This window comes from Argopecten irradians, chromosome 6, assembly GCF_041381155.1.
Source record: "Argopecten irradians isolate NY chromosome 6, Ai_NY, whole genome shotgun sequence".
Taxonomy (NCBI): Eukaryota; Metazoa; Mollusca; class Bivalvia; order Pectinida; family Pectinidae; genus Argopecten; species Argopecten irradians.
Genome location: NC_091139.1, coordinates 27,554,909 through 27,670,722, shown reverse-complemented (window position 1 = coordinate 27,670,722; position 115,814 = coordinate 27,554,909). Strand labels below are relative to the sequence as shown.

The following is a 115,814-nucleotide window of genomic DNA, read 5'->3' as shown; positions in this document are numbered from 1 at the left end:
AGCTTTTTTTTCTTTATTCTTCTGATGTACATCAAATGTACACCAAACTACCTGTATCATCTGGTGTCCCCTACTGAGCCTTCAGTTTTGCTATGACAGATTCCAGGAGTGGATATAACGATAGTAATAGTAACCCCTGGAATATCGAGGATTGCAGTCTCAGTACTACATTTTCTCGTCTCCTCTTACAGTACAACAATGGCTTCAGTTATCAAACAGAAAACAAACAAAATTGATTTTGTTAATAAATGAATATATTGTATATAATGGATATGTATTGTATTCAGCATAATACGAAACCAATTCCTCAGTACACATAACAAACCATATCCTGTAATGATAAAATACTATCTCCTTAATAATACTATAGAAATGTACAAGGAGGCTATCACAGGCTCTTCAAATGCTTCATATACAATGCAAATCTCCACAAGACACTCACTTCAGATACCATTACAATTACAGCAAATCATTAGGCAAAATTTTGATTAGACTGCGATCTGCAGAATTGATTCTTGGTTTGAAATTGACATTTCATTGAATGATCATACATCAATTTAATTAATTACTGAGATTCGTTGTAATTTCTACTCTAATCGTGAGTCAAGAACTTTGTCTTGGTATCAAGCATGTAAATCTACACAAAAATGTACTAGATATGGTAAAATATTTGATTAACATATGTACATCTATACATATACCAAGTACTGGATGTAGAAAAACATACATTTAGATAAATATAATCACAGACTTTGAGATTCAGTTAAACTTCTTAATGTGTTGAATAAGAAAAAAAGGCAATATATAAACTGGAAAACAAGGCAAGAAAAAAAAAATAAGAATCTAACATGTATTCTAATAATACTAACAATAATTTTGGTAATGCTGAAGAAATTCCTGTGTTCTAAAGGACAGTTACCAAGAATATTAATTTACTGCAAAAATTTCCTAAACTTTTCCCCAACACACTAATTAAAGTACTCTGATTCATCACAAACTTCCAAAAAATGGAGTCCACACATAATATACCACAACTATAGCACAAGGTTTCTTGGTTAGCAAAAGTAAAATACCAGATATTTAAACAAGTATCAGAATAATTGTCTGTATAAAATGTAATACAGGTAAACAGTAAAATAATAAACAAGTTACACTAGAAATACTTTCTCTTGGCACATCTAAATAATTTAAAAAGAAAAACAGGATATGAATTACTATAATCATTGGCATTTACTGTGATATTAAAATTTCAGAGATTCTATCAATAAATAGGAATATAATTAGCAATCAATTTCTAATGTGAAAACATAATCAGTGTAAAATTTAACCAGTGTATACTAAAATGCATGTAGATATGTGATAAACTAAATGTTTAATAAATACTGCTAAATAATCATAAGCTACAAAAAATAATCTTATACACTATGTTGTAAATACATGAGCATGTACAAATGTACCTGTATCCATAAATGAATACTAAATGTATATCTTTCCTGATATACACCAGTATTGAAATTGGCGTCTTTACATTTGTGAGAAGTTATACCTATAACACAAAAACTCAGAGATTACTGAAAAATACTGGTACTTTAGATGGGTCCATGGTTCTAAGACTACATCATTATTGTGCACTGGGCCACTTTGTAACTTAACAAACCAAATTCAAATTTTATCCTGTATCAAACAAAAATCATTTCAAAATAATGAATAATAAGATTTTTTAATTTTTCTATGCAACGGTCCATCAACAACCAGGGTCAATTAGGGGCAAACTAATGGTAAGAAGATATACATGTATAAAGGGAAAAAAATCTGACTATAATTAACGACCTATGTTTGTTAAGCAGTAATAACTAATGACCTCATTAGTAAGCTAGTCCTTTGTGACTGTAAATATCTGTTTTAACATTTGTACAGCATACCATATTATCATAATTGTTGTAAATAATATTTCCTGAAAAGACGACTAGTTTTAACGGATCAAATAACCATTCACTATCTTTATTACCATTTTTCCTATTTCATCTGTCAATCTGACCTGCATGAATACATAAATATTTGAGGTAGAATTATATCACATTTCCAATTTTTCAGAAATTATTTTAGATTTAATTGGATTTAAATAATAAAAATATCTAACTACTACCGTATCTATCAAATATAATACAACATCTATGAATCTTAGGGAACTGTTTCCTCAGGTAAACTTCTAGAAAAGTAATCTATTGGTAAAGCAATATCAGGAATTCATAAACAGTGAAATCAGTTGCAATCAATATTTCTGATTTTTTTTCTGAGTCTTAGCACAATGTAATATAAGGCTCATCCTTTAAAATCAAAGCCTAACAAATCTAGATAATTAATTCCTATCTATTTTATATATTCAATATAATTAGGCACTTAAGTGAGCTGTACTATATCTTAAATTATGTTGATAAATGCTTTTATAATGCATAGTAATGTAAATGATTGGTCCATGTAGGTTTTAATAAATCTCATCTTTAAAACAGTAAAAGCCAAAACAAGATTGATGTAAACAATTTTCAAAAGATTGCAGTACTACATGTACAAACCTATAATAAATATCTATATTTTGTATTATGAATACACCACAATCAAATTTTCCAGGTATGTAAACTCTCACTGAGACACATCAGTAACAAATATATATTTACATATACAAAAGTCGTATCTTAAATTTGAAAAATTACACAGTTGAGCCTCATGGATTCAAAGTGGTAACATTGAATTTAGTAGAGTCAACACTAATCAACTCTTAACTCATAGAAGACCATGAATATGCTATTTCGCTAGTCCAGAAAAAAAAATTCACCACACTCAGATATCAAAGTGTAAGCATTGACAATCTTGAGTCATTTAAGGTTCAACTGAATTTTGTCAGTCACATGCAGCAAAACTTTTCACTGTTTAAACAAGACAGTACAGCAAATTTAAGCATTCATATTCAAACTTTTACCACAGTTTCAGTAACACCCATTAAAAAAGTTCGACCATACCTCTATCTTAAATAAATATCATGATTTGACACACACTTTCATTTACATCAGTGATAAAAGGACTAGCTTCTGTGTTGGACAAACATTGTCCCTAATTAGTTTGACAGTAATCCTTATTTGGTAAGCAGCTGGAAGACATCTTGGTTGTACAAAATCAATGATAGATGCATTAATATTTTACATCACATTCAAATAATCTGTGCTAATTCTCGGACATCTTCAAATGGTTTGAATTTTCACATTGGACCATATATTATACATGTATTGCCAAATGTCTTTCATACATAATACAATAATTGGACAGAGCAAACATTTATAAATAAATTTGCATTTCAGATTACAATCACTTAGCTATGATTTCGAAGAATAATACTCCAAAAAAGAAATCAAATACATTATCAACGTTTTTTTCTGTAGAAAAATGAATATGAATACAAGGGTGACAAATTTCTAATACAGTGATTTATGACAAAAAATACAGTGAAATATAACATTCAAAATGCTAGAAAACTTTGACAATTTGCAAAACAAACACTTTTGGATATGATTAAGGTACACTAGGTGCATAAAGCAATTCAGACTGAACTTTCAATGATTAATGTTAGCACTTACAGACAATAGATATTATCTACAAAAGATATGTATTATAATGGTGATGAGTGATGATGGTGTCTATTTCTAGTAAAAGGTAATGTGTAGTGAAGGCATGTTTGTTGCTAGGAATCAAAAGGGTCGTAATGTGAATAGGTTCTAGGGTCAATGTACAATATGGTTAATTTTGTATTGGTATGTGTTAAGTGAGGGATGTTTAAAATGGTAAAATGGAATACAAAATTAAGGAGAAAAATCTTCTATGAGACAGTATATATATTGCAAGGGAGGGTTATAACATATTTTGGCAGCTTTATATATATATTGGTAAAGGCCCATTACCAAGTAAAATATTATCAGATATGACAATTTCTGTACCCTGATTAATACATCATCTAATATTATCACAGTCTCTTTGTTCCCTCCACCACAGTAACTTATACATTCTGGCTTAAAGCTCCTCGACCAAGAAACACACAATACTAGTTCTTTTGTTTGCAAAATATATACAATGTACAATGTAGGTTTTTGTTTTTGTCAAAACATTCTAAATTCAAAAATTTAATTTTGGTTCACTTGCTTTGGAGCATCTTCCGGTTTAGATTCCTCCTTGTTTCCATCTTGACTTTCTTCCTGTTTATCATCATTTTCATCTTTATCACCGTCTTTGTCGTCATCATTATCCTGGTTTTCTTCTTTATTTGCTCCTTCATTTGTCTCATTATTCTGTCCATTTTCTGTTTGTTCACTTTGTCCTTTTTTCTCTCCATCACCTCCTGTCACATCCTCACCACCTTCTGTTTTTCCATCACCAGTGCTCCCTTCATTGTCTTTGTTTTCCACCTGTTCATCTTCTGTCTCTCCCTGTTCTCCTGTCTCTCCTTGACCTTGTGTCTCCTCCTGACCTTGACCTTGTGTCTCTTCTTTATTATGTGTCTCCTCTTCACCTTCCTCTTGTGTCTCATCCTTGTTGTTTGTTTCTCCTTGACCTTCCTGCTGCTGCTGACCTTGACCTCCATTGGTATTAAGGTCAGAGTTTACTACTTCCACCTTCTCCATACGGTCCATATACAGCTCCAATTCCACAGGCTCTGCATTGTTCTCATCTTTCAACCAACTGTAATGACAATATTTGAATACAGGTACAGTTTTACAATGTACATATGGACAATGTTATGGCATTCAAAATCTTCAGTATATCCAGTGCTCTAAGTACCAAATGAATATATACCTCCAAGTTAACCAAGAGTCATTATGTACCAGTCCTTGAGATAAAATTTTGTTTGTTGTCAAATGTTTCAAATAAAACATGCCACGATTCATTAGAATATATTTACATTTTGCCACTGCGGCTCCCATTATATATACTAATGATAATTGAGATCTGCATTATGAGCCAATAAATGCAGCCTAGACTTGGTGTAGTAATATTTATATAAATGGTTGTGAGTCTTGTTTACTGACACCATGTTAGTCCACGCGGGAAAATTGATATTGTCGTTGAATGAACCAGTATGGTTATGAAACTTATAAAATATCTTTTAAATGTCTGGATAAATGAAAGTAAATTGAAAAGCTATTGAAAAACATTTAAATTTTATTATCTTTTCAATATTTATAGGGACTATTTTTATCATATTGAACTTAGCTGTTGAGGTTAAATGTCTGAAGCGGGAAATTCAAATGTTCACTTGCATCTAAATTATGTTTTACTTTGAACTAGAAAGTAAAATGTAAATATAACAATTAAAGGATTGTTAGATTGCATTTATTAGAGATATAAATGCAATCTGGGTGGCAGATAAATAGAATAGCGCCCGTTAAAATAACTACTAAAATAAACTTATTTTTTCAACAACTTGTTTTTGTGATTTATATTTAGAAAGCTTTATTTAAATTTTAGTTATGTAAAATATCTTCGCTGTAATTTATTTTTATGAATTCTTATTAGCAGTAACATACTGGTATGCAAAATCAACTAACACACAGAAATAAGTTTACCTGCCACAAGGGAACATGTAACCCTTCTCTGCCTCATCAGACTCCACCACCGATACCTTCTCCAACAGCCAGGCAGGATCAGACCCTGAGGAATCATGTCCGATGACAATGGTCTCCAGTCGGCCGAGTTCTACCGCCTCCACTACAAAGCTGTCCACCTACAAGTAACCATGACAACGATTCTTAGGATAACAACTTACAGAAACTATAAATGCTTGGGAGACAGGACTAACCCCTAAAAGAATTTGAACATGACATGGCCAACTGAGATTGGGCCAACAAGGCTAACACTACATTCCAAAATAATTTCATGGTAGAGGTCTTATGGTTGCCTTTTTCACTGAACTGATACAAACATGAATGGACTTAATATTAGGTATTATAATTAGTCTTGTTAAAAGACAGTGACATTCAAGGCATTCTTATAAGACATACATTTCAAGATGGTGGACATTCTACGTAGACTTATTTCAAGATGGTGGACATTCTTGGTTTTCAAGATTTCAGGATGGTGGACATCATAGGTATTCTAACTTCAAGACAATATACTGCAGCTATATTTGATTTTTTTTGTTTTTCTCACCTGTCCTGTATGGAAGGCATCCCGACCTTCTCTGTTGAACTTGAGGTAGCGTTTACCGGAGTCTCCAAGTGTACCTAACAGGTTGATGTAAACATTAGCGTCAGTTCCAGCACCTGACTCATCCCCGGTTGTTGTCCGTACAACATACTTGTTCACTACAGAGGAATAAAGTCAGTGGTAATCACATATACATTGATTTTCTACATCAAAGTTTATAACATTGTGTAATAGATTGTATGTGGATGCATAAAAACTCATCTCTTTGAAAATATATACCAGTATAGTAATCAAAATAGTTACTGTGTAAATTATGAAAATTTTAATAAAATTTGATAAACCTGTAGCAAATATAAGAACCTCAAAAAAAGTCAAACCCCCCCAAAAAAACCAATAAAAATAGTCTTGTCCTTTCACCTGTTATCTATAGAAAAGATTGACAAAAGATTAAAAACCAAAAATAACCACAATATCTATACTAATTAAAGTCTACATTTTAAATATAAGTTAAATATAAAACTGTCTAGGCTACTAGAACTTTTATCTGGATCTATATTTAACATAGATCTATATTTTATGTACAAGCATCTACCTTGAGGATACATAACTATTTCAGGTTCACTGTACTAAAAATAGCAATACATGTACATTGTAAGTATCTTGGATATGTAACACCTGTAATAGGTATCTTTGGGATGTTTCACTCATTCACCCCTAAAATTTTATAATGAACTGGTCTAGTCTTCAATTAAGAAGAGTCTAAATGTATCTTCAGAGGTGAACAAGTTCATGTCTGTATTTTACATTCCATTCAGTGTTGTTCCTATTTAGGACATTTCAGTGTTTGGTGGAGGAGAAAAGCAAGATTTTCAGAGGAAAAACAGAGACTCAACTCGTGACCCAAAGGTAGGGAGATGAGTATGATATGTTATAATATACACTGTAAAGATTGATGTATGAGAAAGAATGTCAATGACTACAATAGTTTGAAGTATTTTTTTTTCTTTTCATAATTGTCAACTTAGACAAATGGCTTTTCAATGGCTGGTTATCTTATATCATAATATATCTAAAAAGAGATAGGCCTATCTTGCATTTCACTCATAATCATTTAACCTTTAAAAATTTACAGGAATCTAAATATTATGGTGTAAATTCTATGAATAAAAGCATCCTAATTACAGACTGATAATTAATTAAAGATTCACCACCAGTAACTGATAAGCTTCTAACCCCATTGTTTTAATGAGATTGGTAACATCCAAAACAGTTAGCTAATAAACATCAAAAGTTACAACATCTGATGAAATGATGAATGAATGATTTTTTTTTTTTATAAAATTAAAATGCATTAAGATGTCAATAATGATCAAAATCAAACGTTAGTGAAGTTTTTAATTATGAATTCAACACTTATCAATCAGAGAATCTGACAATTCAAAAGAGTCACTAGAATTAACAAGGATTTGTATGGTATTCACTATTGTAGAATATTGTGTCATTTTTCAGTCAGTAAGTTGATAACTGTTGATTATTTATTACACTAGTGTGATTTGTATACTTCAATGGCATAAATAACCCACAAATATCATATCAAACATCAGCGTTACTAATTGGGATATTTATAACAATTATATAATTCCAAAAATAAAGTTAAGAAGAGATACAAAGTCAGACATCATTAAGAGGAAGTAATACAAAATAAAAGGGAGATAATTAAGTTCATTCAAGGATAAGGGGAGGTAATACAACATGAAGGGGAGATAACATCAATTTATTCAGCAATAAGGAGAGGTATTACAACATGAAGGTGAGAGAAAGTCAATTCATTCAGCGATAAGGGGAGGTAATACAACATGAAGGGGAGATAATACCACACAAATGCCTGTTTTTTATTCTAGTGTCAGTCAGAAGCTTATGCAGTTATCTGTGAGAGGTGAAGCAGTAACAACCATGCAGACAATTAAACAGCCATAATTAAATAATTAAGCCACAACTAATTACATGCTAATTCTTACCTGGTGCTAGGGAATTCAAAAATCACAAAAGGAAAAATAAATACTAAATGAAACAAGCTACACTAAAATGATAGAAAAAAATCGTTTTTCTAAGTGAATCTTTTGTAGAGTTAGAAGTATTCTTAGCATATTCAAAAAAACTGTTTCTCCATATCTTAAGATGTGAAATATGCTCCTCATGTATAAAATAAGAAGTAACAAAAAAATTAAAACCGCAGCTTATGTCAAAAATTAATTTTGAATAAAATTACAAACATCACTGGTAAATTAGACAAGAACAGGCAAAGCCTGCATCAAAATAATTCAGAACTCTTTTCATTTAAGATAGTGACATAAATTTTCAAAAGTCGTTAATTTGCACTAGCTAATATGTAACAGCACAAAATAGACCAAGAAATTCTATCATGCAGAAACTTGAAATTCATGCTGTTACCAACATGGAAATCAAAGACATCAAACGTTAAGCCTTGGCATACCAAACAAAGTTAAGCTAAACGATGATATGGTGTAAAATTTTACAGAAATTCTTCACTGACTAACCCATAGAGAATTTGCTATTTTGATATATATACGTGTGATATTTACCTGGCCACGCGTCATGTTTCGGATGTTTGACCGGGATCTCTACGACTATATCACCTCCCTTATCATCATATGATAACCATCGGTCGACGTCAAATTGTATCTTTTCATCCTTCATTAGATCATGTAGGATCACCTAGGTAACAAGACAAAAAGTGATGGTATATTTCGTAACTTGGAATGTCATATTCAGGACAATATATCCCCCTGATACATCCCCCTGATACTGAAGTTTATGATAACTTTTTCCATCAACGTTTTCTATGCATATCAGAGAAGCGTTCATTATTCTAATAAGGAACTCACAGAATACATGTACTGTATATTGCTTTAAATTAATAGGGTTACTATTTTGCAGATTTCTATATAGGGCATATTTCAGCGGTTAAATTTTGAGGATCACCAATTCATAAAATTCTTCGAACTATTGTTCATCGGTACGCAAATGAGTTTCTGAATACTTCATTGCTGTTTGTAATTCACAGATTTTAGTAAAAATGCAAATACAGTGGACCTGCTATAATCCGGACGCCGATAGTCCGGAAAACTCACAATCCGGACGGAAATGTCAGGGAACGGATTTCCGTAACGGTATTTATACTCACTAGTCCGTAAATTCGTATTCCAAATCCGGAACTCCATTTTGGGAACGGAATGTAATTTTCGTTAATAAATTCCCGCAATAATCCGGACAATTTGTTGTCGCGACGTGCTGAGAAAATCCAAGGCTAGCTACAGTCATGTGTACAATACACACTATCACTTGACACTAACTGTGTTGTCATAACGACGGCTGCCAGGTCATAGCCACGGGCGTTTACCTGAACACCTTTCCCACACGGGTACATGCAGTCATGTAACGGTTCATTAGTTTTCTATACGCAATATATTTTTAGCCACACGCTTTTAAACATGAAGTTTGAGTTTGGGTACGGGTACGTATGTTGTAGATACCTTACTTGTTTCGCATGCAGAATATATCGCTATGAGTATCGGATACAATAAAGTGAGATAATACTCAAAAAATTAATAATAATTTTAAATGTATGTGAATCTATTCGAATTCATCATCTGTGGTATAAGATATAAAGGCTACGGCATATGCCATTTACACGTGTGTGATATTGTGCACGAAGTTAGACGTGAACGGGCGCGTGGTTGTTACACACGTCTGTAAGTCAGAAAGCAAAGACTTGTGGAAATGGTGATTAAAAACACACATTATACAAAATAACAATTATATGAGTTCATAAAATGTTCACAACTATTTGTTATCATAGTTTTTTATGCCAAGAACGTAGATGATATTGATCCTTGGTTAGGCAATTTGCCGTACGACAGATCAAGAGTGGGATACGTAGTTATATGCATACATAGTACACAATTAACGACGTCCAGGCCTTATGTTTCGTATTTAGAAAAAGAAATACGTTTATTTAATATTCTTAACGTAATGATATAAGAATACCTATAAAACATAACAAACGAAGTATTAATTATAATACACGTATGTTACATAAAAGCCTATCATCGATTACAAGGTCAAGGGGAGTAACTCGTACGTGACAATTTAATTGACTAAGAACACGGAATTCGGCAGTCCGGAAAACTCGTAATCCGGACGGTTTATGCTGGGAACCAAGGTGTCTGGATTATCAAGGGTCCACTGTATAGCCAAAATACATCACTCATGAATGATATCTGTTAAACAGTAAATTCTGATCCTAATGCTGAAACTTTAAGGACTAAAACAAGACTGAATGTGGCGACTAACTAAACAATATATCTTTTTTGTTACTACATATATAGCTACAAGATTTTACTCCAAGAGTAATCTATAAATAACCACACATTTATTTGTCTTTCTTTGTTATCTATTGTTAAAATTAAACAAATAACTTACTTTGTCGAGCCACCAGCCTGGATCTTGACCAGAATTGTCGTGTTCCACCCGTATTTTACGAAGTTCTCCTAGTTCCTCTGGGTCGAGAGAAATCTATAACATGCATATCACTCTTTATCAAAAATTCTTCGAACATTTTACAACATATAAAATAACTCAATTTTTGAATTCCATACTTTTTATAGATTTATAGAAATGAATGCACAGAGAACTCCAGCTATTTGTGCAAACGATTATTTGAATCATCTATTTGTTTGCATGAAATTGTCTGGTCCTAATTTTTTTTCTGTATCTTCATAATTCAGCTCCGTCTAGAAAAAAATCAATTTTTACTCAATCTCCACTAAATCGAATACAAAATCTTGAACATTTTCAAAAATAAATCTGGTACTATAAAGTCTGGAGAAAAATAATTTTTCCAGACGTATCTTTACAAATTTACAACTCTAAAAATAATGTTAAACCTACATCAAATTCATCAGTCTGTCCGACTCTGAACTGGCCACTATCTGCTTTTCCGAGCTGGAGAGGTCCGGAATTCCCAGCGTCTCCATACACCGTCAAGGTCACCTGTGCTGTAGTGGCAGCCTTGGGTTCTCTTCCAGTAATGATGTAAACACGGAAATCACCATCTGTAAAAACAAACAAACTCAAAGTTCCTATCACTAATTCAGCAATAGTTTATGCAATAATCATCACATTATACAATGATAGAAACTCCTTCACCCTAGAAATTTTGTAATGGACTAGTCTAGTCTATGATTCAGAAGAGTCTAAATGTGTCTTCAGGGGTGAATTAGTTAACAATTCGACTTAAGTCTTCAGCAGCCCCCACAACTATGACTTGAGAAATACTCTTGTCGTTTTAACTTTCATTAAAGTACAATTAAACAAAAAATAGCTGCCTACACCTTATATATAATGTTGTATTCCCTTAGCTATTAGATAAAACATCTCCAGGCCAGTGTTTCTAGTCTCACTGTGAACCTATCTACTATAATACCATACCTGCTACTAGGAGAGAATTTAACTTCTTCTCCCACCCCACCATTCACCCTACCTCGACCCTGACCCAGGAACAAATACTATACCTACCTCCTTTTGGTAGTGATCTAGACCCTTAATCCTGTACCTACCTTTTGGATGATGGTATATGACTTATGACCCATCCCCACTTATATGTACTGTGCCTACCTTTGGGTGATGGTACCTCCCCCAGATTTGTGCCGCCTCCCCCCCCCCCCCCCCAACTAATCCTGTACATACCTTTGGGTGATGGTTTATGTCACACCCCTGCCTCCCTCCCCACTGGTATTATACCTGTACCTACCTTTGGGTGATGGTACCTCCCCCAGATTTGTGCCACCTCCCCCCCACTAATCCTGTACCTACCTTTGGGTGATGGTTTATGTCACACCCCTGCCTCCCTCCCCACTGGTATATATACCTGTACCTACCTTTGGGTGGTGGTATCTCCCCCAGATTTGTGCCACCTCCCCCCCACTAATCCTGTACCTACCTTTGGTCGGTGGTACCTCCCCCAGATTTGTGCTCTCTCCCGCCCCACTAATCCTGTACCTACCTTTGGGTGGTGGTATCTCCCCCAGATTTGTGCCCCCTCCCCCCCCACTAATCCTGTACCTACCTTTGGTCGGTGGTACCTCCCCCAGATTTGTGCCCCCCCCCCCCCCTAATCCTGTACCTACCTTTGGGTGGTGGTATCTCCCCCAGATTTGTGCCCCCTCCCCCCCACTAATCCTGTACCTACCTTTGGGTGATGGTTTATATCACACATCTGCCTCTCTCCCCAACTGGTATATACACATGTGCCTGTACCTACCTTTGGGTGGTGGTACCTCCCCCAGATTTGTGCCCCCTCCCCCTCACTAATCCTGTACCTACCTTTGGGTGATGGTTTATGTCACACCCCTGCCTCCCTCCCCACTGATATATATACCTGTACCTACCTTTAGGCGGTGGTACCTCCCCCAGATTTGTGCCCCTCCCCCCACTTATCCTGTACCTACCTTTGGGTGATGGTTTATGTCACACCCCTGCCTCCCTCCCCACTGATATATATATACCTGTACCTACCTTTGGGTGGTAGTACCTGCCCCAGATTTGTGCCCCCTCCCCTCACTAATCCTGTACCTACCTTTGGAAGATAGCTTATGTCACACCCCTGCCTCCCTCCCCACTGGTATATTTACCTGTACCTATCTTTGGTCGGTGGTATCTCCCCAAGATTTGTGCCCCCTCCCCCCACTTATCCTGTACCTACCTTTGGAAGATAGCTTATGTCACACCCCTGCCTCCCTCCCCACTGGTATATATACCTGTACCTACCTTTCGGCGGTGGTACCTTCCCCAGATTTGCACCTCCTTCACTAATCCTATACCTACCTTTTGGTTCTGGCTTAGGAGCCTCCTGCTGCACCTCCTCCTCACTTGTTAAAGGCAGTTCCCTCAAAATAACTGTATCATCCTCTCCAACATCCAACCATCTGGAATTAATAGAATACTTTTAACCAATGTATATTACAATAAGAAAGGAGTATGGTCATAAAACTCTTTCATAGAATGTCTACTTAATAGCAAGATTTTAGCAATGGAGTTCAATGGACTATAAAATATCACTCTATAAGCCTGTATTATTATTGATTATACTTTATCTGGCCCCAGTTTCATCAACATTCCTTAACTTTGTGGAGAACATTATACAAAGTTAAAGAAACTTCCGCATGATTTTTCCCTGAACTTCTGGAATGCTTTTCTATGGAGAATGGTAAGTTATGGAAATTCTTAAAGTTAAGGAATATTGTTGAAACTGGGCCCTGTTACACTATCTTTTTTTAATTCATGGAGACATGATACATTAATCTCTGACATACTTACTTGTCACACTTGAAGATGTACTTATGTGTAGGTCTATCAGACACAGTTACTGTAACCTTGTCTAGGAACCATCCCGCTCCAGGATTCTCACCGTCATGGCCAACCACGACCTTTGTCAACTTCTCAAGGTCAACAGCCTCTACTTCAAATAGGTCCGTCTGTAACAAGGCACAGTTTAAGTTTAAATTAGCATAGGTGTTAATCAAAATTAAAACAAACATAAATCTTGGATTTTCTTTGATTTTTTTAATTTTATTTTTTATTTTTGCAAATTTCCTTCAGTTTCTAAGCAACATTTCACTTGATATTTTAGGAAAAAGGAACTTTTAAAAGATATTGCCTGTAAGAATGTTTAAATCTACAGAAAAAGAAAAAGAGAAAGTGCTTACTTCCCCTTGCTCAAACTTGTTGGCATTGTTCCTGGCTGCGAGCAAACGGCGACGTCCTGTGTTGCCTCTTTCACCAAACAGCTCTATGAACACATTAGCGTCAGTTCCGGCCTGAAACTTGTCCCCTGTGATGACTTCCAGGTTGTATGTCTTTACTGTAATATCAGAATACTCAAATCAGTCACACAACACACTCACAAACATAAACCCAAGGTTAAAATAATCCATTTTTCATTATTAAAGCTTCCAAAATACTGACTTGGGTACGGTAGTTTTGTGCTGAGACAACCTTGAACTTTGCTACCTGTTCAGTTGACCTTTCACCTATCTGTTGGCAATCTGTTTTAAATTAATAAATTGACTTTGACTTATCTATGATCATTCTGTCTAATTAACTGACCTTGACCTATCTTTGACCTTGACCTACCTCTTAGTTGGTCCTCTGTTGATTCGGCCTTGACAGCAAACTCTTTCCAGAAATCGTTGTAGCCATCTAGCTTTATCCACTGGTCAGCGGGGAAGGTCAAGGTTTTATCAGACTTCATATTGGTCAAAGTCAACTACAGAAGAATTCAAAACATTCATATAATAACATATAAGGTATTGTGTATTATTGTTTAAGTATAGGAGAAACACCGAAAACTGTAGATTAGTCAAGATAATGGACAATGCGAGGCCCGAAGTGAAAGGTGTACTAATCTACAGACAGAACAAGTACTTGAACAATAGTCTAAATAAAGTACTGGGGACAACAAAAGATGACATCATAGCCATGTTTTAATGTCTTTGAAACAAATGAATAAAAATAATTTAATGTTAACTATTTTACTTTCACATACTGTATTTGACCCTATAAGTGCCCCTTCCCTATTTGAAGCCTTAACTTCACTTATACCTCAAATTAAACATGGGACTGAAAATTAGAAAACTGTGTAAGTTTTTTAGTTGATTTTTTCGCAAATTGCTCTATGGTTTACTTTATGCAATAGTGTCATGAAAAGCTAGTCCAAATTTAGTTCAATTAAGCGCTCCTTTGTTTCAATTTTCAAGCACCCTGGGCGCTTATCGGGTCAAATACGGTAATCAGAAACCATAATACTCTACCTCTTTAAGGAACCAGGAAGGAGCAGTGTCCACACTCTCATACCACATCAGGTCATGTTGGTAACTATGGAAACCAACTCTGACCTTGTAAACCTCCCCAATGTCTTCCTCAACATGTACCTGATCAGTAACATAGTACATGTATAATAACTTAAACATATTTTTGCGAAAAGAAATTGTTTTGATCACGAAAATTGTGAACATTTTCAACTGCTAAAATTAAATTTTCTCATTCTGAAATCAAATTGCCAAAATTCTGACTCGCAAAAAAACCCGGCTAATATATGGTTTATCACAAAAGCTGTATCATTTATTTCAAAATTGAAATTTACCTGATTTTATCTTTAGACTTGGGAATTCTACCATATAGTTCTATCTTATACAATCACATTTACTATCATTGTAAAACGATATTACATAGATCTTCATAAGTTCTGACAATAATTGAAAATACCATTTACAATTATTTATAATCGTTACTGTCAAAAGAAATACTGTTCAGTAAATAAACGAGAGCAAAATTTCTAAATACCATGAATTCATCTGTTTTTCCAATATCAAATCTGAATTCTTCACTCTCCCCAATAACTTTAGGCTCAGTTTGACCTTTGCTGCCATAAATAATAACAACAGCTGCCGAACCTGTGCCTTGTCCAGCTTCATCACCTGTGACGGTACTAATTTTCCAGGGGTCACCTGTAACCATAGAGATAAGGATTTTCAAAGGCCTGGGATAAATAAACAAAAAAAAGATATTAGAGTACACAGGTATGAGCAAAAGAATGATCATAGCCTAGCATTGAAAAATTGAAATAACTTTATTCATCCCTTGATATCTATGTCCTCCATTGCCTCAAAATATATCTTCTATCCTTTGGTAGGATTTTCTCACTGAAATCTTCACACCATGCCATCTGTATTCCACTAACTCAAAGGGATGCCGCTAAATAGAACCTTACATGGGTCTATCAAGTGGAAAAGGATATCTAAATGCGAGGAAAGCTGTCAGTGTTGATGGACAAAATCTTTTACAAGGGTTGAAATATCACTGTCCACTTGACAAACCATGTTTGATCATTTTTCTCCCTTCCTTAGTAGAAATGATGAAATTTTAATTGCTTTTCAGCTTTTTTTTTCATCACAGGAATGTTGTTATGGGTCAAAGTTGATGCGGTTACGCTGCATGTATCAATGATGTCACATAATTGTCTAGAGCATGTGAGCCTTCTTACCTCTCAGTGTATGACAGAGTTTTCTCCCATATCTCACAGGGTTATCCTTCGGTTGCTAGGGAAAAGATAACTCTGTCTTTTACCAGGGTAGGGAAAAGACAGTTAACATGCGCTTGACAATGACATCATCGATACATGCCGAGATTATTGTCAAGGATGCAAGCCTCAGGTTGACCAGCCAAAAAGGTTGACCAGCCAAAATCTTTCACTTGGGTTGAGATATCCCTGTCCACTAGACAGACTCATGTAAGATTCTATTAATCTTTTCCTTAGCAACCTTGGGATTATCCCTGTGAAGTATGGGATAATTTTCTTCCACTGACTGTTAATCTTCTCCACCCTGATGATAATAGGTATGATGATAAATAAAATGTAAGTTTACAGAACAGTGTGTACCTTTAGGTGAAGGAGGCCTTTCCTCTTCAATGGCAACTTCAGATAGGATAAGTTCTCTCACAATCTTCTGGTCATCTTTTCCAGCGTCCAGCCACCTGTAAACAATTCAGTTTACAATCAAGGTCATTAAAGAAAGTCAAGGCAATTTTCAAAGCTCAATAGAATTTTAAAATCATGATACAATAAATGCCATAATTAAATTTTTAAAAAAATCTCCTGTGAGAAGTATCAAAAGAATAATTTTGCTTTGCTGTAAAATTCTAGCTGGCCAATACAAGGCTCTGCCGAGTGATGATAGCCAAAATATCTCACAAGAGGGTTAAGATTAATAAAATCTTTCACCCCCTTTGGGGTGAGAGGGGAGTGTTTAACAGCTTAAGAATCCTATCCTGATGGTTAAGATCTCCTGCCTCACCCCAAAGATTCTTTTTCTCTTAGCCATTGTGAGCATGTGCAAAGATCTCATGTAGCTTGTCTTTAACGTAGGGTAAGATAGAAAATTCTCACACTTGTAAAATTGCAGATAGACTTACTTATCACACTGGAACACAAAACTCTCCTTAGCAGACTCAAACTCCTTCACAACCACTTTGTCTAGGTACCAGCCTGACCCAGGGTTAGAGGAACTGTGACCGACCTCGATCTTGGTCAAATTGTCAAGGTCAACTGCTTCAATCTCAAATATATCCATCTGTAATTATCAGAAAGTACAGTAATCTTTACATCCGACAACACAGATCAGACCATGTGAATTTTTTCTCACATGATAATATGATCTATAATATTTTTTTTATTTTTGTTGAGCAGGCAAAAATCAATCTTTACATCATTATCTGAACAAAGAGATGATAATAGAAATTGAATGTCATGAAAACTTGGCTTCCTGTGTTTAATGTTTTGCAACACACATTATTGCTTTCATATCTGTCTGAGAAGGATAACTTACTGCTCCCTGTTCAAATTTGTTATCATTGTTTCTAGATGTGAGGAGTCTTCGTCTGCCTGTATCGCCTCGCTCTCCAAACAACTGAAGGAACACGTTGGCAGCTGTACCAGCCGTCTGCTCATTTCCCGTGTACACCTCCACATAATACCGCTTCACTGTCAACAAAATATCTATATAAGTGACATCTTAATCAAACAGAAATGTGTGTAAGACATAAATGCTCATACTTCCATAATAAATAAGTTCTGCCAAATTTTTAAACTCATACCAAAGTAAATACATAATGTACTGCCATGGTCTTCGTATTGCCGTGATACTATACATATACATGACACACACGACAATATCGTTAGAGTTGGGCTATATCAGAAGCCTTCTCTCAGCTGATTTGTGTGAAAAATCAAGGTAGGAAATGATTTTTCCATTAAGTCCTTTACCTGTGAGTTCATCCTTCTCCTGCTGGACTGGAAACTCTCTCCAGAAATCATCTTTCCCATCCAACTTCACCCAGGCATTGGTATCAAATATGTACACATCATTCCTGGTCGTGTCGTCCAATTTTATCTGAAAAGATAAAATTGTTTTTCTCAATTACTGAAATATTTCAAAGCAAGCGTCAGATGCCTGGAGCATAAGCATGTATTTTACAGAAAAATGTATTTCCTGTAAAAGATAATAAGAACGTAGTGTCTATAGTGATGAAAGTAGATTTCAGGAAAAAAAATAAAATTCAAAATAAGAACTGACAGTTTACCGAGTTGACACCTAATAACTGACCTGATTGACAAACCATGACGGGGCTGTAGCACTGTCCTCGTACCAAGACAGTTCATGGTCATGAAATCCAACCCGCACCTTGTAGACAGCACCTACCTCTGCTTCTACTCTCACCTGTAAGATCATCATTCATCAATTAATTAAAATAATCAATTAATTAGTATAATCAATTAAAGCCAGGCAAATCTAAATTATTTCTGTTCAATCTAACATGATATTTGAAGCATAATATTTATTGCAAATAAAGCCCCTTCAAACAATATTGAACTCTTAATCTCCATTTTGAAGAAATATTAACTTAAAGGCCCACTACCTTTCCGAAACTGCTTTTAATTTTTAAAATTGGAATTAAAACGAGATCAATAATTTTGTTGAGTCACAAAAGTTATTAACTTACCGTTAATACTCAACTTACCATCACCTTCTTAACAATTTAATTATAAATTAAATGCTAATTTTCATAACGCTGGTCGTTTTATGTTTCCCGCTGTTGTCCTAATTACCGCGTGTCGATTGACTATCACTGTGCCAGACGGCATAGTGAAATGAATTTTCACTGTTAACATAGCTTATGCAGGGAATCTTGTATTTGGTTACCATAACTGTTATAACATCCTCTTAGGCCATTAATAAAATTTTTGTATATTATTATTGTTTTTAAGAATTTTTTAATTTTTGTTTCGCAAAGGTAGTGGGTCTTTAAGAAACAAGGCTAATTTAAAATGGTTGAAGGTTGTTTCTCTAAAAGTAGTATTTAACTTCAACAATCAAGGAAGTTTTACACTTGAGACACATATTACAAAATTATCAAATCTCCCATATTCTACATTTTTTTTTCTCAAAACCCTCAAAAAACATATTAAAAGAGCAGTATAGAGAAATGTATATCAACTTTCTCCTGCAGCTACTTAATTTTGCAATTTAATTTTTCCGATCTAGCTGGTGGAGATAAATTTTTGCAGAATCAAAATATCTGTCAATATTATCAAAGTAAATAATAGTGATAGTAAATTGCACACAAAAGACAGTTGGTTAATAGAAAATGTCCCATTACTTGTCTATCAGATAACTATATACCTCGTGTTTGTCTGTCTTGCCCTCGTAGAAGCGGAAGTTCGGATCCTCCCCAATCACCAAGGGTTCACTGTGACCCTTATCTCCATAGATCACCAAGGCTACAGCAGCCACTGTGCCTTGTCCATCCTCTGAGCCTGTTACCGTGGTGACTGACCAAGGCTCTCCTGTAGATAAACATCAAAATGACAGTATTTTTGTACTTCATTCCTTAAGACAAATAAATGACAATGGAAGTGCAGGAAAGTCTCAAAGATGGCAGATGCTATGTTAAATAGATATCAATTGCAATCTTCTAACATAACCAAATGATAAAAAAATACTTTTTTTTTCTTTTTATTTCACCTTCCAATTATAATATTATAGTGGATAACTTAATATCAAGCATACTTTTTCCCTTTCAAATTGATAAGCAGATATCCGTTTTTTAATTTCTGAGAAAATACATTTGTATAGTTTTACCTTTAGGAGGAGGAGTTGGTGGGGTTGGAGATTTTTGTACTTCCTGTTCTGTTTGTTCAGGTGTTTCTGGTTTTGGTGTTTCTGCTTTCGGTGTTTCTGGTTTTGGTGTTTCTGCTTTGGGCGTTTCTGGTTTTGGTGTTTCTTGCTTTGGTGTATCAGGTTTCGGAGTAGCAACCTTTTCCTGAACGACAGGAGCAACAACTCGGACTGGAGAAGGACTTCGGACAGAACCGTCTGAGATGAACAGGGTTCTCTCCACCTTACCATCCTCCTCACCTGCATCTAGCCAGCTGTCAATACAACAGACAATCATTACACATCTACTGCACAGGCAAACTTTTCTTACCTGAATTTCAGGTTCAGAAATCTTGACCTAAAATTGACCAGAATTTCATGTCAAGAAGATTTCTTAACCTGAAATTAAGGCCGAATTTCATGTGAAATTCTGGCCAATTTCAGGTTGAACAAAATCATAGTAATTTATAATAGTTATCTAACTAAAAGATGAAAAATGCATCAGATATTGATTCAAGATAACCATGTACTTACCGGTCACAGCTAAAAACACTTTCCTCAACAGTTTCATCTGACTCCATAACAACTACTTTCTTCAGGAACCAGCCTGATCCTAAAACAAAATTAAAGTATATGTTTTTCATCTAATTTTATAAAGTAATTGATATCTCCTTTCTCAAATTCTTCAAATACTTTTTTTCGATATGAAAACGTTCATGAGACAGTCAAACCTCAAACAGTTTGCCAAACAGCAATAACATTACACATTGAGTTCTTACCTTCCAGCAATGAACCATGACCTATGGTGACCTTTTGTAGTTCTCCAAGGGATACGGCCTCGACCTCAAACTGGTCAACCTACACAAATCAATGACCTTGGCATTAGTAATGATAGAGTTTACAGTTATGATTATTTGCCATATGGAATTTTAATCATCCTATACAGCCATTCCCAGGACATCAAACAGCACAGAAAACAATTATTGAAAATTTTAGATATGAAAGAAATCAATTGCAGAGCACATTAATAATTATTTTCAAAATAGAGCAGATATTCCTACCTTCAAAAAGGTAACATAATGTTTAATTGATTGTTTTGGAACTTGTTACTGTTGTTCAGCAAGAGTTTTATGTTTACTTTTGTTTACCTGGTTATTTTGGAACATGTTTTCGTTGTTCAGTGAGTGTTTGAGGCTACGTCTGCCCGTGTTACCCTTGTCACCAGACAGATAGATGTACACATCCTCTGCTGGCTTGTGGATCTGGCCAAGGTGTACATATACCTGGTACCTCAACACTGTAATACAACAGATCATATACAATACACCACAAAATAAATTTCACCACAGTTCTTCAAAAGTATAACATGTCTCAAAAGTATAACAGTTTCTTCAAAATCTAACAGTTTCTACAAAGTATAACGCTTCTCCAAAGTATAACGTTTCTACAAAATATAACAGTTCCTTCAAAAATTTGAATCTCCTTGACAAGGTTCTAATGATTTGCAATGGTATTCTCAAAAGTATATGAAACTTTCGCAAAACCGTTTCTTATGAACAGATAAGGCAGTAAATTCTGGTGCCATCAATGACAAGAAACAAACAATTTTGGATGATTTCAATCATATGGAATATTCTAGTGTTTACATTCTGGTACAAGTATAGTAGGCCATACGACAGGGAACTCCCTCCATCCATCTAGTTTATCGTCCACCGTCACCCAATCATTGAACTTTTAATTAAAGTTATCTAAGATTATTTACCTTCTGGTACAAGTATAGCAGGCCATACGACAGGGAGCTCCCACCATCCATCTAGTTTATCGTCCACCGTCACCCAATCATTGAACTTTTAATTAAAGTTATCTAAGATTATTTACCTTCTGGTACAAGTATAGCAGGCCATACAACAGGGAACTCCCTCCATCCATCTAGTTTATCGTCCACCGTCACCCAATCATTGAACTCATAAGTAAAGACATCACCGGTGTCATCATCTTCACATTTTATCTGTGAAAACGAACAGAAAATGATTAATTATAGGGTATAGTTCTGAAACATAGAAACATATAAATTAAGTCCTTTGTGTTCAATTTAGTGAAACTAATATACTTTGTTTGGTTAAGTTGGCCTGAAAGTTTTGGTCAGAAATAATAATACAGAAAATAAAACAATGACAAATAGAGGGATTGTTAGATGTGTATACCTCCAATCTTTGATAGGATGTATAATATTATGGATATTATTACATAGAAGGTGATTCCACACAAACAAAACAGAAATTACCTTGCGTAGATACCAGCCTTTAGGTTTAGAATTATCCTGAAAACCCAGCCTCACTTTGTATAACTCTCCAATATCATCTGTCACTTTCACCTGAAGAAAAAAAAAAGATTTTTTTGCTTACAAGTAAATGTAATGATAACAAATCATGTTAAAACATGCAGTTCTCCCACTCATGCCATCTACATTTATCTCCTGTACAGTATAAGGGTCGGTCAAGCCTAGAGCATTTAGGTCTAATGCACAGAAGTACATTTACAATTACAATGTACATTTACTTTCAATTAACAATATTTTTATCTATATTTTTCCTTACTCTACAATAGTCATTCATACCTTATACAGTTATTTGTCTTTATTTTTATTGATCTCCACTTATCTTATAGATGTTGGTCACACTTTGCAGAGTTATCTCCTCTAATGAACATTTATCTCCCCTTACCTTACAGACATCAGTAATGCCTATTTGGAAGGCATTCTCCTTGGCAGATTGGAGTAGAATGGGTGGTGACTCCGCCTTATCTCCACTCATAATGATAACAAGGTCAGAGGCAGAGTCACCTCCCTTTTGACCACCGGTCTCTGTTTCTATGGTCCAAGCCCCCTCTAAAACATTTGCAAAAATATATAAATATCTACATACAACATCCAAATCAAATAACGTGAACATTTCTACAAAAATGGTTTGCTCTAAAACAACTCTGAACATTTTCTTGGTGTTTATGTACAAAATGTAAAGTGGATAAGCAGTGACCTTAGACCTTGTATAATTTCTGACTTTCATACTTACTTGAGTCTATAGGGTTATAGTCAACCCCGTATGGCAGGACTACAGAGCTTGGCTCCACTTTAGTGACCCGTATATTGACCTCTGCTGCCTTATCCTTCTCCTCCTTGGTACCAATCCATCTACAGCAGGAAAAGTCAGAATCAAACTTCAATTATAATAACACATAAATCTATAACTAATGTAAAAGAGCCGAAAGTTTGAGTGCAAGATTAGAATAATCTTTTTGAATATGGAAATTGGTGTGAGAGGCCTTCTTTGAAAGGAAAATATTGTTATTTATATGTCTATTGAATTTTTTTTTTTTGGGGGGGTTGGGTGGTGGGAGACAAAAGAACACATAAATCTTCTATTGAAGCAAAAAGAATTACATGTATTTGGATTTTTGATATGTTATCCTGAAAAACCAACATAAATTGACATTGTTTTGAGTTCAATCAACCATCAACACATGTTTGGGTACAATTTAACAAATCAACAATTGACATAGCAGTATCACATTAAAATCATAATCAAAATTTGAAAGGAAGCATTAATAACTTACTTGTTATGATCAAATATATATTCAATATTCTTAAACTCTCCAGACTTCACAGTGACCTTCTCAAGAAGCCAGGGGTCACCAGGTCCCTTTTCAACAACAACCTTGGCCAGTTCCCCAAGGTCAACTGCTTCCAGTTTAAATATGTCAACCTGAAACAAAAAGTGAAACTTACTGTTAAATGGCATTCAGAGCTTTTGATATAAGAAGTCTATCAGTGACACTGTTTAATTCAGAGGTTCATTTTTAGAGAGTTTAGCTTACCTGTCCCGTCTGAAATTTTGTTTTATTGGTCTGACTCTTAGTGAGATGTCGGCGACCAGAGTCGAACTGCTGACCATAGAGTGTTAGGAAAACATTGGCCTTAGTGCCAGCGTTAAGTTCTTCTTCACTGGTATACACCTCCACATAGTACGGCACCACTGTAACATAGAAAGTGTATAAATAATCAGACCACATGACCACATCGTACTTTCCTAATTGCAGATGACTAGGCTTTTGGCTTAACCCATTCACCCCTGAAGACACATTTAGGCTCTTCTAAATCAAAGACTAGACCAGTCCATTATGAAATGTCAGGGGTGAATGAGTTAAAACCATACTTATTGAATTTGACTGCAAGTATAATATTACAATTGCAATCTATATAATTTTCACATGATTATCAGATGACATTTGAATTTGAAATATATAACAATAAGTGATATGTAAAACACTACCCACCTTGTTTGTAGCCTTTGCCCATTTTGATGACCGGGAGTTCCTTTCTGATGTCCCCACCTTGCTCTCCGACCCAAGCCGAGAAATCAAACAATAGGTCCTCCTCAGTCACTGTGTCCGTTAACTTGATCTGTAAGTTAAAAGATCAATTTAGTATAGAGATCTATTGGGGATGTAAAGATCTAGTAAAGAAAACTGAGAAAAGGGCATTAGACTTTTGATGTCTTTCTTCTATCTAACAAGGGAAAAAAATTTACCTTTGAGATGGTCCAAAGAGGATTGGGGTCTTCTTCAAGGCCAGAGCTCACACGGATCTTATGTAGGTCACCAATCTTGCTGAGATCAATTGCCTGTAGAAAAAATATAATGTCATACCTTGAATTTTTCTTTTTAAAGGGTTTAGGACTAGAATGAATTTATCTTTGAAAGATTAAGAAAGCAAACTTTATTTCTTCAATGCTCTTACTTTCAAAGCATGTTTTTCATTGTCTTTTATATAAGTGTTTAATTTTGCAACAACATCACCTTAACATATTACTAAAAACAGGTATAAGAGATTTACTCATTCACACCTGAAAATCTGTAATAGACTGTTCCCGCCTCTGAATTAGATGAACTCAAATGTGTATACAGGGGTATACAAGTTAACATTCCGGGAACTACAGGGGTATACAAGTTAACATACCGGGAACTACAGGGGTATACAAGTTAACATACCGGGAACTACAGGGGTATACAAGTTAACATACCGGGAACTACAGGGGTATACAAGTTAACATACCGGGAACTACAGGGGTATACAAGTTAACATACCGGGAACTACAGGGGTATACAAGTTAACATACCGGGAACTACAGGGGTATACAAGTTAACATACCGGGAACTACAGGGGTATACAAGTTAACATACCGGGAACTACAGGGGTTATACAAGTTAACATACCGGGAACTACAGGGGTATACAAGTTAACATACCGGGAACTACAGGGGTATACAAGTTAACATACGGAAACTACAGGGGTATACAAGTTAACATACCGGGAACTACAGGGGTATACAAGTTAACATACCGGGAACTACAGGGGTATACAAGTTAACATACCGAGAACTACAGGGGTATACAAGTTAACATACCGGGAACTACAGGGGTATACAAGTTAACATACCGGGAACTACAGGGGTATACAAGTTAACATACCGGGAACTACAGGGGTATACAAGTTAAATACCGGAACTACAGGGTATACAAGTTACAACTACAGGGGTATACAAGTTAACATACCGGGAACTACAGGGGTATACAAGTTAACATACGGGAACTACAGGGGTATACAAGTTAACATACCGGGAACTACAGGGGTATACAAGTTAACATACCGGAACTACAGGGGTATACAAGTTAACATACCGGAACTACAGGGGTATACAAGTTAACATACAACACAGGGGTACACTACAGGGTATACAAGTTAACATACCGGGAACTACAGGGGTATACAAGTTAACATACTGGGAACTACAGGGGTATACAAGTTAACATACCGGGAACTACAGGGGTATACAAGTTAACATACCGGGAACTACAGGGGTATACAAGTTAACATACCGGGAACTACAGGGGTATACAAGTTAACATACCGGGAACTACAGGGGTATACAAGTTAACATACCGGGAACTACAGGGGTATACAAGTTAACATACCGGAACTACAGGGGTATACAAGTTAACATACCGGGAACTACAGGGGTATACAAGTTAACATACCGGGAACTACAGGGTATACAAGTTAACATACCGGGAACTACAGGGGTATACAAGTTAACATACTGAGAACTACAGGGGTATACAAGTTAACATACCGGGAACTACAGGGGTATACAAGTTAACATACCGGGAACTACAGGGGTATACAAGTTAACATACCGGGAACTACAGGGGTATACAAGTTAACATACCGGAACTACAGGGTATACAAGTAACATACAGGAACTACAGGGTATACAAGTTAACATACCGGGAACTACAGGGGTATACAAGTTAACATACCGGGAACTACAGGGGTATACAAGTTAACATACCGGAACTACAGGGTATACAAGTTAACATACCGGGAACTACAGGGGTATACAAGTTAACATACCGGAACTACAGGGGTATACAAGTTAACATACCGGGAACTACAGGGGTATACAAGTTAACATACCGGGAACTACAGGGGTATACAAGTTAACATACCGGGAACTACAGGGGTATACAAGTTAACATACGGGAACTACAGGGGTATACAAGTTAACATACCGGGAACTACAGGGGTATACAAGTTAACATACCGGGGTATACAAGTAACAGGGAACTACAGGGTATACAAGTTAACATACTGGGAACTACAGGGGTATACAAGTTAACATACCGGGAACTACAGGGGTATACAAGTTAACATACCGGGAACTACAGGGGTATACAAGTTAACATACCGGGAACTACAGGGGTATACAAGTTAACATACCGGGAACTACAGGGGTATACAAGTTAACATACCGGGAACTACAGGGGTATACAAGTTAACATACCGGGAACTACAGGGGTATACAAGTTAACATACCGGGAACTACAGGGGTATACAAGTTAACATACCGGGAACTACAGGGGTATACAAGTTAACATACAGGAAACTACAGGGGGTATACAAGTTAACATACCGGGAACTACAGGGGTATACAAGTTAACATACCGGGAACTACAGGGGTATACAAGTTAACATACCGGGAACTACAGGGGTATACAAGTTAACATACCGGGAACTACAGGGGTATACAAGTTAACATACCGGGAACTACAGGGGTATACAAGTTAACATACCGGGAACTACAGGGGTATACAAGTTAACATACGGAACTACAGGGGTATACAAGTTAACATACCGGAACTACAGGGGTATACAAGTTAACATACGGGAACTACAGGGGTATACAAGTTAACATACCGGGAACTACAGGGGTATACAAGTTAACATACCGGGAACTACAGGGGTATACAAGTTAACATACCGGGAACTACAGGGGTATACAAGTTAACATACCGGGAACTACAGGGGTATACAAGTTAACATACCGGGAACTACAGGGGTATACAAGTTAACATACAGGGAACTACAGGGGTATACAAGTTAACATACGGAACTACAGGGGTATACAAGTTAACATACCGGGAACTACAGGGGTATACAAGTTAACATACCGGGAACTACAGGGGTATACAAGTTAACATACCGGGAACTACAGGGGTATACAAGTTAACATACCGGAACTACAGGGGAACAAGTTACATACGGACACGGGTATACAACAAGTTAACATACCGGAACTACAGGGGTATACAAGTTAACATACCGGGAACTACAGGGGTATACAAGTTAACATACAGGGAACTACAGGGGTAACAGTTAACAACGAACTACAGGGTATACAAGTTAACATACCGGAACTACAGGGGTTATACAAGTTAACATACCGGGAACTACAGGGGTATACAAGTTAACATACCGGGAACTACAGGGGTATACAAGTTAACATACCGGGAACTACAGGGGTATACAAGTTAACATACCGGGAACTACAGGGGTATACAAGTTAACATACCGGGAACTACAGGGGTATACAAGTTAACATACCGGGAACTACAGGGGTATACAAGTTAACATACCGGAACTACAGGGGTATACAAGTTAACATACCGGAACTACAGGGGTATACAAGTTAACATACCGGGAACTACAGGGGTATACAAGTTAACATACCAGGGAACTACAGGGTATACAAGTTAACATACCGGGAACTACAGGGGTATACAAGTTAACATACAACGGGAACTACAGGGGTATACAAGTTAACATACCGGGAACTACAGGGGTATACAAGTTAACATACCGGGAACTACAGGGGTATACAAGTTAACATACCGGGAACTACAGGGGTATACAAGTTAACATACCGGGAACTACAGGGTATACAAGTTAACATACCGGGAACTACAGGGGTATACAAGTTAACATACCGGGAACTACAGGGGTATACAAGTTAACATACCGGGAACTACAGGGGTATACAAGTTAACATACCGGGAACTACAGGGGTATACAAGTTAACATACCGGGAACTACAGGGGTATACAAGTTAACATACCGGGAACTACAGGGGTATACAAGTTAACATACCGGGAACTACAGGGGTATACAAGTTAACATACCGGGAACTACAGGGGTATACAAGTTAACATACCGGGAACTACAGGGGTATACAAGTTAACATACCGGGAACTACAGGGGTATACAAGTTAACATACCGGGAACTACAGGGGTATACAAGTTAACATACCGGGAACTACAGGGGTATACAAGTTAACATACCGGGAACTACAGGGGTATACAAGTTAACATACTAGGAACTACAGGGGTATACAAGTTAACATACTGAGAACTACAGGGGTATACAAGTTAACATACCGGGAACTACAGGGGTATACAAGTTAACATACCGGGAACTACAGGGGTATACAAGTTAACATACTAGGAACTACAGGGGTATACAAGTTAACATACGGGAACTACAGGGGTATACAAGTTAACATACCGGGAACTACAGGGGTATACAAGTTAACATACCGGGAACTACAGGGGTATACAAGTTAACATACCGGGAACTACAGGGGTATACAAGTTAACATACCGGGAACTACAGGGGTATACAAGTTAACATACCGGGAACTACAGGGGTATACAAGTTAACATACCGGGAACTACAGGGGTATACAAGTTAACATACCGGGAACTACAGGGGTATACAAGTTAACATACCGGGAACTACAGGGGTATACAAGTTAACATACCGGGAACTACAGGGGTATACAAGTTAACATACTGGGAACTACAGGGTATACAAGTTAACATACCGGGACTACAGGGGTATACAAGTTAACATACCGGGAACTACAGGGGTATACAAGTTAACATACCGGGAACTACAGGGGTATACAAGTTAACATACCGGGAACTACAGGGGTATACAAGTTAACATACCAGGAACTACAGGGGTATACAAGTTAACATACCGGGAACTTGTTGACCATTCCAGGAAGGAATCGTTCTTGTTCCTCATTGATAAGTTCCTCAGGTCCCTCCACCCCGTCTTTTCCGTAGAAAGTCAGCGATACTGACCGAGACTTGTTGGACAATTCCTCGGCTGACTTTGGCAGGAGAGTACGATCAGCTGACCATACCTGGACCGTCCATTGACCTTCTGTAGGATTAAAGAGACTTTATATAAGATTTAATACCATTGTACAACAAGCAATTATAATGCATTATTAGACTTCATAGATTATATTATTTGTGATGTTGAAGCTATAAACATCTTAAAACAAATCAACCTTCTTTTATCTCCAAATTTTGTTTTCTGCATTAATGATGTGAATGATATCATGAACTTTGTCATAATCCCAGTTCAATGTAGAAATCATGAAGTTTATAGTGTGAACTTTGCAACATAAGCTCTCAAGGGAGAGAAATATATTCATGAAAACCTTTACTAATATAGTGATAGACAATTAAATGATACAAACTATGGGTATATTAGTGGCGTACTGTATCTCGTAAAACATACCTGACTTGCCATCAGACTGAGTGAGGGGCATAAATCCCAGGGGTAGGAGTTCTCTGTCTAGACGTCGATCCTCACATCCTGTGTCCATCCACCTTAATACAAAACAATCGGTTAATTTCCATTTATTTTCATTAATTAAAACATTTTATCATATTTTAGATTCAATATAGACCATGCTGCAAAATGATTTTATTCTGCTTCTGCTACATTGTATTAATGAGACAAAGAAAAACACACTAGAATACAAATATTGGATCATAAGAAAATATTTTACCATTAAAGACTAGTTTTGAACATTTTATACTAAAGTTTTATCATAAGACATGTTGACCTGGACTTTTATATTTGAATTTTATAGAATAGTTTTCAAAATGTTGTTGAAAATACTGGGTCATCCAAAGTAATTATCAGCCACATGTAACTAAGAAAATTACTATCCTCTTTAAATTAAGAATATTGCAAATTACAAAGAATTTCATTAGATAGTAATTATACCTATTACAGGGGAAAATCCGTAGTTCAGGATCGAGAGAGGACTTGACTAATACTCGAGCACAAAACCACCCTTTGCCACGTCCTTTCTCAGTGTGACCAATGTTGACCTTCTTCAATTCACCAAGGTCGAGGCCAGATATCATAAACTCATCAACCTGTAAAACAAATCGTCCACAATCTGTAAATGCTTTGAGACTATTTTTTTTATAATTATAAAAACTTAAGAACAATCCAACAGAAAGTTAAAGTAATTATAACAATTAATTCTAACAAAGAAAGACTATACAAACCTGGCCTTGTTTAAATGGAACAGCTGATTTGGACTTTGTAAGCGGTCTTTTGCCAGTATTTCCCCACTGGCCAATCAGCTCACAGAACACATCAGCCTCGGTCCCAGACTGCTCTTCATTTCCCGTAGCAACGTAGAGTGTATATTCGTTATCTATAGAGAAAAACAACAAAGAAATATAATCATAAAGGTATACAGAAACCTGCTAATCTGTAAATTCAAAAATTTTACACTGAGGCAAAATCTTGATTTCATGCATGATTCTGATCTATTCAGTAGACTTTTTCTCCCTTAACTAAAAAGAAGTCTTAATTATTCAAACTCATTTTTGGATGATGATAAATATAGTGGAAAGGAAACTTTTAGAATTAAACTGTAATTTTAGGGAATTTGACTAAAAGTAGAAATGCTTCACATTGAAAATGTGGCCATTGTCGCCTCAAGAAGTCCCTCGATCTACATATTATCTGTTTATAATTCAGGACATACCTTTTAGAGGCTCCTGGTCAGGTCTAATGGCCGCCAGTTCTTCGATACCATCTGGATTATCCTCTGTACCTTCTAGTTCACCATTGTACACAAAACTGAACTCCTCTCCAGTATCTGTGTCTCTCATCTTTATCTGATCAAACAGTCAAGGATCTCATTATAGTTGGTGATTTAGTTTATTTCAATCTCATCTATGTGGTAGATTAATAAACTTATTGACAAGATATTACAGTCAAACCTGTGCATGTGTATGAAGGACACCAAAGGAACACAGCAAAACTGTCCTTTATAGACAGGTGTCCTTCATACAGAGGTTAATCAAATAGTAAATTGCACCAAATGGGGTCTTTATAGATAGATATCCTTTCTACAGAGGTGTCCTTTATAGTAGGTTTCACTGTACATTGAATGGCCACATATATACAGGTAGGTCTCATTTTTGTTTTTAAATTATGTTTCTAATTGCAATTGCTGAATTCAATACAAAACCTACAACACTTACCCGATTGAGAAACCAGGCAGCACCAGTGTAGTCTCCTCCGAAGTACACCCTTATTTTGTATATTGCACCAATACCCTCTAAATTCACCTGAAACATGACAATGAAATAAGTTTGAATAACACTTGAAGATGAAATTTTACTGAGTTGTGTTATACATGATAAGACTAACAAGATAAAGACGCATTATACTGACCTCTAACTTGACCACAGCACCACGTGTGAACTGTTGGTCAGCATTAAGATGTATCGGGTCAGACTGACCGTCCAGTCCATACACGACACAAAACACTTCTTCTGTTGTAGCTCCTGAGTTCTGCTGACCACAGAACACCCATAATGACCACTTCCCCCTTGACCTCAGTGGCTGAACGTCCTTGAACCACTTCTGGGTTATTTCATTGGGACACATGCATGGCAGTCGTTCTGTCAGTACAAAAGGAATTTTCATATAGGCTAACTGTTCAATACAAAGCTATGATTTTCTACTAATGATGAAGTAATAGAGTCAAACTTGCTATATAGGACACCTCTATATAAAGAATGTGTTAATAGGACAGACTCGTCATCCCCATTTGGTGCAATTTACTACATAATTGACCTCTGTATAAAGGATATTTTTGCTATGGTGTCCTTTATAGACAGGTGTAACTGTAACTATTCCTGGTATGTTATTTTCCATTATAAACATTGTGTAAGTGTTCCATTTCATCTGAAGTTTTTTGTTTATCTCAAAAAATTCAACTAAAATTTACCTGAAACTTGAAACTTGTCGGGGATGACAGCGTTGACGTCAATCCATCGCTGACAGTTGAACACAATCTGAGATACTGCACTAAGGCCTTCATACACACTGACACGCTCGACAAACCAAACTTTGTCTGAAACACAAGTTACCTTATTACAGTGTGCAATTCATATATGTGATAAGAAGCTTCTAGTCACCAATAAGCTCTTTTGTCTTTTCAGAGACATACCAGGGTATTGTAGCAGGCATAAAAGTTAATCAATAAGTTATCCTCATAAACTTCCCATACTAAACTTAGTACAAAGAGGTTATCTCCCTTATTTTAGGATTACGATGGAATAAATATATTCAATTTTTACTTAATACAAACATAATTGCATTATCAAATCTTTTAAAATTTTCAGCTATATAGTCATCTCAAGACACAGAAAAAAAAACCAGAAATGCAAAGTCCATCATGAATTAAAGAATATTAAAAAGGAAATACACATACAAGCTGATATTTGTTTCCCTAAGCCTGAGAGTGGCCAAAGGCCAAAAAATTTGCAAAATGAGATAATATTGATTTTATTTTGTAATTTATCTCTTTGGGAGAAAAATGATTGGAAATCATTTTAAAAGATTTAAATAATATTTTGGATAGTTTTATATTGTGGCCAATCTGATCAAGGTTATCATTGTCTTACCTTTGCCTTTTCCTTCAAACTGAAGCTGTAGTGTCTGTATTTTACCTACAGATACAGCCTCTATAATGAACACATCAACCTGCCCCGGCCTCCACAGCTGAGAGCTGTTAAAGAAGGGCGTGTCCAGGGGGCGTTTCCCCGTATCACCGTCACTTCCTGTCAGAGTGAGGAAGGCATTTCCTTGAGCCACTGAGACTTCTGGGTAATTACCAGTCTGTATCTCAACTACATATTGTCTGTCTGTAAAGTTCAAATGTCAAATTCAACTAAGTATAATGAAATCTTGCGAAATCGGCATAAGGTACCGATAAAACGATATACCCATGATCATCATAAAGTATGCCATAGTCATAACAATTTGTTAAAACAAATTAAAATTAATAAAATAAAGAATTTAAGAACATTTTAGGTAAAAATTTAAATTGTCTGTAAGGTCTATAAGATATTAAGTATCTGGTTTTGTCCTAACCTGGTAGAGGTATTTTTCCTTTTCTGATGATGGGGAACTCTCGTGAGATCTGACCATCGTCCTCATCGCGAGCGAACCAGCGATCCACGAATATCTCCATCTCCTCTTCCGTGTCAATGTCGGACATTTTCATCTAATGAAGACAAGATAAAAATATGATCAAAAACTTTCAACCATGTAATAAAGTTAGTTGAAATGAACTTCCATTAACATAGGTGAAAGTCATGGCCAAGAACAGGAACTTGTCAAAGAAAGTTCACTCTGCCATTTAATCTGGTACAGTAAAAGTTCATTCTACAATTAAAACAGTAAAAGTTCACTATACCATCAAAACAATCTTGTGAAAAGTTACATACATTTCAAACTGAAAGCTGAACAGGATACAATTTATGTACAATGTAGATGTACTTGGGTTAGGTTTGAAATGTTTTGCCAAAGAAAAAGCTTGAAAAAAGAAGTCAACTGACAGGACACAAAACTCAAACATCTAAACTTCGTCCTCATATCTATGTAGTAGTACAGGTTAAGAACAGCACAACTAGTATCATTATACCATACATCTATACTTACCCAGTCAACATGCCAGCTAGGGTTAGGGTTCTTATTGTCGTGATCTAACACGACCTTCATTAGGTCTCCGATCTCACCAAAGTCCAACTGTTGATATGATCAAATATCAATATATTTTACACTTAATCTAATACAGAAAGGATTGTTGATCCAGTCATTTATATTTCACATTTGCATATCATAACAGGCAAGTATACAAATATGTGCTTCACACACATTTCATCATCAAAACCTCCATAAGTTTCAGTGACTATGGTGACTAAAAAGAAAAACATTTAACGTTGCATACAGGCCTTGATTTTACGAAACAAACTCAAAAAAAACCTCACTTTAGTCAATTTTCTTCCAATATAATACACAAAGCAAAAAAACTTCAGTTTTGACTTAATTCTGCACTTTTGTTTCGAGAAATCGAGGCCTGATTCGTTGGAATGATACAAAATAGGTATTACAGATAGAACTTCTACAGTATCATAAGAAACTATATCCCAGTGTAGTGTTCCTTACATTGAACTCGGAGATGACGCCCTCATCAAACAGGACATTATTGGTGCTGACATCCCCAAGTGGCAGTCGTTCTGACTTCCCCTTGGTCCCTTCCGCCGTGAGGAACACCTGGGCTTGTGTTCCAGATCCTGCCGCTTCACTGGTCTTAATGACAATGTTATACTTTCCCTCTGGAACACCAAAACAAGAGTGTTTTATCAAACTTATGGTCAGTAATAAAACAATTAGTTCAGTTGTAATGCAGCTGTTCGAGGATATTTAGAGCAAACATGCAAGTTTTCATTCGGTTTTTGTTGCAAGCATCTGGCATAGGATATCAAGGTCATTGCAACCTTGAAGGGAAAAGCAGGCCATACAACTATAGAGAAAACATTGCAGTACTGTTGTGATTTCTGTTTTAAGACTTTAGCGCAAAAAAAAAAAAGATTTTGATATTAATTACGTACTCTACATCATCAAAAAGTTCAGTTTCAAATCGTAAATATTTGGTCTTCAACAATATTTCCCTTTAACTGGCCAAAAATCCTAGAAAAATTTAAATACTGATATTATGATGTGTGTGTACTTACTAGATTTCTTGGCCAGGTTTTTCTCCTTAGCTGGTGTTTTGGTGTCCTTGATATCGAGGAGGGGGAGAGTTCTCCATGTTTTACCATCCCCCTCTCTCTGGTCTAGCCAGCGTCGACATGGAAACACGTACAGACGTGTAGGGGACGGGCCGTCGGTCTCCGTCACTGTCACCTGGTCTATAAATACACCTGCTCCGTGACCTTTATAGTCGTGACCTAGTTCTATGTGGGTCAGTTCGTCAAGGGCAACAGCCTCAAACAGGAAAGTATCAATCTGTAAAGAAAATCAACATTGTTATATATATATATAGTATCTTACATGAGTGTTCATTTCATATGAGATTTTATAAAACAAGTCTAAGAAGTTTTTATTTTTGCGAGCCTTGGCGAGCAAAATTAAAACTTCAAGACAAGTTTCATAAAAATTCATATGAAATGAACACAAATTTAAGATACTTTTTATTACATAACTACAAATTCCTACATAAGAAAGAATTCGACGATATAATGTATTCAGAAATTTTCGACCTGCCTTCCATGTAATGCTGACGTCACGTCATTTTATTGTTGCTGTCTGAAGTCACAATGGATGTACAGCCAATGAAAATCGTTCAAGGTCATATTACACTAGTGACATACTCAAGAATATTACACAGGCAAAATCACTGGATATCAGGCGAATTATGTGATAGAATTTCTTATCATAGAATAAAGACAGCAAACTTCCTGTACAGAAATGTATATGTTTGTAAGATTTGATTTAGTTTGATTAACGTCCTATTAAAAGCCAGGGTCATTGAAGGACGTGCCAGGTTTAGATGGTGGAACAAAGCCTGAATATCCACAGAAAAACCACTGACCAGCAGCCAGTACCTGGTAACTGCCCCATTTGAAATTGCGACCCAGAGGTGGGGTGCTAGTGGTAATATTTTGGGACATCTTAACCACTCGGCCAATGCAGCTCCCATTATTTTAGTAAGGATATTAGGATATTAACTTAGTATTAAGGATGACTCAGCTAGGCCAATATAAACTGATTTGGATATTGGAGAGGTACAAACTGACAGTTTATCTTGTACTTACTTTGCCTCGCTGTAGGGTTTGACTGTTAGACTTGGAATGGTACAACAATCGTCGACCAGTGTCTCCTTTCTTCCCAAATATGTTGATGTAAACATTAGAATCTGTTCCGGCTGCCCAGTTCTCACCGATGTGTACAGAAACTTCGTAATGGAACACTGCAACATCAAAATGACCAGTTTTATCAACATTTCGGTTTTTCATTTGCAGAAATTCAAACAGGACTCCTAACATTTCAATTCATTTAGAGAAACAAATCTTTTTTTAAGTTATCTACACAACTTACCAGAAGGCGGTGGTTTATTTGCTTTGACAACTGGAAACTCTCGAACCAAATCAAAATCATCCTTATCCCGAGCGAGCCATCGATTACAGCCAAATACCAACTCTTCCTTGGTAACAGTATCCTGCAATTTCACCTAGAAACACAAAGAAACATAGAAAGTCATGTGAGCCTAATCCTCAATAGCAAAATTTATACAAAATTCAATCTTTAATCACAGATGTCAAGGAATCTTTGAGAATAGACATTTATAGTTGTATGTGCATGTACAAGACTTATTCACTGAGCTAAAAATATGTGTGATGTCAACTTGGTTTGATGCAACATACACATTGGAACAAAGCCAATAAAATTTGACTTGAATGTACATCAGCCTCACGAATGGTGGAAGAACATATGAGTATTATATACCCTGCAGAATTATCTCTGTGGAATGAAAATTATCTCCCTTGACTACGAAAGAAAAAGGAAATATTTCCAATTATTACCTCACGTAGATACCATCCATCCCATTTCGGTGTGTCTTCCCTGATTGTGCGGATCTTGTATAGGTCTCCGATATCTCCAACCGCTATCTGTAAATCAAAGGAAATATTTCTAGTGGTTAATGATTGCAACAACTACGGGTAATCAAAAGCATCAACACACTTATATAGGTGTCAATAGTATTTTTCAGCTCTACAAGCCTAATTCTAACCATTCAGCTCTACAAGCCTAATTCTAACCATGTTATTTACTTATGTCACTGAGATTCTTTTAAGATTTCATGATTAACTAAAAACATTACAACATATATGAAATTTTCTTTGATTGTCAGTATCAATAAAGACACATTTTTTTCTAATGCTAACATATATTTTACCTCAAACTCATCAATTTTGACAAAAGAAATCATGTATGTTGGGGTCTGAGAAACAAACAATAATTGATTTGGCCTTACCATCAATGTTCATTTATCATGCTAACATATATTTTACCTCAAACTCATCAATATTGCCTGGTTCAAACAGTTTATTTGTCGGGTTGGTGGCGAACAGTTTGATCTGATCTGTCTTGCCAGTTTCCCCATACACAACCATTGATACAGTCCCACCATTGGAAGTTTTTGATTCCTCCCCAGTCTTTATCCACACTTTGTATTCACCCTCTGCATGATGTAAAACAAATATGTAGAAATTGGATTTGAAAAACACAATTTTGTAACTTTTTCATTGGGAATTGATCATCATTGTGCTACCTGAATTTTTCAAATATTATTTCTATTATTACAAAAAATGCATGCTTGTGCCAATTTAACAATGCAATGGTCTTTTGACTGTTGATATCATGATTACATTAAGGACACGACAGTTTGAATGTTAACAATATATTACAACATAGTTGTCCCATATAAACTAATGCCACAACAGTCAATGCTCAGAATAGCAGAAAGACAATGTATGATTGAGATGATATGTCCCTTTTGTCTTGGCTAAATTACCTGATTCCTTGTCTTCTTTCTGTGGAGTCTGTGGCGTTAGGTCGACTTCTAATGTACCATTCTTCTCATCCAGCCATCTACAATACATGTATAAATAAAATTATACAGGTTAATTAAGCAGAACAGTATGACACACAAGGCTTGAAACAACAATTGTATCTCTGTTTCTAAAGACTATTGATGCAAGAGAAGAGTAATCCAATCATATCCAAGCAAAAGTATTTACATTCAGGAGACAATAATTTGAGTTATATAGTAGCTTATAAAATAAACTTTGTAACCCACAGAAAGCAGTAAAAGTTTAGACCCAGTCCAGTTTCAAACCAATTAAAATGTCAGTATGGCTTTTCTCAGTATGAAATCAACAGGACAGAATAGTAACATTCCTTCTTCCCATTTGTGGCAATCACAAAAATTCAAGCTGAAAGTTTGACTATACTGTAGATATAGATAATACCACATACAACATTTCTCGGATAGTGTTATTCATACTTCTGTTATGGTTGGACATCTCACCTGTTACAGGGGAAGAAGATATCATCTGCATTACTCTCTTCTTCTTTGATAACAACCTTATCGAGAAACCAGCCAGGGTCAGCACCTTTGTTATTGTGGCCTATTGTTATCTTCTTCAGGTCACCCAGCGACACAGCCTCGATTTGGAACACATCCATCTGGTTACCATGGAAACAATGGCACATTTCAATCCATGATTTAAAATGTATAAAATGTGTTATGGATACTACTAATATTTGCGAAACACATGAATAATTATTAAATTTTGTTATCGTTTTTCTAATTTACAAAAATAAACTTACAGTTTAGCAAAATTAACAAAGACTGAATCAATATTGTTAAAATCTCCCTTATACACTTAGTATCAGGTACTCATATGTGCCAAATTAACATGTTCACTTCAAAAACCCTGCTTTATTTGAATTTTATAACAATGTGCTAAAGTACACTTAATTTGAATCAACTGATAACTCAAAAGTTTAATCTTGCTGATTTTTAATTAACAACTCTTTTACTGTAAGTTTCTATCATGTAAACTTCCCGCTACTTTTCTTTAAATATTTTTAAAAATAACAGACAACTAGCTACAATATTATATCGTAATTCAGATTTTAATATAGATGACATACAGTGCCTTGTTGGAACATAGCTGAGTTTGTGGACTCCGACTTAACAAGTTTACGCTGACCAGTGTCGCCTCGCTGACCATGTATGCATATAAACACATCGGCCGTGGTTCCCGAGTCAAGCTGGGAACCAGTGTGTACCTGGACTGTGTACGTGATTACTGAAAAAGGTGAAAGCAAGGGTGAAACAGTTCAGAAATGGAAAGATGTATAACATGCAAACGACAAGCAGGAAGTAAAGAGGTAAATCACTGCTACACATGCCATACATGTAAATCACTCATTATATAGGTTACTTAAATCATACAAATATTGTCATACAAAATAAATTAGATACATTATATCGGAAAGGTTGAAATACTAAAACTTTTTTTTTTTTTTATAATTTTTTTATTTTTCAAATTTTGTACATGTATATAACATTAACAACGAGACAACACCCACACATCACACTATACACACAAACACACACACACTCACACATACAACTCACATACCCTGATACATACATACACCCTCACACTTTCTTACTAGAATATTTAAATTCTAAAACTTATTGACATTTTCATGTCTACATGTTAGTATCATGTGACAGATGTGAAAACATTGTTCTACTATCAATAAATTATGCTTGCATCAATAACTTTAAATGCTTTAATCAAGAAAACCTAAATTATTATCTTTTTTTTCCTCATACTGGACACCCATCATCCATAATGAATTGTATATCAATCAGTCTATATCAATATAAAGGATCATGATTAACAAAGTAATGAAGACTTTTCCTTAATACTTCCCCAATTCCTAAGAAATATGATAATTTGATCGAAGAATGATCAGAAAGTTGTCTTTGGCAATATGATCTACTATGGGAAGTAACTCTGAAAGATCAGAAAGAGAAAACTTGGCAGCTAGAATATGAAGCCTTTATGCATCAAAGGCCATGCCATGCATAGCACACATCAAACAGGAAAATACCTGGTAATTTTGGCTTTCCATTGGTCGATACTGGAATTTCCCGCCACACATCACGGTCATCACGCGACCTTGACATCCATCGATGTAACTTAAACATATGCTCCTCATTCGTCATGATGTTTTTCATCTTCATCTACAAATGTTAAAAAAAAAGTCAAATCAAATGGTACATAATAACCTTTAAGAAACTTTATTAATAATATATAAATGTGGTATCTCATTGGTTTTTTGGAGTCTTAATGTAATTTTTTAGGAATCTCAAATAATTATTATAAAATTTGAAGGAAAAAAAATGCTCACCACCATTTTAAGATACTAACCGTCTGTAGGAACCATCCTGATTTACTGTCCTTGTCATCGTGTCCTATCCTTAGTTTGTACAGGTCTCCAAGCTCAGGACCAATGAACACCTATAAGGACATCATCCCATGTAAAAACTCACATTTTTAAGTTTCTCAGGATTTATTTACAAGTCAACTCAATTTCTTGTTGAAGTGTGGTTATTTCTCGTAAAAGACTTATCTCCCCTTACTTGCATACCAGTATGCTCCAAAGTCAATCATAGATTTTCAATTACCGTTTAGTGAACCGCAGCATTTTGAAATTATCAGCAATTTCCTTATGGTTTTAAAAGTTCTTGGTTACAGAATTACAATCTATCAAAAAAAGAAAAGAAAAACCCCTTCAAAATATTGTTAATTATTGTATCTTCAGTTGTCATGTCCCCATAAAATGAGTCAAAAATTTTGATAAAATGTTAAGAAGAATAACTCTAAAATAGTACCTTAAACTCATCAGTGGCCCCAGCACCAAAGTGAGACTCCTCATCGTCCTGGCCGAGGACAACTGGTCCCATCACCCCACCGGTACCGTAGGCGTACAGAGACACACTGTTAGTGGTCCCCATGACTTTGTCTGATCCGGTCGTGATGTAAAGTCGCCAGTCTCCATCTGAATATAAACATCTCAATATTTTAGAAAATCACACACATGTGATCTCTTGGAAATATGTTGTATCTACAGTGACTTTCACAGAATTTTTTTAACATACACAGAAAACATTTACAGTCCAATCTGCCATAGTTACCACCTTTGTATAAAGACCACTTTCTTAGGGTCCTAAATAGTCAATTAGAATGAATGACCTTGGTTTAGACCACTTGGCTATATAGACCACTTGGCTATATAGACCACTTGGCTATAAAGACCACTTGGCTATAAAGACCACTTGGCTATATAGACCACTTGGCTATAAAGACCACTTGGCTATATAGACCACTTGGCTATAAAGACCACTTGGCTATAAAGAAGACCACTTGGCTATATAGACCACTTGGCTATATAACCACTTGACCACTTGGCTATATAGACCACTTGGCTATATAGACCACTTGGCTATAAAGACCACTTGGCTATATAAGAAGACCACTTAGCTATATAGACCACACTTGGCTATATAGACCACTTGGCTATATAGACCACTTTGCTATAAAGACCACTTGGCTATAAAGAAGACCACTTGGCTATATAGACCACTTGGCTATATAGACCACTTGGCTATATAGACCACTTGGCTATATAGACCACTTGGCTATAAAGACCACTTGGCTATAAAGAAGACCACTTGGCTATATACAGTCCATTTGTTTCTTTGTTCCTTGGGAGGTCCTAATAATGTTAGACTGTATACATTTGAAAGCTGCCAGGAAAAAAGTGACAGTTTTAAAAAATTACTATTTTTTCATAATACATAATTCTTAAAATAAGCTGAGATGTGACAACATTTTACAGTTTACAGTTGTAGCATTTCTCCTCATTACCTCGGAAAGTTTCTGGGTGAATTTCTTCTTTTGTTTCTTCATGTTCCGATTCCTCCGCCGTCTCTGCTACACTCTCCAAACGAACAACAGGTTTTACTTCTGAAAAACACCATAATCAAGTCTATATTTCATTTAATTTCAGGATATTATATTGTCTGATGATATAACAACAGGAATTAGGCAACAGGTCAACTCTATACAAGCCCTCTGCTTGAAGTCTTTATCAATATCAACAAATATTTTTTTTTTATGTAAACTTTCCACCATTCTAAAAGAGGATCTGCGAGAAGTTGCTTTGTTCTGGAGTACATTCAGACCTCCAACTAACCATACATACATCAGCTAAAGGAAACATAGCATATTGGTTGGGTTTTTTTTTATAGTGGTACGACAGTTATTTCATACCGGAAAAGGATGACTTATGAGTTATTGTAGTTAAAACAAATACCAACTGGTAAGAAAGAAGTTTTAAGATATTGTATGGCACTTAAAATTTGCGGGTCAATATTTTGCAACTTCGATCCCTATTAGAGTCATATTCCTGGAGACTAAAGTCCTCGGTTCTCTGATCCCTATAATTCATGAATTTCTTTTGTTCGCTGGTGTTTAGAATTCATGAATTTCATTGAAAACATGAACAACCTGCAACATCAATACAGTGTATAAAGAAAAATATTTTAAAGGGGTGCATGTGTGACTTTATGCCACATACAATTGACCTTCCCTGAGCAGAATGCCATTCAAATTTCGACTCTACTTTATGTCACTGTGTCCACAAGTAATCCAAATAAACATATTAATGGGTATAATAAATTTAAAACCCAGAAAGTAAACAGCCATTTAATCCAATACAGTCCCTCTAGGTACATTACTGGCCTATCACCTGGTAATATTAGGTAGCTTTAACTCACCCAGGTATTTAGTTTGTATCAGTGTAAGTATTAATGTAAACAGAAGTGAAAGGACTTGTTTACAGCCTACAATAACATCAACAATCAACAATGGATACCTCCTAGTCTGATCAACTACTATACAGTAAATATCCTTCTTTTTTGATAGCCCCAAAAAAAATGCTACAGCTTAATTTTGATAGGTTGATCCTTGGTGTTATCAAAATAATTTTAAAGTGGCGAAAATATATTATCTAAGGACAAACATTCTTGAACTAAGTTCTCTTCTAATTTAAAAATCAAATATTTTGAAATATTAGTTTTGGACAACGACTCAAGATCAAACATTTCATGGTGCAGACTAAAAATGTTGTGGTTAGGAATTGTCTAATTTTTTAATAATATTATACCAGTACAGTCCAAGTAACAAAAATTCTACAAAACATCTGAATGTTTATTTGTTCCATAGCAACTGTGAACCGAATAGAAAGTTGAGACCCTTCCCTCTAGAGCCTCATTTAATCCAGGTCTGGTGTTATGTACCATATCTATACCCTCGATACAACTCCCCAAGCAACATTGTAGACCATATGATAAAGGTTTCCAAGCTATTTAACTTCACCAAGTACTTTTTCTATCCCCTTTCAAAAGCCTATTTATACATCTAAACAATGAATATATATATCAGACCGTTCTCACAAAAGACAAGTATGGCAATATAAAAGACATCATACAAGTGCCAAAATAAACACAATATTGAAATGGATAGGTAGCATGGCCATTCATGCTGAATTTTCTTTCGACAAATACACCTTGTCACCTTGTGTAAATTTCATGCCGAACTCGCGGGTAATTTGTCAAAGTCCAAATGAAATCACAAAGCATTAATTTGAATAGGGCAGGCCATTTCTACCGATATGTGTAAGTAGAGTAACAGGTACCATAATTAAATATAATTATTTAATGCACGGCTGTCGGCACAGAACACAAGGTTTTACATACATTGTTTGATACCTGATCGCTGTTTTAGGTTAATGTATTAATCCTATTATGTTATTTTCAACAACCTCATTTACAGGATTAGATCGTCAGAAATAGACCAGATTTAAAAGTCAGGTCGATAAATGCCATACAAACATTATTTCGTTAGGTAAATGGAAAGAGTACCGCAATTTAACCCCTGAAAAGACATAACACTATTGATTACATTAATTAATTACATCTAATTAAACACATAAAAAAGACATGCTGTGAGTAAGTACATACACCCACATAAAATATCAAAAGTACTTTCCACATGACAAAATTGATTTCACTGTGGAACTGTCACCAGAAAATCAATACATGATAAAAACATCAATCATATGAATATTATTCAAATGCCTTTATTATATAATAATATGCTCTCAACACCTGAGCGCCAACAAATGTTTATGATATGCAAGCGTACACACATTCACTGCAGTCAATATGATCAAACAACAGAGGTAAATAAATTACACCTTTGAATACCAAAAATTCTGTAGCACACATACTCTCTCTTCTAGACCCTCAATTTCTAGGCAACACTTTCTGACTGTTATTTTAACATTCATTACTGGGTATGTTCCATGTAATTTTATTGATTAAACCAATTACGGTAAATGTCCAATTATTTCTTGTGAATAAAGTTTGCTTTAAAAAATATTTCTGAAATTAACATCATTAATTTTTTTTCCTTCATCTCAAATTTTTTTTTTAAATATGAAAATTGTATTTCTATTTTCAAAAAGAAAAAAAAACTAGTTTTTAAATTATATACAACATATTTGATCCTTTTTTGAAGGAAATAAAAGTCCATTTACCATAACTAAACATCAGCTTTTGACATAGCAGCCCACATAGGATTGGCCTAATTGGTAGGCAATCAATATTTTTTTCAGGAAGGAATCCGCTGATCAAAGGTCCATCGTTTCTGTGTTGACATCGATTTCCAGTGTCATGTTTGGACATAAATATTTGTTTAATTTTTCATCCACTGAACATGCAAACATGTCATCCTGGTGTTTACACAAGGTGTACGTATGATATAATTTTCATTCCATTATCATTACAGGACTTTCAAGTATGTCAAATTTATAGATTTTCAGTAATGGTTATAAATCCAAACCATATATTAGATTTCAAAACAAACTCATCTGTTAATATAGCACATTAGAGTTTGAAAGCGAAACATTTGCATTCTGATCTTACCAGAAACTTTGGAACCTGTTTAAAAGATAAAAATATTGAACTATACTATGAGGAAAATAACAAGAAAACCCAGCAATTCGACTAACTTTTATTTCGTTCTCTTAAGTAATTAGATATTATAAATTAAGTTACATCTTTAGTTACAAAATTATGGTTCAGCAGAAATCACAATAACATACTGTTTTAATACTAAGTTCAGCGGAGTCCTATTTTAGCAGAGAAAACCAAAATCATTATTTAGATTTAAAGTACACAGGAAATACTTGATGAATACTGAAGCACCTATTTTTCTTATATTTTTTCACTATAATAAAGTCTAAAATGTTCTCTATGGCTAATAATTATTGATAATAAGAAGATAAAAATAAGACCCTCACTAAAATTAGTATTTTTGCAGTATATACAAAGAAACAGCACCAGCCTATATGGCATTGCAGCAGCAGATACAAAAATCTCTTCAAAAATCGTTCAGTATTATCAACATTTTGTTTGATTCTCCAATTACAAGACAGAAAAAAAAAAGACAAAAATATATCTTTTCTCCAAAAAAAATCCCTTGATCTTATGTGAAAAGATATAGAACAAAAACAGTTCAAACAATCAAAAAAATCATTAGTCACCATCACAAAATGTGTCTAATATCTCATATTCTGTCATAGTCTTTAAAATAATAAGTGGGCTATATGTTTCGATTGATATATCGCTTAAGACAACAAATTTGAAAAATAATTTTCGTTTTGCCTTTTGTTTGTAGCAATATCTGTCATCAGAGCAAAATACTATTTATTAACTGAATTCAAAAAGTTTCATCTATTGGCGCTCTAGAAAAAGCTTTATAAAATAGATACAATGAAGTTTATATATAATTATCTGGATATTGACTCATAAGGTACCTGATATTGCAACCGTCTCTGTCTTAAAACCACCTGTTTATATTATTATTTAGACTACTTCCTTGGGGTAAAAAATTACCAATGTCAGTATATTTTGACCAGTTTGTTAAAGGACCATTTGGCTATAGACCGATCTCACTTGTATCGTCTACAAGAGTTCTATAATTTCTTCTGAGTATGTCCTCAGTTGATTTCGAATCAAAAGAAATGAAATATAAAAATATGTATAATATCTATCTAAGCTAACACAAAGTGTACATAATTTAGACAGGAGAAACTACCATTCAAAATTTTGAAATATTTTTTTTCACTCTCCAGTACTTAAGTACATCACCCAAAAACCTATTCTACCACTAAAATTTGCCTTAAAAGTTAATCATTAGTTATACAACTTCTCCTTACTTAAACACATTTGCTGAGTATCATATATTCTATGCAGACGGAAGCTATTGTTGAATTTTAAACCATTCACCCCTAAAGATGCATTTGAACTCTTCCATTTCAAAAAATGGAATAGCTTATTAGGAATTTTCAGGGGTGGATGACTTAATAATCACTACTGGAAGACTAAACACAACAACACAACAAAAGCCCTATTTAAACAACCTGTGCAAGATTAAGTTCATTACCAAAGACTTCTTTTTTCAGTTGAAAAAATACACATAATTTGAATGATAAAAATAGACTATCTTTGTTTTTTTGTTTTTTTTGAAACTATAGAAAGAATAAATAAAATACATGCATTTATTACAACAGTAATTTTATATCAATAATATTTGAATGTTTAAAAGTGGAGACTTACTATAAATACACATTACAAATGAGTTGTACATTAATATTTTAGTAAACTTAGCAGTTGTTTAACACAAAAAGAAATTAATAAATAAGATTAATAAAAAACTAATTAAATACAAAACAAACTTGAAACATTTCCCAACATTTATATGCCATTATAAGGTTATCACCATTTTAGTCACTAACTGTAACTCATTCACCCCTGAAAACACATTTGAACTCTTCTTATTCAAAAACTGGAAGAATTCATTATGAATTTTCAGGGATGAATGTATTAACACTACAGAAATGAGATTCTACTCAGTCATACAAATTAATAACAAACTGAAATATAAGGCAAACAATGTTAGGTATCAATCTTATCAACCTTCCACCTTATGAGAATATTAGCTATTAGATCAATAAATACAACAATAATAAGAGGTCAAGGTCATTTAAGTGCTAAGGTCATCAACGACAAAATATGGCCATGTTTAACAAATGCTTACACAAAAGACAATATCTGAGACATAAGTGATGTATACAGATATATAAGGGAGATGTATAACAAGTACTAACTACATATATCTGTACAAAATTCTATGAAAAATATAAACTGCGTAACTATAGGTTATAGGAAAATATGGCCGCCACAATTCATTAAAACGTTAATGAGATTACAAGAGTATCTGAGCACTTGGTAAGATAAAATGAGATTTTTGATTTATTAAAAGTTTGTCAAAGGTATACATGGAATACAATTATACTTAATCAACAGTTGTATCAATGTCCACATGGTTGTGTAAATATAATGTAATTTTGTGTGTCAGGGAGGATTTTTTTTTCCTTCAGTGTTAAGGAACTACACTAGATGGATGAGCAGGCACTTGGACTATGCAAATAACTCCCCCCCCATCCCCCTCCTATAATTAAACACACACTTCAAACATGCTATGGACATCCTGTCATGCTATGGATATGAACACTCTTAAAATGTTACTGTCACAACCAAGCAACCAATGGACACAACTCAAGCATGCTATGGACACCCAGATATGTCCCAGCTTGGACCATATTTAATATGGACATCCCCGAACATGCAATGGACACACTGAAATATACCATGGACATAACTGCAGCATGCCACGGACAGCCAAACAAATAGTCCCAGCTGGACTCCGATACAATGGACACACCCCAAACATGCAATGGCACACCCCAGACATACTATGGACACACCCTGAACATGCAATGGACACACCGCAGCCATGCAATGGACACACCCCAGCCATACTATATATGGAGTTAGATGAGTTGTTGGTCAGTATGTTTTGAGTGAACACCATCACCTACCCTTGAGTGTAAGTGTCCTTTCTATACGGCGATCCTCTTGACCAGTGTCCAGCCACCTGTAACATAGAATAAAAGGTTCTGTAGTGGACAGATAATACATCATTCAATATATTTACAGTTTACCTATATTTTCTTCTTAAAAAGACTATTCAAGTCAACCCCTAGCCCTTTGTAGCCCTTTACAACCCTATATACCCTCTAGTCATTGGTTGATCTGTTAATATATTGATAACCCTATGTAGCCATACCCCTAAACAGCGCAAATGTATTCAAAGGTCCACTACATTTCCGACACAGCTTTTAATCTTTAAGATGGGAATGTAAAACGATATTGGTAATTTTGTAGAGTCACAAAAGTTATTAGCTTATCATTAGTAATAAACCTATCATCATTTTCTGAACAATTCAATTAAAATATGTCATGTGTTAATTTTCAGTAGGTCATCCTTTATTTACTGCTGTCATCCTAATTACTATGCTTTAATTGTCTTTCACTGCGCCAGACAGCAAAACAACAAAATAAATCTTCAATGTTAGCATCGATAACGCAGGAAATTTTGCATTTGTTTGGTATTGTAACCTCATCTTAGGTTATATATATATATAAATCTATTAATGTTGTAATTGTTTTAAAGAAATTTAGGTTATCCCTCACACTTCCGTGTAACCCATTACCACTCCCATTTGCCCCACACATTCCTTGTAGGTTACACACCTATCACATTCAAAGATGTACTTTTCCTGGCCATTGTCTCCTTCTTGTACCACAATCTGGTCCAGATACCACCCAGCACCATCAGCGGTCTCAAGATGGCCGACAATACACCGCTGTGGACGTCCCACAGATACAGCCTCCAACTCAAACACATCCACCTGAAAGAACAAAAAGTAACATTCTTGTCAGAGAAGACTAACTCTTTTTTATTAAAGTTAAACATTTTAGAACAAATACTTCTTTTTTAAACATCCCAGTTTTTTGGAGGGGTGTGGAAGTTGGGGGTTGAAGAGAAATCTTCAATAATCTTCAACTTCACTTGATCTTTCATGCAATTGCCTATTCTTATCATGGCAAACTTTTCATCAAAATAGATAAACATCATCAACATTTGAATTATTTACAATTAGTTTTGATATATTGTAACCAATTTCATTAATCCTAAGGTAAATCTCTATGCTATAATAGTAAACAGCTTTTTTGTAATCCAATGTTATTTGGATCGCATCAAAGAATTAAAGATTAAGACGACTTCATTTTTTGATAGATACGCCAGTTAAGAATGAGTACCAACCTGACCACGGCGGAATTTCTGTTTATTGCTTGAGTTGAGCAGGAGGCGTTTTCCAATGTCGCCGTCATCACCAAACAGGTTGAAATAAACACGGGCATCTGTTTCGGAATCCATCTCGTTTCCAGTGTGGACAATCACCTTATACTTCAGTACTGGAAAAAGAACAAGCATGGATTATATATAAGCATTTGACCACACAAAACCGTCAATGATTTCATATGAAACATAAAGAAAACAGGAACAAGAGGCCCATAGGAGTTCTATTACAGAATGAAACAAAGACATATAAACACTATATATTTGCCTATCAGGCCCTTGAAATCAGTCAGTGATTTTATAATTTTTTTTTTAATCTATGAAGAGTATTTGTTTCCATCAAATCTGTGAATTCAAAAAGAGATATTTAGAAATTTTAGTAATCTTGGCCGCGTTTGGCCCCGCCCTACTGGTCCCTGGGGGTCAGCAAGTACTGATATGGATATGTTAAAATGCTATATCTAAGGGTAATAATTCTAACCAAATTTGACTCGATTCTTAGCGAAGGGCACTGAACAATAGCATTGATATGTGAATTTAAATAATTCAATAAATTCACAGTATCAATATCATACAATAAAGTCAGAATAGACAGGGATCCAGATTGGACAATAGCTGGTTTTGACAGGTTAAACTGTAGTTTCAAGCCTGTGCTTGACTAAAAGTTATATGGTAAGAGACATACAGGTAAAGACCGTCTGCTCATATATATTCCTTGCTCCACAAATTAAGACTCTGAGAGAAATCATACAGAAACAATCTCTAAACATTTACAGAAAGTAAGTTATCAGTGAAATCTTGAGAAGGAATTTATAATTTAAGGGACTCACGCTTACAAGGAAGGGACTCTGTGTCAGGTTTGGTGACAGCCATACTTACAAGGAAGGGATTCTGTGTCAGGTTTGGTGACAGCCATACTTACAAGGAAGGGACTCTGTGCCAGGTTTGGTGACAGCCATACTTACAAGGAAGGGACTCTGTGCCAGGTTTGGTGACAGCCATACTTACAAGGAAAGGGACTCTGTGCCAGGTTTGGTGACAGCCATACTTACAAGGAAGGGACTCTGTGCCAGGTTTGGTGACAGCCATACTTACAAGGAAGGGACTCTGTGCCAGGTTTGGTGACAGCCATACTTACAAGGAAGGGACTCTGTGCCAGGTTTGGTGACAGCCATACTTACAAGGAAGGGACTCTGTGCCAGGTTTGGTGACAGCCATACTTACATAGGAAGGGACTCTGTGCCAGTTTGTGACAGCCATACTTACAAGGAAGGGACTCTGTGCCAGGTTTAGTGACAGCCATACTTACAAGGAAGGGACTCTGTGCAGCAGGGTTTGTGACAGCCATACTTACAAGGAAGGGACTTGTGCCAGGTTTGGTGACAGCCATACTTACAAGGAAGGGACTCTGTGCCAGGTTTGGTGACAGCCATACTTACAAGGAAGGGACTCTGTGCAGGTTTAGTGACAGCCATACTTACAAGGAAGGGACTGTGCCAGGTTTGGTGACAGCCATACTTACAAGGAAGGGACTCTGTGCCAGGTTTGGTGACAGCCATACTTAACAAGGAAGGGACTTTGTGCCAGGTTTGGTGACAGCCATACTTACAAGGAAGGGACTTTGTGCCAGGTTTGGTGACAGCCATACTTACAAGGAAGGGACTCTGTGCCAGGTTTGGTGACAGCCATACTTACAAGGAAGGGACTCTGTGCAGGTTTAGTGACAGCCATACTTACAAGGAAGGGACTTTGTGCCAGGTTTGGTGACAGCCATACTTACAAGGAAGGGACTCTGTGCCAGGTTTAGTGACAGCCATACTTACAAGGAAGGGACTCTGTGCCAGGTTTAGTGACAGCCATACTTACAAGGAAGGGACTCTGTGCCAGGTTTGGTGACAGCCATACTTACAAGGAAGGGTCTCTGTGCCAGGTTTGGTGAGAGCCATACTTACGAGGAAGGGACTCTGTGCCAGGTTTGGTGACAGCCATTTCTCTCATGTTCTGCTGATCGTCGTGTGTGGTAGACAGCCATTTATCAAAGTGGAACTCCAGCACTTCTTCAGAGTTGAGGTTCTCAAGCACCACATCATCGACCTTCCATGAGGCATCACCTCCTCTGGGAGTCAGCTCCAGTCTGATCTTCCTTATTGTACCAACCTTCTGGAGATTTGACTGCAAAAGGACACACTTTGGTATCGGACAAAATTGAAACTATTGTCATGGCATAAAACATTCAATATAAGAACTGATTTTCAAACAGGTGACCAGCTAAGGTTCTATAAGAAATCACACATATATAGTTAAGGAGTCTTAATCCAAATTGGTTCAATGTTCTTTTGGTTTTTGTCTGGCAATTAATCTTGGATAACAGGATTTGTTAATAGAAAACAAGGTTATGATATACTCTTACAAACACAAAAAAAGTTGTGTTTTCTTAGATCAATCTAACTCATCCCCACCCTCTTCACTCAACTTAGATATCGTATACAAAATTGATATTTGCATGCATTAACAAGCAGTAATCTCAATGTGAGGTCCCTATCTATCTTTTTCTACACTAATCCCCCCTCCTTGATGTCAGTGATACCAGTTAGATTCTAAATGAGTGTTTACCCTAAATTCATCCTTGTTGCCTTTCTGGAAGATGTCCTTTCCTGGAGCCCCTAGCTGGATAGCCCCGGAGTTACCACGGTCTCCATACACGACGAGGGCCAGGTCACCATTCTGTAGTGATTCCAAGCTACCGATCTGGATACTCCAGTCTCCAACTACAACACAAAGTCTTAATATTACACAAATATTGATGCTAAGTCCTAAATTATGATCTAATTATGTTGCAAAATTCAACAGGAGCTGCATATGAAAGGTAGCTAATGCCATTTCACTTATAGATAATTGTCACAGCGACTCACATTTCATATAATCATGTTGACTTTGTATTAGTACCCTTGTTGAGGATACACACAGCATCACTCATACATGGATATCTATATGTAACATCATCACCTGATCATGTCTAAACAAAATTGATCCAAGAAGAGTTATTGGCCTTTTTACAAAACCTGTGTAGTGACCTGATTACCATTGGCCACCAAACTTTTCTGAAAATAAAGCCTTCCTGCATATCTACACATGGTCTCAACATAATACTGTGAAGTATGAAATTGGTCCAGTGGTTTAGAGGACCGAGTTACGAGGGGCTATATAATATGACAGCATAAAATTGATAGATTTTAGGCTTTTGTTTGACAGATTCATACCAAATGATAAATCATAATTATGTTAATTTCAAACAAAACAACAAATACCAGTATCTTTGAGACATTGATTTAAAAAAAATGATATTTACATGCAGATTTCAAACCAAACAACATTTAACATTACATGACAGACTTAGTTGCATCGACATCACATGCACTTGTATTACGACAAAAGTTAGGATCACAATTCATAACAAACATAAAGTTACAGAAGAAGAAAACTTGGAATGGAATTCAGAAAGTATGAATTCTGTTAAAAAACATGAAACAAAAGTGTTCTTTTTCTTTGAATATATCAGAAATAGTGCCAAGTTTTCTTGAACAGTGACCACATTAACGTCATTTCCATGCCCACTTTGCCTACCTTTCACCTGTGGTTTGTTTCCTTCAGTTACATGTACTACAAAGTGCCAATATATAAGACTAATATTTCTGTTCTATAATCTTAATTATAACAACATAAACATCAACTATTCCATTAACATTTCACCTTCTTACGAAAGGATTTATATTTGATATGTCTTAAATTCACCTTCTTGAATGAAGGAAGACCAGTCAACAAATAGGAGAGCCAAGCCTTTATTTGGTAAAATACAAAACGTGTTTGCTTTTTTCTTAGATTCTTCCTTCAGTGGCTACCATTATTAGGTGAAAAGGATGAAATTGAAATAAACGGAAATTGTCTCACAGCTCTCAATATTAAGAATGATTGACTGAGTGCAATAAAATTTTGTTATTGTTTTAAAGTTCAATCAATTCTAACTGATTTCATTATGAAATTTTTTCAATTTTATAACAATTCAATATACCCTTCCCTAGAAATAACCGACAAAACCTGTATATCACATACCTGCGAAGTCAGGTCGAGGTGTGGGGGTAGGGGTGTAGTCCATTGTTAGGGCACTTTCTGTCTGTCGCGTCTGTATATTATCCTCTTCCATTCGCTCCATCGTTCTTATTTTTGGCACACCAACTGTTAGGTAAGGACACATGTCAATTAATTCTCATAGTTTTTCACAAACATCGATAATAAATCAATAATTTAACATTTGATTAAATATCAAAAAGCATAAGACAAACTGAAAGAAATAGAAGATTTGTAGCAATTTAGAATTGTTTTTAAAATATTCATTTACATACTAAAGATGTCTTTTGTCAGATATGACATACCTAGACATGTAGATGAAGAAAATCCAGATTTTAGCTATCTGGAAGTTGCCTGGTGGTCCATTTATTCCTCAATGAATCAAGATAAAATGGAATATACCATTTAAATTTAATTTATTATTTTTTTTTTTGTCTAAATAGTTGGTAAAACTAAAAACATTAAGTAACTTACAATCGATGACAGACGGGTAGAGCCATATGTTGTTTACACCCGTGTCAACCGTAGGCCATACACGTCCGTCAGGCTTCATCCCGAGGTACAGACCACGCTGTGAGCTAGACTGGAGGGCCACATATCCCTGTTCTGGATGTTTGTCAACTATGAAGTGGGAAAATTCATCTCTCTCACCCTGTAATGATCAAAATCATGAAAATAAATTGTAATTTTGCAAATCACAGTCACACATCATTCAACAGATGCTCATACTTGTTTTACCTTTCATGATGAAAGGTTAATGATGAGTTCATTTTTTAGTTCATTTATTAGGTTCAAAGGTCAATTTAATGATCAATGTATTAGTATATAATCAATAGTTATCTTTAACCAGACTTTTATATTTGTAAGAGTCAATTTTGCCAAATTCTGTCATTTTTATATACTTATTATGCAAATTAAGCAACAAAAAACATCAAATTATTTGCAAAGAGTATTGACAACATTGGTGCAATTTGACAAACTTTTGCATATTCCATTGTAAATATATTAAGTTTGTATTGTATTAGTATTGTTGACTCACCAAACAGTCAATTTTGCCATCCTTCAAGCGTATAAACTTTCCTGGACTCATCATACTCTCAAACATGCGGACGCCTCCTGTGGATATTTTATGGACCCTGAACTGTGCCATCTTGTTTTGTTTGCCAGTGGCCTGCATGGAGTAGTCATGGTTGATGGTGATGGCTTGTGTGAAGGAGGTACATAACATGATCACCCCTCGGTGACGGAACATTCCCTGTAAAGAAAAACAGACAATATGAATTTAAATCGAAATATCTGTAACATGTAAATACTCTCGCCTTCAAATGTAATCTGGACAGTATGGGACAAGTCTTGAAAATGAGATGAAACAGGACAGATGTGGGTTACATTGCATGTCCCAGTTAAACTTCAGTTACCTACCTTACTGTACACAAAGAATCTTCGTGTCGGTTCTTTGTCCAGAACGCCACGTACATCATCAGGCTGTCCATCTTCACCAAACGTTACAAACTGTAGTGGATTCTTAACAGATTCTAGCATCACTGATCTATCATGTTGGACACGTACGCGGAACTCACAATATGGTCCTCCCATTCCCTGTCAACAGACAAAACAGAAGTCCTTTTCTGTTTCAATCATGTGCAATTCACATGTTGGTGTGATAAAATTGCAGTGACATTATTTTATGATAAGCATCAAGACAACTACAGATGATGAAGATGAATGTACCTACCTGCATGGTGATTTTGCCGTTGTCTATGGCCAGGAAATTCTTTGGCTTGGTTACACTACTAAAGGCTCTAACCATGGTCTTCTTCTTCACAACCACATTGAACACCACTGGAAAAATGTTAACACTCATATTATATACTGTAGTTGTATATACTGTAAAATATGCTTTTCACAAACCTCTGGGGACCAACAAAATCACCTTGTTATAAACATAGTTTGTTTACACACATTGCAAATATCTTATAAGGACATTGACGAGGAAATACAAATTACTACATTTTAATCATGAATTAGTTGTAAGCATATTTGTTATATATGTGTTTTACTGTAAATCTATAGTTTAAGAACATATAATTTCAAAAAAAAAAAAAGAAAAACCTTGATTAATGACTACATCTGTTCATGTTTTAGAGAATATGTAGTTACTAACTTAAACTAATTAGTAATATGGAAGTACAAGATCTCACCATCTTCGTCTCGATCATCACCCAGTGAGTCAACGGTGAGGTTGGGTTTTACCCGGAGTGCTTTTTGAGTAGCTAAACTATAGAATTTGACTTTGCCTTCTTTCTGGAACTTCCACATCTCATATTCCCACTGAAACACAAACTCTCTCGTCACTTGTACTTTGGGTACAAAAGAGTTATCTTTCCTTGGAATATCATTAAAAAATACCCAATATAAATCACCATAATGCATAACAGGATGCAAGCATATATGCAAAAATTATATCCCTTTGTTTGAGTTATTTCCCTTTTTACTTAAACAGAAATCTTTAATTACCGGTTTACTTAAACAGAAATCTTTAATTACCGGTAACACAAATCATGTGCTTAAAAGAAAGACTTAAAGTTTCTATATAAAATGTGAAAGCAACAAACTCTGAACACATATCACAGTAATTAATGCCATAAATAAAACCATGTATTACAGCTGTTTTGTGAAACACAGTGTGTTAATCAATAACAAATAAATGATGTTATAAATCACGTTACAATATCAAAATTAGGAACACTGTAGATATAGTGATATCTATGTGAACAATACGAAATAAAGGGAGTCCAGTTACCCATTTTAAAAGAAGGACAAAAAAAAATTATAAATAAATATATATCTCAAGACTAGACTTATCAGTTAATATCAGTATGTAAAAATATCTTTTTCCTAAGACTAGTTTTTGTTACAAACAATCAACTACTTATTAAATACACTCTACTATGTTACTTATCGTCTTTTGTTTATACTCTATTTTCAGACAAGAGCATGTGCACCAAACAATGAGAATGTGCTGACGCAGACACATGAACATGTACGTTAAACAGCATGTAGAGTTATAATCTTCGTCCTTCGAGCGACCCAAAGGCACTGAATGATGCACACACAAATGAGGCTTAGTTAGAATGAAAAAAGAGATAGACAGAAAGAAGCAATTATCACCAATACTTGGTAATATGTAGCACACAATAGTTTGGAAGAGAAAAGAGTATCCGTTTGAGCAAGCTAAACTCATCTAAGCATGACTATGTACATTGTTCAAGAGTACAATGATGGATTTCCTTTGATTTACTGATTCACCCCTAAAATTTCATATTGAGCTCTTCCAGTCTTTGATTTACTGATTCACCCCTAAAATTTCATATTGAGCTCTTCCAGTCTTTGATTTACTCATTCACCCCTAAAATTTCATATTGACCTCTTCCAGTCTTTGAATTAGAAGAGTTCAAATATGTCTCCGGGGGTGACTGATTAACAGTGCTAAATAACATATAGTGGTACTACTTCACAGCACACAAACATGGTAGTTACGAAGTGCATTTCATACCAAGATAAAGAATCCCAAGCATTATGTTTAAATTATCTTACGAGCATATGTCCACCTTGTGCAAATGCACCATGTACATTTCACAGATTTTATACAGTGGACTGGACTCTTTCAAGGTATTGAACTTGATCAGAGATGTTTGCATGGAATTTTCTCCACAAATAAACTCTGTGGTAAGGATTTTTTATCGATTACCGTAAATGTAATGTTTGATAATTGATGATTAAACATGATCTTGGGATCATCTACCTTTATCTTTAACTATGAATACATTATTTTTTTGTACACCACAATACTTCTGTTTCATTATCATATATGATATTACCGTACTTGATTAAGATTAACTGGAAAGTTGATATCCAACTTCACAACACAAAAGGCGAGATAATGCCAGTTGTACACATGGTTAGTGCTCACAAAAAAACATTTTAATGTAAAACCATGATTAAATAGTAATACATATTTCAGTTTTTAATATATAGATAAATTTGCATACATAAAGCACAGGTATTACAAATAACTCACACAACAAACTTAGCTACCATAATTTCAACATATTAAGTTAAATTTTGATTTTCTACAACATCTAAGTATATATATTACACATCTGAACATTCACTACAATTAGGTTCTATAAGGAACACAATATATTAATTACAAGAACAAAACTAAACAGAAATTCTTTCTAAAGGTTACAGGTCAATTTTATATTCAAACCAAACATCTAGGTCGAAATCATTGGATTCCTTGGTGACGTCACTCACGTTTCGTTTCTCCAGTATGTCGTCCATGTATTCTTCTTGTACTTTCAGTTCTCTCACAATCTTTCCATCATCCTCCCCTTCATCTAACCATCTAGATAAAAAAAGTTTATTAATAAACTGTAAATCTATAAAACACGTTTTTTTTTTTTAAACAACTAGAACTATTGTCAAAGATGACAACTTAAACCCCATGCCGAAAACCCTCGCCCTCCAACCTTTGTAGCAAAGGGGCATAACTCTTATCAAGGTGAAAAAATCTTGTTCTGATATAAATTGCACACATTTTTTTATATAAGGATTACTGCCACCAAGTTTCATGAACATTCCCTCAGTAGGTTAGGAGGAAAATTCGGTCAATTGTTGTGTCAACAGACGGAGAGCCTGAATCAAGTATATCATCCATTATAGATTAATAAAGTCATTCTTTCAGAACCAATTATTAATTTCACATAATACAATGACGACTTACTTTCCACAGTAGAAGACATAGTCGTCTGGAGCTCTACTGTTGGGTTCTCTGATCACCACTTTCTCCAAAAACCAACCATTTCCTAAACACAAAGTAATATAGAAAAACATCTCATTAAGTATAGAAGCAAAATCATTTTTTTTCAAATTCGAAGAAAACCCATAGGGAGAAGACCTATGTAGACAATGCCTGCTGTCTAATCTCTTTAACATTTGTCAATAAATTTTTTAAAATTGAAATTGAAAGAAAAACCATCATCGTTGATGAATATGATATTATATTTCATAAGATTAATATGATCTAACATTTACATTGTCATCATTGATGAATGTAAGATTATAGTTCACAAGATTACTATGATTTTATTTTCAAATTTTCAATGACTGAATATTATTGATATTTGAAATTCCCTGTAAGTTCTACATTAATGATTGCATTTGATAATGAAGGGATATCAACATAAATACTGACCGGCGCCCGTCCCATCGTGTCCGATGATGACCCTCTTCAGACGTCCAAGACTGACCGCCTCCACAGTAAATCGGTCCTCCTATAGAACAGCGAAGTATGATTAAATCATTGAAATGAATCTAAATGTATGGGGGGGGTATCAATTAATATCTCTTGCATCATCAAGCAATGTATGGAAATTCCATGGTTTCTTAAAGTTATTTTCCAAACATTTATAATGAAAATTATTTATTGCCAAGAGCCAGAGAGATGCTGGCATTGTTGATCATTAGTATATGCCTTGTACCATGCTTCAGAGGATTGTATTATGAGTGGTTGTGTCTGAGAGTTGTAGGACAGTTTACTTGGGGTAGACAAGTATATGACATCATAAATATGTGGCAAAGTGAAAATGCTTCTTAACAACCCATACCTCATCTGAAATCTTCCTTCAAGTAATGAAGAAAAAAGTTTCAACTTTTGTGAAAGAATTTGGCTTGACAGCACTCTGCAAGCCTTATAACTAGCTAAATTCTGTCACTTGGGTAGATATATCCCTATCTACTTGATAGACACACATAAGACTCTATCATTCTAAGCTGAATCTTTTTGTTATTAATATTTGTCTACTAACCTGGCCCTGTTGAAACACTGAGCTCTTAGCTTCTGAGAAAAGTTGTCTCACACCAGTATCTCCCCTGTCACCATATATGGTCATGTACACATTTGCATCTGTCCCAGCATTCCACAGACTTCCTGTGTGTACTGTCACTTCATACCGATTTACTGAAATATGAAAAAGGATTCATCAGAAGTATGACTTAAAATGACCAAAATAAGAGATTATTAAAATTGTCAAAAGCTGAGTGAAGATGTTATCTTTTTTTTCTTAGAGTTTGTTCAGATATCTCCTGCAAAATGTTTACACAAAAAGACATGATTCATTGGTACTCTGGACTTCCAATATATGTACAGGTCAGTTAGCTAACATGCCGAAAAAAGGATAATGTTAAATTGTTTATATTGAGGATCAACTTTGACCTTAATGCAAATATATGACATTGAATTCTCATTCTTGGCCATTTTTAACTGATGAAGATCTATAATATACATAGATGGTAAACTTTCATATTTGACCTTTTGACCTCTTCAGACATTAAATACCAGGCATGTAATAGAAATAACCTCAACTTTGACCTTGTGACCTTAAGACCTTTTCAGGCCTTGATGTAGATTTGACAAACTTGTAAACATTGAAATTACCATTGAAATTACCATTTATCTTTTGACAATTATGAGGTTTATGTAGCTTTATAGAGGTATTAGCAATTCATTGAACTTTCAAACTCTCACTTTATTTTGACCTCTGATATAATGAACTGTATACCCACCTGGTAATACAGGCTCCCTCTTGCGTACGGCAGGCATCTCCCGACAAATTTCCATGTCGTCTTCGTCTCGTGCCATCCAACGATGACATTCAAATCTCAGTTCCTCTCCTGTATGGCTATCCATCATTTTCACCTGTAAATTAATACACATATAATCTTTTACAAATACTATTTCAAGGCATTGAAAAACATTATGGTATAGTTTCATTAATTATGGTAAACTACAGTATTTTTGCGGTATACAATTTATTTGTGTAATTTCGCAAGAACTTAATTGTGATTTCAAATATTTCATGAATACAAACGTAACATGAATGCATGATTGTCAACAAGACCCATTGATAGGGAATTTTATGTATTTGTAAAAATGTTGTAAATAACAAAGATGTTTATACTAAAATAAACTCCACTACTGACCTCATCACACAGCCATCCTGGATTATCTCCGGAGTTGTCATGTCCGATACGGATCTTGTATATCTCTCCTATGGAGCCAACGGACACCTTTGAAATGAATTTGTAAATGACATTAAAAACAACACAGAGATCAACTTTTAATAACCTCATATATCTAATTATCAGTCATATATTTTATCAAACTTCTTACAATACACCATGGATTCACATGTTATTTCCAGAGGGAAATCTAAAAGTTTAATATGACAAACAAAAATTGCAATAAAAATGAACTCAGGGGAACATAGACATTGAATTTTCTGAAAATCACTTTGGTACTTTCAGAGAAATAGTAATGCATGTATCAAATTTCAATTTTCAAAATCAAACAATGTAGGTTTTTTTTGCTTTTTTTTCTAATTTTAAGCATTTTTCATTTTTTCATAACATACACAGTACAATATTACATTGAACAAAACTAAACCTTACACTACAATACAGACACTATACATTACAATGATTGCATGTGATCACGCTTGACTGTATTGATATATAATGAATTTGACATACATGTTTAGAAGAGGTGACAAGCAATACACATGCAACATGTGCAACACAAGACCAATATCAATTTAGGTTATAATTAATATGTATATCACAAAAACTGTCAAGCGATTTAAGATTAAAACAATGTAGTTTAGCTATATATCAGTTTAAGATTAACTTTACTTATATACATACATCAAATGTGTCAAGATGTCCACTTTTGAATTGTGTGCCGTCTCCATTTCCAAGGGCGATAGGTCCAGAGTTGCCCTTGTGTCCGTATACAGTCAGTGTAACCTGGGCGGGCGTGCCTGTGGAGGGGTGTTCGTTAGTTTGTACCAACACCTTCCATTTACCCTCTGAAAACAAATTATATTTTATTGTAGTGACATCACTGTATGTCTTTTCTTTTTTAAATGAAAAGAAAATGAGAACAAAACCATCTCAGAGTAAACTTCAAATCAATGCTCAACCATCCCTGAACATTCATATTCATGGCATAATGCACACTCATCCCTTATGCTGAAACATCCCTGATCCCTGATCCCTGGGGACCCTATAATTAATCAACCATCTACAATGCCCATATTAATGATTAGCTATACCTCAGGACCCTTTCAATGCCCAACCATCCCTGAGGACCCAATCAGTGTCGATTGTCCATGAGAACCTGATATATATTCATGAATCATGTTAATGCTAAATCATCCCTATAGACCGCTTTAATGTTCATTCATCCCTAATGATCCTCTAAATACAAAACCATCCCTATAGCTAGGGCCCACTCAATACCCAACCATCCTTAGGACCCTCTCAATACCTGTCCACCCTTAGGACCCTCTCGGTACCTGTCCACCCTTAGGACCCTCTTCATACCCAACCATCCCTAGGACCCTCTGAATACCTGTCCACCATTAGGACCCTCTCAATACCTGTCTACCCTTAGGGACCTCTTCATACCCAACCATCCCTAGGACCCTCTCAATACCTGTCCACCCTTAGGGACCTCTTCATACCCAACCATCCCTAGGACCCTCTCAATACCTATCCTCCCTTAGGGACCTCTTCATACCCAACCATCCCTATGACCCTCTCAATACCTGTCCACCCTTAGGACCCTCTCAATACCTGTCCACCCTTAGGACCCTCTCAATACCTGTCCACCCTTAGGACCCTCTCAATACCTGTCCACCCTTAGGACCCTCTTCTTACCCAACCATCCTTAGGACCCTCTGAATACCTGTCCACCATTAGGACCCTCTGAATACCTGTCCACCATTAGGACCCTCTGAATACTGTCCACCATTAGGACCCTCTCAATGCCCAACCATCCTTAGGACCCTCTCAATACCCAACAACCCCTAGAACCCTCTCAATATCCAACCACCCTTAGGGCCCTCTTCATACCCATCCATCCTTAGGATCTTCTTAGTATTCAACCACCCTTAGGACTCTCTCAATACCCAACCGTCCTTAGGACTCTCTCAATACCCATCTACACTTAGGACCCTCTCAATATCCAACCATCCTTTAGTAGAACCCTCTCAATACCCAACCACCCTTAGGATCTTCTAAATATCCAACCATCCTCAGGACTCTCTCAATACCCAACCGTCCTTAGGACTCTCTCAATACCCATCTACACTTAGGACCCTCTCAATATCCAACCATCCTTTAGTAGAACCCTCTCAATACCCAACCACCCTTAGGATCTTCTAAATATCCAACCATCCTCAGGACTCTCTCAATACCCAACCGTCCTTAGGACTCTCTCAATACCCATCTACACTTAGAACCCTCTCAATATCCAACTATCCTTTAGTAGAACCCTCTCAATAGCCAACCACCCTTAGGATCTTCTAAATATCCAACCATCCTTAGGACTTTCTCAATACCCAACCATCCTTAGGATCTTCTAAATATCCAACCATCCTTAGGACTCTCTCAATACCCAAACATCCTTAGGACCCTCTCAATACCCAACCACACTTAGGACTCTCTCAATACCCAACCATCCTTAGGACCCTCTCAATACCCATCTACCCTTATGACCCTCTCAATACCCCTCTACCCTTAGGACCCTCTCAATACCCAACCACCCTTATGACTCTCTCAATACACAACCATCTTTTAGAACTCCCTAATTACCTAACCACCCTTAGGACTCTCTCAATACACTACCATTCTTTAGAACTGCCTAATTACCTAACCAACCGTAGGACCCTATCAACACTCAAACATCCTTGGAAACCCTATCAATGCTCAACCATCCAAGAGGATCCAATCAACCCTCTCAATGCTCCTTATCAACCCTCTCAATGCTCCACCGTCCCATCAACCCTATCATTACATCATTGAGAACCCTATCATCGTTTCATTGGGTTTAATGACCTAGGCCTATCAACAGCTAATTAGTTAATATCAGTGCCTCCCTTGTGCACAATATACGTTGTGTGTTAATGTTGGTATGTTTTGGGAGACTGCGGTGTATTCAGAAAACAATGAACCAAGGAAGAATATTTATATACAATAGCTTGGGAAAACATTTTCATTTCACAAATCAGAAAAAAAATCATAATGCAAAACTTTCCATAAAAAGAGTTTGTCATTTCTTTCCATAAAAAGAGTTTCATTTACTATGCATAGGTAGATATGTTACTTTGAACCTCCATTAATCAAACTAAATAGAACTGTTATGATAGTTTATATAGAGAGTAATATTGATTTTTTATATTGTTTGTAAAGGGTAGAGTAACCTTGCAGATAATAAAACATTGCTTTTATCATCCTGTGTGTATTTTGCACTGATTATGCATGCAGAAATTATTATTCTAAAAAACAAATTTTACACATTGTAAAATTCTTTTGTGATCTTTTTGCACAATAGGTATTGTTAAATTGTGCAACAATAAAAGGGCCACAATACAAGGTGACATCCATTCATTGACTATCTGTTAGCCTTCAGTAAGGGTTAGGGAGCTAATGCAGAACCCAAAAACTAACGTCAGACAGGTGGCATTTAAGGGTAATGACATTTTATTTTTTCTATTTTACATTTTTTTTTCATTTTGTTTATCTATTTTTCACCATTCTGGTGATTCTATTAAGAATTAGTTGCATAAAGAGATGAGGGCTAAGTGCCAGAAAAAATCTGCTATGTTATATTTGGTTTCTGATACAACAGATAATGTATATTCATACACATAATACATTAGTCATTTATGTTTTCTTCAAAGAATATGATATGTACAAGCTAGTATTGACTGGAGTTACCAATTTCCTTCCAGGAAATAATTTGATATCATGGGGTGGTTTTTTGGGTTTTTTTTGTGATAACAGCGAAGATTACTGATGCATGGGGCTGCAGTGGCCAAATTACTTGATGTCTCGTCATATTACCACAAGCCCCCCACCTCTGGGTCGTAAGTTGGAATCTCATGTGGTGCAGTTTCCAGATACTGACCACTGGTGAGATGTCTTTCTAGGGCTTTCTTTCACATCCTAAGCCTGGAATGTTACATCCTTAAATGACTCTGGCTGTTCATAGGACATTCAACCAATCAAAGCAAACATCAAACTACTCATACCACAGATATGTTTGTCTAAATTTAAAGCTCTAGATCTATGGATATCAGAGTAACAGATGTTTGGCCACTGGTTGCTGTGATATATGAGCTAGGCTATAATTTACTATTAAGTTTCAGACACAAAGAAAGCTCTTCCTTGACAACAATCTGTCTAACAACGGTAAAGATTTAACATTACAAACGCTTCTGTCAGTCAAATACTAACATCAGATAATAAATCAAGAACTGGACGACTCAAAGCATATTAACTATAGGTAAGAAAATACAATGGGAATGCACTTTCGTGTCACTATCGGGACATTTCATTATATGTATACCATGGCAATATATTGGGATCAAATCAAACTGCCAAACTTAGTTAAATTTCTCTGATAAGCACTTCACTTACAACCAAAGCATCGTTCATAAAAACAAAATCTAAGTGAATGATTAATATGAAACCATTATGAATAAGTCAAACATAAGGTTATAAGTCAATATAAAATTGGGAAATGCATGTACTTGAAATTATCCTGTTTTCAACAGGGACAAAAGGATAATAAAGGCATAAAGGGTTTGTTTCAAATTCAATTTTGAAACATTGAAATATACAGTAAAAGTTCCCTTACCAATCACCTCTATATAAAGAACATCATAACAGGACCCCTTTTCTAGAGCCTCAGATGACCAATTTCAACCAAATTCAACCTGTGTATAAAGACCACCTGTCTACAAAGTTTTCCTCTGTTCCCTGGGTGGTCTTTATAGACAGGTTTGACTGTAATTTTATACTTAAAATGTACAGACTCAGTATAACCCATCTAACTCAAACTAGAGTTACTTGAAATCCTCTGATTGTCAAACTTATTTTGTGGTCCTGACAGTGTTCCTACCCATATTTCACCTGACAAAACCCATAGTTTGAACTATTATTCATTGAATACACCTTATTCTTCCAACAGATATATATTTATAACATCATTCGTCTGATATCCAGTGATTTTGCCTGACAATATATTTTTGCATATGTCACTAGTGTAATATGACCTGGAGCTATTTTATTGGTTGAAAATTCATTGTGACATTAGAAAGAAACAAAAAATGACGTCAGGAAAAATGACATGAAGTCAGGATTAAGAGGACGGCGTGACAAAATGGTGGTCTCTACTGGATTTTCGAAATACTTCTTGACGTTTAATTCTTTGTTATATAGGTATTTGTAGTTATGTGATACAAAGTATGTTAAATTGGTGTTCATTTCATATGTGATTTTATGAAACTCGTCTCAAAGTTTTAATTTTTGCTCGTCAAGTCTCGCAAAAATAAAAACTTCTTAGACTCGTTTCATAAAATCTCATATGAAATGAACACTCATGTAAGATTCTATATATGTCATATCCCCGTTTCATCAAATACATAGCATATGTAATAAAACAATCTATTTGTCAAACAGGCAGCTAGTTTAGCCATTACCTTATTTTTTATCCTTAACATAAATTTTTAATGTGCATTTTTAATGTGCAATTTATACAATGTTACTATCATAACGATTGAAACCACACTATTCAATAATTCAAATACTGTAAAACACAGATAATCAAATGACATGTATGATTTGTCATAGGTACATGTAGAGACCATTGTTATTGACTGCTGATGATCCATCTTTGATTACACTGTAGAGTAAAACATGTTCAAATAAGTTCATGGTCATAACAGAGTACTATTTGTTCCCCAAAAAGGTCTACATAAGGTGTTAAAAATAAGTATAGAACGACCTATGTTTATAACTTATACTCCGGAAAATACGGTAATTCCATTGGTCCCCAGGGATTCATGATAACCATGCATAATTAACCGGGTTCCTGCAATTTGAGTTAAATGTGGTTTTACTGTACAGTTAAACCTGTCTTTAGAGACCACCCAACTTATAGAACAAGAGATTATTGATTTCTATAGCTAAGTGACCTTACACAGAGGTCAAATTGAGTTATAAATAGCCATAAGGGACCCTAAACAAGAGCTGTTGGAGAAAAGCAAAGCTCGCCTATTCAGAAGAAGTTGATGTTCAAGTATTTACTATTTAAACATGGAAATATGACAAATTAACAGACTCAAAAAAACCCTAAAGGGCCCCAAATTGGTTGTATTATCACGTTCAGCATCCATACACATTAGGAAAATAAAATCATAAACATTTATGATGACATTAAGCTTAAACAATTGACGAAACAGAAACTTGCTCAAAAAGTAAAATAAAATCTTTAACGTGAAATGGGACGCCAGAAACTTGCCAAAAAAACAATACGCTGAAATGGGACGCCAACGCTGACACCGACGCCGACGCCGGGGTGACAACATTAGCTCCCCCTATTCTTCGAATAGGCGAGCTAAAAAGTGGTCTTAATAAGCAGATGGTCTTGTATACAGAGGTGGTTTTTGAGGCAGGTTTCACTGTACAGTTAAACCTGTCTATAATGACCATTGAAGGGGAGACAGAAAAACGGTCACTATAGACAGGTTGCCTTTATAGACAGGTTGGGGCTTTCTGCCAACCAGCGAGCCAGTAAATAAAACAGATTTTTTTTTAAATGCAAAACAGACCTGCTATTGCATATTTATATATATATTACCATGCATTATTTAAGAACTAATTGTATAAATATTTTTCTGTAATTTGTGTTCATTTTACTTTCTATTGTTTGGATGGAACCTTTAAATGCAATCGGAATTTCGATCATAACAAAATCAACTCGTTTTGATACACACTAGTTGTAAATTTTTTCAGCTATAAACATAACAATTACCTTATTACTGATTTGACATGGCCTGGAATTATCTGTGCAAGATTAATTTCCGACAACGTATGCATGTAATATTTTGTACAACACTTTCTCGCTGGCAAGTCGTAAGTAATGTTGCCGTGTAACCAGTTTTGACGGATTCATCTCGGAACATGAAAGATAGATTTGGAGGCGTTTTCTCACAATATATAGCTTCAAAACTATTAAAATCACAATGCAGGTACACATATTAACTTTCAGTAGCATTTCTACCAAGTAATGGGACCGTATTTTATTGATAAACACATCGAGAATACCCGGGTTACATCGGACGATAATCCGACAGACTCTATAATCGTGAAGAAATCGAACGTAAATTTATAGGCCTAATTTGAAAAAGGTTAACTACACGTCATTTCTTAGTATTACTACAATGCTAAATATTGACAATGAATAACGGAACACATTGAATAAATCGGCATGTTTTATTTTGCCTACCGTATCATCCGATTTATGGCTTCAAAATCACATTTTATGAGTGATCTTTTCATGCACATGGCATTCGCGACCAAACATAATTTCAGTCTTTGATAGGCATAAACGGTCGTTAAAACTTCCATCTTCAAGTCGGCAAACATATTTGTACCTCAAATGTTACGACCGCTAGGTTATAAACCATACAGTCCTGTATAAACAATTCATAGCTTGGGCTTCAGTAATGGCTGCCATTTGCTTACTAAGGGATTAATAACCGGAAGTAGGTCAAAGGGACGCTACTACACACACACTGTACTCGGTACTCGAAAAGTCTATCTCAGCGACCGGTCGTTAGACAACTTTGACGGGGCTAAAATGACCAGTCGCTAGCCGCATTAGACAGGTAGTCGTTATGCAGAGTGCCACTATATAGTAAAAATGCACGGGGAGTCTAAAAACCGGTCGTTATAGACAGGCGGTCGTTATATACAGGCAGTCGTTAGAGCAGGTTTGACTGTACTTATAAAATGTTTTCAAAACAATTGACCTGGTAAAATTCTGAACAAAGACTTACGGGTTTTCTTTAATCTGTCCCGTCGTTCCTGCATTTTCCTGGCTATCCCGTCAGATGTCCCTCGACTGGCCTGACGTGGTGTAAATGAGGGACCCCCCATAGGGCGGAAGGCTTCCTTTCCTCCAGCTACCAGTACATCTGGCCCTGTCATCAGCTGCTGTAAGCTCCGGATCTGATAGAAATATAAATCAGTGGGATGTCATTTGAAATATACATAATTTGTTATAGATGAATGTGTGATGATACTGTCACATTTTGTCACCTCAAAGTATGTGGAACATGGTAATTCTATTAAATAACTCTTTAAGTGCTGTATTCGACCCAATATGGGCACATTTCCCTATAAGCACCCCTCATCCTTTTGGGGCCCAGTGATTTTTCAGGGTATTTTGGGGAAAATGTTTTTGTAACAAATTGGGAACTTTTAATCGCAAAAAGAGCAGTTTTGGGAAAAAGTTACACATTAACAAACATGGTATTAAAGGTGATTAGATATTGTAAAACAGTAAACTGTGTCAATTTATCAAAAGGTGGGTTTCACAGCAGTCCTAGTTTGTTTTTAGAGATTTCCAGGTTTTATTTGGTTTTACAGTGATTTGATTTGGGAATTTTTCATTGTGATTGGGGAAAAAATAGGGGGGGTTTGGCATTGGGAATGGGGTCGTTTACCGACCCAATGGGGTCATTTACCAACCCCAGTTATATAAGGAGAAAAATCACTGGGGCCTCAATTTCGATTGCCCAGGCATAAGACCAAATCTATCAAAACTGTACAGGTTTGCAATAATTTTGTCTTATTAAGCACTTTTTCATTTTTCCAATTTTTAAAATGCTCTGGGCGCTTATTGGGTCAATTATGGTAATCAAAGAATTCACATCATGTTTACTTAAATACAAGTGTATAAAGTGAAAGGTTTTGTCACGGTTAAATGATACTTTGAATTATAAACAGGGTATACAAGTTAGAGTAAATCAAGACCAGAAGGTTCAATTTTTATTTCATACAGTATCAGTTGAAATCTATCGTAAAAATATGTCATCTCATAATGTTCATTTTAATTTCTGTATGTAATATGAAATCAATTTAGCCTGGTAAACTCCATCACCAATGAAACATGTACCATAGTATTGGGTGAAGAAAAATTATTATGAATACCGGTAATTACAACCTGTTATCAATACAAATGCCACTTCCAAACATAACATTTCCAATATCTTGTGGATATCAATTCTTTTTTTTTTTTTTTAAATAAAAAGTGTCCATTTTTCTCCATATTGAGAGATATGTTTACTTGTTTGCCACACATACTAACCTCTTTGCCATCAATGGTGTAAATTTTCCTGGTTCCATACTTAACGGTTCCTCCAATATCAGCTAGCACTTGTTCAAATGTTTGGGCAGTCCTTCTGTTAAAAATCATAACATGCCGGTTCATGGGATCTCCATTCTTCATAATGGTAACCTTTTTAGGCATTGACGAGTAATAAGCATATGCCATCTGCGGATCTCGTTTCCCTGTTTTCCGTGTTTTTCCTTCGCGTAACCGTGTGTCTCTAACTAGACGATTGTATGCCCTTCGACCGCTTGGTGGACGAGTAGATTTCCATACTTCACGATTATCAATTCTATCTATATCCAAACCTTTTAGTGTATGCCTCTGAGTAGAGCAGATATATTTCTGATCATTTGTTAACTGATCAAAACTCTCTACTTTGTCTTTTCCTCTTGGGGTGAAGATGCTCCGAACACCGTAATTTAATCCAGGCATTCGTTTTGATAATTCACTGAAAAGTGTATCAAGCCTTTTGTATTTACGATCACTGACAGCTACTTTGAGAGACTTAAAGGTGTAATCATCATCTTTGTAGAAGTAGCATATTTTGGCTTGTGTTGGAGCCGTCAATGATGCACGGCTATGCCGAATTGGATCTTTACGACTTCCTCCTTCCTCCATACTTTGAGTTTCAGAATCAAAAAAGGGTTTTGGTTTTCGTGTTCTGGGTTTAGCGATCCGTCCTTGCTTTTTTTGTTGTGGTGTTGAGGTGTCTTCAGACACATTCCTCCCTGCAACATCCATCCTGTCGGCCATTATTGTGCAGCTGCTCTAGTCATCCACCTGAGACATATATATATGTTTAAATGAATTGTAACAAGGGAGAATAAAGTGTAGCAGCCAGACCAGAGTTCGAACTCTGATCAAAACATCTGAACATCAGCCAGATACACTACCAATAAAGCTATCTGGTCATGGATGCTACACCCTGACCAATTTTGCTACACTATTAATTACGTCTCCCTCAATCTTTCTCTATTTTAATATTCATGCACTGAAGACACAACAGCTCACAAGTTTCCATCTTTCCCCTGCTAAATATATTTCCAGTGGTAGAAACAGGAGTTGGCAATTTTGTAACAGAAGAGGCGTAAATTTGCAGCAGCGATGTCAGGGTTCGATCTGGGGATCCTCCAAACACTAGGCGAAAACTCTATCTATACCTTTGAACACTAATAGTCCAAAACTGCTACAGAATATTATAATTATCTATACAGAGGTAAAATCAGGGACCTGGGGTCATGGCAGTGTTTTTGCTAGCTGTTTTGGGAAAAGGACTCCAGCCAAAATTAGGAAAATATCATCGGTGTTTTTCAAAAATTGGGAAAATTTTGTCAGTATTATTTTGTTAAAATTTTCATCACATTTTTGTTGAAATAATATCAAAGTGGGGAAATTAAATAACAAAGAAGGTTTAGTTGTTTCTTTCAATGATATTATAATATTCTTCAGCTTCTATATTTAATTTAACTGATATCATAGGTATAATATACGATTATTATATTTGGGGTTTCAATCTAATTTTACTGCATTTGGGAAAATACTGATTGAATTTTGAAAAATAAAGTGCTGTTTTTCAATTGGGAATGGGTCCTTCTACCGGACCCCGGCTTTAAAGGCCTGGCAAAAACCCTGGATGTGTACATGCATCGCTAGGTTCTCTCTCTCTCTCTCTCTTTCTCTTCTGGACAAAAGAATAAATGAAAACCCGCATTTAATTAATTAGTTAATTATATTGTCAACATGTTTAACCTAGCTGTGATATTATAATGTCTTTAAATAAGAGATGACTTATGTATGGTATGCATGTGAAAATAACTGATGCCAATCCAACATTTGGGTAGACTTATGGTGCATTATGCATTGGATACTAAGATAAGACAAGATATTTATCCACAATATACAGCTGTACAGTAGCCTTACTGTAGATTTCATTTGACAACATGCAGAAGTTTTCGCGGGTGGTAATGTAATATTGCTCTTATGATGCTATTATGACACTTAGTACAAGAAAATAGTATGATAACGCAAGTCGTGTTTATGATATAACACACTTTCTATATAATTATGAATTTGATATAATACCTGAGTCGCACTGGGATGTCATTTCCGTGTTGTTTACTATCGTTACACAGGAAAGTAAATCCATATGAAGCAGGTGCTCAATCTCGTTTCTAATCACGTGACTTCATTTTACAATAGATTTGTAAACAACTATTTCCGGAGTTTCTCTGGCATAACGAATAAATTGTAGAGTTACCGACATAAATTAAACAATAGAAGAGTAATAAAATATATATTGGGCGTCAATATATGGAGTTTTACTTAATTAATGAAAATAAAACAATTCGAGATTTTACGGGAATCTCGTTCAAAGCTTGGTAGCAACAAAATGGCGGCGGTTCTGTCAACAACTGCTGCACAGCACGTCGCAAGTCTTTCGGTATGTTATCTGCATCAACATTATGTTTCAGTCGCTTTATGTTTGTCTCATTACCAATAAACTTGTATTTTATATTTCATTATATACACAGCAAGCAAATATATAAACAACATAAAACTATGTCGCAATCTCAGACGTCGAAAGTGAAAGTGAAAAAGTTAGGTTAGCCACAGGCGTCTGCTTCTGGTTTGATAACCTACCTATATGAACATTTTCAACAACCATATGCAGACGCCTGTGGGTTAGCTAAGTAACAGTTAGACATAGACCTATTTATCTATTTATTTGGATCATTTATGTACTATTATTCAATTACCCGGATTTCTCGTAACGTCTAAATAGCATCAAATGTTTTAACAAACATCTACCGGTACCCATTGTTATTTCAACTCGTGTGTGTTTACTTGCAGTTAACGTAAGCAAACTTACAATGATAGACCTACCGAAATATTATAAGAATGAAGGTTTGAACAAACTGTCCTGAAACGATCACAAACAGTGATGTCTATGATCAGTTTAGTTCTGACAATGTTTATCCTACTATAATATATACATTTGTAACAAGAGAGGAGAAAATGTAGTGGCCAGACCGGGATTCGAACCCGGGACCCTCAGAACACTAGCCGAGTGCTCTTCCGACTGAGCTACCTGGTCACCGATGATTGACCCAGTCCAATCCCTCTACACATTCATTTAGCATTCCTTTCAATTCGCATTGACCATTAAAATGCCATCAAACTATTGATGCTGAAATAGCGACCTCTGTCTATCACCAGTCGAGATCTATTTACAATATTGCAATAATCTGGTTTTACCAATAGTCCAAAAGATATAAAAAAGTTCAATATTACAGTATCTCATTTTCTCTTCATCTCAGAAAGAGCAAGGAAAACAATGCCTCCTAAAACATTTAGGATGGAAACCCTTCGATGCAGAGATGGCCATGCGAGACGACATCCATTTGGATTTCCTATACGAATGCCTTATGTTTACAGTAGAGAAAGGCTTCCCTTGGGAGCAGGTGTGTGCTGCAGTCGATTTCTCCGAAACCCTCTTACAGGAATCGATAGGTATGACATGTTTATTTGGAATGAGTTAATTTGAACCATTTTACATTAATTATTAGCAGCATATTATATCTGTCAAAGTGTTTCAATCACATACTAAAATTATGTTCAATTCCATGTTCAGATTAAAATCCTAGATGTTTTTGAATCTAACATGGTCACGAAACTACTGGTTTAACTCATTCAACCCTGAAATTTCATAATGATTTTCATTTGGAAGAGCCTACATGTGTCAGGGGTGAATGAGTTACCATAATGATATCCATGCATTAAAGTAAACAGGTAGCTATAGGTTGATCATTTCAGCATTAAGACATTTGACAGTATTTAGCAGAAACCTGGCTATATTCATCAGATATGCTGCTCCCAGTGACATCAAGTTTAGAAAAGTTGATTAAATATATTTTTCAGGTAAAAGTCTGCCAGAAACACTCGAAATATTCAAGCAGAAATCAGAAGATTTGGGATTCATTTTAGCTGCAAGAAATTACAAAATCTATGCAGAACATGTGTTTTTAACATTTATGAGACATTACAATCTATTTCAATTTGTATTTACAAACAATCGTGAAAGTCAAAATCCAAATGTCAAACTAGAGATTCTTACACCTCCATCGTCATGCTCAGAAGCTCTAAATGCAGCTAAAGAGAAACGTATTTGGGAATATAATCATAAGTACGAGGCTGTAGAACAGAAGGAGAGAGAATGTGCCGAGAAGAGGGCAGCTAAACGAGACATGCAGGCTACAGAGGCCAGTCAACAAAAAGAGCAGGTCATCAAGAAAATTTCAGAAAATCAACAGCAACAACCGTTAAATAAAGAGGTAAATTATAGTGAAGGAACAGTGGATTTTTAAAAGAAGGTATAAGATCACCACTAAAGCAAGAGCTAAATTTTTATTATGTATTACATGTCTACAAGTCTAAAATTTTGTTATGATTCATTACAAGATAATCATTTTTCTATTGAAATGGTGTTGCATCAAGTTAGATTATCATTTAATAAAACTACCTGATTTTTTTCCGCTGTCTTCATAGAAATATACTTCCTTTCCTTTGTACATATTTGTGGAAAGAAGGGGAGACAATTGGAGAAATTCTTTTCTATATTTTACATCTTTTAGAAAGTTGGGGATATAATTGGAGAAATTCCTAGATATATTTTGTATGTAAACATTACATTATCTTTTATTTTTAGAAAGTAGGGGAGACAATTTGAAAAATTCCTTCATATAATATGTTACACTCTTTTTTTAGAAAGTAGGGGAGATAATCCGAGAAGTATTACAGGCTCATACCAGTGCTATGGTAGAGAAGATTAAGACTAATATAAACGACATGAGAGAGGACTTGGAGCTGAAGTTAGAGAAGACCAGCATCCCTCGCCCTCCTAACATGGGTAGGTCTCGATGCAACAACTAAATAATCATATTTAGACACTGCAAGATTAATATTCACTATAATGCCAGTAAATATTTCCAACGACAACATTTATATTTACTTCAATGCTAGTAAATAAGCGATATATTTCAAATTGAAATTATACCTTTTTCTTCCTAACCTTATTAATACCAATCAATGTACTATATGATGTTGTTATATGTACAACATATCATGCATTCTCTTCAGGTTTATTTCCCTTAAATCCCAATCTCCATGATAACATCATTTCTTGATTGGCAAAAACCATTATGCAAAACATGTCATATTTTCCTTCTGACATGAAAATTAAAAGGGAAGACATTACTATCATCACATCCCTTAAAGTTATAACTTTTTATTACCGTATAGTTGTTAAATTTTGCAAGTGAAAAAATTTCACAACTTACTGTTTGTAGTTAGCTTATTTATGGGGTTTTATTTTCGTAATTATCTTATCATTTGAAAGCATCATTCATGTGACAGGCTATAATATGTAAAACCATGATTTTGATCAACTTCAGAGGTATTAAACTTAACAAATTTGAATGGATCCATGGAATTTAGTGAAATCATAATCCCCATGAATATTAGCAATTATACAGTTAAATTACTGGCTAGATCTTAGTTCAATGTACGGTATCAATAATACTTTTTGTGAAAATGTTCGTTTTAAGACCAACTTGTAGATGATGAGGAGAAGTAAGTAAACAAACACACTGCCGTTAATTTATGAAACATGTTGCCATTTTATTTTGCTACAATAGAAGCAAAATGTGCTTGTTTTTTCTAGTTAATGAGTCAACATTGGTCAGGGCTACCGCATATGCATAATATCCTATATGCATACCATATTCGCCGTAATTAGCACCCCTCCCCCTATACCTATAAGCGCCCCTCCCCTTTTCTGGAGAAGCAGTTGATGTTGTATAAACACCTCCATCCCATGGATTTTATTTTAGTAACAAGGGTTTACAACTTGTGATGCCTCTAACCTCAGGATTGTATCCCATATTATATTACATAAAATTTGCGAGTCTTTTACATGTGAATCACAACATCATAATGCATTTCAAAGGTATATATGCACCTTTTCTGTAACAGATGTGTCATAGGTACAGAAAGAGTTAAAATATGGCTGACATTTTTCGTCCACAACCTACATTTCGATTCACTAATAATCGCCCCTCTCTTTGTTACAATTTTTTAAGCGCCATGGGTGCTAATTTAAAATACGGCAAATGCGGTATGTGTATAATAAAGCTTTGGGGGATACAAATGAGTATCCTACATACATATGTGTATAATAAAGGTTCAGGAGGTAAATGTGTATCCTATATACATGTGCATGTACAGTATAATAAAGGTTGGGGGGGGGAATGTGTAACCTTCATACATATACATACGTGTATTAGCAAGGTATGGGAGATAAATGTGTTGTATATGTAATTATTTATCACATAATCCATATTATTCATGGAAATAATTAAGTGATACGTTTTGGTACATTTTCAGGTTAACATTTAATATTCCAGGAAAGTATGTTGACGAGTGATTTAACTGTATTAGTATACAAGGTTTATATTACTGACAATAGGGTATTCAGTAACAAAATACATTTGTAAGTGTCATTTGTTGACTAAAATTGTTGTGAAAGACAGGACCAATATGGTGTACGTAATCAAATCTATCTATAAAGACCATCCAAGGAGCATAGAAAAACTTGTCTTTACTAGTAAATAAAAAAGTGACCTTTATACACAGGTCAAATTGTGTCAAAATTGATCATTTGGTACCCTCAGAAAGTGGTCAATAAAGCAGGTTTGACTGTATACCCAAAATATGAAAACCACAAATCTGTAAGCTTTATCTGATGTTACACCTGTGACAAAAGTCATCCTAAAAATCATGACAAACAAATCAACCAGTGGTGAACTGCCATGCAGCTAAAATTGATTTACTAGACAAAAATGTAATCTTTCGAGCAATTTCCCCAATGATTATTTGATATGTTCAGATTTATTGAGTTCAACATCACATAATAATTTTGGAAGTCCTCAAGTGTTTATTCATAAGTCAAAATTATATGTTACTCAGTGTCTTAAAATGTTAAAATATAGATAAGATGGGTTTTTGTGTGTGAAATTTGACAGCTTTTATAATTTGTTTGCCATTTGTTTTGCAGTGGGTTTTGTTATTTGCATTACATGTTTATGAAAGATTCTACATGTATTGTCATTAATTTGTTTAAATCTACTGATTGATTCAAAGGAACCCATGAGACGCTGTTCTATCAATACATGCAACAATGTTGATTAATTAAGTGAATTCAGCTAATGCGGGATGGACGAGGGGAAGAAATCGTACCTTGTATACAAAAATTCTAATAAATTTCAAAATCTATGCTAATTTATTTAATTACCAGTACGGAATATGTTTTGGAAGAAGTAAACATCTTTAAAAAGAATTTGACTTCAAATAAAGTTATGGTTAAAATTTCAGATGAACATCATGCACACATTTCAAAAATATTTTTGAACTTCAGCAACAAAGACTTTTTTTCTATACTTACAAAACTTGAAAATTATTACTGACCATGACTAATTAGAATAGCCTTATAATATAACACATTGCATGAAGTATTAAACTGTATATCACTTATTGGATGTCAAAATAAAACATTAGATTTTATTTTCAAAGCATGGAAATACTTATCATGATCACCACATTCCATTATAATTTCATATCAATATCATATATGTTATTATAAAATATACATTAAAAAATTGTTAAAATATATACAGGTATATACACTATTACATCATTGACACATAGTATTTACTTTTCACATATTTGTAAATTGTGTTTTAAATTTCTCAAATATAATTATTATTGTGACCAAGAAATAAACTATGCAGAAAGAATAAACAATATAATTATGAAAAAATTGATTTCATTTATCTTTACGTGTTTGTACACCTAATTGGTGTATAGTTATTTCTCTTTGGTGTATGTGATGCAGTTATCTCCCTTTAGTGCTTTTACTAAACGGGCTCCTGTTATACATGTATACATCAATAACTAATCTATAATCTATCAACAAGCTGGGATGTTTTCTGTAGGGTGGGTAACCCAGTACAGTAATTCAGTAAAATTGATTTCATTCTTGATTCCTTGTTTGATTTCTGTTCAACTAAAAGAATATTGTATACATTTGTACCAGGACTTTTTTTTTACCAGAAATCTGTTGTTTTTGTGTTTTCTATGGTACCACAAATATAGAAACCATCAAATGTATCCACAGATATTTCTTCCAATGAAATACATGTAATTAGAAAGTGATAAACCATAAAATGAAAGTTGTGAAATCATGAATGGAAGGATACATGAATATCCTTGTTTTACAGTAGTAAGATAGATATTTCACTTTATTTCTTATCAGTTTATATAAATCTTGTGATCTAAACATATATTTCTTTATATTAAATAGATCTATTGACTTCTGAAATCTGTAAAAAAAAAAAAATCAACAAATTCCTAGAAAATTAACCTTACCTTCTGTTTTACAGGCCAGCCCCCGAGGTTCAACACGAAGCCGAAAACTCCAGCAGTGACTCCAGTGAAAAAACCTAAAAGCCCCAAGGCAGAACGGAAGAAGTCATCAGCTGGGTCGAGTAGAAGCAGGAGCAGAGCTTCCAAGTCTTGATACATTGTCCCATAACAACAGGGCCTCAAAGTCCTGATGTCATCTCACATTACAACTCATTTCATTGTACTTGTGCATTCTGTGATATGGGCTGCAATACAGACTTCATTCAGGAATTCATTGTGTATTGTGATAAACATTGAATTTTAAACTTTGCTTGGCGTTACAATGTGAAGGTCACATATCATAAAGTTAAAATGTGTTGATAAACATGGGTTCAGAAAATTTTTTGATCCCAATTAACTCATTCATCCCTGAAAACACATTTAGGCTCTTCTCAATCAATGACTAGACCAGTCCATTATAAAATCAGGGTTGAATGAGTTACATAGAAATTTGGATTCTATATTTTTCAAGTTACTTACCTTTTTCAGTCAAACATTGAGGGAAACAAAAAAGCTTCATAGCAATCCCTTCCACTGGCATGAGATCAGCTGCCATGTGGAGAATTGTTGTACTGTACATTTTTGTGACAACTGATTTCTCTGTGACTATATTTGGTACCATTTGTCTTCATACTAAGCATCATAAATTGCTTGAAGTTTTATTCAGACTTTTTCTTCCTATAATCAGCAAGTCTACAAAATTGTCTTGATTTGTAGATCAGAGATCTTTCTCGGGGTACTCCAGCTTTCTCTAACCACCTTTGCATGGATTGTTTGTAAGTTTGTATGTTGAAGAGATTGTACGAGTCATGGGTGGTTCAGAGTTCAATTTACCTGTCTACAATGTCACATTACAAATTGTTCTCAATATGAAATGTACATAACTGTAAATATATACATGTATATATACAAATCAATGTATGTGCTTTAGTAAATATTGGTTTTAAGATACCTCTTATGTTTTTTTTCTTCTCTGTCTTATTCCCAGTAAGATAATTGACTTATAGAAGTAATGTGTTTGGCCATTTTGTAAAAGTTGCTTGTTTCCACTTTTTAACACATCTAAATAATTTGGGTATGTATTTAGGAAAAGTAAGAAAATGAATGACTGAAATTTGGGAGCAATACCACATCAAACTTAATGTGCAACATTAGAGAGTATTTTGATGAATGAAAATAGATTTGAACTCATTACAACAGTTTATGTATGTTAATGTGACCCAATGGCACCACAAAGAGTTGGATTGGATTAGTGCCCCCACCTATTACCACTAGTCCTGCACATCTGGGTGGTGAGTTTGAAACTCACATGGAACAGTTACCAGGTACTGCACATAGGTTGGTGATTTTTCTCCAGGTACTCCAACTTCCTCCACATCTTACACCAACACCAGGCAGTCCTTAAATGAACCTAGTAACTCCCCAAATCTGTTGTTCATACATATATTAAAGTATGTATGTAAACACAAGTAAACTTAAATTTAAGGTAGACCGTCCCTTTTCTTTTTTTCTGAAAAAAATGATCTTAAAAAAATCCTGATTTTTTAGAATTTCCATGAAGATTGACCTATTTGCAATAAGAAAAGCCAATAAAAACTATACCTCACCGCATTATTTTTCAAAATATGACCGATTTGCTTTCTAATACCCCTTAAATTTTGGCCTGAAAGCGTTAAAAATAGGTGAATCCATAGCACGTTTTATGTTATTCATTTACCTTTGTTAGTTTTTATATTTATTATATTATTGGAGCATACTAGATAACATAATAATTACATATTTTCATGATTTTATTTGTCTATTATATAAAATATAACAAACCAGTTTGCAAACTACATGTAGGCCTAACCTCAAACTTTCAAAAAGAGTCTTAATTCAGCAGGAAATACATGTATATAAGCTTTTTCTGACCGAGACAAATATTTTGCTCTGTGTGATACTGTATTAAAATGGATTATTTTCCGTAATAGCATCTTTCAAATCATAAGTAAAGATTTTTACAAAAAATAAAATGAAAATATTTTCCAGCAATTTTATTTTCATATTTTGTTTGTCCGTTTCTGGACGAAAATTAGTATACTGGTATCATACGGAAAAGTGCCTATAGAAGCTCTAAGCTCGAATGTTTTCATTCAAAACACTTCTAACTTCCTTCGGCATTCGTATACTATGTAAATTTATTTCTATTCTGCAAAAAGATAGGTATACAGTTATAACGATAATGGTCATTCATTTGTTACTATTGACCTGAAGTTTTTCATTCTGGGTCCCCGTTAATCCATGTTCCATTTGACTGTTTAGCAACTATTATGATTTTTGAATTTTACTTCATGCAAGAATCTTAAAAAGTATACTATATTTACTAATTGCCACACCTTTAGATTGATACAGTACAAGTAAACACTCAGAAAGGTTCCAGACAAAGTATTTGCTCGAATGCCAATGTCAGAAGCGAGTTATAATAGATGGGTACGTAGAAATAAAATACGTTTGCCGGATCCGAATAGCGACTTTACAAACGTATGGCGTCACAGAAGGGATGGTCTACGTTACAATTTTTTTTTTAAATATTTATAAAGAATGAATTTAATAGGTGCTTGACTTACATGTGTAATACTGTCTCCATGATCATCTAAAAGTCTTGAACATCAGTTTTTGCTTGGTCAATAGCTATGGTGTAACTTTTTATAACGCCACCTTTGATTGGCTGACTTTTTATATAACGTCACCTGTGATTGGCTGACTTTTTATAATGTCACCTGTGATTGGCTAAGTCTAATCTGCTCTTGGGTTCTGTACAGCATTTAGTTCAACTTTCAGTCTCTATTCTAATAAAGACAAAACATGCAATCCAGATGTAGAATTTATTAATGATCCAGTTATATTCATTTTGATGTTGTTGATTGCTTATAGAAGCAAGATTCACAGTATTAAACAACTGTCTTTTCTGTTTAGCTTTAGGCATGGCAGACCTTTTCAGCTTCCAGAGCACTTTTTAGAAATAAATACACGTAGTCAATTGTCCTGGTGTTAATTTTCCACTGAGGTTAATAATCAAACCTGAACTGCGAAGTAACTGGGATCAAAATTGTGAATTCTTACATAATAGTGAATCCATAGCAAACTTTTCAACGTTTTATGTTATTCATTTACCTTTGTTAGTTTTTTTTTTTATTATATTATTGGAGCATCTAATATAACAAAATTTTAATAATTACATATTTTCATGATTTTATTTGTCTATTATATAAAATATAACAAACCAGTTTGCAAACTACATTGTAGGCCTAACCTCAAACTTTCAAAAAGAGTCTAATTCAGCTGGAAATACATGTATATAAGCTTTTTCTGACCCGAGACAAATATTTTGCTCTGTGTGATACTGTATTAAAACGGATTATTTATCCGTAATAGCATCTTTCAAATCATAAGTAAAGATTTTTACAAAAAATAAAATAAAAATATTTTCCAGCAATTTTTATTTCCGTATTTTGTTTGTCCGTTTTCTGGACGAAAATTAGTATACTGGTATCTTACGTAAAGCTAACGCTAGGGCGAATGTTTCCATTTCAAAACACTTCTAACTTCCTTCGACATTCATATACTATGTAAATTTTATTTCTATTCTGCAAAAAAAGTTAGATAAGTATACAGTCATCCTGACGATAATGGTCATTCATTTGTTACTATTGACCTGAAGTTTTTTCATTTTAGTCCCTCAATTAATCCATGTTCCATTTGACTGTTTAGCGACTATTATGATTTTTGAATTTTACTTCATGCAAGAATCTTAAAAAGTATACTATACTAATTGCCACACCTTTAGATTGATACAGTACAAGTAAACACTCAGAAAGGTTCCAGACAAAGTATTTGCTTGAATGCAAATGTCAGAAGCGTGTTATAATAGATGGGTACATAGAAATAAAATAAATACGTTTGCCTGGAACCGAATAGCGACTTTACAAACGTATGGCGTCACAGAAGGGACGGTCTACGGTACAATTTTTTTTTTTTAATATTTATAAAGAAATGAATTTAATAGTTGCTTGACTTACATGTGTAATACTGTCTCCATGATCATCTAAAAGTCTTGAACATCAGTTTTTGCTTGGTCAATAGCTATGGTGTTGAACTTTTATAACGCCACCTTTGATTGGCTGACTTTTTATATAACGTCACCTGTGATTGGCTACTTTTTTATAAAATGTCACCTGTGATTGGCTAAATCTAATATGCTCTTGGGTTCTGTACAGCATTTAGTTCAACTTTCAGTCTCTATTCTAATAAAGACAAAACATGCAATCCAGATGTAGAATTTATATTTAATGATCCATTTATATTCATTTTGATGTTGTTGATTGCTTATAGAAGCAAGATTCACAGTATTAAACAACTGTCTTTTTCTGTTTAGCTTTTTCGTCTTAGGCATCTGGCAGACCTTTTCAGCTTCCAGAGCACTTTTTAGAAATAAATACACGAAGTTTTAATTGTAGTCAATTGTCCTGGTGTTAATTTTTCCACTGAGGTTAATAATCAAACCTGAACTCGAAGTAACTGGGATCAAAATTGTGAATTCTTACATAACCATCTTCTCCTCCGCTGCTGTAGCTGTAATGTAAAATAAATAGGTGTTAGGGAGGTAGCACAGAGTGAGAACAGTTTGTGAACTTACTACATCAAAAAGGAGGATCAAAAGAAAATAACATATGAATGAAAATGATCATTCAGGATATGTATTACACATCAACGATAAACCTTGTAATACAGTAACAGTTGATTAAAAGGCAAGCAGTTGAGGACAACAACTATCACATGATAGCTGAGATAACAACAGATTGAGCGTACCAAATGAAACTTACATTTGTTGTTCTTACTTTGGCTGTTTGTGTATTTTAGACACACGTGTTTCATTTTTAACGACATCAGTGTGGGGTACCAAAATTGAGCTACATTTGTTGTACTTACTTTGGCTGTTGTTGTCTTTAGATGCTGTGATTATTTATGACATCAGAGTGGGGTACAAATGATACCTACATGTATGTACATACACTTGGCTGTTGTAGTCTTTAGACGCTGGTGATTATCATAGACACATCAGTGTGGGGTACCAAATGAACTTACATTTGTTGTACTATACTTCGACTGTTGTGTCTTTAGATGCTGTGATATCATAGACTTCAGTGGTGGGGTCCAAATGAGATACATTTGTTGTACTTACTTTGCTGTTGTGTCTTTAGACGCTGTGATTATCAAAGACATTCAGTGTTTGATTAGTACCAAATGAGGCTACATTTTTGTTGTACTTACTTTGCTGTTGTGTCTTTAGACACCTGCGATTATTTTAGACTCAGTGTGGGGAGTACACCAAATGAACTACATTTGTTGTACTTCTTTGGTGTATGTGTCTTTAGACACCGTGATTATTTATAGACATCAGTGTGGGGTACCAAAAGATCTACAATTGTTGTACTTACTCCATGGCTCCGTAGTGTCTTTACCACGCTGTGATTATCAATATGACATCAGTGTGGGGTACCAAATTTTCATGAACAGTACATTTGGTTGTTAACTTACTTTGGCTGTTGTGTCTTTTAGAAACCGTGATAATTTATAGACATCAGTGTGGGGTACCAAATGAGCTACATTTGTTGTACTACTTGCTGTTGTGTCTTTAATAATTTATAGGTATGCTTACATGATCTCTGATTGGAGAAATGGCCGCTGAGTTGACTGGTCTCTCTGTTTTGTAGGTTTTGATGTGACGTAAGGATACTGTATCGAAAAGCCTGGAATAAGAAAAGACACAAACCCTGAATGTTTTATCACAATTACAGCAAATAAAACACCTACTTGTTTTATCCATAAAATATACTTCTAAATTTACACTTTGTAAAAGCTATTTGGTTGAATTTACTTGCTCTTCAATTTTATTCAAGTTTCAATTAAATGTAAAGAAATAATATTCATGCGCACTAGCCTCCAAAAACTAATACCTAAGCTAAGACACACCTGCACCATGTCAAGCCAATGTGAGATAGATAGTTTCTTAAAAAGCGCCCCTCCCCCTTTTGTTTCCTCCATTTCAACTGCCCGGGCGTAAATAAAGACTTAAACTATCATAAATGTATAGGTTTGAATTTTGCAATAATTTCGTCTTAGTTAGCATCTTTACACTTTTTCAATCTTCTAAAAAACCCTGGGCCCTTATTGGGTCAAATACGGTAATTACCAAGCAATAGAAAAGTTGGATGGACTAGTTTCTAATCACACCATCTATTAACATTGTCACTTCCTAACAGCTTTAATACCTTTGATATTGAGTCTTTTTGACATTCGATTATCAGACATCAGAGTGGAGTACCAAATGAACTACATTTGTTGTACTTACTTTGGCTGTTGTGTCTTTAGACGCTGTGATTATCATAGACAACAGAGTGGGGTACCAAATGAGCTACATTTGTTGTACTTACTTTCGCTGTTGTGTCTTTAGACGCTGTGATTATCATAGACATCAGTGTGGGGTACCAAATGAGCTACATTTGTTGTACTTACTTTCGCTGTTGTGTCTTTAGACGCTGTGATTATTTATAGACATCAGTGTGGGGTACCAAATGAGCTACATTTGTTGTACTTACTTTGGCTGTTGTGTCTTTAGACGCTGTGATTATTTATAGACATCAGTGTGGGGTACCAAATGAGCTACATTTGTTGTACTTACTTTGGCTGTTGTGTCTTTAGACGCTGTGATTATTTATAGACATCAGTGTGGGGTACCAAATGAGCTACATTTGTTGTACTTACTTTCGCTGTTGTGTCTTTAGACGCTGTGATTATTTATAGACATCAGTGTGGGGTACCAAATGAACTACATTTGTTGTACTTACTTTGGCTGTTGTGTCTTTAGACGCTGTGATTATTTATAGACATCAGTGTGGGGTACCAAATGAGCTACATTTGTTGTACTTACTTTGGCTGTTGTGTCTTTAGACTGTGATTATCAAAGACATCAGAGTGGGATACCGAATGAGCTACATTTATTGTACTTACTTTGGCTGTTGTGTCTTTAGACACCGTGATTATTTATAGACATCAGTGTGGGGTACCAAATGAGCTACATTTGTTGTACCAGTACTTACTTTCGCTGTTGTGTCTTTAGATGCTGTGATTATCATGGACATGTCTTTGGAGTAACGAATATCATTGATCTGTTTAGAATGTTCCATGACACCATTGATCTTCTCACCAGTCTACAAAAACATGAATATCACATTAATCATCAATTTCAACATATCTTTGACATTTAATTTTGACTGGCAAATATCACACAATTATCACACCTTAATGCAACAATATATATAGTTTGGGTTACTACAGTAAATCACGCTTATAATGAACCCCTGGGTACCACAAAAATCATTCCGTTAAAAGCAGAGTTATTATACACATATTATAGATATATAGCAGGAATATTGATGGGAAATTAAAATGATTTTATTACAACCATGAATTTGTTATGTTTTCTCATCTATTATATAAATTCTCCCAACAGAGTCACTACGTCATAGCTCGTCAAAATGCGTCACAATTCATTCATAAAAATGAAAACACAATGATGGAGGTCACTGACAAAATCATGTGTCATATTGGATTTTACTTTGTTTCTTGTGTGCTATGAGAAGGAAGATGTGCAAGCATATAAAAAGGACTACAAACTGTTGCAATCTACTAAAACATCTCCGTGGCTATCATTTTGGTCGCCAGGATAACCTCGTCATCGTGGCTGGTTCATGCTAGTTGTAGTTTTCGTGATTAAATGTTCCTAGTCTAGATTAGATTTTTAGTTGGATGCATGCATAGGAACAGTTTAAAGAAATTGGATAACCGTATCCTATCAGGTTAGTAGAAAAATCTACAATTTGTTTCTTAAATCATATTGGCTAGGTTTCATATCTGTACTGTACCGCGGGATAAACTTAGTCGGCGAACCCGTGGAAAATTGCAATGTTTAACTGTTACACTGACTGATATATCCAGAATTCACGGAAATGCTCTATTAAGCTATCAACGTTGATAAATACATAGGCAACCTACTTCTAAAATATTAGCATAGTATTTTAGGAATGCATTTAAATACAGGTGATGTGATCTTGGATTTTTTATTTCAAGCTTCTACTGCAGAGGGGATTTCCCTAAAATGTGTGTGTTGTGTGAAAAGGGAATTCCCCGTGGAAGTAGTTCCGGCTAATAGGGTGATACAAGATCTTTTATCACACATGTGTGATACAAACCAACAGAAAATATTTAGTGTAATTAGTTGTTTCACTATTGTAACATAGCATAGGTATGTGATAAATGAAATGAGAGTATAGAAACTTACCTTCAAGTCTATGTGACATAACTCTCCGTTTTCATGACCTGTGATGATGTACTCTTCATATGGACCCCAGACAGCTGATGTTATCTTTGATCCAGAAATGGGGAAAATCATTGCTGGCTCCCCTAAAAATCATCAAGTATTGATTTAAATATTGATGTACTGATACTTAATTAACTATATGTATTTTTATATAATTTTAAGTATCTTAATATCAATACAGATAAAACCTAATAAATATTTATTGTAGCTTTTGCTTTCCTCTAGTGATATATTGATTTCATTATGGAAAAGTTTGTTAGTGAATCTAAAATACATTGTACTTACATGCCTATTTTACCCTAAATATAGCTCTTGACTACTATATGTTTTGAAAATTTTGTCAATATATTAATTTCAACAATTCATTACAAATGTATGCCAACATTACATATAAGTCACATATATTTGAAACCGGACACATCCATATAATATGACCTTAGCTGGTAATAGGATGTCAAACAAATATAAACAAAATGGATGATTTAACTATTGATTCCATACTCATGTCATTTATGTCATAGATGTGGATTTCACAAGGATGTCCCATAGTTTTATCTGTGGAGTACATAATCAGGTTTCCACTGTACGAGAAGCCGCACGTCCTAACAGCTGTTTTAGACTCCATCGTCGACAACATCTTTCCTGTAATATGTCAAATCAAGATCTAGAGACTGCTTGAACATACAGGATATCTCGTGAATCATGGAAAATAAATCTTGTATAGTATTATTGCTGCTAAAACTATTGACATAAATCATTAGGCATAAGACATCACATGGAGTTTGGGCCAGGGAATATTATAGTCTTTAAAATTTGGATGAAGTGACAGCAAAGAGGACTATTGAATTGACAAATTAATATCTTAATGTCATAAAAATATTTGGAAATCAAAGCTGAAATGAAAGCAGAGATTTAATAAATGCACATTGTAATTTACCACATAATCTACATGTTATCCAATGACTTTGTACAGACCAGAATTTATTTTTGCTTTAAAACCAGGCTTGCATAATAAAGCTTTGTTTCATAACACACATACCTCACATGAAATATTTTAATAAAAATAATACATATCACTAACCTGTTTGACAATCCCATAGTTTACAAGAGTTGTCTGCAGATCCTGTCAATACATAGGTTGTGTCCCCTGAACATCATAGTCAAGGCAAACTTATTTGTAATAAGATTGCAGCTCTCTACGCGGCCGAAGGCTACGCAGAGCATTCCAATACATTCCAGTACCCCTTTGACTTTGAAATTGTGTCTGCGAGAAAAGTCTCATGCCTCCATGTAGGCAGCCATGTTTTAATTCCCGTTATCATGATCAGCACGAAATTTGAAATTTGGATATGCTTTGAAATTACTGTAAATAGTTTTAGATAACTACATCTAGACAAGAACGGTACAATAAATGTACTGGTCAAAAAGATATACTCCATATGTTCCCAAGTGCGCTGCATCATCAGCAGTGGTGGCATGAAATATGACGCAAAAGATAACGGCACAGATTCTTATGCATTTTTGATAACATTTCCACCTTTGATAAAAACAATATTGATGTAAATTGAACTATGTATATTCCAGACTCCATTTGGATTATTTTGAATTCTTTCGAACTTTTGATATCTTGTGCATGTCAATGATACATAATAATCTTGTAGAAAAAATGTAGACATATATAAAATTCTGAGGTTATGTATGTATGTAGCTGCACTCTTTCGAGGCTTTGCCTTAAATTCATATTATATATGAATTGCAATGGTTTTTTCCATAAAACTCTCTAAACTTTGTTTGATAATAAATAATAACTAAAGAAGTAAATTTTCATAGTTTTTCCCAAATCAACACCTTCCTAATAAAGGAAGTGATTATCATTAACAAAGACATAATATCAATAGACTCTTTACAAAATTTTCAACTTACCGCGCGGGACACCATACCGTTGACAAAGGTACTTGTCTAGCCACGCCGTGATCAGTGCGGCCTATACAGGTAGCTTGAGCACTGTGCGGGAAAGTGGTGTACTAGCCGATCACAGCATAGTTTAAATATAGAACAACGCAATACAAACGCGTTGCTGACACTCACATGTTCGCGGTTAACTCTACTCCAACGGACGACGAACTGACGAAAAAACAAGACTACGACTAATTGAACTATACACAAACGGTAAAGGAACTATACACAAACGGTAAGACATACAACAAATGAGCGAAAAGATAGAGAAAAACAGTTTATCGCATCAGGATCTGTCAACGAATAATTTTCGTACCGGAGAATTTTCGTGTCGGGGAAATTTTGTACCGAAAAAACATACACAAATGATAAACTTATATGATATATTGTTATTAATGCTGTGGATGTAAGGAGTTATTCTATGAATTACAAGGAAGATTTCTTTTCCTTACGGTAGCTTTTCAGACATCGCAGCCATCAGTTCTTGGTAGTAATTACATATTGTATGACGTATCTATCTGTAGTCTAAAAACCCAAATTCTAGTAGAATCTAGTACATTTTCTGGTGAACCATGATTTAAAAAATCATACAAAATGCCATTTATTTTAGAAACATGTCTAAAAAAATTCTAAATAGCTGGGTCACTGGTCGGTTCAGAAACCACGCCGCCTTGTCAATCACCTGTATTACTGACACACGTGTGGTTAGAGCTAGCAAGCCAATGATATTTACCTATAGTAACGGGGGAGGGGCCATTCACTTCCATGTCTGTCAATTATACCTAACTGACTGATTGATCAAAGGGACAGCCACGTGCACGGGAGCACGTCCGTAGACGACTGGTTTTTTATCGGTGCACCGAAAAATGAAATATGTATGTTGAATTTATATATCGTTAAGATCATCCTGTTTGATAATAATCCTCTCGGGGTGACATTTCCACAATACCACGCAAGTTAAAATATCTGCCAGTACCGGGTAAATTATATATTTTTTCTGATGTGCTACATGTAAATGCAACCATGATTATATGAGGCAAAAATAGAAGAAACAAGGACATAGTCATTCAGATCCCCCACCTATGGAGACATCAAAGGTGAAATAAGTTTGATTGTGGAGACTTATGTGTATGGAAAAAAAACAGGAAAAAGGAAGTTGAGCTAAAGAAAGATCCGGAGTATAATTCAAGTAGAGCGGGGCTGCAATTGTTGAATCAGGTATACAGCCTTGACATTTATATTAGACTATATACACACAGATGGGTGGAGTTTTGCAAAGTAACATTTACCATTTACCATGATATTTTCAGCAATGTTTCCATGGTAACGGAAAAAGTGCAAAAAATGAAAGCCTAAAAATAGCAAAAGGTACTACTAGACCATAAAAAGAATGTGTCTATGAAGTTTCGTGGAAATATCTCTGCTGGTTTTAGAGTTATGCTCCGGAAATGAACCTGCTACATAAATATGATACTTTCAGCAATGTTTCTAAGGTTACAGAAAAAAGTACAAAAAGTGAAAACCTATAATATAGCAAAAGGTACTACTAGACCATAAGAACAATGTGTCTATGAAGTTTCATGGAAATATCTCTGCTGGTTTTAGAGTTGTGCTCCGGAAACGATTCTTACACAAAAATCTACCATTTTCAGCAATGTTTCCATGCATGGTTACAGAAAAAAGTACAAAAAGTGAAAACCTTAAAATAGCAAAAGGCACTACTAGACCATAAGACTATTGTGCCTATGGAGTTCTGTGCATATATCTCAACCGGTTTTAGAGTTATGCTCCGGAAACGAACCTGGTACAAAAATATGATATTTTCAGCAATGTTTCCATGGTTACGGAAAAAGTGCAAAAAATGAAAACCTCAAAATAGCAAAAGGCACTACTAGACCATAAAAAGAATGTGTCTATGAAGTTTCATGGAAATATCTCTGCTGGTTTTAGAGTTGTGCTCCGGAAACGATTCTTACACAAAAATCTACCATTTTCAGCAATGTTTCCATGGTTACAGAAAAAAGTACAAAAAGTGAAAACCTTAAAATAGCAAAAGGCACTACTAGACCATAAGACCAATGTGTCTATGAAGTTTCGTGGAAATATCTCTACTGGTTTTAGAGTTATGCTCCGGAAACGAACCTGGTACAAAAATATGATATTTTCAGCAATGTTTCCATGGTTACGGAAAAAATGCAAAAAATGAAAACCTAAAAATAGCAAAAGGCACTACTAGACCATAAGACCAATGTGTGTATGAAGTTTCGTGGAAATATCTCTACTGGTTTTAGAGTTATGCTCCGGAAACCATTCGTACGGACGGACAGACAGAAGGACGGAACCCATTTGTATATCCCCCACCAACTTCGTTGGGCGGGGATATAAACAGCGCTGTTAAACAATATTTATTCGTACATTAGTTAAATTTGAATATATGATTTACTTGTAATAAAAAATTAACGTGTGTTTTCTTGACAAAAACCCACCTGTTTTTTCTCAATCTTCTTTGTCTGTCTATTGAATTTCTGTTTGAAAGTTATTTTCTACGGGTTACGGACTTGTTTTTCAAAAAACAGAAAGGCTTTGGCACAAGCAATCGGTTACTAAGAAAGTAATTTTGTGCGATACCAGGGGCTTAGATCTACTATATACGTCTATGGTGATATCTCCATTCACGAGTGTCACTGCGCTTCCGTTAATCCTGCATGCTCGGATACTACAAACCACACGATCTAAATATAGCACAATCACACCAGTCACTGTATCAGCTACCTGTGTCAGCCGCACTGATCACGGCGCGGCTAGACAAGTACGTTTGTCAACGGTATAGTGTCCCGCGCGGTAATATTTCAACACATTTTTAATTAATAAAAGTTTAATTATGACACAAAAATTCAGAGCAGACTGCTGAAATGACATTAATGCCAAAAAAAGGTCTTTTCAAATCCCTTGATAACATGTTTGCCTTTTTATCATTTATGACAAACTTTACTGTGTACATGTATTTTACAGTAGATGAATGTTCTTACTGTTGCTACTATTTTTATAAGAAAGGATACAGTTAACATCTATATTCCATACAGCTCCTGTGTGTCCTTTAAAGGATCCTAGTCTCTCCCCATTAACTGAATACCACACATTTGGTTGGTGATCCTTTGCACAAGAAAAGATGAGATCTCCTTCCCTGTTGTACTTGATCTCTGTGATTGATCGCTCATGACCATGTAGTAAAATAGGCTTCTGCAAGAACCATTAATGAATTAATGACGTATGCTTACATAATGACAAAATCAAGACATAAGGATTTACTCAATAATTTCAGGACATCAAAAGTATTCTGCCAAACTAATCTTGGGAACATGTTGTGCATGGGTACAATCAATTACAATGATAGTTTCTTTTATCTCATATTTGCAACTATTACTATATAGGAAAACAACAATATACTAAAACATGGTTTTAGATCTTCCAGATCGTGTGAAACTCAACTGGTCACGTTCATACATGATCTGACACTAAACCACAACAACAACACGCAGACAGACATCAAAATCATGGACTTTGCAAAAGCTTTTGACTAATTAAGCACCATACAAATGCCTCCAGTACAAACTCAAATACTATGGCATCACAGGAAACACACATGCATGGATTACAGATTTTCTCTCACACCGCACCCAGACAGTAATACTTTAGGGCAAACAATCATACAAAATACCAGTAACATCCGAAGTCCCTCAAGGAACCTGTCTGGGCCCCATACTTTTCTTAATATATATCAACCACCTATGTGAATACATGCAACATCTGCATCTCCACTACCACCAAACGTAACAAACCACTCACTTGAACACGTCAAATACAGTAAATCTATGTCTCACATTACAAAACAACCTTCAATGGTACAAACACATTAACAACATCACTGCAAATGCAAACAGAACACTAGGACTCCTAAAACGAAACCTCACCATCAATTAACCACACATTTAAGAACATGCATATAAAGCACTCATCAGACCCAAACTAGAGTACTGCTCCTCCATCTGGGACCCACACCCACACATTCAACCTCAACGCACAGCAGAACAATATATACACAACAGATATCATAATACTTCTTCAGTCACAGACATTTTATACACACTCCAATGGCCAAAACTACAAACACGCCGATTACAATCACAACTCATTCACTTATTTAATATATCACACACTACCTCGTCACCATCAACCCAGAACATTCAACAATATGTAGCAGGATTGATCTAGCACCTGTTTACAACCACCCTAGACACACACATCCCTATGCATACATACACATCGAAGCCACAAAGGACACATTCAAGAATTCCTTCTTCCCACACACCATCACACACTGGATTCTGTAGCAACAGTACAAAACACTACACTGGACGACTTCAAGGCAAATATTAACAACATAGCCCTTGAACCCCACAATCACAGTAAACACTTCATTTTTATCCTATTTTTACCTTTATCTTTTTTAGCACAAAAACACTGTATATAACCCCCTCCCCACGTCGCTGCTCTGTAATGCCGAAAATCGTCATTCTTGACGGATGGTGAATCAATTAAAAAGAAGGAGTTGACCGTCACCAGTGCGGGCGCGGTATACGTGCGAAACGTCTGACATTCCCGTCTGTCATAATTGACATATATTTCACCTTTGAATCCATATCGGATGTCAAATACATAAGTATTTACTATCTTTTGGTTTATAGATCATTATCCCTGTGATAGAAAATGGCGTAACTAAACCTGATTTTGTAATGTTCGGGTACGAAATGGCAATTGCAATATTCCATATTTTTCGATGAACTAACAATCTGGATGCCGAAATGCTGGTATGGTTTAAATACGACAAGCTTTGTGGGATCAAAGTAATTAGTCAATCTAAATAACAAAATCACATAAAATTTATCATTTTAACAGAATAAAACTGAAGGAGTGTATAAACAGACATAATACAAAACAACTTTACCATCTTGCTGTAGATTGCGAAAGGCTGCCATGCACACCGGAAATAAAAGGACTACCGGAAACTCGTACTGCGATTGCGTCAGGGAGCATGCATTGTTTTATAGATTTATAAAATAATAAAAATAATAATATTTTATTTTTTATGAGATGGGAAATGTAATTTCTATTTTCTATTATTTAAATAATTTATCCATGGGAAATCTTACCGCCTTAGACGTATTTCAATAACTACTTATTTTTAAGGGCATAAGCGACAGTCGCCATTAAAACAGCTTCAAGATGGGTATGGCTGTTACCACACTCAGAACAGGGGTCGAAGAATGGTGGGCCCCTGATTTGAGCCCCAATACAAGCCAACCTCCAACTTTCGATCCAAAGTATGGGTTTCCAAATGGTCGTAAAGAGAGAGGTAACATAACTTTTTATATTGACAATGTAATATTTCACCTTCAACTCTGCAAGTTTCTGGAAAAGGGCAAAAGACTAACGTTAGAGTAGTGTTTTTGATCTATTATACAGCCTAAATTACTGTTAGCCCATTAGCTATTCCACTGCGTGTAACTGGTTGAAAGTTATGACAGAACATGCTTTAAATTAACATATGAAAAAAACAGGATATTGCATGTATATGCATTGGCACTTATAAATGTACACTATACAGCTAAAACCTGCTACACATGCATCATGCAAACAAGCTTTGATATAGCTTAGGCTTATGCAGTAGTAAAACAAAAAAGGAGCAATCTCAGTACTGTATCACTATGCTTCTACTTCTGTAATGGCTTATGTCAATCATTGCCAGAGACCAGGTATAGCCGTCTATACTCAGTGTTCAATCTACGATTATTTTTCGCGAGTCCTTTTCAATGGTTTTTGTTAAAACAATGGGTCCCACAGTGTTATAGATACCCATTCCCAGAAATTTCATGGGTCCTTTTAAAATTCTGTGAGTCCAGGACTCGGGATGCGCACATAGATTTATCACTGTATACTCCACCAGTGTTAGAGGTATAGCACGACGAGACACTTTTGGAACATTACGTTGTGTCTAACGAGTCGACAGCCAGCAAAATAACGTCCGATAAAAAAATGGCTGACCAGTCGACTCTCATGTTATTGGAGTAAGCCGTCTAGTGTTCAGGGTCCTGGCTTTGAACCCTTTTTTGGTCTGGTTGTGTATTTTTCCTCACATACCTTTGGTGCCTATGACTTCAACTCTGTATCAAGCATTGGTGCTACGCTTTAAGGGATGATACTCGAACCTGGAATATGTGATCAGTGTTTAGGTCGAAGAGGGAGGGGAAATTCAAGTGTAAGGATTCTGGATCAGATTAATCACCATATATGCAGCAACCTATATAGCTGGTACTTGTACCTCCATTGGTAGAGCACTGCAGCTAGCATTCAGAGGGGTTCCAAGTTTTATAATAAATCCCGGTCTGGTCATGCATTTTTCTGCTCCCACTACACTTCTATTGTCATGCAACCATTATATCATAAGATTTATCTGCCTTTCTCTTTAGTATGTGCACATCAAAGTGTAGGGTTATTGAACTTGTGCATTAAAATCGAGTGCCCCAGCCCATTGCAGCCAGGAATCAAATCTAATTATGATTAACCAACAGCTCTACTAAAGGAGTAAAAGAAGCATGCTGTCAGCTGAGCAACAAGCCAGTTTTTATACACTGACCATATACATTTAAATTAACTATCTATGAAAATATACTGATATAAAATTTAAAAAGAAACACCAAATATGCACATAATTTCCTGTTTTGCATTTAGTTTAAAAACTGCAGTCTGTATAACTTGGATGTATTCAGGGCCAAATAAATCTTGATCCCTCTCGTGCTGTGTTTATAACATTAGAGGACTTGTGGTTTTACAGGGTAACCCCTTTAATTTATAAAGCTTTACAAAATTGGCAGGTCACCACACATGAACACAAGAGTTTCTTAAAGTATGGCCTTATTATACATGGCTTGTTTTCAGACTTACCGGTGAACAAAGTTGTATGCTTTGTTTTCTTCAAAGAGTTCATTATTTATATTATTTCATGTTCTGTTTCAGAGCCTACACTTTCATATGAAGAAATGGTAGCACACAAAATACCTGAGGAATATCGTGATTACTGTGCTCATTATTATGTGGATATGTTAAAATGTTTTCGAAAGAATATGCCATTCGGTTACCGATGTAAACATGAAAAACATCACTGGGAGCACTGTGAATATGAGGAGTAAGTATAATGTTTATATAGTCAAAGTTTTCCACCAGAATTCGGAAGTAATCCCACTAACCTCAAATTAAACATTTAAGTTCCTGTTGGCAACATTCTCTGTAAAATATATACTGCAGCTTTATATACAATTCAACATGTATGGGTTTCTTGTCCCGAATTGCAAAATGAATTTGTGAATATGATTTGATATTTTGCTATTTAATATTGCAATAAGGTTGGGATGTTCTGTCCAGTTTACCAAAAATACAAAATCTCTGGCCAGATAGTAAAGTCCAGGGTTGGATATAACGATAATGAAAGTAACCCCTGGTGTATTGAGGATGGATCCATCCTTGGTTGCAATAAAAATTGTTTAATACTATTTTGTGAGAAAAACTTTGCTCTTGTGTAAATTATCCATTAATTTTCTCCACTTTGTATTTACAGAATGGTTGGTAGAATGAAAGAATATGAACGTGAAAAAAGACTTTTACAACGTGCAGCTAAAAAGAAACTGATGGCGCCAATGAGTGAAGAAATGGAAGAGTAGACATTTTGAGAATGGAATTCATTCGGAAATGCATGTTTAGGCCTTGTGCCTGGAATGTGTTTTCAAATTTGACTATATGAACAGTTTGTGCTATTTTTATGTTGGAAATTAATACAAAAAAAAAGAAAAAATAATTTTTTTTTGCATTTGTTTTATCTCGCAGGTCGTGATAAACTTTTGTCATCACTTTTTTCTTTTATTAGTAATTAATCACCATGCAAACAAATAGCTTGAAAGAGATTTTTTTATGAACACAATGAGAAAGCATCATTAAAATAGGACATGGTTTTCCCCTGGAACTCGGCTTTCCTGCATCTCCGACACCGGGAACAGTTTTAAGTTACTTTTACAATTGTAAATGCTGTTAATATGATATAATTAAGACAAAAACAAAACCCTGGGCCGTTTTCGATTATAGGGTCTGACTGGTTGGACCAAATTGTTTGTTTATGAATTAAAGACGGATCTGATGATTTAACATTGTTTTTAGATGAGCCTGGCAAAACCCTCACAGGCCTATATAAAAAACTGCAGGTCTGTCAGGATGTATACTTGAAATAATGACTTTACCAAACGGTCGAACTAGTTGTTCTGAATAAACGAAAATGGCCCAGTTTTCAAACCAAGTGGAGATAAACTAGTATTGTAATTTGGCATGATTCTACAGTAATCAAGTTATAATTCTACGGTGTGTCAACATTCTATACAAAATCCAATTTTAAAATCATGGGGAAGATAATCTAGTATTGTAATTCCGCAGGATTTAGTGTTTTAGACTTCAATGTCTGAAACAAAACTGGACTTTCAAACAAAGTGGAAAATAATCTAGTATTGTAATTCTGTAAGATTTTGTGTTCAACTCCAGTTGAAGGAACAATTTTTTGTCATAACATTCACCATACACCATTCTACTGAAAACAAACACAAATATAGATAAGTTTGATAAGTTTAATATAAGATATAAGAAGTGTAACTTATGTTACAAAAGCGAAACTTCAAATTCAATATCTCATAAACACATAAAATATGGTCAGATCATTGTACAACCTTGATACTCCAGACCGAGGTTACTACCACTGATGTTATATCCACTCCTGGTCTATTTCGTAGTACAACTGGAGGTAGTTCAAGAGAGAAAACTGACCAATCACAGCCCTGCAGACTTCCTTTGAAAATCACAAAGAGAACGACGCCCAACTTCAAAGCAACACCGTCCACCAGTGTACCGTCATACAATTTCTATGACGGTACACTGGTGAACAGTATTGCTTTGAAGTTGGGCAATTCCAAATTACCCATGTCTTCTGTTGTCTTCAGTTTTACTATGCGATAATCCAGTAGTTGATATAACATCAGTGATAGTAACCCCTGGAGTATTGAGGATGATCATTGTACAAAACAATCAGTCCCAATAATCAGCTGAGATACAAAAATCAATTATCAATACACTCATATGTTTTGATATATATTCCATAGCTACCTTGAAATCAAATCATAAACACATTAAACTCATTCACCCCTGAAATTTCATAATGGACTGGTCAAATCTTTGATTAATAAGAAACTAAACAAGTCTTCAGGAGTGAATGAGTCAATATGGGACACAGCATTATTACTTTAGGGATTACATCTTTGATTTGATAACACACTTGGAGCATCATAGTTCATAGAATATCCTGAGATTTGGTAGAAGAGGATGTTTATACAGAAAATAAGAGATTTTGAGTATCAGCTCTGTAGTCTCTACCTCCTACAGTAGCACCTGGAGGTTTTGGATAGTGTATATTGTGTGTAACCCAAAGGAATCAGTTCTAGATTCATTTACAAATTTCCTTTGTACCATATAGCACACACTTGGTCCGCCAAAACTTTAAACAATCTGTAAAGCACATGATATTGCATTCAAAACATAAACATGAAAAACCAATTTATTGATTAAAGCTTTGGTCAGTTCATTGCACTCCAGATCCCTTCTTTAGCTCCAACCTTAATTCATTATGTCAACAAAGTTTTCATTGTCGCAAATACACAAAATTTGATCTTTATCTCTTTGATTTCTGATTTGACCTTGTTATTCGTAAACTCATTCCTTTATTCTGAACAACTTTGCTTCATGATACACGTAAATGGATGTTTAACTTTTTATTAAAAGAGAATCATTAAATGAATGTGTATTTAGCAATAAAGAAATTTTTATATTTTAATGAAATGAAAATATACGTAGTAAATATTAAATAAGTTCCCCAATTTGGTGTATTTGTTCATAAAATACATCACACATGCTCTATGTTAAAAACATCGAAACAAATATTAACATACTGGTAACAAACTATAAAATAAAGTTGTATAAAAATAAACAATTTGTACTATTAATAAAACAAAGACAGAAAATTGTTTTAATTCATTCACTCTTGATTGATTGTTAAACCTAAACACAGTTAATTATTTCTGTACAACAAATTCTAGGGGGTGATATATTCAGCACCAAAATGGGTTCAACAATTTCATAAGTAAGATACGTGGATGGAAAATTGATTGCAAGCATGATACTTCAGATTGCAAAGACCCTGTGTAACAACGTTCAATACAACAGATCAGGAATAGCTTCAGATTGACGCATAAAATAAAATTTGAAAAATTAAAAGATTCAAAGAAAGAAAATCAACACTACCCTGTATATAGTATAAACATTGTGTTTACAATCTAAATAAGTTTCAATTTAAGCCTGTGTTGGCCTCAAATTAATCCTATAAGGATATCTGTGGCACATTTGAGGACATTGTCAGGTATAAGGTGAGTAGTTCAAATAATTGACATCAATTACTTACTTAACACAATTATAACACATTCACCCCTGTATTTCATTATTGATTGGTCTAGTCTCATCCTCGATACTCCAGGGGTTCCGATCACTTACGATCTCTACACACCTGAACTATCTCTAGTAAACCTGAAGGCAGCTCAGAGGAAAAAACCTGAACCAATCACAGGCCAAGATTTCTTTTGAAGACTGCAGAGAGAGGGACACCCACCATCAAAGCCACACAGCCAACCACAGTGTACCGTTACAGGGCTCTTTTGATGTACATGTACATCAAAGGACTGAATTACCTGTTTTGTTCTGTTGCCTCCAGTTTCACTATGAAATGGTCCAGGGATGTAGATATCATAAGTGATCACTACCCCTGGAGTATTGTCTGGTCTTTGATTTAGAAAAGACTAAATGTGTCTTCAGGGGTGACTGAGTTATATATTATACATTGTATTACATAATAAATTCAACTATTATTATTATAAGTAAATAACTAATTCAAATACTTCAGTATGAAGTACAGTAAATTTAGAACAAATTATGCCTGTAACATATTGTCAACCTTAGTACATTTAATTATAGAAATTATAAAAATATGTAATCACAACTGATCAATCAAGATAAAAATATTACATCTTTAAAAATAATCATTGATTGTCATAGTATCAAATATTGTAATCGTATGTATGCCAGTTGTTTAAGTTGGTCAACGATTATGACATTTTAAACTTTGACAATGTGAACACATAAATCAATATTTGTTAGAAAATCATTAAGGCACTCAAAATTTAAAACATAAAAATAAAACCAGACCTCTGGTTTTGACAAATAATGTAAGAATAATACTACAGAATCAGAAGTATTACTTCAGGCACAAATTAGAGCATTTAAAATGATAAAAAGCAAAACCATCCTGGCAAATCTACAGTTTTGATGAAAGAATTAATTTAAAGAATCTAATTAGCTACAATCATCAACCAGTCTTGGACTTGATTCCGTTTCGGACATCTCCATTTCGGACAGTTCCATTACGCTGTGGTTTCGACTTGTGGGATATATATGATTGGTAGTAGAAGTTTGCGAAGAGAATGAGAAAACTCCCGGCGTTCAATAAGATCCAGTAGACAAACACTGTAGGGTAGTTACATTCCATATATAATAGCTGGGAGGCGTGAGCTAAGCAGATTACAAACTGGGCCTGAAAGATTCGTAACCATATAGCATCTGAGACAAAATTGTGGACAAGGGGATTTTCAAAATTTGTTGGAGGCATTATCTCCCCTTTATATGTTCAATCATACAATAATTTTTATTTTAATTTTGAAGTGGTTACCTCCCCTTAACCATACATATCCACTTTTAAAATTTTTTCTACCGTGAACATTATACAATGTATACTTACCAGTTGTAGTTTTGTCATGTACTTTTTCCACCAGAGGTATTTTTGATACCTGGGCCCAAGAGCTGCTAGACCGTAATACGTATACATCACTAGGTGGATGAAGGAGTTGATCATCGCATGGAAAGTTCCAAACCCACCTACCAGGAGAATTCAGTAAAAGTTAATCATCTTACATTTTTTGTTAATTTGATGTTACTAGCTCTCTTATTGAGATAAAGAGACAGTGGTCAAGTCATGGTCAGATGAAGAGAAAGTGGTCAAGTCATGGTCAGATAAAGAGACAGTGGTCAAGTCATGGTCAGATTAAGAGACAGTGGTCAAGTCATGGTCAGATAAAGAGACAGTGGTCAAGTCATGATTACTCTGCCTATGATACATGGCCTTTGTGTGTCAGTAGGGGCCACTGTGACAAAGTGGTTAAAATGTCTTTACATGTTACAACCGATCCCTCTGGGTTATGATTTCAAATCACATTTGGGGTAGTTGCCAGTTACTGATAGCTGTTCGGCGGTTTTTCTCTGGGTGCTACAGCTTACCTCCACATATAAACCCGGCACGTTCTTAGATGACCCTGACTCTTAATTTATAGGATGTTAAAATAATTAAACTAAACCTAACAGTGTTTCAGTTTTATAGTTTTAGATTGAATGAGGCTCAGTGTCTGTTGAACTTTCTGATGTTGACGATGAAATTAGGATTCTTACATGCATGCTCATTAAATCTCATAGGTCACATGACCTAGCTGCTGTCCCAAAGTTACCTTTCCGGTGTACAAATAAGCAAACCCATTACCGCCTGGTAATGTTCTTACCTGGTACAAACTTGACCCCAAACCACCAAGAGAAAGGCATCACACCATGATGGAATACATGTAGATATGTCACCTGGTTATACTTCTTTCTCGTGATAAAGAATATCTGAAATGATAACATAATCATGTTCCAATCAACACTTCTACAACACAACATAAGTTATTTAAAAGTAAGTAGTAATTCATATATCTGGAGATTGGATGCTTTTATATAGCTCAATGTTACAAAATACACTGTACACCAACTTCAACTCGATAAACTTGAGAAAAAGGTTTTGAAGTAACAATCACTACAGTAGCCAAATTTAGTATCCGACACAAATTTCTCTTCTCCTGTTACAAAATTGGCAAGCTTGCAAACTTAGTTATGACTTTTAGGGCGAAGACTTGGAGATAGGGTGGAGGAATGTAGCCAATCTAATTAGATTGGAAGGTAGCTGAATTGGACTTGGTTGATCATTTGGTGACCAGGTTAAGTTCAATTAGTATATAGATCCAGCTAGCTAATGTTCAGATGTCTCGGGTTCAAACCCCAGTCGGTTCGTTACATTTACTCCTCTCCTGCTGCACATACAACAATGATTACATTCCTATACAATACTTACTGTGTCTAAAAGTTCGATGAATTTCGATATGTAGAACCACCAACAGGCATTAGCCATCTGTAAAGGGATTGTAAAAAATTCATGTTACACGATTGAGAAGTGAAATATATTTCACATTCTAATATATTGTTTTTGTAAAAGGTTCTTCAACAGGAATTATAATTAGAGGAAATTTGTGAATGTTAACAATACATAAAAGACTTTTGAAACACTGGGTAATGCTGAAAGAAGATGCATCATCCACAAAGCGATCTTGATGATCATTTCCATGATTATTTGCTGAAAATCTGACTATAATTTAAAGTCACTGGCTTTTGAACTATTTTCAGTTGACAGTTGAGTTGAGGATGAATACCAACTGGATATTAAACAGCTCACTTCTTTAGCCAGCAAGTATAACAAGTAATCCTAGGTCACATTATTGCTACATTTGCCTTAATTGTCCGATTGGCATTTATCATCCCATATCTGCCAACTGAAAGCTGTTCAATGCTTAAATGGTTTACAGTGTCAGATATACATACCCTTATAGCTGTCTTAGAGTTGGAGAAGTCTACTGGCTGGCATCGTAAACTGTACCCATTGGCCCAGCCCGACAGCAGGAACTGTAACAGATATATAGAAATAAAAGTATGTTTCTACAGTGTAACTTGTCAAAACTGGTCCTTGTCTAATCCAGACTTTCATTGTATATCATTTTCCTTCTTAATTATAGTAATTAAAACCTGAAGAATCCAGAAACCTGTTTATACTGATCAAGTATGCTTGTCCGGATGACACGGTATAGACAAGGTATACTGTACATGTATATGAAAATACTATGTAAGAAAAGAAACGTTATGAAGCTGAAGTTTGTTATAAAAGCTATATCGAGGATATCATGAGCAAAGAAAGTCTGTTTTTAGAAATACCACCAACAACCTTTAAATGTCAAACCGGAATTGCAATATGAACAACTGAACAATGAGGGACCAGGGGAAAGCTACAAAATGGTACATGTGTATTTGGAAAAGCTTCCTATACAGTGCTAGGTAAAATATCCTAAGATATTGAAATATCACTTACCAAGGCATGTTTGAAGTCTAAAGATGAGCTGAAATATGGACCAAAGCTGACTAGTCCACCATCATCAAATTGTGGACTATTTAATAAACAAATACTGTATAGCCCAATAATAATGCTTCAATTTCGGCGGGTGAGGTGAGGGGGATTATTTCACTATACCGTATTCGACCCAATAAGTGCCCATGTCCCTATAAGCGCCCCTCCCCCTTTTTGAGGCCTCAATTTCAATTGCCCATGCATAAATAAGGACCAAAATGACATAAAACGGTATAGATTTGCAATAATTTCGACTTATTAGCACCTTTTCATTTTTATCAATTTTTTAAGCGCCCTGGGCGCTTTATGGGTCGAATACGGTATTTACATTTCTACTAAAATCAACAAATTCTTAACACCAGGAAAATTTTCAAACAACATTTCTTTCTGAAAAGAATAGAGCAACTGAATAATTCAATCATCATGAATATGGTCCTTAAAGGCCCACTACCTTTCAAAAATGGCTTTTAATTTTTAAAATGGGAATGTAAAACGAGATTGATAATTTTGTAAAGTCGCAAAAGTTATGAACTTACCGTTAATACTGCATATATCATCACCTTCTGAACAATTTGATTAAAATAAATACAATGTTAATTTTTATAACACAGGTTGATGTTTCCTGCCGTCGTCCTAAATACTGTGCGTTGGTTGACTATCACTGTGTCAGACGGCAAAACAGCGAAATGAATCTCCACAGTTATCATATATTATGCTGGGAATCTTGCATATGTTTGGTGTTGTAACCTCATCTTAGGCCATCTGTGTATATTTTCTGATGTTATTAATATTTTTAAGAAACCTTTTTATTTTGCTCCGGAAAGTAAGCGGGCCTTTAAAGAAAGCCACAATATATGGACCATGGGAATGTAAAGTATTATACTGTAAGCATCAACTTTAATGCTAAAACTTACCTCCATAAATAGGTATGTAGATAAGGCCACCATTGCTAGATTGTACAGTACTAAGATGTTTTTGATGTTCAATGGTTTCCTTTTTTCCATAAATGTGGGACCAATCAACACAGCACCGAAGTATAACAAGCAAATAACGAGGGTTGGAACGAGACTGGACATCATAAACCAATCCTTCACACGGGAATCTAAGAAAAAACGGAAAACAATTAAAAGTTAGCTAGATTTAAATATTATTTCATGATAACTTAGAAAAAAAGTTCATGATATTGCTGCTCATTATCAAATCCAGTGCTATAACAATATTGGTACCAGATAATTGTCAACTTTTATGCATCATTACATTGAAAAGAAGTTAAAGAAAATATCTCAAACATAGTTTTATAAGTTGTCTCCCCTTGGAGAACAGGTTCTTTGATTTTTGACAAATAAATGTGATACTCTGAGTCTCATAAGTAGGTCGTAATATTTCAATGTATATGTATAACGTCATGCCAAAAAATATCCCTACTATCATTTCTCACTATAATATCTATGAATTTTTACTTTTTTTTCTTTGAAATTTTGCTTATATGTCTATTTTATCAATCAATTTCAACCAAATATAGAAAATTGTCCACTCTTTCAGGTCATGGCATGAACTATTAGATAGCAAATTTCTTTGTTGCCATTTTGGTAATGAAGAACAAAGAAGGAAATGATGTTGTAAAGTTTAAAGGGACAATTCACTCAGGCTAATTCTTTTACATAACCAAGAAGCAAAATATGGCATAAATGTATTGTTCTACATTTCTTATGAAACATATAACATAAGATATTGACAAATTCCACGTCATTATTTAGTATTTTAATTGATACCGTTGTAATTACAAATCGTTGATCAATACGATTAAGCAGGTACAATATGTACGCTGTACCCATACCCGAGCCAAAGTCACGCACGTTAAACAAATGAACTACATAACCACTGTGGAGGTGATATAATGATTTTTTAGGCAAAACAATTCACCTAATAAGGTAAACACACTTCTGTCAGAGCGATTTGAGCAGTTCTAGACAAAAGTAGCATTACTCTACGAGCAAGGGACTGGGTTCGGCATACAAGATATTCGACCACAATGTGTAATGGCGGACAGCGAGTGAGTTTGAACATTTCACACGCATTTCACCACCATGGGATTTTCTGACATATCACAGTAAAACCGACTGATCTAATTTCCATTAGAACTCGGGGTTTTCCGATATATATACAAATTTTAATGTTCTCGTAGAATGAATTTTCCCTTTAAGCAGTGTACCAAAATAAAAATATTTTGAAAATTAAACATAGGAAAATTATGCAAATATTATGAGCTGAAAGTTTAGACAATTTCCTACAGATGTCAAATTTGCTTTCTTATTGTTTTTTGGCATGGCGTAGGTGTAGGGACATAATATTTAAATATTCATGCTCTGTTTGCTAATTTTAATCAAATGTTGTACATATCTGATAACAAAGAAACTTTAATGCGTCATTACTTCTACAGTGGCCATCTGCCTCATCAATTAAAGAGTAGATACAGTTACCTGCATTGACGAGAACTTCATCCCACATTTTCTGGGCATCTAATATCAATCCCAACATTTTTATTCCACTCGAACTTTTAGATTCCACCAACTTTTAACCTAAAAAGGAAGATTTTTTTTGCTAAACAAGAGCTCAAAAGAATCTGATATGTTACCAGCTACACAAAAGCAAAATTTCTTACACATCACACCAAAAGAAAATATTCTATTTTAGTAGTGTGACCCTTGACCTTTTAAACATGGAAAACTATTTTAAAAAGCAAGCATTTTCCTTTGGAAAAGTGTCAATGAAATTTGACTATTTGAGTATGGAAATTGATCATAATCTATTTTTAATAAAAGTGACATTGACCTTTGGCTTTGGTAAGTCTGGAGAAAAATCTAAAGTAAGCACATTCCCTAAGGCTGCTATGCCATCATCCTTGATACTCCAGGGGTTACTATCACTGTCGTTATATCCACCTCTAACATAGCTCATAGTAAACCTGGAGGCAACAGAACAGACCAGGTAATTAAGTCCTTTGTTGTACATCAAAACAGTACACTGGTGTTTGCTTTGAAGTTGGGTGTTACTCTCTCTGTAGTCTTCAAAGGAAGTCTTTGAAGGCATGTGATTGGTCAGAATTTCTACTCTGAACTGCCTTCAGTTTTACTATGAGATAGTCCAGGGGTGGATATTACATCAGTTATAGTAACCCCTGGAGTATCAAGGATACCATGGCATCTGAGCATGAGAAAACCCAAATTATCTTTATGAAAAAAAAATTATTGTTAGAAACAATGACTTTGACTTTCCAACGTTATAATCCCCTGCAAGCACATACCCCTTGGAATTTGAAGTTGTCATGAAGTTAAACAATGATCACCTCAGTTGAACCTGATTGATCATATTCAGTTATTTTATGTAACATAGGATTTTGGACCTGGAGCGCCATCCCAGGCAATTGCTTTCCCTTGAAAATCTAATTTAAAATTCTTTATCTTGTTCATAAAAAAATAATTTTGAATGTTCAATGAATGTAAAGATCTAGAATAAAGGTAAAATATTTTATTTAAACATACATGTACAAGTTTGCAAAGTTGTGGACCTTTAATCCAGTATCGTTATGGCCAAATATGTCTTTGACCTTTTAGTTATTTGGAACTTCTTAAAAAAATCAGCGCAGTTGTCAGTTGATAGCTTTTACATTATATTATGGATGGAAATGTTACTAACTTCAAAACGTATTGGAGCAATACACTACCAATCATGCCAGAACCTCAAAGGTTCAGTTTATATAGGGCAATTCTGTTAAAATCCCTATCATGTTAAGTTTTATTTTGTCTAATAGTAATATATATAGCCTAACAAAAAAAGCTTAATATTATTAAAAGCCAGGTTTAGAAGAATATATTGTGTTATTTAAGTATTGTCATGAGACAAATTTTATCACTGCACATGTTGAATGATCACTGCATCAAATATAAAACTGCATATATATCTCATGATCTTGAACCAATGCTATGACCTATTGACCTTGAACCAATGTCAAGGTCATTTCAACAAAACTTGTATGTCTTTAATTCTGGCAAGTTAGACACACAGGTTCTTGGATCTTGCATTTAAAAACAAAATAACAAAACCTTTGTCCTTTAAAAAAATAACATTCAGAATTATTTGTATTGGCATGATTGAATATATATCACGCTTAAAAATAACTATGATTTAATATAACAATTTGAAAAAAATAAACTTTTCTTTTTAAATCGATCAAATATTATCATTACATTAAACTCTTTACAAACTGAATGAAAATTGTAAAATAAGAAAATTAGTCTGTGTTTACTTCAGCAATAATAGATCTACTAACTGGGCCCACTGTAAATTACTTGCAAATGTATTTCATATTTTCATTTAGCCTAATGACAAGTTCAGAACATATTTATTTATTGCAGGCCTTATTGTAAAACTCCTTTCTAGTTTTACAAAGGCTTTTACGTTGATCCTTTCTGTAAACTATTAGACATGGTATACAGCATGTCATTTCCTATACTTCACTAGGCCTAAAGTTAGCCCTTAGTCAACAAACCCCAAACCCGCATGCATACAAAAATGTACAGGGCAAATTCCAACAGTATCCAGTACACATACTATCAACATTCTTTTCTTACTTTCTATTTCTCAAATAAACATATATGTAACTGGGTATCATGAATTAACTTTCAAATCTAATATAACATTTAAAGTTATAAATTATTAGATACTTTACCAACGATCGCTGTACCTAATACATCAACCCGGTGCCGTTAGGAGAACTGAGACTGCACGCTGCCGTGGGCTGTTTGGGGTCAAAAAGTTTAATGTGCATGCGCTGTGCAGGGACATGTGTCCTTGAATATCATATGCGTGTTCTAGTGCTGGAAAGTTTCAGTGGTCAGATATCGAATGGGTATATAAGCCGAAATTATGTAATATTATTTCTTTAATAGCAGAATACTTACGACATCACAGATTAAACAAATATCGTTCTTCCAAAGAGAAAGTAGAGTTATTTTTAAACTAGGATGAGGAAGCTGAAAATAGACTTCTATGTCCAAAAGGTGGGGTTCGACGCTCGTTGGAACAGGATGTGTTCTTTTTTCTTCTTCTTCTTCTTTTTTGTGTGTATGTCAATTTTGGTTTATCATAAACAATAATAAGAAGAAAATCAGTATTTATACACATTCCTGCCAAGTGCCCCGACCAGGAATCGAACCCGGGTCTCCGGCGTGGAAATCTACGGCACTATCAACTGAGCCAAAGCATGTTCCGTCGGGTGAGTGACAGAGACCGTATTTAACACTATATACAAGTCATACCGACCCACTCCTTTTACAGATTACTTTCCAACATTCTTTCACAATAGAGTCTTTTACATGTGCAAGCCCAGGCGAGGGGTCTGGGGGCCTAGGCCCCCAGAAGCCCTCCCGACGGAAAATGGTTTTAAGGAATTGTTTAGCCCCGAAAATGATGTTTGATAATGCTTGGTATTGCACTGATTAACTAGATTTATTAAAATCAAACGCATAGGCCTGTTTTCTACCTGTACATGTACCTGATAATTATGCGTTAATGTTTAGTACAAAGTGTATGAAAATCTCATGATAAGTCCTAACGTTACATGTATCTTGAGTGACTCTAAGTTGATTTGAGGATAGATTGACGGAACTTTCTTACGTTACGGAATTTTCTCATGTGTAAAAATCGAATTATACATAAGCTTTTATATGTTAAAAAAATGAATGAATATAAAAACAGCGCCTCATATTATAAGGCATAAAAGTCGCACTGATAGAAAAAGTATTTTGTCTTCTTAAAGTCTATCTTGACGGGAAGTTTTATATCTCTATGTCGTTCCACTGTGAGTATGTGTCATTGTACATTTACTATGGGTTGGGATTTTGGAACAATGATCCCATATCTAGATAAAGTGTCTTTTTCCTATTTAGATTACTGAAATGAATCTAGTCCGCTAAATCTGCCTATATTATAAGGTGTTTTTTTTGTGGTTTTTTTTCCGCCTAATATATAGACTTTATATTTGTTAAAAAAAAAAGAAAAAAAAAAGGCTTAATATGATATAGGCAGGTTTTAGCGGACTATCTAAGGATAATCTACTGAGTGTCACTATAATTTGCGAGGTGTCACTTTTCGATATTTCATCTGTCGTCCTTTGACTTTGCGTGTCTTGTAAAAGCCATCTTGTGACTTAGAAGATTCATATTAACGCACCAAACAACACAAGCACTAAACAACGAGAACCCGTAGGTTGATCGTAATAAACGGATACGACTTCAGGTTTCCATTTCCGGATTTCCAAAACTGCACGGTTATATTCAGTATTCTTAATTTTAGATAAATCATCTATATATTTAGGTTATTTTAACTTACATTCAAGACTTTGACGGATCTACATAGATGACTCATACCAGGATTTGTTATGTGCAAGCCCGGGCTTTTTTTTTATAGAGCAAGCTACGCCCCGAGTGTAATAATAGGGATGGGTTCTAATGTTCACATTCAAATGGCTGTCACTGATTATATTCACTGGCTGCTGAGATTTTTGGTGACGTTAAAATGAATTGATTAGATCTATATCTGAAAAAAAATTATACCGTCATCGCTCAAACATCTTTTATGCCACTAATTTGACAAGGCAGTGAGATCCATAAAATCATCCCAATTATCACGTGTAAACATTAATTTTGACCAAGTACGTTTGTAAGTGGGCTACCATCCTCATTACTCGAGGGGTTACTATCACTCACGATATGTCCACCCCTGAACTATCTTATAGAAAACTGGAGACTGATCAGGAGAACAAAACTGACCAACCACAGACCTGGAGACTTCCTTTGAAGATTATAAAGCTACGCACAACTTCAAAGCAACACAGTCAACCACAGTGTATATTTATTCGATTATTTTTATTTTATGAGTCTTCTGTTGCCTTCACTTTTACTATGAGATAGTCGAGAAGTGTAGAGATCGTGTGTGATCGGAACACTTGGAGTATCGAGGACGGTACAGGGGTGGACATAATGTCAGTGATAGTAACCCCTGGAGTATCGAGGATAGTAGGTTACAATAAAATCCGATATCTGACTCAATCAGAAATGCATTGTGTTTTTACGGTATCAGATATGGTAACATCCAATCAGGAAATTACATTTTGTTGGCCTTCTTATTCTAGACACAAATCACGGTCAATCTTTAGAATTTCGTGTGTGCGACATGGTTTGCATATAGCTTATGAGATGTTCCACTTTTAATGGAATAAGGACATGCATTTTAATCAGATTTCAGATCAAAGCAACAGGAGTATATTTCGTCTGTGTGTTCTCCTTTCTCAGACTAATACATTTAAGTTTTGATAGTTCATGTGAAAATAATTAATTTTTATTTGTTTTCATACTAAATCCAACTTTCTGATTGGCAGATACTTTATCTTTATATACTATGGGAAAAATCTGAGAGTGGCGCGAAAACTCGATGTTATCATGACGTCACAATAGAGAGGTCGATGTTGCGTATTGATTTAGAAAAAAATAATCTATTGAAAAGTCAATGGAATGGTACGTTTAAACGTATTTGATGTAATCAAGAAATCTGAAGAAAAAAAATTAAAAGCATTGGTGTAACTATTTTTTAACTTCACCGGGTTATGAAATAAATTTTGTTTACAAACTTTTGTGAGAATCCGCGTTTGCAAACAAGATTTCTTTCATACCTCGATGAAGTTAAAAAAAATCGTGCATTCAATGCTTAAACAGATTATTTACTTGTAATGAGTCTTTTTTTTTCTTCTGAATATTGTGGCCCATGTTGTTTCTTATATCATATGCTGAAATTCTGTATACTTCGAAGCAACAAAGATGAAAAAGAAATATCTGTCCTATCAACACGCCAAGAGACAATTTACAGTACATTCCCATGCATTACAGAAGTTCTACATATTCAAATACACGAATACTGCCATCCTCGTTGCCGACCCAAATATGACCAGCGTTGTCGACAGCGACACCTAGTGGGCGCCTTATACCGTCGTCTTTGTTGAGTAAGTATTTCTGGAAAACGCCATCGTGATTGAGGACATGAATGACGTCATTAAACCGATCAGATATGAATATATTATCGTGTTGATCCACACAAAGTCCCCACGGCTCAAACCTCTCCACGTGTCCCTCATTCTTGCCCTCACCTTCTCCCTTGTAAGAGGAACTCACATGACCAGCAGACGTAATAAATATGACAGCGCCATCTTTGCCCCTGTCGGTTACGCAAACAGTCCCGTTGCTGATGACTGCAAGACGATCCGGATGACAGAATATCTTATTGCCGTTGTCTTGGACAATTTCATTTTCAACATCCCCTGTGTCTTTTGCCAAAACAGACACCGCGTGCCGACTGGAGTCTTTGCTGGTGACGTAGAAATTCCCATCGAAATAGTAAATACCACGAACAGTATCGTCGATGCTAGTGAAAGTCGTCACCGAATTGTCGATACCTATTTTCCAGATGGCGCGTCCACGGAGTTCTGTGACGAAGAGATTACCGTTAGGGAAACAGCAAATGTCATTGGCTTCCCCCGGTAATTTGAGGAACTGTCGAATTGCGCCGTTCTTGGAAAAGAGCTGTATGGTCTCAGACGTATCGCAGATCACCCATGCCTCGTCGTCAGACACGGGGCAGATGGAATAGGGCCGACCTGGACAGTAGAATGTTGGGACTTTCTTGTCTGACGGAGAAAAGTTCAGAATTGGCAGTACAGATACTTTGGTTTCGCCCAGTAATTCCACTTGCGGTACGGCGGCTGCCTCGAAGCTTGTGTGCGCGCTTTCTAAAGAACACGTTGGAATCTCCGTAGGGACAGACTCCAGGCGCTTACTGATGTTATGATTTGTTTGCAGCAAGAGTCCATCAGGGGCCAGGTCGAATATCTGGTCTGACATTACAGCCAGACTCTTCATTGACAGATACACTCGTTCCATTTCCGCACGGAATCTTTCGATAGATGACAAAGTTCGGTCTAGAGTTTCATCTATTCCTTGCAACTTCCTCGCACATGCTGCGTCAATCGCTCTTTTTAAGCTATCGGCATTGTTAAGAACATCCTGTTTCGTTTTATCCACGTCCTTTTTCAGTCGTTCTGCTTCTTTGTCAGCCTTCTTCATATTGTTTTTGATGTAGGGAAGGTAAGAACGCACACCGTCTGCTAACCTCGACAGATCTTCTTTTCTAGCTTTAGCGGCAGTGGATGCTTCCTCTAACTTGTGGTCCAAGTGAGTCTCTTTACATTGGTCACACAGAAGTGCATTACACGGTATACAGACATAAGACATCTCTTCGTTTTCATGTTCTGGGCATGTGCATTGCCGTGCGAGGGATGAACTAAGCACCTTCTCTTGTTCTGCTAGAAGGACGAACTTGTGACTTTTGGTAGCCTTCATTTTCTCGTGGACGTTTTTACACGACAAGCAGATGTTGTCGTCACAGTCCACACATTTAGCCACTGCACCAGCCCCGGTGTCACATTGCTGACATGGGTTTTTAGAGGCGTTCACTGCGTCATAGACCAGCACATACAGGTTATCTGGCAAACCGGAGACACCGTCTTGTGGAAGGTTAATAAGCTTTAGACAGAGAGGACAAGAAAATGATCCCGGCTGTTCGGGATCATGCTTCCTTTCAACGTAGTTCTCAAGACACTTGCAACAGAACGTATGGTAACAAGGCAACAGCTTTGGACTCCGTAGCGTTCCAGAACATATTCCACATCGCAACGGATTGACGAGTTTTGGCTTGTAGGCTTCTTTCTTCTTTAAATCATCTTTTGGGCCAGGTTTTCCCGACTGTCCGGTCTGTTGAAAGGACTGAGATGTTTTCGTAAAACGTCTTTTCATCATTTTGGCGATGATTCTTTTCAGAAATTAATATGAAAGCATTCTGTGATGATATTTTGAATTGTAGAAGAGAAAATCAGCTTGCTGGCTTTGGCTTATGTTCCTCTTGGCCTCATAACCACAGACAGCCATGATAAAGTTCCTTGTCTGTCTGTATGTGTTTCAATGGATATAAGTGTACGATATAAGATGTATCTGTAAACTCTTGAGATACGTCACGGCGACTGTCGTCTCTGTGTATATATTTCCCAGTCGTGGGTGTGATTACATACATTATACCTTCCACTCAATAACTGTATATTGATACATTATAAGGTTGGTCTGCACCGCGGCATGTCTGATGCCCCGATGATAAAAGCGATAATTCAACAAATGAACCAGTATAAGAATAAATTAATCGTAACGAAATAACTGACCCGGGTGTTTTAAGCGGCGTCCATTGTAACCCTTGTCAGGTATAGCAGTACGTGTCACTGAAGACAAAGGGACCACGGAACCAGTCATTTGGTGATAAGTTTGGTAATTAAATGCGTCATAATCATTAAAACAAATCTAGGGACACGTAGCAAAATATAAAGGTTTCTTAAAAAAAACATAAATAACATCAGAAAATGCGTACCGATGACTTAAAATAAGGTTACGACACCAAGCATATGCAAGATTTCCTGCGTAATATATGAAAACAGTGGAGAGTCAATTCGCTGTTTTGCCGTCTGGCGCAGTGATAGTCAACTACCGCCCGGTATTTAGGACGACGGCGGGAAACATAATACGACCCGCGTTATGAAAATAAACATTTTATTTATTTTAATCAAATCGTTCAGAAGGTGATGATAAATGTAGTATTAAACGGTAAGTTAATAATTTTTGCGACTCTACAAAATTATCGATCTTGTTTTACATTCCCATTTTAAAAATTTATAACCGTTTCGGAAAGGTAGTGCGTCATAATCATTAAAACAAATCTAGGGACACGTATCTACTATCCAATATATTGCGTTGTATATACATGTATAATGTATTATATATATGGATATATTTGGTACGATATAACCCACTACATTTAGTGTAGTATATTTATAAGATTCCTTCATTTGTAGATATGAAGGATAGTGGTCAATGTTTTTACCTGAAGGTTATAATATGTGGTAGAACCAGAAACATTCCATACGACGTTAAAAAAAATCAAAAACATTTTGACTATAGATACTTTCTTAATCACTGACTTTGGTGGTACATTTGTAGTACTTTTTCTTCATATTTAGGGAGTGCTTTTCTCCCAGACCCGGACGTTATGCTTGTGATTTTTCCATATACGGTCACACATGTTAATATTCCGCTACTTTGAAATCTCTCCGTTGTTTTTTCCCTTTTCTTTTAAAGACAGCTATGTATTGCAAGTAAATGAAATACTATGGTTTTGAAATTATGTTGTATTATGCATTAGTAGCCATGTGCAATGCATGAGATAAGCAGCTCGAATATCCGACATACTCTGTTTTGGCGATGATATGACTATCGCGTACATCAGAAACGCATTTAAACTGCAGATTATTCTGTTTGATTCGCATCCACAGATATGCTTAAATATTGATGCAAAAATAATTTTGAAAATGCACATTTCCTTATTCGTACTGGAAACATGCCATGCCCAAGTATGCATTCTCGCCACCATAGAGATCTGAGAATAAGTTAAAGCTTTTAAATATAATTATGGACCAACCAGAGTGTCCATATAGTAAGTTAAAGCTTTTCAATATAATTATGGACCCACCAGAGTGTCCATAGGCCATTTTTAGACGGGGGCAAAGAGCAAAAAAAAAAAAAAAAAAAAAAAAAAAAAAATCGGTAAATGTATTGAGAATCTGACTTTTACCAATTTTTGACCTAGACCTCTAAAACGTCTGGACACTCTGGTAGGTCTATAATTATATAAACTGTACTTTATAGATAAAACAGAACGTATGATAGCAACGTTCCACATCGCAACGAATGTGTTCTAGAACGCTACGCAGCCCAAAGTTGCAAACGTTTACATTTGGTGCTATGATAACATTTTCGGAAAGCTCGCTTTACAGTTTTGATGGCCAATGATTTTTTATTGTACAAGTGACTGTTAGTTATCATGTTTTAAATCAAACTAGAGTTTGTTAATTTTCAAATTTTGAAAAGACGTAAGCTTTAACGAGCAAAAAGTCCATGAGTTATTAGTAAAAAGACAACGCACGTTAGACCTGTAGAAAGTAACAAAATACTTGATAAAAGTTGTATTTATAAGATTTCGATTTGAATTTAAAATTGTGTCATTCACTTTAGTTTCTTGATGCAATACCATCTTTCATCTGATTTGTGACCGAAGGCGAGAGGATGACCAAGACCCATACAGGTACCAGATGCATTCTTGATGGGGCAAATACATTGGACCTGAAGGTGGATCTAGGGGAAAAGTTTGTATTCACAGTACAGACCACGACTTGATGCAGTTATATTGCCATCGCATTGACTATTCCCTGAGAGGAGCGATGTGAGCAGGAAAAATGA

The 115,814-nt window shown here is 35.3% G+C and overlaps 6 protein-coding genes and 1 long non-coding RNA gene across 14 annotated transcripts; 2 read left to right on the top strand and 5 right to left on the bottom strand.

The window, feature by feature from the left end:
* Positions 1-236: 236 nt before the first annotated feature.
* Positions 237-72,185, bottom strand: LOC138325510 (uncharacterized). 3 transcript variants are annotated; one of them, XM_069271217.1, is made up of 77 exons: positions 72,056-72,185; positions 69,950-70,753; positions 68,637-68,808; positions 61,432-61,595; positions 60,712-60,798; positions 60,295-60,427; positions 59,538-59,689; positions 58,925-59,003; positions 58,454-58,535; positions 57,985-58,075; positions 55,866-55,995; positions 55,400-55,506; positions 55,087-55,263; positions 54,704-54,919; positions 54,139-54,316; positions 53,650-53,772; positions 53,164-53,199; positions 52,153-52,307; positions 51,492-51,711; positions 49,504-49,655; positions 48,930-49,087; positions 48,215-48,270; positions 45,195-45,209; positions 42,073-42,171; positions 41,037-41,203; positions 40,573-40,662; positions 40,253-40,385; positions 39,278-39,435; positions 38,649-38,806; positions 38,133-38,209; positions 37,630-37,799; positions 37,141-37,227; positions 36,656-36,788; positions 36,373-36,527; positions 35,290-35,563; positions 34,721-34,890; positions 34,214-34,300; positions 33,644-33,776; positions 33,175-33,414; positions 32,496-32,621; positions 31,937-32,166; positions 31,744-31,830; positions 31,242-31,374; positions 30,754-30,905; positions 30,464-30,618; positions 29,969-30,060; positions 29,418-29,605; positions 24,569-24,661; positions 24,315-24,441; positions 23,856-24,013; positions 23,595-23,743; positions 23,054-23,172; positions 22,706-22,869; positions 22,267-22,356; positions 21,861-21,990; positions 21,131-21,279; positions 20,762-20,840; positions 20,517-20,595; positions 19,968-20,257; positions 19,509-19,672; positions 18,432-18,545; positions 18,092-18,218; positions 17,655-17,809; positions 17,242-17,399; positions 16,709-16,803; positions 15,613-15,776; positions 15,081-15,200; positions 14,404-14,536; positions 13,977-14,131; positions 13,588-13,745; positions 13,096-13,196; positions 11,161-11,324; positions 10,693-10,785; positions 8,793-8,925; positions 6,193-6,347; positions 5,610-5,767; positions 237-4,725 (listed from the first exon to the last, which is right to left on the bottom strand). In XM_069271217.1, the coding sequence occupies exons 2-77, from the start codon at positions 70,724-70,726 to the stop codon at positions 4,170-4,172; spliced, it is 11,484 nt and encodes a 3,827-aa protein (XP_069127318.1). In that variant the 5' UTR covers positions 70,727-70,753; positions 72,056-72,185; the 3' UTR covers positions 237-4,169. The 3 variants fall into 3 exon arrangements, with proteins under 3 accessions (XP_069127318.1, XP_069127319.1, XP_069127320.1); XM_069271218.1 differs by lacking the exon at positions 45,195-45,209; XM_069271219.1 differs by lacking the exon at positions 53,164-53,199.
* A 159-nt stretch (positions 72,186-72,344) lies between these two features.
* Positions 72,345-79,441, top strand: LOC138325508 (uncharacterized protein C8orf74 homolog). 4 transcript variants are annotated; one of them, XM_069271213.1, is made up of 7 exons: positions 72,345-72,413; positions 73,291-73,483; positions 73,892-74,304; positions 74,738-74,879; positions 75,577-75,601; positions 76,415-76,438; positions 78,469-79,441. In XM_069271213.1, exons 1-7 carry the CDS (start codon positions 72,363-72,365, stop codon positions 78,530-78,532), a joined length of 912 nt encoding a protein of 303 aa, XP_069127314.1. In that variant the 5' UTR covers positions 72,345-72,362; the 3' UTR covers positions 78,533-79,441. The 4 variants fall into 4 exon arrangements, with proteins under 4 accessions (XP_069127314.1, XP_069127316.1, XP_069127317.1 ...); XM_069271215.1 differs by lacking the exon at positions 76,415-76,438; XM_069271216.1 differs by lacking the exon at positions 75,577-75,601 and having other exon boundaries at positions 78,469-78,584.
* Positions 79,442-80,262: 821 nt separating this feature from the next.
* Positions 80,263-83,222, bottom strand: LOC138325509 (uncharacterized). 2 transcript variants are annotated; one of them, XR_011208790.1, is made up of 3 exons: positions 83,033-83,147; positions 81,250-81,550; positions 80,263-81,219 (listed from the first exon to the last, which is right to left on the bottom strand). It is a non-coding gene; the product is annotated as an uncharacterized lncRNA (long non-coding RNA). The 2 variants fall into 2 exon arrangements; XR_011208789.1 differs by lacking the exon at positions 80,263-81,219 and having other exon boundaries at positions 81,341-81,550; positions 83,033-83,222.
* Positions 83,223-83,670: 448 nt separating this feature from the next.
* LOC138326423 (eukaryotic translation initiation factor 3 subunit I-like) lies at positions 83,671-93,946 on the bottom strand. Its single transcript, XM_069272532.1, has 8 exons — positions 93,871-93,946; positions 91,925-92,105; positions 87,991-88,056; positions 87,411-87,551; positions 86,871-86,992; positions 85,630-85,740; positions 84,189-84,278; positions 83,671-83,733 (listed from the first exon to the last, which is right to left on the bottom strand). Exons 1-8 carry the CDS (start codon positions 93,871-93,873, stop codon positions 83,671-83,673), a joined length of 777 nt encoding a protein of 258 aa, XP_069128633.1. The 5' UTR covers positions 93,874-93,946.
* Positions 93,947-94,117: 171 nt separating this feature from the next.
* Positions 94,118-96,774, top strand: LOC138325507 (NADH dehydrogenase [ubiquinone] 1 beta subcomplex subunit 7-like). The gene is made up of 3 exons (XM_069271211.1): positions 94,118-94,278; positions 95,940-96,108; positions 96,538-96,774. Exons 1-3 carry the CDS (start codon positions 94,149-94,151, stop codon positions 96,638-96,640), a joined length of 402 nt encoding a protein of 133 aa, XP_069127312.1. The 5' UTR covers positions 94,118-94,148; the 3' UTR covers positions 96,641-96,774.
* Positions 96,775-97,556: 782 nt separating this feature from the next.
* Positions 97,557-108,395, bottom strand: LOC138325506 (very long chain fatty acid elongase 7-like). Of its 2 annotated transcripts, none has more exons than XM_069271209.1 (8): positions 108,101-108,395; positions 105,852-105,950; positions 104,286-104,473; positions 102,795-102,875; positions 102,271-102,327; positions 101,666-101,771; positions 100,855-100,991; positions 97,557-100,650 (listed from the first exon to the last, which is right to left on the bottom strand). In XM_069271209.1, exons 2-8 carry the CDS (start codon positions 105,907-105,909, stop codon positions 100,426-100,428), a joined length of 852 nt encoding a protein of 283 aa, XP_069127310.1. In that variant the 5' UTR covers positions 105,910-105,950; positions 108,101-108,395; the 3' UTR covers positions 97,557-100,425. The 2 variants fall into 2 exon arrangements, with proteins under 2 accessions (XP_069127310.1, XP_069127311.1); XM_069271210.1 differs by having other exon boundaries at positions 108,116-108,395.
* Positions 108,396-109,688: 1,293 nt separating this feature from the next.
* On the bottom strand, positions 109,689-113,664 carry LOC138325505 (tripartite motif-containing protein 2-like). The gene has a single exon (XM_069271208.1). The coding sequence runs from the start codon at positions 113,274-113,276 to the stop codon at positions 111,309-111,311; it is 1,968 nt and encodes a 655-aa protein (XP_069127309.1). The 5' UTR covers positions 113,277-113,664; the 3' UTR covers positions 109,689-111,308.
* Between the last annotated feature and the right edge of the window lie 2,150 nt (positions 113,665-115,814).

Bases quoted from the DNA above. Each gene is read 5' to 3' on its own strand.
- LOC138325510 (XM_069271217.1), bottom strand. From the start codon at position 70,726: ATGGCCGACAGGATGGATGTTGCAGGGAGGAATGTGTCTGAAGACACC. The intron at 54,317-54,703 runs GTGAGTCAACAA...TGATCATTACAG, and splicing joins ATGGCAAAATTGACTGTTTG to GGTGAGAGAGATGAATTTTC. The intron at 49,656-51,491 runs GTAAGTATGGCT...TTCTTTTTCCAG, and splicing joins TGGCACAGAGTCCCTTCCTC to TACTGAAGTATAAGGTGATT.
- LOC138325508 (XM_069271212.1), top strand. From the start codon at position 72,363: ATGGCGGCGGTTCTGTCAACAACTGCTGCACAGCACGTCGCAAGTCTT. The intron at 72,414-73,290 runs GTATGTTATCTG...TCTTCATCTCAG, and splicing joins AGCACGTCGCAAGTCTTTCG to AAAGAGCAAGGAAAACAATG. The intron at 74,305-74,737 runs GTAAATTATAGT...CTCTTTTTTTAG, and splicing joins AACAACCGTTAAATAAAGAG to AAAGTAGGGGAGATAATCCG.
- LOC138326423 (XM_069272532.1), bottom strand. The intron at 88,057-91,924 runs GTATCCTTTCTT...TATGATGTTCAG, and splicing joins ATGGAATATAGATGTTAACT to GGGACACAACCTATGTATTG. The intron at 86,993-87,410 runs GTATGGAATCAA...GATGATTTTTAG, and splicing joins CTATGACATAAATGACATGA to GGGAGCCAGCAATGATTTTC.
- LOC138325507 (XM_069271211.1), top strand. From the start codon at position 94,149: ATGGGTATGGCTGTTACCACACTCAGAACAGGGGTCGAAGAATGGTGG. The intron at 94,279-95,939 runs GTAACATAACTT...GTTCTGTTTCAG, and splicing joins AAATGGTCGTAAAGAGAGAG to AGCCTACACTTTCATATGAA. The intron at 96,109-96,537 runs GTAAGTATAATG...TTGTATTTACAG, and splicing joins GAGCACTGTGAATATGAGGA to AATGGTTGGTAGAATGAAAG.
- LOC138325506 (XM_069271209.1), bottom strand. From the start codon at position 105,909: ATGTTGGGATTGATATTAGATGCCCAGAAAATGTGGGATGAAGTTCTC. The intron at 104,474-105,851 runs GTAACTGTATCT...GTTTTTTCTTAG, and splicing joins TGAAGTTCTCGTCAATGCAG to ATTCCCGTGTGAAGGATTGG. The intron at 102,876-104,285 runs GTAAGTTTTAGC...TATCTGTTACAG, and splicing joins CTACATACCTATTTATGGAG to TTCCTGCTGTCGGGCTGGGC.
- LOC138325505 (XM_069271208.1), bottom strand. From the start codon at position 113,276: ATGATGAAAAGACGTTTTACGAAAACATCTCAGTCCTTTCAACAGACC.